Source organism: Momordica charantia, assembly GCF_013281855.1.
Source record: "Momordica charantia cultivar OHB3-1 chromosome 10 unlocalized genomic scaffold, Mcharantia_2.0 BLBB01000010.1, whole genome shotgun sequence".
Classification (NCBI taxonomy): Eukaryota; Viridiplantae; Streptophyta; class Magnoliopsida; order Cucurbitales; family Cucurbitaceae; genus Momordica; species Momordica charantia.
In genome coordinates, this window is record NW_028275158.1 from 20,718,944 (window position 1) to 20,840,839 (window position 121,896).

The 121,896-nt window shown below is 32.9% G+C and overlaps 9 protein-coding genes, 2 long non-coding RNA genes and 3 other non-coding genes across 22 annotated transcripts; 5 read left to right on the forward strand and 9 right to left on the reverse strand.

The window, feature by feature from the left end:
• Positions 1–2,128: 2,128 nt before the first annotated feature.
• LOC111024944 (ethylene-responsive transcription factor 5) lies at positions 2,129–3,338 on the reverse strand. The gene has a single exon (XM_022302768.2). The coding sequence runs from the start codon at positions 3,005–3,007 to the stop codon at positions 2,219–2,221; it is 789 nt and encodes a 262-aa protein (XP_022158460.2). The 5' UTR covers positions 3,008–3,338; the 3' UTR covers positions 2,129–2,218.
• Positions 3,339–21,798: 18,460 nt separating this feature from the next.
• On the forward strand, positions 21,799–23,081 carry LOC111024945 (ethylene-responsive transcription factor 2). Its single transcript, XM_022302769.2, has one exon. The coding sequence runs from the start codon at positions 21,807–21,809 to the stop codon at positions 22,770–22,772; it is 966 nt and encodes a 321-aa protein (XP_022158461.2). The 5' UTR covers positions 21,799–21,806; the 3' UTR covers positions 22,773–23,081.
• A 7,026-nt stretch (positions 23,082–30,107) lies between these two features.
• UCH3 (ubiquitin C-terminal hydrolase 3) lies at positions 30,108–33,600 on the reverse strand. Its single transcript, XM_088116935.1, has 9 exons — positions 33,422–33,600; positions 32,862–32,993; positions 32,699–32,740; positions 32,156–32,261; positions 31,613–31,671; positions 31,328–31,402; positions 30,802–30,850; positions 30,623–30,699; positions 30,108–30,433 (listed from the first exon to the last, which is right to left on the reverse strand). Exons 1-9 carry the CDS (start codon positions 33,494–33,496, stop codon positions 30,338–30,340), a joined length of 711 nt encoding a protein of 236 aa, XP_087973061.1. The 5' UTR covers positions 33,497–33,600; the 3' UTR covers positions 30,108–30,337.
• A 2,162-nt stretch (positions 33,601–35,762) lies between these two features.
• On the reverse strand, positions 35,763–39,956 carry LOC111024959 (ATP-dependent caseinolytic (Clp) protease/crotonase family protein). Its single transcript, XM_022302788.2, has 8 exons — positions 39,638–39,956; positions 38,749–38,918; positions 38,551–38,625; positions 37,783–37,873; positions 37,626–37,677; positions 37,222–37,325; positions 37,069–37,145; positions 35,763–36,130 (listed from the first exon to the last, which is right to left on the reverse strand). Exons 1-8 carry the CDS (start codon positions 39,876–39,878, stop codon positions 35,954–35,956), a joined length of 987 nt encoding a protein of 328 aa, XP_022158480.1. The 5' UTR covers positions 39,879–39,956; the 3' UTR covers positions 35,763–35,953.
• Positions 39,957–41,932: 1,976 nt separating this feature from the next.
• Positions 41,933–45,368, reverse strand: LOC111024941 (ATP-dependent caseinolytic protease/crotonase family protein). Of its 2 annotated transcripts, none has more exons than XM_022302765.2 (6): positions 45,221–45,368; positions 45,010–45,046; positions 44,516–44,796; positions 43,920–43,956; positions 43,535–43,773; positions 41,933–42,728 (listed from the first exon to the last, which is right to left on the reverse strand). In XM_022302765.2, exons 1-6 carry the CDS (start codon positions 45,248–45,250, stop codon positions 42,144–42,146), a joined length of 1,209 nt encoding a protein of 402 aa, XP_022158457.1. In that variant the 5' UTR covers positions 45,251–45,368; the 3' UTR covers positions 41,933–42,143. The 2 variants fall into 2 exon arrangements, with proteins under 2 accessions (XP_022158457.1, XP_022158458.1); XM_022302766.2 differs by having other exon boundaries at positions 41,933–42,725; positions 45,221–45,366.
• Positions 45,369–46,749: 1,381 nt separating this feature from the next.
• On the reverse strand, positions 46,750–53,804 carry LOC111024957 (AUGMIN subunit 2). The gene is made up of 7 exons (XM_022302786.2): positions 53,610–53,804; positions 52,950–53,195; positions 50,174–50,299; positions 49,917–50,021; positions 47,974–48,042; positions 47,428–47,541; positions 46,750–47,247 (listed from the first exon to the last, which is right to left on the reverse strand). Exons 2-7 carry the CDS (start codon positions 53,070–53,072, stop codon positions 46,891–46,893), a joined length of 894 nt encoding a protein of 297 aa, XP_022158478.1. The 5' UTR covers positions 53,073–53,195; positions 53,610–53,804; the 3' UTR covers positions 46,750–46,890.
• Positions 53,805–55,183: 1,379 nt separating this feature from the next.
• Positions 55,184–73,400, reverse strand: LOC111024951 (polycomb group protein VERNALIZATION 2). The gene is made up of 15 exons (XM_022302776.2): positions 73,177–73,400; positions 69,138–69,312; positions 68,808–68,863; positions 67,889–67,953; positions 66,296–66,348; positions 65,596–65,649; positions 65,458–65,517; positions 62,662–62,708; positions 62,451–62,575; positions 58,987–59,257; positions 57,340–57,388; positions 56,329–56,412; positions 56,089–56,168; positions 55,847–55,936; positions 55,184–55,551 (listed from the first exon to the last, which is right to left on the reverse strand). The coding sequence occupies exons 2-15, from the start codon at positions 69,258–69,260 to the stop codon at positions 55,416–55,418; spliced, it is 1,293 nt and encodes a 430-aa protein (XP_022158468.2). The 5' UTR covers positions 69,261–69,312; positions 73,177–73,400; the 3' UTR covers positions 55,184–55,415.
• On the reverse strand, positions 71,891–71,993 carry LOC148208767 (U6 spliceosomal RNA). The gene has a single exon (XR_015788621.1). It is a non-coding gene; the product is annotated as a U6 spliceosomal RNA (small nuclear RNA).
• A 719-nt stretch (positions 73,401–74,119) lies between the features above and the next one.
• On the forward strand, positions 74,120–74,192 carry TRNAE-CUC (transfer RNA glutamic acid (anticodon CUC)). The gene has a single exon. It is a non-coding gene; the product is annotated as a tRNA-Glu (tRNA).
• Positions 74,193–75,514: 1,322 nt separating this feature from the next.
• TRNAE-CUC (transfer RNA glutamic acid (anticodon CUC)) lies at positions 75,515–75,587 on the forward strand. The gene has a single exon. It is a non-coding gene; the product is annotated as a tRNA-Glu (tRNA).
• LOC111024952 (pentatricopeptide repeat-containing protein At4g16835, mitochondrial) lies at positions 75,541–77,382 on the forward strand. Its single transcript, XM_022302777.2, is given in 5 exon segments — positions 75,541–75,771; positions 75,774–75,964; positions 75,966–76,659; positions 76,662–77,074; positions 77,076–77,382. Coding segments are annotated over 5 exon segments (1,608 nt in total). The 5' UTR covers positions 75,541–75,707; the 3' UTR covers positions 77,322–77,382.
• A 3,600-nt stretch (positions 77,383–80,982) lies between these two features.
• LOC111022629 (uncharacterized) lies at positions 80,983–104,283 on the reverse strand. Of its 8 annotated transcripts, none has more exons than XR_015788207.1 (12): positions 104,139–104,283; positions 103,900–104,057; positions 103,510–103,651; positions 103,236–103,399; positions 102,850–102,957; positions 102,643–102,676; positions 100,179–100,242; positions 99,724–99,802; positions 99,453–99,529; positions 99,286–99,366; positions 91,849–91,986; positions 80,983–82,067 (listed from the first exon to the last, which is right to left on the reverse strand). It is a non-coding gene; the product is annotated as an uncharacterized LOC111022629 (long non-coding RNA). The 8 variants fall into 8 exon arrangements; XR_015788203.1 differs by having other exon boundaries at positions 99,707–99,802; XR_015788205.1 differs by having other exon boundaries at positions 99,707–99,802; positions 102,643–102,721.
• Positions 104,284–107,783: 3,500 nt separating this feature from the next.
• On the reverse strand, positions 107,784–112,362 carry LOC111022645 (GTP-binding protein YPTM2). Its single transcript, XM_022299828.2, has 8 exons — positions 112,152–112,362; positions 111,168–111,240; positions 110,328–110,375; positions 110,188–110,235; positions 109,000–109,071; positions 108,734–108,889; positions 108,546–108,649; positions 107,784–108,156 (listed from the first exon to the last, which is right to left on the reverse strand). The coding sequence occupies exons 1-8, from the start codon at positions 112,163–112,165 to the stop codon at positions 108,063–108,065; spliced, it is 609 nt and encodes a 202-aa protein (XP_022155520.1). The 5' UTR covers positions 112,166–112,362; the 3' UTR covers positions 107,784–108,062.
• Positions 112,363–116,136: 3,774 nt separating this feature from the next.
• LOC148208768 (uncharacterized) lies at positions 116,137–119,896 on the forward strand. Its single transcript, XR_015788402.1, has 2 exons — positions 116,137–116,572; positions 119,564–119,896. It is a non-coding gene; the product is annotated as an uncharacterized LOC148208768 (long non-coding RNA).
• Positions 119,897–121,896: the final 2,000 nt, after the last annotated feature.

Sequence of the window (121,896 nt, forward strand, 5' to 3'; positions counted from 1 at the left end):
TTTAATTTATAGTCAAATCATGTTTTTCTCTTTTATTTTGCATAATATTGATGCAATTATGTTAATTAGCTCTATCTATTTATCTTATGATTTTAGCTACGAATTACACTCTATTTCTTTATTATTTTAGGGGCTAAATATATTTAATGGTTTCTATTCTTTGAAGTTTTTATTGATTTGATCCCTAATCTTTTAAAATTTTTAAATCAATTAGGTCGGTGCCCAAGAAAAAAATTACAGTTTAAAGTTAATGTTTCAATAAATTATTGTTTTATTGTATTAATGAAACAAAAAAAGTCTTGGACCAAACTTTTATATCCGCAGTCTTTTCCTCATCTAGTTAATATGAGACTTCGGTTGCATTATCAAAAATCACTATCCTTAATTCAATTAGTCATTCATCCTTCAAACTCTTATCGGTGCTTGACATGGTTAAGTTAGGGGCATGACTTAGATACCACTTGTTGGGAACAACCGATCCCTCCATATTTCTATAATAGTCGATAATTGTCTACTTTTTAAGGACAGCAAAACTTATGTGGTTTTCTACAATAGTATGATATTATCCACTTTGAATATAAGCCCTTTTGATTTCACTCTTTGGTTTCACCCAAAAAGCCTTCTATCAATGGAAGATGTCGTCCCTGACTTATACATCGATGATATTCCCCTTATCTAGTCAATGTGAGACTTTGGTCGTATTCCAAATAATATTTAATATATACATATATAATTTTCATCATATATATGTCAAAAAACTAAATAAAATTAAAGTCCAAAATTAAAATGGGGAAAACTTCTCCATGTAATAGCGACCTTGGAATCCCGTGCTCAATTCTTGATTGACTAATCCAACTAGGATTTTGTAGTCACAAGGAATGATTTTAGGAGTAGGGACAAAGATAGAGAAAATTTCATATTTTCCGTTGACATTACGAAATACTACATATTTCTAATTGTTAAAACTATGTTCGACTTAGCTATATATCTAATAATCAAGACGTTGCATATAAATATATATGGATATAAGGGTCAAACCAAAAGTATTGTAAGAAAAGTTGAAATTGGTCAAAGAAGCACGTGGGGTTATTGAAAAATTCTTCATTTTTCCTAATTTGTGTGTTTGGTCAAATGGATTTGACTTTTGCTTTTGGTTTTGGCCAAAAATTAATAAATTATAGAGAAATCCGATGACATCACACAGCCGCAAGCCTTGTGTTTTGTATCCCATTCCCTTCAAATTCAATTTATAGAAATCATTATTTCTTTTTGCTTTTCAAAATTTTATTTTCCTAATCCAGTTTATAATAATCTTTTTTTTATATATATAAATAATATGTTTTGTGATTTTTGTACATGTAATGATGGAATGTTGTAATCATTATCATTTTCTTATTTTAAAGATAATTGTTATAAGAGTAATGTATTATTTTAATTGGTTAATTATAGACACGTTTCTTTAGATTTAAAAATTTTAATTACCTTCTTATATTTAGTTTATACTCTTAATATATTAATAGAATAATGAGATGCTAATATGAACTTAGTTCAACTATAATTGATATTAATAAATCATGAGTTTGAATTATCCACCCGCTTATTATACTAAAAAATTAATACTCACGTGACATATTTATTAGATTAATTTTAGTTAAATTAATACAATGTTCTATATATATGAAAAGACTAATAAAGAAACCAATAATTATAATTATAATATTTTAAGTGAATCAACCTTCGACAATAACAATCCATTTTAAAATATTGTTATGTCAACTTAAAAATATTGTAAATTTTCGATCACTTTTTTTTTTGTTCAGAATAACATTAAAATGAAATTGACAACATGAACTTAACTTAACAACCAAGATACCTTACTCTTTTTTTTAGAGAAAAGGTTCAATCTCACGTCTTCTTGTTGTACTAAAAATTATTAACATGAAATAAAAATAAGTTAATACAACATACTACAATGAAACATTTTTAAAATTTAAATCCATTTTTACTCTGAATAATGAGTTTTTAGACTGTACACTACTAATTTATATTTAATTAAACCTCTAACTTTTTGCGTCAATGGTTGTAATATTTTGTGCATTTTGTATTGAATTTTTCTTGGAAAAAATCATTAACAAATCAACAAACTCAATTTCTTATTTATTCAGAGGATGAAAAACGGAAAAGGGAAAAGAAAAAATGAAAAGATTTTCCCCCAATATTATACAACCATAAGCTGAGGAAAACCCAACGCCGGATGAGGAGATAACGGCGATAACGGCGGCATATTGAGAGCTCCCTTCGTTTCACCGTCCCAAACCATCGAACAAGATGACGGCGTTAACGGCATATCTCTCAGGTAAGCAACGTCGGCGACGGCGTTGACCTCCGCCGTCCTCTCTTTCTTCACCACCACCGCTTCAACCTCCTCTCGTACTTCCTCTTCCCTCCGCCGCTTCCCGGTGGCGGCGGCAGGTTCCGAGTAAGAGTTCGCGGCCGCCGGTTGATCTGAGTAAGAATTCGCAGCTTCTAGCGGAAAGTTGAGAATCGCTTTGGATCCTCGAAGCTTGAAGGCGGCGCGATCGTACGCTCTCGCAGCCTCGATTGCGGTCTCAAACGTTCCAAGCCAGACTCTCGATCCACGGCGATTCGGATCCCGAATCTCGGCGGCGAACTTTCCCCAAGGCCTCTGCCGAACGCCTCTGTAGTGAACTCTCCTCTCCGCCTCAAGATCCGCAGTCCTCTGCATCACCGCGGCCGGATTCTTCTCCGGCGCGTCGAATTGGATCCACTGCGTCTTGTTCGGGAGCGAAATCTTCAAATTCGCTCGTTTACGATTCGAATTCGATGTCTCCGAAGCGATCTGGTTAACTCCTTTAGGCTCCGATTCAACTTCGAATGATCCATTACTGAAAAGAGAGCTCGATTCCGCCGATTTCGGCGTCGTGAGATCGATCACATTAGGTTTCATCTCAAAACTAAAAAAATCATCTTCCAGCTCATTTGGCATCAAATCAGAGGAGAATTCGAAGATTTCGTTGGAATCGAAGTAGTCGGAGATCGTAAGCGGACAGTTCGCGGTCGAAGAAGCTCCAGAACTCACCGAACAATCCGATGACGATACGCAAAGATTATCAGAAGCCAAATTCCTCGGCAATGGAGAGAGTTCGCCGAGAAGATGAAGCTTGATGTTCTTGAGCGCAGCAGCTTCCTCCAAAATTGACGAAATCCATAGATCCGTAGAAGCGGAAATTGAAAATTTGAAATCGAAATTAAGAAACGATTGAATAACTTTGAAGATTAGGGTTTAGATATTGGATTGAGAGTGGAAGGAGAGAGTGGAAAGGTACTTATACAAGCAGAGGAGCGTCGCGCCTTCGGTGATACGCGACGGAAGCTTCCTCTTTCCTCGGTCGCCTAATCTCGTCCGTTGGATCAAGTCAAGGAGTGATCCGACGGCGTTTCTCCCTTTGCCTAATTCCGAGGGCAAAACGGTCTTTTCTCCTAACAGTAGTTTGTTTCCTTCATCTTTCCATTTCTGGTTCTTTTCTTTAAGAATCTTTCCTTTGATAAAAAAAAAAAAAGAAGAGGAATTATTATTTTGTAAAACTATGTAATACAAATTGGATAAGGTAATGATTAAGGTTTTGTTGTTTGTTTTGTCCCTCTAGTCCATTGTGTGTATTCATTATTTATAATATTATTTCATTATTTCATTCTAAGTCGGGTAAATTATTATTGGTCGAGTTCTAAGTTCATGTTGGGGCTCTTTTTCTTATTTTATTTATTGTTTCATAAACATAGATACTTGATAATTATTCTTATTTATAATTTCTCATTTTTAAAAAAGTATGCAGAATTGTAGATAAATATTTTAAACTTTCAAAATCTTTTTTTCAAAATATAGATAGAAGTATTGTTTATATTTTTATTTTTAGAAAGCATAATAAATATTAAAAAAACAAATACAACACAATAAATTTGAATATTTAATTTTTAAAAAATAAAATTTAAATTGTTACTAAATATGATTTCGTTTGTGCAATAAAAAACAAAACAAAAATAATTACCAAATGTAGTTATGAAAAACAATAAAGGATTTAGTAAATTAAAACAAATATATTTTTAAATTACGTTAATAAAATAAATTTTAATGTCATATCATGAGGGGTTAAATTATGTTAATAAAATATATTTTAAATTATCTTGAATGAAAAAGATAAATAAATACACAAAAAGATTAAATTGAAAATTTTAAAATCATAGGTTACGATAAAATTGAAAAATTGTATAAACATAAGAAACATGATAGAAATACAAATATGGAATTAGAAGATAATCAATATTTGTCTTAAGAATTAAATCAATATTTATTTCTATAAATAATGATAATCTTAAAATTTAGTTGTACTAAATATATTACATCCAAGATGACTAAGGTTGTATGTCACCATTACATTAGTGATGAAATCAAGTATTTAAATATATAAATAGCAAGAAGTTATACGTCTCAATTATAATAAAAAACAATATATTAAGAAAAACATTATTTTAATTTTTGCTCTCCATACCTTACCTATGTCGAAATCTAACAAATTCAACCATGTCAATGTGACGTAGGATGAAATAATGACTATAATATTAAAATATTTCTTTATTATTATTATTATTTTTTTGCTAAATTATTGGTAAAAATGTCTATCGAGTACTTTCAACTTTAATTTATTTTAGTACCTATACTTTTAGCCAACATGTCAAAGGGAACATAACTCAACGATAATTGACATATATCTTAAACTAAGAGATTGTGAGTTTGATATATACTACATCCCTATATGTTCTACTAAAAAAATATTTTTAGCCGGTGTAAATATAACATATCGGTAATTGACATATATTCCTTGTCTCAGGGTCGAAAGTTTGATATTCCATATCTCTAAATTGTTGTACTAAAAACAAAATACATACTTTTAAAAGTTCGTTTTGATCTTGTACTTTTAAAAATGGATCATATTGGTCCATTTATTTTATTTTTTATCTATTTATTTAATTATAATTCAGCACATACTATATTTAATAGATTTATTGAAATGTAGCCATAATGATTTATGTTTGTGTATAAAATTTGTGTGAAAGTCTTTCAAACAAGAATCAAAATGGTAACATTTTTTAAAGTTCAAAGTAAAGGAAACCGAAATGGACGACGTTTTGAGAGTATAGAAACTAAAATAAATAAATAAAAAAAAAAGTGGAGGTAACGGATAAAAATAGTTTTCTCATTTAGTTCTTTTTTAATACCTCACTATATTTTTAATTGAAATATTCAAATTTAAAATTGAGAAAAAGTCTAAAAAACCCAAATGGCTTTTTCAACGAATAATGTGGAAGCAAATTAATAAGGTGAGATCTGAGGTCAAAAGGGGCAATTATTTATCATTTAATTGAAAAGGAAAGAGTACATCACTTGAATTGGTATTTCACTAAAGTAGTTTTGACTTTTAAAACTATTTATTCAATAAATAATCTTTTTTTTTCCTTTAATTATAATTATGGGGAATAATTATTATTTAATATACATCTTTTGATTTGGCAAAATAAAAACGATTTTTTAATTCTCTCTAATACATTGCACTTGTGAGGGCCAACTAAGAGATTAGAAAATGAGAGATTCACATTGGTCAAGAAGATTTTACTTTTGTTTTTAATTATTATAAAGTATGAATTTGTTCATTTATTAATTTGGATTGTTTTCCCATATGGGATTTTTTGGGTTTATTTAAAAAGATTTCAATTTTACAAGTTTTTAACAACTCTAATGATTTTGATTGACCTATTAAAGTCAAAAGAACCAATTTAGATATACCAAATTAATATTATGTTCAAATACGATTTTGTTTGGTTAAATAAAAAAAAAATTTTATGAACAAAATTTTCCTCATAAAGGAAACACCTTTTTTATTTAATGGAGGCCTTAGTACTGCATATCCTATTTGCATTAAAACGATTAAATTTCATTCATCCCATTTCATCTCTTGATTCTAATGATATATATTTTTTTCCAATAAAGAAAATTAAGTAATATAAACAAATGTTGTTTATTATCCTGATGACTTTGAATTCTTTGAGGAGAGAGAAATGATGTAAGTACTGTTTCAATAGTAGACAGTGTCCCACTACTGATTTGTGCGTATTTTTCAAAATATCAGAATGAGACTAGAAAGAATAGCATTTCGATGCTTGCTCAAAGAAAGGCTCAGCCTCATAACGAATATCCCAATCAAATTATAAATGTGAACTATAAAAAAGTTGTCAATTTACACCTTTATTGTTGATTAAGAAAAATTCAACGATAACTAGGTTTAAAATTCATGTCTAGCCTTTTAAATCCTCCTACCCCACATGTTTCTTAAATAATAATATAATAATAAAGCAATTGAAAGAGTAATTACAATAGAATCTAATATTTTTTTATATTCCTTTTTTATCTTCGTCTTATGGTGAGAAATTCTCCATTTTTTTTACACATTTATTAATCTTTTAATGTTTTAAAAGTTTAAAAGTTCAAACCTTTCATATTCTGACTTTTATCCAAAATAAGACAACACGTTAAAAAATGATATAAAAAATGTCATGATGAGATTTTAGTAAGTTGAATGTACATTTCATCGTCGAGTTATTCACGTAGAGTTGGTAACAATTCAACTCGAGAAAATTAATTCAAATTCTCATCTCATGTTCAGATTCCACTTTGCCAATTTATATTTTAAACAAAAAAAATCGACAAAAGTAACAATTAACAGTAGAAGTTTGGTTGAAAAAGGAAACCCAAAGGGACATTGAATTTTCTTCTCCTCTTTTAGGGTTTGACCAAAATTAAACAGTGTTATTGAAGCTTTTGAAAAAGTGAACACACCAATTAATTGCTGCCCCCAACTTGCCTTTCTAATACCCAAAAAAAAAAAACAAAGTGTTAAATTGTTGACATCTTTTATGGATGAGGTGAAATTTAATGCAAACTCAAGAACAAGTCATATCTCTCTGGGAATCTTTTTTTTTTGTGCTATTTTTAGTTCATATTAATTTTCAATGTTACAAAATTAAGGTTAAAATATATATATATATATTACATTTATGTCAACTTGTGGATGTAACCACACCCCACATGTTTAAAATATCTCAAAACATACCATTTTTGTAAACATATAATATTGCTGATATATTTAAAAATCTGATATTATTTGAATTAACTTACTAAATGATTTTGGAGGGTTAAAATTAAAAGCGATTTTTAAAAAATCTGGAGTGTTTGGTAACAAATAAAAATAATTTTTACAATAATCACATTCTAGATCTATAAAGTGATTAATCATTTTATTGTAATTTGATATTTATACTAGATGTAGCGCAACCAGATAAATTTGTGATTAAAAGTACTTTAAAGAAAATGTAACAAAGTATAAAAATATTTTAATTAAAATCCTTTTATAGGACATGTATTAAGAAAAAAAATATTTATTATTATTTTTTGAAGACTTCTTTGATAGGTTACTGGAATTTTAACTGTTTTTTGTTAATCTATCGTAAATTTTAAAAAATTGAAGGAATTTTTGTAGGTGGATAGATTACTTAGCAAGAATGAAGAATCCTTCTTCTTTCTTTTATTCATCACTATATTTAGAAACCTTTTTTCTTTACAAATATAAATTTAAATATATTTGGAACTTTTATTTTTCAAATATAAACCACGTACTAAAATCAAGAATTAGACATTATTTTCTAAGGTTCAAACATCAATATTTTTAGCCAACACAAACATACAGTAGTGGTTAGGGGCGGATCTACGTTGGGTTCAGAGGGTTAAAGATTCCAGATTGAAAAGATAAGAAAGTAATTACAGGAGTTTGTGATAGACATGATCTACCTTCTCATTGTCAATTCGTTTTGAGAGGTAACCACGGATATTAATATGATATTAGAGTCCAAAACGCTCAAACGAGCATCTTTAATATTTTTTTCTATAAATTATTCTACTAATATGTTTTTTCCCTTCCTTTTAAATCAACATTTTCGAGATTCAATTGTTTTTATTTTATATAATTTTTAATTTCAATTTTGCAAGTCGATAATTTAGAGATTAATTGTCGTACTGAGCATATTTACAAAAATGACTATGCTATGAAATCACACTTTTATGAGCTCTAAAAAATACTTAATCGTAAATTAATGTGAAACCCTGAAAAATTTTTTCTAGATTTTAGCAGTTTTGGTATCTCTACTTCTTCTAATAGGTCGTGAGTTTGAATTTTCGTCTCCATACATATTGCATAAACCTTTTCGTTTTAGCAGTGACATAACAAATTAAATTTGATCTTTATTGGATAATCTTTTACGGAAAAAACCAACAAACTTTTTTCATTAAATTATTGACAAATTTTGAAATGTTCTTCCATTGATTCATTCAATAGTTGGAATGAGTTGCCAATCACTGAAACCATAAATACAGGCACACAAACAAAATCTCAAAGAAGAACAAGTTCTATAAGTAACAAAATAAATAATATAATATATACATAATATATTATTTATTTATTTATTTAGGATAAATGGGCTTCTAGAATCTTAGGTTCACTTAACTTGGAAGTTGTCTTCTTTCACTATAATAAATGCATAGCTGTCTTGATTCCTTCCTTCTTCCATTGTTACATTGGTTTTGAAACCATTATGTATAAAGCGGTTTTAATGGACATATTTATATCATTTATAAAATAATATAATAGATCTACTTCTTTTTATTCTTACACCTGATAGATCCGTCTTCTCGAAAATTCATACCTCTCTTATCAATATATGAATAGTTATCTCTCGAGCACATGTTTTGGTTCGATAGTCTCAATATATATATGTTTGTTCACAAAACGCAAAGAGCAATAGACAGAAATTTTTATTTGTACCTCGTGAAAGAAGAGGCCTTATTTATTTTGTGTAATCATCATTCATTTTTATTTAAAAAATAAATGAAAATTATGTCCAAATAAGAAAATATCGGAGTATGTTTCAAAAAAGAAAAGAAAAATGTATGGGTGGGATTAAATATGTGACAAGATTACTTGGTAATATAATAGTGTCGTTTTTTTATCCAATACTGCACGAAAAAACAAGAGATTTTTTTTATCTATCTATTTGTTCCAAATCTTGATGGGTTAATCCAAACCTATTATGCATTTATTTATTATAATATTTGTGTTCATCCATTGGAATAAATTCCTATTTGAATAGTACTTTTTTCAAAAAGATAATACAAATCTCGAGATGCAACCCCAATTATTAGAAAAAAAGAAAAAAAAAAGAAAAAAGAAAAAGAGCCTTTTTATAGACGTCAAAATAGGTGTTATTAAAATAAACCCCATCTTTGTTGATTCATATTTAGCCGTCATCTCTTGATGTAATTATTTAGCATATAAAATATTAACTAATTAGTGTCTCCAAATTCGACTTTCTAAACTCTCTCAAATTCTTAAAAAAGAAAAAAGAAATATTACTCGAGAAGATAAAAATATTTTTGTTTGATTGGAAAACTCCGACAACGTTTTGTTTCCTTTTTTTTATTTCTCATTTCCAATTTTTTGAGAAATATATAAATATTTTGTTAACTGTTTCTGTTTCTTGTTTCTTATTTATTGGATAAAATTTTTAGAAACAAACAAAATCTAACCTTTTTTTTTTTACTTTGTTCTAATTTATAGGTTTTTTCAAAACGTAAACAACAACATTATTTTACCATTAACCTTGACTTATAAAATACAAATATAACATAAATTTTGAATATTTAATTCTACAATTTAACTTTTAACTTTTTTAATTTTACTTTTTAGGGAAGAAAAAACCATAAATGCTCACCAAAAACACATTTCTATTGATTTTTTCAATAGAAAAGAAAACCATTATCTAACACAATTTTATTTTTCTTTATTGAAAAGAAAAAAACATTACTAAACGGGTCATAAACATATTCTTTCTTCGAACCCATGATTCGCATGCATGCATTTGATTGATCATAATTTTCACAGGAGAGAGAAAAACACCAACTTTGAAAGTGAAATTTGTTCATAATCATTTGCAAAATAATAATAATAATAAAATAAAAAATTAAAAGCCGCCTTAGAGAGAGAGATTCATCTCCCCAGGTGAGTTTCAACAAAAGAAAATTAAAAAACAAAAGGAATCATTTTTTTAAAAAAGTAATTAAGGCGGCTTGGATTTAGAATCTCAAGTTCATTAAATTATTTGATTTAATTACATCTTTAATTTAGATTAAATGTCTAATTTATTGAGGCTTTAAACAAATATAAATGGTTTAAGTTAGTGATGTGTGTGTTTTCTTTAATGTTGGATCGGATCGAGGAATTATTTGGAAGCAGCCAAACCATAACCCAACACCTGAACCATATAAAATGGTATAATATATGAAATAATATTATCATATATTATATGATTGCCTTAAACCATATCCTAACTCTTCACTATCAATTTTTTTTACGGTAATCGTATAATATATGATATAATTATCATGGTCCAAATTGCTGACACTATTAGTCAACTTAGTCCAATGTGTGAGAGAGGAAACTAAGAGGAAGAGAGAATTTGGGCCTTCAAATTTTTTTTGAAAGCCCATTTGGGTGTTGGGAAATGTAATGAAAATTTGATTAGATTAATAATTTTTTTTTTTTTTTAAAGATTAGATTAATTATAAGTTGCTACATGATTGAGGGTATTAATATAATTGGTAGTTGGTGCAATTTTTTTTGTTAGGAATCTTAGCCCACTATTGTTCTAGAAGGGTATTGGTTTCTAGAAGCTGATGGTTGTTTTAAGAGTTTTTTTTCTTTTTCTTTTCAGTTTTTAGTTTTTAAAATTTGAAAAATGGTATAGGTTGGTATATGATTTGGATTCGGGCTTCAACGAGCACCTACACATATAAGAGATGTGCAAACTAGTTTGATGCTGATCTCAACACGTTTTATGTCTAAGTTAAGACAAATGGTTGACAAATGGTTTCAATTGAGAATAACAAACAATATAGGATTGTGTACCACGTACATTGCGTCTCCCTGAGATTGGTTCGAATAGACAAACTTGATCGGGTTCAGTTAACTCGATCTGGTTAAGTAGTCTAGTTCGATCAAATGGACCAAGATAGTCAAATCCACGTTGCTTCTTTAGCCTCAATTAATTACCCGTAATGAATTTTTGAATTAAAAAAAATTTTGAAAAATAAGTTTCCTTTTATTTGTAATTCTTGATTTTATGTACTTTTTAATAGCCCCGATCCTCGAATTTGTTATACGTATTTCTCTTCAACCTATGTTAGAATTCATATAAATAAATTAAATTTACCCAACCCATCAGTACGACCTCCTCTATATTTGTTGCCTTGGATGGATGTTGTTGCTCAGAGTAGCAATGATATCTATATTGTTTTCTGTAAGAGACGAGAATGTAGTTTTAGCAGTAATTACTAAAATAATAGCTTCAAATTCATCACCTAATCCAATGATCCTTCGTAGAAATTGGTTCTCCCACAACTTTCAATGAGTTTGTAGTTCATGACTTTCGTCGAATTTCGTGTGAGATAGGTATCTTCAAGCGTCGTCCAAATTGCTCGTGCAGTAGCGGCCATAGCTCCCAACAACCACGAGGAAATTAATTGATCCTGCCACTGAAGTAAAGCATCAGATGAATTGAATCTAGAGTTTCCAGATTAGTAATTCTCATATGTCAATTTGATAGTCTTGATATGGTGCCCTGGATTGACAAAAATGATGTGATACCGTGTTAAATAATGAGAGTAAGAAAAGAATTGAGTTCTCATTAAGGAGGTTTTCCCATTTTCTTGATGCTTGTGAACAAAATAACAGTGAGTTTTATAACATCTCGCTGCAACAGAAATAAGTTACAATAACAAATTCCATATCAAATCTAACTAACTTTACGTATAATCCTAATCGAAAAGCTAAAAAGCTTCAACAAACTAGCTTTACTCTCTCAAATTTGGTGAGAGTTTGGTCAAGAAGAGGAATCATCTCAAACTTCTTTAGAGACAGTTATATTGAAATTGATGTTTTTATTTTCATATTTTAAACTCTGCCTTTATGATGTTTTCATTTCATGAGTTAGTGACTATTATTGCTTTAGATGCATTTTGGAGTTATGTCTAAATTAATTAGTGACCAAAAGTTTAGAATAATTGTGTTTAAATCTTGGCCAGCTAGAGTTTGCTTTTGTAGGGGCCCATTTTGAGTCTTTTGTATGGAAATTTTGGTGATCGAATGAATGTTGCATTTTTGCTTCAAAAGTCTACCACTCAATTTTTTTTTCTTTTTATACAAATTATTGAGTTTTGGATTTACATGCTAAAATCATTATCGAATGATAAATTTTGGCTGATTATTAAGTGTCACGTAATTATTTTAAAATTATATTTAGGACCAACCACAAATTTATATGTGCCATAAATTAATCTTAAAACGATAAATCAAATTATGCCACGTATCTTTTTTATAGCTATCCGATGACATCAGTGAATTGGATCAATCCATGTTGAAATTGGACTCAAATTCATTAAGTCCATGAGAAGAAGACCCATTAAGACTCTATAATGAGGAGGGTCATCGCTCATCAAAGGTATTCATAAGAGGTCGGATTTAGAGCCAAGAGATTTAGAATTTCCTACAAGCATTCAAAAGGAAGAATTAAGTAGACTCAAAAAGTATAAGAAGAATCTGCAAAGACTTTAAGACTCGAAGAATCGAAAACCTAAAAGACTTTAAGAATTGAATCTTCTATTCATCATCAACAAGCCAAAAATTTTTAAGGATCTTAAAGCTGAAAACTTCAAAGAGTCTTCGTCAAGCTACAAGTCGAATAATTTTATCAAGCTACAAGTTGAAGAACTTCGTCAAATTACAAGTTGAAGACTTCATCAAGCTACAAGTCGAACAACTTTGTCAAGCTACAAGCTGAAGACTTATTAAGTTCCAAGCCAAAGACTTCATCAAGCTACAAGCCGAAGATCTCAAAGATCATTCAACAAGCCAGAAGTCGAAGGTACTAATCCTTCTTCTACAAGAACAAGCTCAATAGCCCTCAAATCAAGTTTACACTCGATAGAAAGTATCAACAGATTACATATTAGAGATTGTAACACTTGTACATAAATACAAATACAAAGTTGACTAAATTCGAGTTTGATCAAGCGAATCTTGTCAAGTGGTTCACATCTTGAGCTTAGTGTTTTCTCATACACTTGCATTAGAGTTATTTATCAATTTCAATCAACTTTTGCCAACTTGAGCATAACTCAATAGAGTTAAGATATTTATGTTCAATCAAAAAGTCGATCGTGAGTTCAAGTCACCATCCTGTTGTACTAAAATAGTAATAAATCAATCCAGTTTTACGTTTCTTTTATTTCATTTCGCATAATCGTGTCTCAAACTCACTATTTGGCCAAAAAGACAAAATTAACATCACATCAATGTGTTACCATACATCAACAAAAAAGTATCCAAAGTGTAAAAGAAAAAAAAATGTTAGAGGAAAAGCATCCTATTTTAAGAAGTATATATTGTTTAAACCAAAAAAATCTCATAACCCACATTTAATTATTACATCAATTTGATAGAAGATCTCTAGAGAATCCCACAAATCTAGCATTTGTGTAATTTAAAAACAAAAAGGCTAAAAAAGTCCAAAGCATCTTACAATTGCTAAGTGTGTTTAGATGTGATCTTAACACATGACATCAATTTTATCTCTCTCTCTCTTTTAAACTTGTTTATTGCACTTTTTTATTTAAACAAAATAAATATATCTAAGGACTTCTTTCCAACTTTTACCAATCCCCTAAGTTATAAAGAATAATATACGTTAGAGCTTTCAATTTAGTCGCTTATATATATTTTTTTAAATTATATTTTTATTATTCGTAAAATTTAAAATTAGATTATGGTAAGTTTGCATGACATGATACTTAATGAGTTGGTAAATATTTAGAAGATGAGTGATGCCAAGTAATTAAGAAATAAAATTTATTGGTTCCTCTCAATTTCTAAGAAGTCCTTGAAACTTCAATTTTTTTTTTAATTTTAAATTAAGGGCTCGTTTGGTAACGTTTCGTTTCTTGTTTCTGTTTCTTAATTTTTAACAAAGAAAAATAGAATTATATAGCCCAACGCTCATAAAGTCAAAGATGATCAAATACTATTTATATTTATATATTGTAACAAATTGGAAACGGAAACTAGAAACAAGAAACTTGTTTTGATTGTTTACAAAATTTCTATATAATTTTGAGAATGTTTTAAAAAAAATTGAGAAACAAGAAACATATTTAGTTGCAAAATGTTTAAGTTTCTTAATAAAATTTGGAAACGAGAACGTTACCGAACGACCCTAAATTTCAGATTGTTTAGTTCATTATTTAAATTTCTACCAAGTATATAACATGTAAGTTTTTCACGAGTAAATTTTAATACTCACTAAATGAGAAGGTATGGTTAAAAAAATATTAAAACATAAAGGTAAGAATTAAAACTTTTTAAATACTAATAACTAAATGGAAAAAAAACACATAAATATTCCTTGTATACCATGCACACATTGAAGTCGTCCAAATTATTTTTAAATGAATTAACCCACTTTATTATTTAAATGAAATAAAAATTGACTCCCACTCCCAATAATAATACTCATGACACTCATCATGGAATTTTTTCTTTTTTAATGTGAACCATTTTATTTTTTATTAAAAATGTTAAAATAATATTTTAGTTTATATATTTTTAATTTTTTTTTATTTTAGTCCCTGCCTTTGAAAATTTTGCTCATTTTAGTCCCTATATTTTCATAACATTCATTTTAATTCATATATTTTTAAAAAGTGATCAATTTCATTGTAGTTTGCAAAATTTAAACACGATTTTTATACACAATAAAAGTTCTTTAATATAAAGCCAAGGCTAAATTGCAATATATTAAATGTAGTGTCGTATTAAAATTATATGTAACAAATTAGATGAAATATAAAATGATAGGACCAAAACGATAACTTTTTAAAAGTATAGAGACAGAAATGAACGTTTTGAAAGTATATGAATTAAAAATAGATAAAAATTGAAATTAAAAAAAATACTAATGGAAAAAAAGTCATATAAGGACAAAAATAGTTGCCCTGCTCCATTCTGTTCATTTTTTAATGAGTAGAAAATACAAATTAAAATATAATTATTTACTGGTTTATAACAAAATAACGTCATCTTGAATTCCGTTATGAATAAAATAAAATAAAGAAAACCAAAACGGCCCATTGCCCATCAAATTAAAAAATATATAATAATAATAAGAATAATAACAACAACAATAATAAGGAAGGTCCCTTGCAACCTCCTAATTAAGCAGGTGCAAATATGATATATTTTATTAATTTTAGACGAAAGATATGTTAAAATATTATTATTATTTTTTTTTTTGAATGCTTGGACTGGACTCAAAGATTGCGGTGCGGCGCACGTGCGGGGGGTAGGCGGGCAATATTGAGGTGGGAAAACGGAATTTTCAACGGTCAAATTTCAAGGTCATGGCTGACCGTTCTGGTCTTCGGTCAGCTTCTTGGACTTTTCTTATACCTAATAATTATTATTTTCTTTAATTTCGTTTGGATAGTATTATAGATTTACTCGAGAATTTAATTGGCATTTCCATTCTATAAAAAACTCGCCTAATATAAAAAATATCAATAAAATATTACTAATATACACATAATAATAATATTAATATTTTTTAACTTTCAAAATAAATGTTTATTCATTAATTTAAATATTTGTTGTGAATTTTTATTTTTATAATCTTTTTAGAAATATTTATCAAACATTAACATTTTATCAATATTTCTATTGACATTTTTATAAAATTGTATTGACATTGACACTTAAAATTTCTATGGGAAGATATAAAATTTTGATTCTTAGTATATATTATTTTAAAATTTTGTTTATAGTATTTTTAGAAATTTATTTCTATTGACATTGCATACTCCTCTTTTAAGGTCGGTGAATCTCACTCATTAAATTTAATTTGAAAGATGTTACATATTTTCAATCAAAGTCCCAATTAAATAATATTGTCAAAACAAATTTTGTGACAATATTTAAAAATATCTTCGGTAGGGCAAGTTGATTTTCAATCAAATAATTAAATGAAAGAAAATTAAAATCAATAGTAAAGTTTAAAATAGTCTTTATCCAAAATTTATGGATTAAAATAGAATATATTAAATTTTAAGAATGAAATCTAGAAGTATAGCTCAAGATAATTTGCATATATCTCTAACTAAAAAGTTGTGAATTTCAATAATCTTGAACTTTTACGAAGAGAACATGTTTTAATTAATCTCACGTTACATTTAACATAAATATTAAATTATTTTTTTCTAAACACAACAAATTAAATCTTAACCTTTAAAAAACTAAGCTCTTTTTTTTTCTTCTAGAAAAGCTAACATTATAATACTATAATAATTTCTCTTACGATTGGTTGGTACGTATGATTTTAAAAGTTTGATTAGATTTAGGTTAAATATCTCAACACATCCCTTACACTGTTAAACTTTATTATTCTTTAAAAAAAAAAGAAAAAAAACTTAACCATTATTTACGTGGCAAATTTTATTTGGACGTGACAGAGAAAAGTAACGAGCAGTGTTTTGAGTTAAAAATTCGAAAAAATAGAAAACATGTTGATTTAGTTTTCTAGAGAAAATAAAGAAAATAAACAAATAGGGTTTTTGTAAAAAATAGATACAAACGTAATAACCTATTTATACTAATAAAATATAATTAAAATATTGATCGATAGTATAATCTAAACTATATCTAATTCATATAACATAATCTAATAATATAATATAAAGTTTCTTTCACATATAGTTCATACTAGACATCAACTTTATCCGGTAAGAAAATTGCTAATATACGATACCAATAGAGATATTTTGAGAGATGTAACCCAATCGTAAGAATTCTAAAGATAAATTTAAACCGAGGGTAAATTGTAAGCACTAAAATGCCAATTTTAACCAAAATTACCTATATTAGGATGAAAGAATTTGATAGAAGTAAGTTTAATATTTTCTAACAAAAAGAAAATGATGGGTTATGAAACAAGTTAGAACAGGTGAGAAATTGAATCACACTTTTGTTACCATTATATTGATTTTTGTGAAGGGGGTAAAAAGGGAAATAAAACTTTGTGCATTGAACCTAAAATCCACTCTAGTATAACCAAAAGGACAAGTATAAATTTTGAACCTCCACAATATATGAGAGTTGAAAACAAAAAACCCAAATTAAGTAAGGCTGCAACTGCAAGTTCCACTGTAAAAAAGAATGAAAATGATTGCTAACGACTTTTGAGCGAGTCTGAATTGACGAACACTTATGATCCAACAAAAATTGAGAGAGTCACAAGCGTTAATCTATCTAAATAAATTGTTTTGGGTGTCAACACCAAAACCTCTTGCCACTGCACCAGCACTCGAGGGTCTGCCATTGGACTATGAATTATGTTAGAATCCATATAAATGAATTAAATTGATCCAACGAGCTTAAACTTTTTGGTTGAGTGATGGTTTATTCATTCTTAAGATGGTATTAGAGTGGGAACCCCTGCGTAAATGATTTCCACGTGCTTTGTTAGGTCACTTTTTATAAAATTTATATATTTAGGACTTCTTTATATCCAGCTTTCTTTCCCTGCTTATTTTTAAATAGAAACAGGGGACAAGTGCATTAATTAATAATCATGTTCTAGAAATCATGGACAAATTATTTTATATCAGATCTAGGTTCATGTTTTTTTGTCTTTATAATTAATTTCTATTCTATTTTTCCTTATAAGTTATACGTTTAATATCAAAACCTAAAATTCGTATGACAATTTACGAAAATATATAGATATACTTTTTCAAATTAAAAATTACAACAAAAACCAAACATTTGCATTTTAAAATATTGAAGATTAAATGAAAGGAGAAGGATAATCGAACAAATTTCTATTTTTATTTAGAAGAACAAAAATATTGGCCAAACATCATTGTTGAATTAAAAAAAATAACAATAATGGAGAAGGAAAAGAATAAAGCGTAGGAAGTAACAATAAATTCTTAATATAAGATTTGGGGAATCAAGATCAGGACTTAACACGAAAAAAAAATTCTATTCTATAAATAATTTTAATTATTTGAAAATAAAATTTTAAATATATATATATATGTTATTTATTTATTTATATATATAATAGAAAATGGTGAGAATTATACATATTAGAAATATAAAAAACAGTGTCGGGGTTGGTCGGTTGGGAGAGAATTTATTTCCACTCTAATTTAGAAAAAAATTATGGGGAAAGTTTTTCCTTCAATCTCCACTCTCGTTTTGAAAGGAAAATTTCTAGTCTTATTTTGTGTGGGGTTTTATGAAAACTTGATTAGATTTTTCCCATTTATAGTAGTCCATTACACATCATTTGTTAATGTTGATTTCTATCAAGTATTAGGAACCAACGAGAACTTCACTCGGACAAACTGTGCATGGGCGAGCTGGAGAAGGAAGACCTGCAAAGACAAGAAGAGCACTCCGAAGTTTAAGTTAGTCTGAATTCGAGCTGAGCAGTTCAACTTTAGACAAAATTGCATACCTGACCAAGTAGAATGAGGGTGTGTATTTATAGTGGGTTACTAGATAATTACCTGTTCCAACAGAACTGTTTTCCAAGTCGGTGAACCACTCTCCACTATTGACGAAATTGCATGACGTTAGAGTTCATCCCATACGAGTTCATCCCTACTTACTTTGTTAGTCTAGACCATTGAGCCCGACCCACGTGGCTTTCGGAGCCTCACCTTCTAACATCGTCAAATCATCAAAAGACTCTCCTATATTAATTAAGAACTAGGCTTTCAAGTATTTCCACTCATTTAAATTGGGCTTTAAAGAAGTTTTTACTTTTTAATTTTTACTATTTAGAGTAACAAGGGTAGATTTGGAGGGACAAAAAAATGTGGCAAAAACAATATTAAACTAAAAGAACAGTTTGAAGGATAATTTTGAAAATATGGACAGCACTTGCCCTAGAAGAAGCCATATGAAAATGGGACCATTTTCTTTAATAATAAAATAATATATGATGTGGGCCATATTTTCCACCAAACTTTATTGAAGACTTATCCAAACAAGACAAATGAGTTTTAGAGAAAGGGAGAGGCAAATTGGCAAGTTGTGTTAAATCAATGAATCTGAAATGTCTAGGGCCATTTACGTCTTTTTCGTCAATCTATTTTCCTAAGAAAGGAAAAAAAAAATACACATGATTATCATTTTTCTACTCAATTTTTTTAATTATAGACAAATGATTTCTTCTAGAAATTTTGTTGGGAAAAAATTCATTTTTAGTCCTTTACTAACTCTAACAATTGAATGAGTGTCATGTTAATAGCTATTTCAAGTTTAATTTTAAAAAATTACTTATTCTAGATAGATCTATACAATCCAATTGATAAATATTATTGAGATGAGATTCTGACTGAGTTACATGTCAGCAAGTAATCTAGGTGGATTCTGACGAGCTAATGAACAACTTACAAATAGAACCTTGCATTGATGTGGTGTTCGACAGTACACTTTGAAGCCTAATTAAGTTAGTACTTAGTTTGAGTTTATGTAGAACCAAGTCCAATTACGTACCTTTGAGAATATGGGACGGATTGATCTGGCTTTTAAAAACGTGGCACTGCAATTACGGTACTCATACTTGTCACTTAGCAAATCTTCCGCTTATAGTCAAAAAGTTCTCATACCAGCGAAATTGACACCCACCAAACTGTTAGTGGATTCTTCGCCAGTTCGAATATTTTCCAATTGTCGGAGTCGAGCTGAGCTGCTCTCTACTACTTCAGTACTTCTAGACACGCTGGTCACTTCCTTCTCGTCCCGAATGAGTCCGAGCTGAGGCTTAAACACACATGTCTCGATGGGGTGAGTCACATGTTTACCTTTGGTTTACATGAAAAATTTATTGATCCAGCAAAAATATTAATTAGGTAAAAGATATGCTCAAACTAAGAAAAATGAAATGTCCTCGCTTCATTAGAAATTTGACCCGGACCTTCTTTCCCAGCTTTTTACTTTTCTAAAAAAAATCCCTATGAATTTCATTAATGAATATCTCTCCCGCCCTAACGCACTCTCAGCAGTCTCCGTGACGAAAAAAGCGGCATCGTTGTCTTTGGAAAAGAAAAATCTAACACAACCCGGAAAACTAGTACCCACAAAATATCTTGGTTCAATCACAAGAACAATCTCATTTGTCTTTTCTTCTCTTTTGACAATTGGGTGATCAGTTGAGTTTTTAATTGGGTGGGGTCAAATTTTTTTTTTTTTTTTTTCAAAATGTCATGTTTTCATTTTAATTGTTGAAAGGTTTATGAAACATTAGAAGCAAAATAGTAGCCCATAAACATAATGCAGGTTGATTCCTTTAAGTTCAGTAATTGAGATATTGATTCTTAGTCTCTTAAATTTCAAAATATTTATCTCAATTTACAAACTTAAAAGTAATTATTTTCACTCTAAATTGTTGTTTTGTCACTTAAAATTAACCCTACTAGTCTTAACGAATTTAAAGGAATTTCATTGCATGTCTAATGTCAACGTGTTAACATACATAATAGAAAGTTAAATTACCATTTATTAAATAATTAAGAATAAAATAGTGACAAAATATTAGAGTTCTTTGTAGTACCATAAGTAGGTGAGAGGATTCGAACTTTAAACTTTTAGAAAGATAAGTGTTGGGGGTGAGGTCGAGGTGTGTCAAGTGGTCTCCTCCATGTTGTGTGACCCTCTTGCCACAGGTAAATTATAGTTTGGCTACCAAGTATGCGGGAGTATAGGCAATTCACCTCAACCCCCAATGCAAAAGCATTTGCTCGGTCCTTACTTAAGAATGTTAATACTACCGATAGAGGATCCGATTGATCACTGGTTAGACTCTGCTGATTAACAAATATGAAGCACCAAGTAGCAGGATAACACGCTTCCCAAAACTATTATATAAAAGGTGGAGTTTCATCCTCATCAAAGTACACAATCCATTATGCAACCTAACCAAACTTAGTTCAACACCAATTTAGACTAAGTACTGATTTAAGTTTCGGAGCATCACACGGTACAAGGTTCTATCTTTAAGCTACTAATTCGATCGACTGACCATATATCTACTTCAAATACGAATTTGATGTGTCACCTAGCTCGTTTAACTATTATCTTCATCATTAAGTTATATTTACCCTTCGAAAGTTTCGAAGATTAAAACAGAATTTAAACAAAAACAAAGGTTTCTAAAAAGAGAATAGAAATAGAATATGAAGAGAGTAATTAAATAGTGGAATGAGAGGGCGATGTGAAGGTGCTGGGAAGAAGTGGGAAACAGAAAAGAAGATGACGCACATACGACAAACAACAAATGGCGTGTGAATCACCGGTGACGTCAGCAGTTGTCCTGATCCAAAATCCCCAATTTCCCCCACGTGATTAAATTCCCCCACACAACTTGCACATTTTTTCTGAACTTTCTTAGAACCCCCTTCCCACCACTTTTAAAACCCACATCCATTCATTAAAAATTAATTAATAATAATAATAATTCCAACAAAATTAGATTAAAAAATTAAAAAATTCTCCACATAGTTCAGGTTCATGTATCTGCTTTTCTTATTTATATCCTTCAATTTTTCGTATCCCCAACTCTTCAATTTCATTCAGATTCAGATCTCTCTCTCTAGAACTCAAAATTTGGGGGAAAAAATTATGATGTACGGACAGAGTAATGGCTGCGAATCCGATTTTCTTCTTCTGGATTCGATACGGCGGCATTTATTGGGCGATTCGGAGACTCAGCGGTGTGGGAATTTCGCCGTCGCCGGAACCGCCGCGCCGGTGTTCTGCCGAAGCTCCAGTTTCGGCAGCTTGTACCCTTGTTTGACGGAAAATTGGGGCGATTTGCCCCTAAAGGAGGACGATTCCGAGGACATGGTCATCGCCGGAGTTCTCCGCGACGCAGTCAGAGCCGGTTGGGTTCCGTCGCTCGGCTCTTCCCCGCCGGAGACCTTTAGTTTTGATTTTTTCGACGTCAAGCCGGAGCCGGAGATCCTCCCGCCGGTGAATCTGATGCCGGAAGTGAGGGAGTTTGAGGCGAAGGTGGTGGTGGAGGCGGCGGCGGCGGCGCCGTCGCCGTTGCCGGCGGTGGTTCCGGCGAAGGGGAAGCATTACCGTGGGGTCCGGCAGCGGCCGTGGGGGAAGTTTGCAGCGGAGATTCGAGACCCGGCGAAAAACGGGGCTCGGGTCTGGCTCGGGACGTTCGAGACGGCGGAGGACGCGGCGCTAGCTTATGATCGAGCCGCTTATCGGATGCGCGGCTCCAAAGCTCTCCTCAATTTTCCACTTCGAGTCAATTCTGGCGAACCCGACCCGATTAGAGTGACGTCGAAGCGGTCGTCGCCCCGATCGTCGCCGGAGCCTTCGTCGTCATCCTCGTCGGAGAGTGGGTCCCCCAAGCGGCGGAAGAAGGCGGACGGCACGGCGGTGACGGGAGTTGTAGTGGTGGGGACAAATGAAATGCAAGTGGGAGCTGACGAGGCGCAGTGTACAAGTGGCGGGCAATGATTGGGTGAGCAGTGCTGATAGTGAAAGAAGGGGAAGAAGAGAAGAAGAAGCACTTTGCCACTTGGTGAATTATTGAGGGACTAAAAAAAATCTGTAATTATTTTTTGAAAATCATATTTTAGGGGTAGATTTGGTAGGTTTTATTTTGGAGTTTTCAAAGATATAAAATTTCCCAAAAAAAAAAATTAAGAAAAATAGGTGGGAAAGTAGGATTGGTACATAATGGGTGGTTGGATTTGCTAAAGCAAATTTGTTGATTGTTTAAAAAAATATATATCCCTTTTGAATGGAATTTTTCTATTCTTTTCATCCTCCATTTTTGCTTTAGTTTTACTAATGATTATTATAAAGTAGATAAATATATTTCATAAAATTTAAATGAGGTGCCATCTTAGGAAGCCAATTGGACAAATTGCAAATTTAGATGAATGAATAAGGAGTACAAGTTGAGATTAAAAAAAGGGACAAAATCAAAGGATCTGAATTAGTTGGTTGGTTCAACTACACTTGTCGATCGACAATTGAGTTTGTTGATTGTCGAAATTTGACCTCTCGAAATTACCAAATTTGAATCAATATTTTTGTAATAAAAGGGATTCAACAAACCTACAAAATAAAAAGTTGCACATGGATGTGGTGTTATGTTAGCCAGAATACTCCGATGCTTAAATCGAAATCGAGATTTTATGTGAAGCATAGCAAATAGTAGAGTTCCATAGCGTACCTTTTATGAGGTTTTTACCTTTATCTATAGATGGAGGAAACCTATAGTCGATGGGAAACCTAAAATCAATAGGATATCTTTTCATTTTGCATTTGTTAGATAAAATGAATTCAAAACGGTATTTCAAATTCTGTAGATTTTGTGATCTTCCCTGGCGAGCCTCTACTAAACCCATTGATTTGTGACTAACTGGAGGACTCTTGATCGAGTTACTAGTCAAGCTAATCGAAAGATTGGTTTGCCTCGTGGCCTAGTCAAGGCTGGTTGGCCTAATGGCTCGATTGAGTCGACCAGCCGACCATGGCAGGTCGGCCACAAGGCCTGGCCAAGTTGAGCCGACCAAGCTTGGTCTACTACAAGGCCTAGTCAAGTTGACCAATACTAGTCAACTACAAGGCTTGGTTGAGTCGATCAGCCAATCGACTTTTGTGGGCTTGGTCGAGCCGATCAGTCGATCCATTGGTTAGCCTCTGTCATTTTGGGTCCACTTCTTCAATCTCGACCTTTGAATTCTCGAGTGTCCACTTGACATCTGGACTTAGCTTACCTATGGTGGAGTTCAATTTGGATAAAATTTATTGAGTTGATCTTGTTTCAAATTAAATAACTAGATATATACATATAATTCAAAGTTTAGAGAATTATTTAATATTTTTAAAGTCTAAAGACTACATTGACACTAGGTTGAAAGTATAAGGATTGTAATTTAGCTTTATTATTATTAATTAGTTTTTTTTAAAAGCTCTCTCATTAGCTCTCTTACTTTGAGGTTAAAAAGGTAAACTTGAGACCAATTTTCAATGCTCATTTGACAATAATATTTAGCTGTTGAATTTCTGACTAATAATTCAAGTTGCAATTATCAGAATTTACATTACCTTTTCCTAAGATTTCAACTTTACTCTTATACTTGGTTTTAGTGAGTTGTTTTTTTACTTAAATCTTTTGATTCTAATGAATACATTTTTAAAAAATAAATTAAAAAAATTATCAACTAATAAATCACATAAAAGAAAAGTAAATGTTAAATTTCATTTTAATCCCCAAACTTTCAATCATTTATTTTAAGTGTTTGTGCTTTTAAAAGATATATTTTAGTTTTTGAACTTTTGTTTACTGTATTTTGGTTTCTAAGAGCTGTTGGGTAACATTATCGTTTTTTTTATTGATTTAAGTTTTACTGACTTAAGAATTTGACAACTATTCATATTTCTTATTTTTTGTTCTTTTAGAAATTTCTCAAAATTGTAAAGAAATTTTAGGAGAAAAAATGAGTTTCTTGTTTATGGTTCTCATTCCAAAAAAAAATCAAATTTCCTTCTTTTTTTTTTTCAATAAAAGCAATTAAAAATAAGAAATAGTTACCAAATGCTATTATATTTTCTTGATTAACAGTAGGAAATAAGTTCACCCTAAATTTTTTAAATGTTTATTCTACTCCAACTTTAAGAAAAAAAAAACAATCATTTTCATCCTTAATATTATTTTTATTAAGGGATCAAAACGATTATTTTTTAAAAGATTAAGATTTCAAATAATGAAATTTAAACCAAACATATAATTTCTCCTTAAAACAGTTAAGAAAATCGAATTGTATTTCACATTTTCACTGTTTTTAAATATATGTTTGGTGGTAAATTAAGAATATGAAACACCTAAAAACATAAATTTTTACTTCCATATAAGTCACAAAATCCTAATATTGCTTTCTAAAATAAAATCACCAAACTAATTCACTCAATTAATCTGTTAATCTAAAAAAAGAGTAAATTATATTCCTTTGAAGGGCAAGCAATTTTTCTTTAATAAAAATAGTAATGATTAATTAAAAAGGGAAAAAAAAAAAAGAAATAGAAAGTGTGAAAAGACAATATTGAATCGTGTCAAATAAAAACTCTTAACAAAAACCATTCGTCAGATTCAGTTTTTTTTTTCCGTTGACTTTTGAAACTCTGGCCATTGACTTTTCTACCTTCCAAATTTCATAACAATTTTAATTTTCAATCTCTTCCAAACTATCAAATATTCTGTTCCAATATTTCGTAGTATGAAATATTCCTTTTGACTTTTATTTCTTTATATTCCTTTTTTTTTATCTTTTTTCTTAATACAATAACGTGGGAGATTTGAATTCCAACTCACAATCTTTTAATCAAAATATTTTCATACGTCGGCACAAAAGTGAAATAAAAAAGTTAAATTCATTTCAATAGTTAATATGTTAGATGTTTTACATGAAATTCAAATACATAAAATTTCAATCTAATTATAAGAAAAGGAGATTATGTCTAGTTTTTGTCGATTATTTCACTAAAATAAATTAAGGTTTAACTCCTGTTTAGCTTTTGACTTTGGTTCATTTTTATTAAAGTACTTTCAGAACGTTCATTTTGGTTCTTATATATTGAACTTTTATTCATTTTTGTAATTGTGGTTTCAAAACGTTTGTTTTCGTTTTAGTATTTCTAAAAAATGACCAATTTGGTCTCTATTTAGAAAACTTTAACATAGATTTAATATAAATTTATGACGTATATTTCAAGAAATTTAATGAGTGAAGTGTTATACTAAAATTATAATAAAAATAAATAAGAACAAAATGAAAAGAAATAGATCAAAATGATAAATTTTTAGAAGTCCAAATACCACAATGGAAATTTCAAAAGTATAAGGACTATAATGAACAAAAATTGAAAGTATAAGGACCAAAATTAACGTTTTGAAAGTATAAGAATCAAAATAATATTTACACCCAAAATTAACTAGACTAGAATAAAAAAATATTTTTATTATTTGCATATTACTCAAATAAGATTTAAACTAAATATTTATTATTTTATTTTGCAAGGAAAAAATAAACTAAAACACTAAAAAAAAGGGCATCTTTGACCAGCAGCTCAGGTTCCTACCTATCCAAGTTAGGGAAAGTATTAATTCTTTGCCTTTTTTTTTCCTATAAGCTAATTTATTTTTACATTATATATATAAACTTTATTTTAAAAAAATCACATAAGCTAGATTAAGAACATTGATTTTGTAATCATAAAATTAGAAATGATAGAAGCTAGCCTGGTTTTAAATATGGTCTAAATTAATTTTTATTTAAAAAATACTGTTAAAATCCATATTATTTAAATTAAATGAACACAAATATTTTAGCAAATAACATAATAATAGCATAGTAGGTAAGATAGTTAAAAGTTAATTTGAGATGACTTTTTATGAAAAATATTTTTAAATTATGGAGTTTTTTTTTTTAATTTATTATATGCATTTCTAAAGACAATATACTAATAAAAGTGGTATTACCTTATCATTTAAATTTAGTTACACCAACTTTTGACTTATTATTTTATTTAGAAATTTTTGGCATTAATATATATATAATATGATTTAATATAAGTGACATTAAATATAGAGCTTTCCATATAGTATTATATTAAAAATCTTTCATATAATTGATGTCGTCAATTACTAAACATATGCAAGTATTTTTAAAGTACAATTTAAGTTAAAAGTTTGTACATGTGACTAGTTTTAGTTAGTGGCCTGCATCGAGATAGGTGCTCGGAGAAATTTCTCAATACTACTACATTATCACGGTTAAAGCCAACAATTTTCCAACGATTATAACGAGGAAAAATTTTACATTCTAACTTTTTATATATATATAAAAGGACGATGGATAAATCTGAAAATAAAAACATTAAGACGTGGTTTGAATTTGATAGCAGTTTTATTTTTTATTTTTCATTATTAAAAATTAAGATTATAAAACATTATTTTTCACCAGCGTGGTTCTTTATTTTGTTATCTAATTCCTAAAAAATATTACCAAATTAAAGTTACAATTTGAAAAAATAAAATTAGAAAAATTAATTTTATTATTTTTTTAACCTCTGGCAAAGAATTCCAAGATGATTTTCAATAAAGGTGAAAGGGTATCGAAGAATTTATGAAAAAACAAACAAAACAAATCTCAATTAATATTCATTGTAATCAACAAATATAATATTTTATTATGCTAAAATAAAATAGATATTAATTAATTTATTTATTTATTTTAGTTGAAAAGAGTTATATACTAAAATAGTGGTAGAATTTTAATTTCCTGCTCAATGATGAACAAATAGATATTTTTCTAAGAAAATGTATCTAAAGAAATATCCTTTTCTTTTGAAAAAGAAACATTGGTGAATTTTATCATCCAAATAGTCAATGTCTATAAAGTTTGGTCATCCTAAAAAAAAATAAAAAATAATTATAAAAAACTATAGGTTCATCCTATGTTGAATTGTCGAATTAACCATTTAAAAAGAAAAAGAAAACACCAAGAATGGTCTATTTAGCACGTGAAACTTATTGGTCTAAAACAAATAAAATGAAAATGAAAATTTGTAGCTGTTGTTATTAATTTAATTAGGATTTTAAATTTTTTTATCAATTGATACTTCATCTACGTCGACACGAGAGGTAAATTAACATTTCCATTATATCATAAAAGCATCGACAAGATGTAATAAAATATCAGTAAAATATCACCAATTTATACATAATATTAGTAATAATCATGGTTTTAAATATCCATCGACATATCCATATTTTCATGAGTTCGACATTGATATGAGGAGTAAATCGACATTTTCATCATATTATAAGAAAATCGACAAAATAAACAAATATCAATAAAATGTCACTCATATATACGTAATATTGATATTAATTATTTTTAATTAATTTAGAAATAGGAAAATGTTTATTTGTTAATTTAAATATTTTTTATGATTTTTAAAATTTTTCTAACTTCTACAGAAATATCAATCGACATCGATATTTTATCGATATTTCCATCGATATTTCTATGAAATTGAGACCTCAACATTCCATCGACATCGACATTTAAAACTTAAGTAATAATAATTTCTAACTTGTTTAAAAAATGTGAAATGTCTATGAGTTAACTTAAATATATTTGTTTTAAAATAACAAATACTCAAACTTATTTTTTAAGGCTATTATTATTAGTATTACTATCTAATATAATTTTCCATTTCACGTGAAAGAACAGTTGGGTCCCACGTGCTTTTGAACTTTCAACTTCCACTCAGATACAATACTTAGAAAGATGGGTGACCTAAGTTTATAATTTAATCTAATTTAAATAAAATATATTTTTTCTATATACTTTCATTAAAATTTATAAAAGTTTACACTAACATTTAATCATGTCCAATCATGACATTTACATCATCATCCTATCTATTTTTCTTGGTTCAAACTACTGTGGCCACCTTTACCTAGGCAGTTATCAAATAAAAATAATAGTAATAATTAAAAAAAAAAACGCTCCCGCACTAGATTATGGAAATGAAAAAGATGGATGATTAGGGTAACTCATTTTTAGTTTTCTATTTTTAAAAAGCTAGAAAATTGAAAATACATATCAGAGAGGAAAATTATATCTACTTATAGAGATGATAATGGCGTGGGAGCGAGTGAGAATGCTCTCCTCCATTCTCGGGCTCGTAAAAATTTTTAGTCCCTGTCTCCACCTCATTCTTCGGTTCGAGAGATGTTCTCGAGAAAAATTATCGATTTTATAATTATTTTTAATTATTTTTAGAATTTAAATATAAAAATGTAATAAATATATAATAATTATTTAAAAATAGAATCGGGGATGACCCGGGACATGAAAAGACAAGTTTAAAGAGTTGTAAAGATAAATTTTAGAGAGATAAATAAAAAGATTTTTAAATAAAATAGTAAAAGAAAAATTAAAGACAAAAAAGAGAAATTTTAGAGAAAAATAAAAGTAAAGTTGAGAGGAAAAAATATGTTAAAGAAATAAAAAATTACAGGAAAAAGAAATTTAGAGATAAAAATAAGATTCAAATATAACTTTTAGAGAAAATAAATAAATATAGAGATAAATAGTTATTTAGAAAATAAGATATAATTTTCAGAAGAAAAAATATATTAAAATATGAAAGTTTAGAGAGAAAAAAGTTAGAAAAAATTATAATTTTTTTAGAGAGAAATCAAACTGATCTGTTAGGAAAAAAATAAAAAATAAAAATACAGAGAGTGAGAAATAATAATAAATATTCCAAATATGAAAATTTTAAAGAGAGAAAAATAAATTTGTAGAGAGAAATTTAGAAATAAAAAAATTTTAGAGTGAGAAATAAATATTTTAGAGATAAATATAAGAAAGAAAAAAAAATTGAGTATTAAAATAAAAAATAGATTTTGAAAAACAGAAACCTATTTTTAAAAACTACTTTTTTTTTTCTTTTGAAACTTAACGTAGAATTTTAAAATGATTTTTTAAAAACAAAAAATAGAAAATAGAATGAATTATCAAACCATCCTTATTTTAAACTAAAAATCCAAAACCAAAAACTTAACCAGTATTAGCAACAATATCACCTTTTAGAGTATCTCAATTCTGAGACAACAAATATTAAAAAAAATAAAATAAAAAAAATTCAAGGGAGAAATTGGAGATATTCTGTTCCACCAAAAGAATTATTTAACTTTTGCATACGAATTTACATGATGAACAAGCATTTCTCTACTTATGGATCAAAATATTTTGTTACTCCTAATTTTAGTTAAAAGTTTAAAACTCCATTTTCACCTTACTTTTAGTTTGTTTTCTATTGTCAGTAGCAAAATTTGTAAACCACAAAAGATAGTTTGATGCAAGTCGTAACTCAGGGATACAGATCATATAGATTCACATGATTTTGGGTAACAGAAGCCTAACATACGAGTATACAAGGCAATAACTAGGAGTTGGACATGATCATTGATGTAAGACTAAATCAGCTCGATCCTAGGCGTCCCCCGACTTCTTTGAAATGGCAATGACATTAAAGTTCAGCGACTCGGGATTTTTTGCGATCATTCCCTTTATGACTTGGGCTGCGTCCTGTGATTTCATCAACCGTTCACAAAATGCAGAAAAGAGAAGTGTAATATTCAGATGCATTGATGGAAGAGGTTGAGATTTGAGAAACAAGCAGCAAGATTCAAAAACAGAGTAACTAAAATATCTATGGTTCCACACCATTCTAGTAGCTAAAACTGACTTGGATAATTTTTCAGAGCAATTGTTTACCTTTAATAAATTGCTGGGTGATGTTGCACCATGTGATATCGGTCCCGACTTTCTCCCATCGAGCTCATAAAGTTTCCCTAAATAAGCAACAGTTAAGATATTGCCCAATTCATTATAGACATGACAAGTAAGCACTTTTTTTATTAGAGAGGGAGAGAGAGTCCCTAATAAGTTCTTACCATCTACACACGTGAAGCAGATAAAGTGTGTATCTACATTTTCCGAAGCCTGCGAAGCCAAATATAGACACGGCATGAACAAAGAATAATATAACACTCTTTGAAAACAGAATAGAAGTAGACGAGGACAGAGTTAGAGGAAAGTGGTGAGAAATCGAGGGCAAGGCACACACAGGCATTTATATACAGAGAGAGAGAGAGTATTTGTTCAAGTCAATCAATTTTGTGTTCATCGGGTCTCTAATCTCTAATCATTCAGGTTTTCTAATTTTAATCACTGAAATGCTTATCAGCAAAGGATATCTGTCAAAGCTTTATATTGAAAAACAAACCAAGTACCGAAGATTCACCTACAAGCTGAATGCAAACCTAAAGGAGTTATATCTATAGATCCTTACTTCTTAGTATGCTCAAATAACACACACACACACACACACAAAAAAAAAAAAAAAAAAAAAAAAAAAAAAAAAAAAAAAAAAACTTCATGATCTCCATCGTAATTCAGTTAACTCAAAGAAAGTCTTACTGTCGTATCACCAGCAGTCGCTGCTACCGAGTGTGCAACTTCCATTTCTCTGTCATTCTCAAGAAATGCAGCACGCTACCAAAGTGAACAACATAGGACTATTAGAAGCAAAAGGAAAAGTAGTATTGGTTAAACACCTAGGCGAAGAACGGTAGAAAAATATTATATTTTCTCGCTTATCTTTCTAGTTGTGTTTGTCCTTTGCTCTATAGGGAATTTTTGGTGATGGTGGGGTGGGGAGGGAGGAGGGGAGTGGGGAGGGAAGCATGTGTTTGTAAATAGAACCTGCATTGGATCCATGCTTCTGGTAGACTTGAAGAAGCCATCCAAGAATGATCCCTCGGCTTAAAACAGAAAGACAGCACAAGAGAAAAAATTGTGTCAGAACTGAAAAGATACGATAACAACAGTGAAGTAATCACTGTGGAATCAACAGCACAAGCAAGCTAGAACAGACACTGCTTAAACTTCACCAACATTAGTATAGAATAATGAGTGTGACCAGCCACATAATTGAAGTTGGATACTTAAACCCTGACAAGGTCACCAAATCAGACATCTGAATGAGCATGCTGAATAACTCCTAGTTTCTCTTTCATATTTGATTGGTACTTTGCTCATTTTCAATGATAGATAGCTTTCTTCCTTCCTAAATCATGAATTATCTATTCTATAAATTCATATAAGAGACCAGATACAAGACAAAGGCCTCTGGAGTAGAGCAACCATAACGTTACCTAATCCCATTTGGGTAACTGTGTTAATATTCACTACAATGAAGAGATCTACATCACCACATTAAATTAGCTAGCATCACTCGGTACTTACAAAGCTTGATCTCTGAAGTAATGTTCCCTATGGCATGAAGAAGTCCAATAGTTCCACAGGCATTGCCAACAGTTTGTTTCATAAAGTATACTTGATTGCTATGATCCTATAGTAACAATAGAAAGGAAAGAACCTTATTAAGTAACACTTACAAATATAAAACCTTTAAAATTTATATTTAAAAAAATAATAATAATAAAAGATAACATGCAAACAAACACACCCTCCAACAATGGCATGTGCAAGCTAAAATATACAAGCAGTCAGATTAACATTCTCATTTTATGAATATGAATAACAGAGTAACATTTCTTATTTTCAACCGGCTCTCGGCACTCTTAAAAATATTTTTCACAATATGCAGATGGAAAATGAAAAACAAATTTAGACGGACACAAAACCTTTAAAACGACAAACAAACAACAGGGAACACCCTTATCTATAAGGATTGAGAGAGAAAAGGTAGTCTAAAAGGTTCTGTCTAGTGGTGGAATGAATAATATGAGGACTAAAATACACATGCCGAACTTTTCATTCACTCACCTTCTTTGCATCTTCTTGTTGTTGCAGTCTCTCTTTTTCACTCTGAAAACATTAGAACATTTAACGAATGGAGAAGAAACTATCATCATCTTGATTACAATTACACGCCACTGGAAAATTTCTTTTCTTTTCTTATAAAACTGAGCTCTTTTTGTAAACAAACCTTTTTTGTTATGGGATAAAGAAACAGAACCGCCAGTACAGGCTTTGGAACCATTTCCAAGAGTTCTTCATCCAAGCCATAAACATCATTGCACTCTGCTTGATCTACTGGAAGGCCAAGACCCCAAAGGAACTTTGCAATAACAAAACAGGAGTTCGTAAAACATTCGAGGCAACACAACTCAAAATAAATATTTCAAGAATCTTGAAGATGCCATCATCTTCTAGAACCATGTTGCATAAACATCATAATCCGCTTGAAGCGAACATAAAGCAGCAATTTGCAGTGTTCCATTTCCAGTTCGTAAACAGAAAAGCCAGTAAAAAAAAAAAAAAAAAAAAAAAGAATACGACCAGCAAGTAGAAATGAACAAGCAGACACAAAAACCGGGATAGCCATACATCAAGAAAATGTACATTCACTAAAAGAAACAATACTCCATTTCAAGAAAACCTCATAACCGAGTTAGAGAACCGAACTCCTTCAATTATTACCCTCCGTGTTCTTCCTACTAAGTAGAGGTCGAATCTAGAGACGAAATCAGAACAAAAGAATCATACCTGGTTCATAACATCGGGGTTAGCTTCAAGAGGAAGCCACCTCTTAGCTGAAGGTGTTTCGTCTACAGTAGCCATTGTCTTCTTCTCAGCTTCTGGTACTCACTCTACTACGCTCTTCTTTCAGCAGAAATGGAAGCTCTTCAATGGCGGTTAGGGCTTCAGATCGGGATCGAATTGCTCGCCGACTCCGTCTAAATATATAGGTTTTGGAGTGTCTGTTCTCCGTTAATGGGCCTGAGGACGAGCCCACTAAGAACACAGTGATATTACAGAGATCCCTCCAGGCCCAGGCCCAGCCCCGGTACTGGTAGACTATGAGCCCAGGGGTTTAGATTTTAAGGAATTGTCCGCACATTAAAATGGCTCTTAAACTATAATTACATAAAACAATGGAATGGTATAAATTTACACTTTTGTCATGAAATAACCTCATTTAAGATAAGTACCATCACCTAATTTACTAATGTATTCTTTTTGTATCTCACCTCAATATTAATTAATTTTTAAAATCCAAAATTGGTTAACATTTTAAATCGCTTAAATTTTGCCCAACTAGATTTTCCAAAAGTAAACAATATCAAATTTCCAAAATCCTCCATCATTGAAAAAATTCGAAAACTTCATTCCTCCGACTTTTCTTCTTGTTCTATCGTTCTATTTCCATCTATTCCTCCGTCTTCGGCCGCCGTCTCCGTTCTTCTTCGTCGTTGGAACAATCCGTCTAGCTTCTCCTTTGTCTCTGCCCGCCCGTCCATGGTTTCCATCCGTTTATCCAGATGTTTCTTTTTTGTCGTCGGCCGTCCGTCAATCATTCCAACCCTCTATTTATCTCGGTCATTGTCTAGTCGCCGACCGAAAGGTTTGTAGATTATTTGCTTTGTTTATTAATTATAGAGGGATATAGTCGTATATATTTTATAGTCAGATATATGTTATATCTCCATATAAATGTATGTTATAATGTCTGTAGTTTATATCACCATTGTTAAGTGTCTGTTGCTTAAATTTATAGCCGGATATAGTTTATATTTCCATATAACTGAAAACGTAGTCGGATATAGTTTATATATATATATTTTTATATAAGTGTATGTTATAATGACTATATTATTGAAATTTGGCGAAAATTTGTAATAAAATGAACAAATATTTGTTATAAATTTCATTATTTAGTAGAATATATTAAGGAGTAAATTTGGGGATTATGATAATAATTGAATATTTTGTAATAAATTTCATTCTTTAGTAGAATATATTAAGGAATAAATTGGGCAATTAGGAGAATGATTGATTTAGATCCCACGGTAATTTAATGTTTACAAAATCAAATTTGGAATATTAATCTTTCGCATTTAAATAAAAGACGAATTATAATAAATATAAATGTCATAAATAAGGGCAAATTTGACATTTAAAAAAGTTTTAAATCAAAAAATCTAAGACTGTAAAATTTATAAACATTGGACATTTGTGAAAATAAATTTGCAAAATAGCTTATCCAAGGCATTATCTCAAATCAAAACTTTTCATTGTTTTAACTATTATTAAGTAAAAATCAACTCTTATGTGTGAACCTTTTCATTTTTTTTTCTTTTACTAATAAACAAGTTGATAGTTTATGGGATTAGTCAGTGGGGAAATACTCTTTTATATGAAATTCTAAAATTTTCTATTTCTTAATAAAGCAAGGATTTCATTTTTTTTCTGAGCACCACAAGCGTGGAGATGAGAGATTGGACCTCCAACCTCTAAAAGAATAAGATGCTTTAATTGCTAAACTATGCTCATTTCACAAATGGAAATGGAACTAATTTATTGAGTGAAACATATCTATGAATATCTATGAATATTTACATTAATACTAACTCAAAAATAGTGTAAAACGTATCTTCAATATACTCGTACAATATCATGATCCTTATACTTCTTATAATGAATCAATCCATATATTTTGAGAGAGACAAAATCATATTGTAATTGAGCTATATACATTTTAGTGTGTGTACTCACCCACTTTATTCACAACTCGATATTTTTTCTAGAATCCTAATGTCATACGCTCACCAATATGATATCTATTGACTCATTATCTTGAGGTCAATGGTGCAAGTCGAGGCCCTATGCTTCTTGTCACTCATTATCTTGTGTTTAAGAGTGCAAGTTGAAACCGACGAAACCGAACTGAACCAAAGTTAAAACCATTCCTTTAGAACTCAAATATACTATAGAACAGATCTTGTTCAAGTAAGTTGAGGTTCAACTTGCATTCCTAACCAGCCCACAGTCCACAGAAATGAAATAACAAAGAACAATTCTAAATTTTAAGGACATAGAAGAGCAATGATTGAAAGGCTAACCCATTCAAGACTGTTTATTATAGCATCAGTACTAAATAAAACAAGGTTGAACTGACAGTTTCTGAAGCAACTCTCTCAATTCAGGTTACTTAGTTTAAATGCATATCTTGCATTTATTCTTATATATTAGCAAGTGAAATGAAGATGAGAGGAAACAAACAATTGTGTCATCAATCTATTCTCCTCTATACCTTGGCTTCCGTTTCTCGGCGAATGCTGCCAATCCTTCCAATCGGTCTTTCGTGTCCAAGAGTTGTTTGTAACATTCATCTTCTACTTCCAATGCTGAGTCCACGTCTACCTCAAGCCCCTCGTCGATCGCTTTCTTTGCCATCTTTATTGCTAGTGGACCCTGTTCATATAATATTCAACAGTTACTTGGGTATTAGATTCTAGGCATACACATACAGTCTAACAAAATTTTGGAAAATATATATGCTTGATCTTTGGAGTTATGAAATGATTCATTCAAGTTGGTACAAGAATGGTTACAATAACCAAAATTTGGAGGAAATTAAATTCTTAAAAGGGTTATTTGTGGATGTCGTTTCACATTTTTTATTTTCCATTGTTTCTTTAAATTCTTATAATAACCTAATCTTGCAATCAGCGCCTAAATTCTTAAAAGAACCTGACATTTTGATTTTCCTTGAAGACTGTTAAAACTTATTTAGGTGGTGTCGGGACACCAACATCGATATTAGAAGCCTGGAAATGTGAGGGGAAATCTCAGGCCCGGGAATCAAACAACTGTGTTTCGGGTATGACTATATGAGAATATAATTGCTAAGAATTCTGTATTTGGAATGTAGGAATCAGATTCAGAAGCCTGAAATGTACAATAGGTGTTTAGGTAGTGGGTTTAGGAGTCCTTTTCATAAAATCCCTCTTTTCATTGCTTGGAGAAGATGTGCTATCTCATTGAATATGCCTTCTTTAAGGAATGTAGTACACATGATAAATTCCTAATTTCCAAATACTGCTTTAAACGTAGATTAAAAAAAAGAAATAAATAAAGAATGAAACAAAGTATACTAATTCGAATTTAGAATCTACAAGAAAATTCTCCAAGGTTGAAACTTAAAGGTGCAATAATATGGTTCCCTCCCTCCACAAGATTTGAAACTAAGATACAATTATGGTCTCTCAATGCATCAGATGGTCATCTTAGAATTACTGAATCATAGCAATCAGATCATAGTTTTTATCAAAAGACTAAATTTAGGAAGTAACACACCGTGAAATTGTCAAGATGATTGCCAGGAAGATACGTATAGATGTTCTACTTACCTTCTGATTTATCTCTTGGGCAATTTCAAGTGCCTTTACATAAGCTTCACCAGCAGGGACGCAGTAATTGACAAGACCTAAAGCATGAATTTTTATTTTCTTCTCCTTAATTAAACATAGGAATCGGGCCAAAAAATTTTTTGGTGATCATACCTATAGACATTGCATCTCTGCCGCTGACCTTACGACCAGTGAATATAAGTTCCTTTGCTATTGACTTCCCAATCAGCCTAGGTAGCCTTACAGTCCCACCTGCCCTGCAAAAAACGCGTTTAGAAGGGGTAATCCGTTTGTGCAATACAAGAGAACAATCATGTTAATACTAATGGAAAAGAAGAAAAGGGAAATTTGGCAAATATTCTTGATAAGAGATCTTCAAGCTTCCACCAAGAAAGATTTAAGAATAAACTGAGTAATGGACCTATCAAACTTCAATTTGCATGCAGGCTTCCTTCTACTATTCTCAGTACTAATCAAAATGTAAATACTTGATAGTTTTTCCATCAGATAAATCTCGTGCATTTGTGACCATATATAAAGAAGGATTTACTATGTACCCAGGAATTATAGCTAGTCCGGTTTCTGGCAAACTGAGTTTGGCATCTTCCCCTGGATCATGGTTCAGTTCAAATTATAATAATTAGGTCATCCAACACAGAAAAGTTGTAGTAAAGAAAATAATTAAATTATAAAATAATTGAGTAAATTAATTACCACATATCCGAAGATCACATGCTAGAGCCATTTCAAGTCCACCACCGAATGCTGCTCCTTCAATAACTGAAATAGTAGGTATATGAAGTGCCTGAATAAAACAAATTTAGATTATGTCAGCTGAAAGATTTCAAATGGAACGGCAGAAACAAAAGTGAATACATTTCAAAGAAGGTGAAAGAAAAAACTTGAATATCAAATATATAAAAAATACGATAAATAAAAATAAAAAAGAGTCAACATAATAAGTTAGGATATCGAGTTTATTTGAGATCAAGAAAAAGAAGTATTGCATATTAAATGTATCTGGTTGAAAACTCACTAAGTTAATCAGGTAAAGAAAAATAGTGCATTTAAAAGAAGTGAGCATTTTCTAGACTTCGTCACTCATTTACAGGTAAATAAGGCTCTAAAAGACAAGCATTCCATTCGAAATTATTTTTTTAAAAAAATCGAGTATAGCAGCCTATATTTATATGTGGAATCATTATGAATCAAATCTCAAAGCCACAGAAGAATCAGCATGCCCTAAATGATGAATAAGGTTACAAGCATCAGTCATAGAAGATCAGGATCTTTTTTTTTTTTTTTTTTGATAGGAAACTTAAAGGTATGACATAATAACTCATGATCTAAATATTTATTGTGGCTCATGTGCACCTCAACTGATGCATTATATATTTGAAAAAAGTAAAACATCTTTGTTCAAATATGACATAGAATAAATCATAGAATTTAAAAGCAAGTAGGTAAAATATAACAACCTACCTCTAAAAACGAGAATGCAGACCGCAGTGAGGTGACATAGGATTGAACTTCAGATGTTGTCATTGTCCTGCGCTCCTGCACTTCAACAATGGATTGAGGAGGGAAAAGAAGTTAGAGCCCTACCATACTGTGAGAGCCCAGTTGTTAGAGATTATATCACATTGCTGCAATATAAACCAGCTGGAAAAACGAGAATACCTTCAAATCGGCACCTGCACAAAACACCTTCGGGATGGAGCTGCATATCATCATAACATTGACCGATGGATCACTATCAACAGATTCAAACGCATGACGCAATCCCCTCAGCATATCCTTGCTAATGGCATTTTTTGCCTCGGGTCTGTCTAAATGAATCTCAACAATTCCTGTCATAAAAAAACCCGAGAGTATTTCCATTAACACATAACTCATGCAGCCCAATAACTCTAGAAACATGACAAGAAACGATCAAAGATAGCATTACTGATGAAGAAAAATGCAATAATGAAGATATCAAAAGAAACCCATCGCCATATCAGAAGAGTCTATGGAAATTTATGCCATTGAAGAACAAGCATAAATAATAGATTAAAGGACCAAAATAAAAGCCTAATTGGTTCTGGACTCTTATACGAATTCTCAGAACTTCTGTTCAAAACACATGGTGCTGGTGAAATCGTCGGTCTCAAGCTTTTGAAAGTTTCCCAACGTACTAAAAGATTAAATCCCATTACTCTTCAGACAATCAAATCATCGACGAAGTAGCCATCAAAACAGAAATAACGGATCATTCAGTCCAAAGCAATATCATGCCCTTAAAGTAAGTAACGAGTACACACAGTTGCTCCGCGCGGAGTAGACTCACCTCTTAAACCACATGCAAGGGAACATCACTCAATCACCAAGCCATAAATTAGCATGATCGGGACAGCATTAAAACTTCAGTAATCGAAGTAACTCAAATTTATATAATTGTTCAACGCAGAATAAAAATGCAATACTTATAAATTTCCATAGACTCTTCTGATATGGCGATGGGTTTCTTTTGATATCTTGCCCTTAAAAAAATTGAAGCAGGTTTTCATTTCGTCGGCCCCGGAATTACCAGAATTGGAGTCGGAAAGTCGATGAAGCCGGACTGACTCAGAAGAAAGGGACTCCAAAATGAGAGTTCTGCAATGACTGAACTGCCATGGATGTGAGGGCGATCTGAACCCATCGGAAAAGTTGGATCTTGGCGATGGATGACCGAGATTTTTGGCCGGAATCGGAACGTTCAGAGGAGAATGATGGATTTGAAAGGTGAGATTGGAAAATCTTCTGCTCAGAACTTTGAATGCTCCCATTCGAATTTCGCTGTACAGTTTGGAAGATGGCTTCAAGCGGAGAGAGAAAAGGGAAAAATGGGAGCAAAATGGATTGAATCAAAATATTTTAAATTTTAGATTTAAATACTATTTTACTGTCTTGATCCGCCCAGCTATATTTTAATTCTCTTAAATTTAAAAAAAAAATCGCTTAAATTTTGTATTTTTTAATTTTGTTTTTACAAATTTTTGCATGACAATTAGTAGCTTAAGTTTTTAAAATGGAGCTACAAATTTGTCTCTAAGAATTTTCGTTGATTATAAAATTTGTATTAATATTTTACAAATTATAACTAAATTGGTCACTTACAAAAATTGTCAATCTAAAGCATAACTCAACTGGTGGAGGTATATATTCCGACTAAAAAGTTGTGAGTTCAAATCCCATTCCATATTAATGTATTAAAAAAAAATTAAACATTTTAAAAGTGCCAGTAAAAAAGAAACTGCATAGTTTTTTCATCTAAATGAAGTATTTCTTTCTATAAATAAAAATTTTCATAAAGTGATTTTTAGGAGTTAAATTAGTAGATATATTTTAACTAATAAGCTATATTCATGTTGATTTTTTTCCGAGACTAACCTTTAACAACGGCCTCATATGATATTTTTTAACTAATTTGATCATACAGTAAAATTAATGGTGAAATTTATTATTGTCCTAAGTACTCAAAAGCAAGTGCAAATATACATTTAAAAGTGCATTACATAGATAATTAGTAGTTGTTGATGCAAAATTCTACCAAGCTGTCGAGGTCGGTCACGTGGCAATTGGCCGAGCTGACAAGGTGTGAGCTCATGCAATTTAGGACCTGCAAAAAGAAAGTAAACATTCCGACGCTCAAGTCAGTATAGGCACGAGCTCAAATAGGTCATTATCATAGCAGAATTGTATACCTGAGTAAGAGGAATGAAGATCTTTTTATAGGTGAAGTGAAAGGGCATGTCTGTTATAGCCGTTACGACAAGGCGGATAGATGTTGGGCAATAGGTTGACAATGATTGAGGTCGACTATGGATGAGCTTAGTAATCAACCTTAGATGAGTTTAGTAGCACGACGATAGATGAGCTAAGGTGCTCGGTCATAGATGGGCATAGGAGCTCAACAATAAATGAGCTAAGTAGCTCGACCATATCTCACCATGCGATAGGTCATATTTTTACCTCCAACGATAATTAATATCATTATATTTCTAATGGATTATAGTTACCATCCCACCCTATTTAAGTTATGGAAGGTGGATCATTTGGAAAAAAAAATTGTGACATAAGGTGGATATATAATCTTTTTTTTTTTCCTTCCTGAATCGAAAGGTGGATATATTATCAATTTTATAAGTGAGCATATTTATGTATTTACATTAAAAATATAAGATATTTCCAATTAAATTAACAAAATATATTTTGACCTAAAAAAATCACATTCGTCCGCAACTAATAAACATTGAAGTCTCATTAAAATTTGACAGCATAAAATCGTTAATAAGAACTTATTTAGTAAAGTTTACTTTTCTTGTTTCTTGTTTTTCATTTCTAATTCTTGAAAAACATTAAAATTGAGTAATTATCTTATTTTCAAATTTTCTAGATAAAAAAAAATTCTTATTTCTTATTTCTTATTTTCTTTTCTTCAAAACATAAATAAAATATTATTTTATTATACAAAAAAATAGAAAAAAAAAATGGAAACTCTGCTAGACAAGCCCTAATAAACATCCCAACTGCACATGTCAAACCAATTTGTGGTGAACTTTATTCATTTAAAAATTAGAGGGAGATTGAGGGATGAAGAGACATTTGTTAAAAATTTTGTCTATTTTTCTTCCTCCAATAATTGAAAAGAGAACAAAAATCTACATGTCAAATGCCAAAGGTTAGAACTGAAAAGTTTAAAGAACTTAAAAATAGCATACTGACATGGGGACATGTTATTTTTATTTTTTTATTTTTAGATAATATATGCATATGAGTGTCCGTGCCTCCTAGGTCTTCTTCAGCATGAAACCATCTGCTTTATATGATTACATACATGGAAACTAAGAAATTTCTTCCCAACATTTGCTTCTCTGCTCAAAAATGTTACAGCAAAATATACAGTGGACATAGTAACATTAGGCAGGCTCATTCAGGTATTGAAATTTTGAAAAAAATGAAAGTCCTCCAAGATTACATACCATGATCATATATTGGGGACCTTTCCAATACTATTTTGTAGTATGCATTCCGCATAATCAATAGATATATCATCCCTTGCGAACCCATCGCTCGAGTCGAAGCTGCTTCAATGGCGGTCCGAGATTCGGCTTACTTTTCCGAGGACAACTCCATTTCCCAGTTATTTCTACTATATTAGAATGCTCGACATTGGTTTTGTCTGACAGTGCCGTTCTTCTAAGGCAAGCAAAAGCACTTCCTGTCTCTTTGTTATTGAAGTTTTCTTGCCTTTCCACTGATTTCTTGCAAGTTGCGCCACAAATTTCACGCTTGCTTGCTGTTACCAAGCCATTCTCCCAAACTCTTTTTTCTGTCTTTTCTTTCTTGTGGCTCGAATCAATCCATTTTCTTGATGAGCCATCAAGTTGTGTTTGAACCTCACTTTGAGAATTTTCCAGCATGAGATCAGTTTTATGGACCAAATTTTTACGAGTTGAAAGCTTCGTGTTGGCATTGTTTGAACTTCCATTTATATGCAGTGGCACAGAAGCAGAACCATCTTCTTCAGTGATAAGGCTCGAATTTGGAACTTCTTTGGTTGGGTTGATTCTCTTGGCTCCCAAACTTTTCTCTTTTGGGTCTTGCTCTGAAGTTCTTTCAGAAGACAAATTCTGCTAAGAGGGTCAAAAAAATTTTACTTCCTATGGAAACAACTTGAAGAAAAACACTCACAAAAGGGTCGTTCTAGCACCATACTTGTCACAGTGATTAAATTTTGACCTGGGGATATTAAGCTACAATGAGATGAATTATCAGTTCCATTACCAAGTTACTATATCTGGAACTATGTTTTCTTTTTCTTCTTTCCTTATATTCGTGGTTTTAAGTTCCACCCTACTATTCTAGTGAGAGATTTCAAAGAGTGGACACCAACTCCAAGAGATAACAAGATTTTCATATATTAAGAAGATAAAAAAAATTTCATCTTTTTTTTAAGAAATCCGAGCTTTCATTAAGATGAAAGAATGTACACGAGCATACCAAAAAAACCAGCTCAACGAAAGGAAGTCCAGCCTACAGGCTCGCTCCAATCCAAACACCTAACTAATAATTAAAAAACTTCTTTGTAACCGAGGCCCACAAACAACTATTCAATCTTATAAGCTCCCAGATAACCTCCCAACACCTCTCTAACCCTCTAAAAACTCCCCCACAATGACAAAAAAAACACAATTGTTAAAGAATTTTGCCCTTATCCCAAGAGGGGATGCAACAAAACCCTCTCCACCAAACAGATTTTCATATATTAAGCTTTCCAGGCTGGAATCCAAGATTTTGAGGAATTTTCTGGCAAACTTTCTTAGAGCCCTTAGAGGCCAAATCGAAATATGAAGATCTCTGTTTTCGCTTCTCATTGAGTGCCTATTTGTAGGTATATAATGTCTATATTATCCTATAGAAAAGATGACAAAACTTGTACCTCGCCTAGGGGCTGCTCTTCCTGCCGGTTTCCCCTGGAACTGCCATTGCATTTTAGGAAGAGGTTCAGCTGTACTTCTTCAGCCCCATTTGTTGTTTTTTTAACAATCTCCAAATTCTCTTCTATTTCGTCCCCTAATCCAGTATTATCGCTTCCACAAGATCCAAACTCCTGGCTAGGATTCAATGTAGGTGATTCGTATACGTAACTTGAAAACCAGTTCCCAACATCAGGAGGCTCTGATGAAAAGGAAAACAAAAATCTTCAACTGTCCTTATGTTGAAACACTTCCAGATCTTTTGACTGATTGCCAAAAAAACTAGATAGTAAAGACAGAACATTGATTTTCATTGGAAAAGTGAATTCCAGAGTTAGTGATATAAACCTGACAGAAGCGACTGTGAGCACCAAGAATCTTGATTCTACCATGAGAATACAAAAAGAGAAACTAAGTGTTAGACGTTTAACAATTTTGGGCTTTAATTGCAGCTGCTTGCCTACAATTCGTATAATCCAAAAAATATCAAATTCAGAAAACACCAAGTATTTTGAGCATAATCGTTTTGTTTCTAGTTTCCTAGTTTTAGAACTAAACTGAAACTTGTTTGGTTTTTGGAATTAAACTAAGATTTCAAAAGTATGTTTATGAAGTGAGAGACAAAACATTATAAATAACCTTACTTCTTACAAAAATAAAATAAAACACAAAATCATTATCAAATAAAGTCTCAATTTCTCCATTATTTAATCCTTATCTGTTTCTATAGCCGATTTAGATATTCAAATTTTGGTTAATTAACAATCAATTTCTTCTGTTGAAGTCTCGACATACCTTCTGTTGATAAAATAGTTCAGTATGAAAAGTAACTGAAGTCTAAGCGTTTGATAGAGATCTAGCAACCATTTTCTTTGAACAATAACATATTTTGCATTTAAATTCGAAGGGAGAAAAAATTTTTGAAAGGCAGAGCAGTTCTATACCAAGCCTAAAGGCTGGCTTTCGTGATGATCTTCCAGTGGAGTGCATTTCAAAGGAATCCAAGTTCTGGGAAGCTTCTCATCAGCTTCTTCTTCGTCAATCTTTGTGACATCCCTAAATTCACCAAAATTTTCCTCAATTACTCCATTTTCGTCATCCGCAGTCAGCTCATCTTTCCCGATTTCTCTTTCTTTCGAAATAGAATCTCCAAACATGTCATTCGAATCAAGTTCAGGGGATTCGTATACATAGCTCGAGAACCAATTCCTGATATCTGGTGGCTCTGATGGAATATAACACACGAATAAAATTGGGTGCAACTAACACGAAACACAGAAAAATGCATCCAAAATCCTATTTGGTAGCACAGAGATACAACCGAAAATCAAAGGAAATTGAAGATCGCTATCGTCCCATGCCATAATTCCCTTTTCCCTACATCTTCCCCTCATCCAAACAGATATTAAGTTGGTAAATTAGGAAGAAGCATACGAACCAGAAGATGGCGAATCCAATGACGATGAACGCAGAACCTACGACCATCCAAAAACCAAAAATAAGCACACAAAAAAAGAGTTAGAAATAGAAGATTTGGGGCTTGAATTGCTCTATTGAGTCGAATGAAATAAACCTTCAAAACTTGCATATCAGTATAGCATAAAATGGGAAGCAGTAGCACAGCATATATCTGTTCAAGAACATTATACCTGGGAATCAACGAGGCTCGACTTCTCCATGGCTCCGATTTCTCCAACATTTGATTTCTTGAGAAATCTTCGTCAAATTGTATTGGTTTAATTTTGGAACTTCAATTCTCGCGGGATCAGTTGGCGCCATTTTTCTATCGAGAAATTTTTAAAGGGCGCGTGTTCCTAAGCCGTAAGAAAATAAAATATTTCTTTCTTATTGTTTTTTTCCCTTAGTTTGAACTCAACCACGAGTAGTTGAGATTCGAACCTTCGACTTTTAGGTCAAGAATATACACCCTAATTGAATTATATTCACGTAAACGAGTATTCTTATTTTTAAAATGGTTATTAGTTACAAATGTTTCTAAATATGGTAATTTCTAAATTATTTAATATAAATTTTTTTTCTGTTTTCATTTTCGACTCTTTAGAATTATACGGATTCATTTTAGCTCTTTTTTATAGTAATTTTCTAATTTAATTTAGATTAAAAAACATTTTTTATCCACATACTTTTGTTAAAATAACGACTTTTAGTCTCTATACTTTTAAATTGATAATAATTTTAGTCCATGAACTTTAATATATATTTGTTTAGTTTTAAATTTGTAATGATTTAGTCAAAAAAATTATATATATATAACCCTTTGTAATCTTTATTTTATTTCAAATGTATCCATATAAACACATCTCAATGATTTAGATATTTATACTTTTTATCGAGATTAGCTGAACTCTTCAAAAGGAAAATCAAGTGCAATTTTGTAAAAAGAAAAAAAAAATTGTACGAGTTAAATTTTTTTCTCCATATTCAGAAATAATTTTATTTCAGCTGTTAAATTATAAACCAACCAAACATGTCATTGAATTTTATTTTTAAATCAACTATATATGTCGATATTGGTAAAGAAATAGATATTAAAAAGTCTAGATATTTACAACTTTATGGTAGAAAAGGTAATAATATCACAGAGCAAAATTGAATGTTTTTTTTTTCTTCTTATCAAGTGTTCTTTATTTTATTTAATCGAATGCAAAATTTCTTAGGAATTTGGATTTTATATTATTCTGATTTGTTTGGAAATCAAGAAAAAACAGAAACATATGATATGTTCCTCATAACTTCAAGCAAATTTCTAAGGAAGTAATTTATCAGTAAATTATGAAAATTTACTGAAACATCCAAATCACAAATAATAATAATAATATTATTATTATTATTATTATTAATAATAAGTTAAAGTATGTGAATTATATATGGGAATTAATCGAATTAATTCATTTAAAATAAATAGTCTAATTAAGAACCAACCAATTGATCCTAGAATATTATAGTAAATCCTCGAATCAACTTATGATTCTACTATAGAAGTTTTCGAATTTCACCTTATGAATTTAGGTAAATCTAAAATCTTTAATCATTTTGACTTACTCCCATTTTTATTATAAAGTTTGTTTTATGACTTAATCCATGTGTCAGGGGAAGATTGAAACTAATGAATATTTCAACAAATTTAAACCATAGATTCAAATTATTGTTACAAAAATTTAATAAATCACTCCATTAAACAAACGATGATAAACTGATGATTGTGTACAATATTCATCATGATCAATCTAATTAATATCTTACCTGTACATAAAATGATAAACAGCAAACTCTTCTACATCAGAACACAATATCAATATCAAATGCCACTCTTTTTAACCGAAGGGGGCCACGACAATCTTCGATGGCTCGAGCCATCATCCTGCTCACTGTGTTCATCTTCAGCTTTGTATCGTTGTCCATTTTTTTGACTATGCATGCTTCTGATGGCCAAGTCATCAAAGCTTGATTCGGTTCGCCATGGAGGCGGCGTGATGCAGTCAGAATCGCCTGCCACTCGAAGGGATGGATTGATAGGCGGGGTTGTGGGCAGAGATGAATCGGAATTACCTACTCTGAGATTTTGTAGTGTTGCAAAGGATTCCCTCATAGCACTCATGGCTTCAAAGAATCTTGTGCAAGAAGCTAAAGCTACAGGAATGGGCCTAAGCATTTCCTACATTAGTAAAAAACAGATTAAAGATTAGTTTCAACTTTGGATTAAGTATGGACTGTAATTCATTTAATTGGAAAAGATCCAATTTTTAAAATCTAAATGGGCATTTCATCCTCAGTTAGAACAGCAGAGCTTCATCTACACATGAAATTAGATAGGGCAGAGATGATTAAGGCTTACCCCCCACACTGAAGGTGACTCCTTAAAGTTCTGACTCCATTGGAAATCTGCGACTGAAGCTGTCAAAGCTCCATAATCACTGGCAGCCTTCATCAGTAACTCGGAAAATTGTTTCTGCAAAACATTGCCATCGAGCATCGTTGTTTGTCAATCAGTCATAAGATTAGCTTACTTTCGGCAAAATCTCAATCTTATCAGAAGCAGAAAATAAAACAACGCCATGCAGATTTCAAACTTCCTTTCACTGCCTGATCACACGATCATAAATTCATGATGAAGAGTTTGTCAGTGAAACAGCCAAAACTTTATGGAATGATGAGGTTTCCAGTTTTGGCTGTTTTGGATGATCAATACAATTGTTTTTGGAAAAGTGAACAAAGAGAGAAATATTAGAGTTCATGTTCTTGTTGAATTTCATATGCCATTTTCTCATAATCCGAGTAAAGCAAGTCAAGGGATGTTACCGACATCCAGTCGCCTCAAATACCGGAAAATTTTGTGTCATGGATTTTCAAGGAATGATAAGCATTTCACTGATTGACAAACCTGAAATTCTGCTTCCACTGGAATGCAATCGAGTGAATATGGTTGCTGAAGACGAGCTATAATACGATCCTACAATATTTGGAAATGAGGAAAACGAGATAAAGAAGATATCATGGCACTAAGATTATTTTAACTATCGATATGATATAGGATGCATGGATGCACTCTCAAGGCTAAAGAATCATTGTCAAACACAAGTTGAAACAAACAAGAAACCAAGTCTCCAATTTTTATTAAAAAAACAATAATTTTAGACACCAGGACATGGCCAATCAAAGTCGGGAAATATTTGGTACATGTATGGGCTAAATAGGCTCATTAATATTGAAAGGAAATACTTGAGAAACTTTTACAATAAAAATGTTAAATATTATTTTGGTCCTGAATTTTAACTTTATTTCCATTTTAGTCTCTAAATTTGAGTCTTTTAATTGGTTACCCAATTTTATAAATATCAAAATTAGAATCTATGAGCTACATTTAAAAGAAAAAAAGAAAAAGCAGTGAGATAAGAAGAGACAAGTTACCATGGAATATCAATCAGCACAAATTTTTACGGCTAGAACTTAGAACTTGTCAAGAAAAGCAATCAAAGAACATATCAGATAATATACATACTTTGCAGGGTACATGTTTCCATATCTACAGCTATAATAAAAATTCTTTCAACCATTCTTCCTTATATAAAAATCATTATTTCTCTCAAATTCTCAAGTTGACAACTAACGTCTCTAGGGATGATCTCATTAGGAAGACCAAGATTGTAGAGATTAATTTTAACAGTTAACCAAAGTTACGAAAATATCAAAGCAATTCAAATTTCAACTAATTTCCAATTAATTTCTCTTAGCTCTCTCCATAATTCATTGGAAAATGACGAGTCACTCTAGATCTGCAACCAGTGTAATTAACTTTTATAGCAGGTCCAAGACAAAAATGTATCCATAAAAGGAAAAAATGGTATGCTAGAGAAAATAAAGTAAGGATTTCAGCAGTGGTCATGACGGTCAAATCCTCACCATGCAGGAAAAAAAAATTAAAAAGAATAAGCATAAGCAATTGATAACCTTGTCTTGCGAGGCAAACGAACTTTATACAGATCAGGGGGCACTTGCTTTCACAATTACTAAATACTACTTACATAAGTTTCCACCTAGGCAAAAAGAAGTAATTTTAGATAGAAAGGTTCTCTCAAAGTAGTTCCATGACATTTCCTTGAGTCCTTCAATATAATATTCACCAATGAGGACTGGTAAACTAAAGCAATGTCAACAAGAGCATAGCTTAGCGGGTTACGGCACATGTTTCCAACCATGAAGTTGAGAGTTTGAATCTCCGCCCCACATGTTGTACTAAAAAAAAACTAAAAACTAAAACAGTGCAAATACTAGAAGCAACTAATAAGCATATTGAAAGTCTCTGGGTAATCCTAACACATTTCAAGTCCTAAAAGCACTAATACTTTTAAAGAAACACGGCCTCAATAAAGAATTTGAAAGTGTCAATAAATATATGCTGCAGCAATCCAATACTCATTAAATCAAGGGTAAAAAAGGGCAGAAAGGACGGCAAATACCTCTTTCTGCCAAATTTTTCCAAGAACAAGTTTGTATTATCGGAAAAGAAAGCTTGCAACACATATAAATAAAAAATTTTCAGAAATATGGAACGATCAATTTCGTAATTCACATGTTATGATGGAATGATCAATCAATTCTTATACAGGAGGAAAACCAACTGATGAATTGGATTATAGAAGCAAATTAGCAATCAAGAATTATCATGAAATTAAACAGACCATTTAGTTGAGGTCCTCCCCACCAAAATTTGGAGGTCAGTTATAAGAAAAAGAGATTAAAAAGCACAAGGCATTTAAACATGTTTCAAATCCATGGCAAGATGGCAAAATATACAGGGTTGAGAATCATAGTCCAAGAAAGCACCTTATTCTGGATGACATCTTTCAAAATGGTAGTAATCCTTGATAAAGTCTCGATCTTCTTTTCCATTTCACTCACATGTGTCAAATGGGCTACATTTTTGTCATCCTAAGGACATCATATTTCAATTCATTTAGTACAATAATGAATATAAAATATACAGATTAACAATGAACAAGTATAATTTTATCTTATTTTGATGCTGAAAACTTCATACGCATTAAAAGTTGAAATTGATAGAAACAAAACAGGATACTCACTTTACGGCCTTGGAGTTCCACTTGAAGATCTGCTATTTTCCTTTGAACAGCAGTAAGTTCTCGTAAAACTTTAATTAGATCATCACCCTTTTCACCAGTGGCAGATGATATGTTTTGTAGTTCTTCCTAAAGGAGACAGATTATACCATTTATAACTTCAGGCTATAAAGTTCCAAATTTTAAGTTACTAAGTTGTATTAAGTATACCAGAGAACTCAAATAAACCACTGTAACAAGCGAATTAGCAAAGTTGAAGAAGAAAATTAGCCATGACCAGGCACTTTGAGCTTGAAATAGATTTTATTGGTAAGAATTAACATAGCCCTAAGAATCACTTGTCTAAAGCCAAGAAATGTGTTAAAGATAAAAGGCATACAAAAAGATGGGAGGGAGGATTGGATGACCATTCCTAACAAAGGTGGTTAGTAGATTACGAAGGCATACAAAGAGATGGGAGGGAGGATTGGATGACCGTTCCTGGTTCACTAGATTACAAAGAACTCTCTGCCACCAAAATCAAGTAAACAGAAGAAATTACAAAGCCCTTTGGTAATGGACACCCAAAGATAGCAAAAAATTCACATGATCCCCAAAAGACACCCGTCACTCTTTTCTGTCCCAAAGATTCTCCATATTCCCATCTCTAAATCATTGACAAGATAGTTATGTTAGAGCTGTACCAATTGATTGCAGGTTTTCCCTTAGACCAAGGGCCACAGACGAACTGTAGCAAAAAGTCACCCGCAGAAGGAGGGGCAATCCAAGCAGTATCAAGTGTCCTTCCAAAAGCTGATCTTTTTCCATGGTCAATGCAGAATTTTTTTTTTTTTTGATAAGAAACAATTTCATTGATGGATGAAATTACAAAGAGAAGGGCAAACCCACCAAAAACCAAAGGAGTTACAGAAAATTTCTCCAATTGGATAATAAAGAGCTCAAACTATAAGAGTGAAAATAGTGTGTTGATCTACACCAAGACATAGCATGAAAAGTAATATTATCAAAAAGGGTGATGAAAGGCAGATTTTTGTCTAGGAATAGTCAATGGTTCCTTTCATTCCAAAAAATCCAAAGAAAAGCTCCAATGAAGTGCTTCCACATAATCTTGTACGTCAAAAGGGAGGGCGGTAGACCAGTCAAATGCATGGAGAATCAAATTCCAAAAGTCCATGGCCAGGGAGCATGTGTGAAAAAGGTGGGAGGGCGATTCCCCCTCTTTTTTGCATAGTATACACCAATGTGGTGCGAGAACCATGAAGGGTAATCTTCGTTGTAGCTTATCTGAGGTGTTGATGCCCCTGTGAGCGAGCTCCCATATGAAGAATTTGGTTTTTTTGGGTAGTTTTCCTTCCAAATGGCTTTGGCAAGAGTTGAGTGCAAGAGGGATCTCTTTGGAGCCATGTCAGTGAGAAGAGTCTTGATGGAAAAGGATCCATTCCTGTCTAATGGCCAAACCCATGAGTCATCACCTTCATGGAGAAAGGTGGAATCCAGGTGATGGGATAGAGTTGCCCAATCTGTAATTTCCTCCTCCTTTGAAAAACGTCTGTAGTCTATGTCCCAGAAATTGAGGATGGGGTTCCAAATATCTTTGACAGATGCTGTTTTCTGAAGAGATAGGGAGAAGAGGCGGGGGGAGGTTGAGGCCAATGGGGAATCAAACAGCCAAGGATCATGCCAGAAAGAAGTAGATGCTCCATTTCTCACCTTGGAGGATATTCTGTCAAAAATGAGATGCCTCTGATTGTAGATATTCCTCCAAGGATGGTCAATGCAGAAATGAAACAGGACTTTAAATAAATACTCGTCTTATGGATAAAAGGCCAAGGACAGTGGTTACTCCATCCCACCATTTTCATATCCAACCCGAAGGAGTCTACATGACACTTGCAGACAACAACTGAATGTCTTGAGAAAAGATAGTCAATAAATCTCCATAACCATTTTCCTCGAGAGGGTAGTCCTCTTCACACAAATACTACCAAGGCCTTGGTTTCCAAAATCTTTCGGATAAGAAACTTTAGCCTAATGGTCTAATTGGAACCCCATGCCATCCCCAGATGCCTTCCAGCCTTCCCAAGGAACCTTACTCATGATTTTAGGAAGAATTCTTAAAGGATGTATAGTATATTGGGGATATCTTTAAGCTCGTCCACTGAGGGTGAGTTTTTCCCTCCGAGAGAGATTAGCCCTTTCTATACAGCCAGCATCTTTTACCAAAAACTAGTGGTTTATAAGCCAGGCAAGAATATACAAACAAAATATCTTTTAAATAAATTTCCAAAATTCAGCCCAGGTGTACTCTTGCAATAAACATTCAGTCTCCACCAGTGAAGAGACTGGTAAACATTGACCTCGCTTTGTAAATATAATGAATAAATACGATTTCCCTTTAATAATCATTACTTGATATATTTACCAAGTTCCGGAATTCAAAATTCAAATCCAAGTTATGCCTAATTAGACCTGAGATGTAGACCTAAATCTCCAATTCAACTGGTGGGTTGAGAACTCCAATCGAGAGCTCTACACCATTTCCAAAAACTAATTTGCAACACGCATTTACCTATTAAATTATTTAACGACATCCACAATCAACCATGGGTTTAAAACCTCATGTATCGGAAATTTGCAGCAGAAAGAAACAAAGGGGAGAGGTAATTACAGCTTTAAATTTAAACCGAATTGGATCATGTATACACAGATAAAGAACATAAAAGAGTGATAAATGGAAGATCCATGAAATGTATAAACAGACAGAGATAGAAGGAGTGACCTGGGAAGGGGGAGGAGAGACAGAGAAACCGAGATCAGCAGCAATGGAGAGAGCATCGGACATTCCTCCGATGCGCCTCAGAGGTTTCTTTCCTACCCAAGTAGTATCGCTTCCCATCGACATTCGAACGCCCAGACGTGATCAATCTCCGACGGAGCCAAGGCAGAAAGTAGGTAAGACTGCAGAATCTTTATACCGTACACTCTCTAATTCCCAGAGAAATGAGAATTTTGATTTCCAACCTCTCTGTAAATACGAAAGGTACAACAATTTCTACATAAATGATGCTGTGGCATTGTAATATATGCATGCATATGTGGTTTTCAGGTACTGCAAATGTTGAAGCACTATAAAACACTAAAAGAGAGCCATAACGAATCCATTATCAAGTCCAGTAGAAAATGTGTGCCTAATTTCATCTTTCGATAGCATCAAATCGTATTCAGTCTCAGTTTAAGGCTCAAAGTTCATATGGGTGTTGAGATTTTTAGTCTCGAAGTATAAAATAGTTCTGAATTGCCAATTGAGAATGAGAGAAGTGGAGCAAACAGCAGAAAAGAAACCAAAATTCGTACATAAATCTCTGCTAAACAAAAATGGTCAAGAGTATGAACATGAATTGAGGGTTTTCTACTACGGAGGACAGAAAAAGGAAAATACCTTTTTGGAGTCAAGGGCGAAGCCATTAGTGTCGCCGTCGCGTGGATGCTATTCGTGCAGGGGCGTCGTCGTCGGACTTTCCGCTGATCCTCGCCGTCGGTCGGTCGCCGGCAGTCCAAATCGGGAGGGAGAGCTTGGGGTGCTGACTGCTGGTTTTCACAAACAAAAAGGGCAAAAGAGTAAAAGCAAAGCAAAAAGAAATTCCTATTTCGAGAGAGAAGGAATCGTGAGATGACAAAATTACGAGAGAAAAATTGTTAACAAAAAGTTATTATTATTTTCTTTTTGTTAAATTATTATTATTATAATAACGTCATTTTTTTTAGTACAATATTTCGACTAGAGATTCGAACTCACGATCTTGTGGTTTGAGGTATATGTCAATTACCACTGAGTTATGTTCGCTTTAACATATTTAGATGTGAATATACCACTTAAACATTTTTTTTAATACAATAGGTGGATTCAAACTCACGATTTAACCTTTTTGTTTAACAACCAATTTTTTTAACGCAACAGACATATGTTAATTATGACTGAGATATGTTCGCTTTGCCATATTTATATGTGAATATATCACTCAAAACATTTTTTTTAATACAACAAGGTAGATTCAAACTCACGATTTAACCTTTTTTTTTACAACCAATTTTTTTAACACAACAAATATATGTTAATTATCACTAAGTTATGTTTACTTTGGCGAGTCAGTAGCATTTTAATAATTGTTTTAGTTCAACAACCTGAGTTGAAATTTGAATATCTAATTTTTTTGGTTGATGATATATGCCTTTAACCTTTTTAACATATTTTAGGTTAATGAACTTGTTAAAATTTAAGAAAGTATATTTAAAAAATGGAAATAGTAAATTTCCCATAAAATATATTTTTATTGAGTTCATTTTCTACAACAGTAGTTGTAATTAAAATAAATATAAAAAAATTATAATTAAAATTAAAATAACAAAAAAATCCAAATTCTCTAAAACTAGCATGCGCATCAATATCTACAGCACACACCAAACAGAAAACAATATTTAGCCTTTAAATTAATCTAATGAAATGGCTTTAATATAATTGATTTGTTAGTACCACTTTTATACAATATGTTACCCACTTAATAAGTTCATTGTATCCAAGATTTTTCTCCTTTTTCTTTTTCCTATTAAAAGTATAAATCGAAACCTTAAACTTATAATTAGATTTTGACAACTTTTTTTTTGTGAGTTGAACAATTTAGAGGTTGAAAAATCGAACCATTAATCCTCGAGATGGTATTAAAGTGCCTTATCCACTTAAAGTTGCACTCAAATTAGATAGATTTTGACAATTGACTCAATAATAATAGATATATAATGAAAATTCTTATTTATAAATAATCCACAAAACAATATAGGTAAGTTAAATAAATATAGTTCAAATATTTATTTTAGTTCATGTACGTTCACTTAGGTCATCCCTGCACTTTCAGAATATCTATTTTGATCCATTTACGTTCAAATTTTACTCATTTTAATCACTGTACTTTCAATATGAACTCATGCTAATTTAAAAATAGTTCGATAAATAAGACATTTATTACCATCTCAAAGATGAATTTTTCGATTAGCCACGGTTGCACTCAAAACTCTACTATGGGGTGGATCTTTCTTCGTTCAATATATATATATATAATATTTCTTCATTCAATAGAAGTTAGGAAAGAAAGTAAACTCACATGAATAATGAATGTAAAGGAAATAACTCCAACCTATAAATGATTAGTTAATGAACAATAAGAATACTAGTCGAAGAAACCGCTAATCGTCATCTCTTTCTGCAATTTTTCGTCGCATCCGAACTCTCATCTTTGAACCCTTCAAGAGTTAAATTACAGTTGTTCATGGTAGAAGCATCGAGAAGGCCGTGATTCCAGAGCTTGATCATGAATAACCTCCAACACCTGCCAAAAATTGAACAAAGTGAGATCAACAGGAAGAAAGCCAACACAGAGATGTGCATTCATGTATATTGAGTCCAAGTGATTCAGCACGCAAGAATGTCAAATTTGAAGCCTGACTCGAAATGGAGCCGTTCACCCACTCTTCGAACACAAGAAGAATGGACCAACGAGATTATGTAGAACCCAAATAACTAGAATAATATTGAAATATGTATTCGAGCCTAACAAACATCACAATGCAAACCTACATCAAAACTAGCCACAGAAATATGCCAAATTTTTGTAAGAGAAATACCAAAAGAGAGCCGGAGACAAGACGAGCTCTTGCCCGTGAAGTTTCGAGAATGCTTCACACGCCCAAGGAACATGACCATCAGCCAGCACCCTGGTAAATAGCACAGATAATATACTTACTTTTGTATAGGAATCACGAGACCGCTAGGTAAAGTATTTTAAATGCTGCAACTCAGCTCAGTTCGGTACCATGTCGAACGAGTATTAAACAGTATAGAGAAAATAAGGTAATGAAAAAACAACCTTTGCTTTCTTACAAAGGAGTTCCATAGATGCATAAGCCGCTTTTCATCTTTGGTGACATCCACAAAATCATCAAGCATCTGTAAATTAACACCTCAAGTTGGTATTGTAAGTTTCCACAAAGGCCAAAAAAAAAAAGATTTAATATGATTGTAATCACATCCAGATCAAATATTCCTTACTGCAGATTCCGGGCACAAACAAGTCAAACAATAGTCACTAGTTCAAAGAAATCCATACCCTTCGGTCTTCAAAATCCGCAATGTCATCGTCGACTTCATCCTCACTATCTTTGTCAGATAGTACTTTATCTAGTGCCATAGGCTTCATTATAAAATAAAATTATTAAAAAACAAAATTGAAACAGTGATGAGCAAGAAATAGATTTCATCCAGACACAAGGGACTGACAAATACATGGTAGCATACAGGGAGAAGAATGGGAGCAAAATAGGTGTATGTGTTAGCTAGAAGACTGTAGCTACACTTCAAATTTTCAATTACCAGAACAGAACCTGGAAAGATCATGTAATAAGCCCCAAAATACTTGTCCAACACTATTTAAGAACGAATTAATCCAAGTATTTTTTTTTCTGAATAATAGTGACAGGAATCAGTAATGAAATGTTGATATTATATCTAATATATTAAACATCTTACTGTAAAGGTATCTATAAAATATTAAATTTACCATAACTCATCAATTTAAGCTTTTGAGTTGAGTGGTGATTTAACAAAATACCAGAGCAGAAGGTCCTGTGTTCAGATCCCTCTAATGTCATTTCATCCCTATGTAATATTGATTACCACTTGTTGCGTTTTGTACAAATTTCGAAGCCCACTAGTGAGGGGATGTCGAGATATTTATAAAAAATTAAATTTATTGTAACCTATCAGCTTAGGTTTTTAGGTTGATTGGTGATTTAACACTTACATATATTCTTATATATTCTGACTACTAAATGTAAAAGATCCAAAGCTGGTTCTGAATGGGAATTTTCCTCCTCTTACAAACAAGTTGCTTGGATTATTTCCCTAATTGAGACTTGGTTCAAATTCATTTCTTACGGTTCTCTCTACAAGAACTAAACTGAACCAAATCGAACTGATCATTAATGAAACCCACCCCAGCTCTGGATTCCACCACCCCCCACCCACCCCTTCCAACAGGAAAAAATCATTCTTCATATCGTCTGATGCTACACTAAAAAGTAAATTGACAAAAAAGTAACATGAAAAATAAAGATCATACCTGAACCCTGTGAGAGTGATAAAACTGCCGTTTCTGCAATAGCATGCGGCTGAAAAAACAAAATGAATTGGACGTCCTTATTTAATGGCATACTCAGAATTTATAAACCTATGCACGACTCTAGAATTCAAATAAGAACTTGAAGTTTGGATTTCATTCTCACTGTAAAGCTAGTAAACACGAACATGAACATGATATGGGTATGCCAATATACATGTGTGTAGGTTTATATGTATATACTTGATAAGAAACCGACTTTTCTTTCAGACAAATGAAATAATATACTATGACATATAAAAAAAAAGCTCAACAAAAGGAAGCCAAGCCTACAACAAAAAGGACTCTAATCCACAAGAAGAACATTTAACTGATAATTACAAGACTCCTTTGTAACCGAGTCTAACAAAGAAGTATTAGACCTTATAAACTCCCAAGTAGCCTATCAAGATATCTCCAACCCTAAAAAAAACTCTGTTGTTTCTCTCAATCTATATACCCTACAAAATAGCGCAAAGACATGTCTACCAAAGAATTTTGTTCTTATCTCGAAAAAGGGGATACATCAAAACCTCCTCTACCACACCCTGCAATCTCTACTTCTTGCCCTGGAGACTCCAAAAGGTACCCAAAGCTGCCCTCATAACGACTGAGCAAACTAGCAGTCCAAAAGGTATGCCAATATAACTTAAAACCACTCTATTTTCAGAACAGATAGTTTGCAAAAATACTGCCTCAACCACCCTTTTCCAAGAAAGAATTCATCAATCCGAAAACTCAGTCTATAACATTTAGGACCCGAAGAAGATTTATTGGTAGTCACAATTCAACACACCATATACTAATCTAAACATGGCTAGAAATGAATTCATGATACTGCTAGCCACAAAATGAATGAAAATATCTGCTAAAATATAATTATCTAAACTAAATTAAAATTATAATAATACAACTAAAGTGAAATAGTTAAAGTATTTCTCTTCAGTAATATCAAAGATTTCATATATAAACCCATGCATCATCATTCTTTTTAACAAGAACAAACGTTTCATTGATAAATGAAAAGAAAGATCGCTCAAAAATACAAACTCCGAAAGGAGTGAAAGAAGGCAAACGAACCCTAAGCCCATGCATCATCATTAGAAGTATTTTTCTTCAGTAATATCAAAAAATGTTCACAAGCCCAGCACAAAAATGTTTAAATATGCATAACCCAAAGTGAAGTCACCATGTATGAATTCTTTCGATCGCTAAGTCAAGGCATCTCAATGATGCTCACTTTTTAATTTATTTGCGAATTATTCTCTTGGAATCACTCATTCATCTTGGGATGCTTTTATTATATTTTCTTATATTCTTTTGACTTTTTAATTTTTCGTTTTTGGAGTTTGTATCCTCCAACATTTTTGTCTTTTTCATTCATCAATAAAAATTTTGTCTTGTTAAAAAGAAAGAAAAAAGTAAAAAAGTCACCATGCAACCAGCTACATGGTTAAAGCTCTATTTTAGCGACCCTCCAACTAGTTTTAGTACAGAAGGAACCAGTAAAACAAATAAAAATTTAAACTAAACAGGTTAACAACCCAAGACTACATGAAAATAAAGCTTTGATATCTGAAGAAAAAGCCAGAAAAAGAATGGTGAACATACTTTCTAGGGTCTCGTTCTACCGTCAATTTCCTTGATTTGGCTGGTTGTAAAGGATCACTTCCAGACAGTAATCTGTAACATTCAGGACCCGTAGAAGAATGATTGATAGCCATTGAGACACCCGGAATACTTGAGCTGGATGCAACACGTTCAATGCACTCTATAGAGGTAGGACATTCAGGACCAATATTTTCTCCTTCTTGCTGTGCATTCTGCAAATAAGTCTCAATCGGGAATGAATGGCTGCCCTCTTTTTCACAGGATACCCCATCTAAATACAGACTTAATTTCAGTTGAATTGCCAAGCAAATTTTTTGTGATCATATAGTTCAAATTCCACGAGTGAAAAGTGAAAGAAGAGGTAATCCATATAAAGTAAATAAGATAATGAATAAACTACAACTTGATATGATACAAGTTTTCCAGGTGAGTGATATATACTATCTATCAATGAATTTAAAATATCTCACACAACTAATTCATATGCTTTTGAATTAGGTGTACATTGAAAAGTAAAATCCTCAACCCCCTTTTTGAATTTAAGTTTTAATGTACTTCTATTTGTAGGATAATGTCCTATTTAAAACTGACCTTGGACTTTTAATGTATTCTATAGGTTGTGAACCACGAAAATCTACAGGAAGTGATATAATGGAACATCCTTGGAACCCCTTTGTTAACTAAAAAAATACTAATCAAGGGGAAAACTCGTTAAGAATTTTAGAAACAGGTAAGGAGAAATTAGTCCCGTTGGAGGGGTTGAAAACAAATTTATTGGTGGCATTCAATAAGGAAAGAGGAAATTATTCCCTAGATATTGTACCGGTTGAGGATTTAGCCATAAATGAAGGAATAAAGTCAGTCTCAACTAAGCCATTAAATGAAGAAAGAGAAAGTACTCTTCCAAAAAACGTTTTGGGTCCTTCAGTCGATTATAATGACTATTTACCTCCCTCCTTATCACATGGGGTTATCAACACTTCTAAGATTCCAGCCTCTTCGCCTTCTTCTCCCAAGGTTTCTCGTGGAGAAGAATTTGATTCAGACTATAGTATAAGCAGTCCGGATTCTCCACCGGTTGCAAACTCTTTCGAAATTCCAGATGAAGTCTTATGCGAACAGTCGACGGAGATAGACTTGCAAAAGCTATTTTGTGAGGCACAAGAAGTTGAAGAGCCAGCATCAATCCCTTCATTCTTTAAAGAAGCAGGTATTAATTTGGTCCCTATTACGATTCTCAATGAAGGTGATCACATGGAACATTAGAGGTTTGGGTAAGGACGATAAAAGATTGAAGATTAAGAAGCTCATCCAGAACCTCACTAGCTGTGTCATTGCCCTAAGCGCAAAGATTAGAGGTTGGAAAGGAACTCTCGCTCCTTCGAAGATAAAGCTAAGTCTTGGGATTCTCTTTGTAATAGTGTGCAGTTTTTAGCTTCTTGGTGGTGCACTAGAAATACGAAATTCTTTTGTAATTATAGTCTCTCCATGATTTTACAAGATTGGAGTGCTTTTGTGTGATTTGTTTCCTTTTTTCGTGGAAGGGGCTGCCTTTGCCCCTGTCCGTAGGCTGTTCTCTCCTTTTGTTTGGTTCTTTAGTGAAATGTTTCTTATCCCAAAAAAAAAAAAAAGAAGCTCATCCAGAACCAATGTCCAGATATAGTTTGTCTATAGGAAACAAAGTTGCAGCAATTCGATCCTTCCTTTTTTTATCAAATCTTTGTGGAGTTCTAAAGTCATAGGATGGACGACTGTTGATTCAATTGGAAAATCGGGAGGTATTCTTTTAATGTGGGATGAAGGGCGGATCAGCGTGAAAGAAGTCATCAAAGGAGGGAGTTTGTAAACAAATTGAAAGGAAGATGAGATCTTTTCTTTGGAATAGTGGGTCTTCAGGAGCCTTAAACCATTTGGTGAATTGGAAGCTTACTTCTAAGCTGATGGATGAGGGCGGCTTGGCAGTTGGTGGCCTTTCTAAGAAGAATTCTGCTCTTTTGGCCAAATGGGGTTGGGGTTTGGATGCGAAACAGATGCCCGGTGGCGCAAAGTGATTGTTAGTGTATATGGTGAGTCTGATTTGAGTTGGTCCTCGGGTACTTCAAAGAATGGCTGTCTTAGAAGACCTTGGATCAACATCTCACGACATTGGTCGCAATGGAACCAGTTTTCGGCCTTTAAACTTGGTTCTAGTGTGTGAATTCTGTTTTGGGTTCATAAATGGATTGAAGATCAGCCTCTTAGGGATAAATCCCCAAAGATTTTTAGGCTTCCACTTCTTCCTTCAGGACAGTGGCTGTCTTTTGGGATTCGCAAACCTTGTCTTGGAAAATTCATACGCGAAGATTATTAAAAGATGATGAGATGGAAGAATATATTTCATTATTGTCCTTGCTACATTCTTATTCTCCTAGCGATATACCGGAATAGCGGATAGCAGAAGATGGTCTTTGGACAGCTTGGGGATCTTCACTGTTGAATCAATTTGCAAGCAAATTCAATGTCAAAAGTCTTTTTTAAGGCTATATGGAAATCCAAAAGTCCAATAAAAGTGAGTTTCTTTACATGGATTCTTATTTATGGGAAGGTTAACACAATTGACGTTCTACAGAAGAAGCTCCCAAATATCAGTCTCTTACCATCAGTTTGCAATTTTTGTTTGGCTAATGAAGAAAGCACGGTTCATATTTTCTTCTTTTTTCTTCTTTTGTCCTTACACAAGACAGTGCTGGAATTTTCTGCTAGAAGAATTCATTTTGGCATGGGTTTTGGGCAATGAGATGGCAGATATTTCAAGTCAGCCCCTTATGGGGCCCACTTTGGATCCCAAAGCTTCTTTTCTTTGGCTTAATGGAGTAAAGCCTAAAGGCTTTAGTGTATCAGCTGTGATACAAAAGACATCTGAGGATTTTTTAAGATAAGAGGCAACCTCCTTCACCACGCTTCGATCTTGTTAAATATAAGGCTTCGCAATGGAGTTTTCTATCTCCCATATTTAAACATTATTCTCCTAGTTTGATTTGTACGAATTGGGGTGTTTTTGTCGCACCATACTAAGTTTTTCTTACTTGCGTTGTTCTTGTTCTTGTTTTTCTTGTTTTTTACTTGTATCTTCACTCGAGTTTGTATCTTTAAATATTTTTGTTCCTTTTCATTATCTTAATGAGAAGTTTGTATCTTGTTCCAAAAAAAAAACACGCTTAGTGAAGCTTCTATTTCTCCAGTCAAAAATTTCTAGAAATTAAGCACCACTAACTCGAAAAAGCACAAATTATCAGTCAAATTATAGGAAGAATGTCAGAATGGCACATTTGCATAATCTTAGTTTGCTGTTCTCCACTTCCGTTAGTAAGACATGAGAAACAGAAATTTATCACTCCCTAGTCCTCTATGTTAAATGAAATAACTGAGAGAACTGCAAAAGAAAAAATAAAATACTTATGGCAGGTTAAAGAAAAAGAAATTACCCGCGTTATTCCCAATAGACCCATTGGCACCTTCAGCGGCAGGTCTAGGTGAGTCCATCTCCAAGAATTGCACATAATTCCCATTCTGAATAGAGTTCTTTAACTTGCGCTTTCGTGGCCTTGAACTGGATATTAAATTGTCAAATATTTTGATAGAACAAGACAAAGTGCCAACCAGATAAATCTAAACGAAGAGGTTCAGAAAGCATACCCGAAGAAAAAAGTCTGTATTTGCGGGTCTACTCCATCTGCTACAGCCTGCCAAGAAAAGCATATTAGCAGCCTTCAACAGAGAAGAGGCCTCCTATATACCAGACCAAAATTGTAGAGGTTGGAAAATTTTCTATCCCTCACCCTCCGCAACAGTACAAACACTGGAGCAGAATTCCGTGCAAAGTGATAACATTTTTTTTTGTAACTGGGAGGCGAAGCTTTGCTCCCCTATGTCCAGGGGCACCCGCACCTGCCCCAAGGCCCGAACCCAGGAAGCATCGAGGGTTTTTGGTATTAAGCTCACCAGTAAGTTCGTATTTGAGACCTCCAAGCCAGTATGATCAAGAGACCCCAAACCCTTGCCAATTGGATTGCCCCTTAACACTAATCAACAAACGTTATTAGAAATATGAAGTATCCTTCTGCCCCAAGGGATAGCCCGATTGGTAAGGGTTTGGGGTCCCTTGGTCATACTGGCTTAGAAGTCTCAAGTTTGAATCTTCTAGTGAGTTAAATACCAAAAACCCTTGATGTCTTTCGGGTTCAAGCCTTGAGGCGAGTGTGGGTGCCCCTAAGTATAGGGAAACAAAACTCCGACTCCCAGTTATCAAAAAAAAAAAAGAAAAAAAAAAAGTATCCTTATGAGATAGTACAAATGAAACAAAATCTGTGCAAGTCACAGACTCGATGTACATGTGGGAATTGGCCGAAAAAGGATTTTTCATATATTTATGCTTCCTTCCTACTTTTTTCTCAATCTCACTGTTACTTATTTTTCCGCTCTTTTTCATTCCGTAATTCTTTTGATGCTGAAATGAGTGTAGGCCTGTAAACTGTACCACTACCTACCAAATGTTATCATCAGATAACTACTGAGTCAGATTAGTTTGTTATTCTAATTGGTTAGTTGAGTTGAAGACAATAACTAATAACCGCTCAACTGATCCACTAGCCTCACTGACACTTGATCTATAGAGCTTTTATCAATTCAAGAAGGAATGTTTTCTTCATGCACCTTTCCTCTGGTACCAACTTGTTTGGTATTAACTTGATTGAGTCTTTGAAAACCTTGGTTCTGATAGCAACTTTCCAATGCCAAATTTAAAGGTGAGACATTCCAGCGATAATAAGCTTGTACTTCGTTAGACCATGCCAACCATGTTCGGAACTATGGAATAAGCAGCAATGGAAGACAGAGAACCAATAATCAAGTGGTCATTTATTACTTAGAGTGGCTACTAAGAGCCCATTATTCCAGTTTCTTATTTCTCATTTCTGTTTCTTGTTTTTTGCATCCTATTTTTAAAAAAATAGAAATAGAATTACGTTTGATAATTATTTCTAGTTTCTTATTTTTTTATTATTGAAAAAATAAATAGAAACATGTTTGACAACTATTTCTTATTTCTTATTTCTTGTTCTCAAAATTTTAAATTAAAAAAAGAAAATTAAATTTTTATTTAAATATTCAAAATTTTCTATCTTATATTTATTTTTTATATCTATTATACATTTTATAAGCCAAGAATGATAAAATAATTTTTTATTGCTTTAGAAAAAATAAAAAATGAGAACCAAAAACAAGAAATTTTATTTTTTTGTTTCCAAAATTTTACACAATTTTGAAAATGTTTTTTAAAAATGAGAAACGAGTAACACCAATAGTTACCAAACATTTGCGTTTCTCAAAAACTAGAAACGAGAAATAAGAAATAAGAAACGAGAATGGAACGAGCAGCCAAAAAGAGACTTCATCAAAACACAGGGAAGAGAGTTTTCTTCCTCTTTCCTATTTTTCCTCAGGAAGCACTCACACACTTTCATTTACTAGTGTACAAGGAAAGAAAAGTAAGGAAGATCAATGGATATTCTAGAAAGCCAACCTGAGCATAGCTCAACTGGTAAGGCACCTATCTCCGACTAAGAGATTATGAGTTCGAATCCCCACCCTCACATATTGTATTCAAAATGGATATCACAAAAATTAAAAAAAAAATTATAAATTTCTTAACGGAACTTTAGTAATAACTTATTTAAACTATAAACTATCATTTTAAGCACATAATCGATCATTTAAAGTCAAACATATGGATTAATATGAAAATAGATAATACTGAAGGTTAATAAATTATACCATTACTATAACAAAATTAAAAGACAATAATAAAATAAAACAAACTAATTGAGATAAAGAGGGACAGAGATAGGAAGAAAAATAAGGAGAGAAATTATGGTAAAAAATGTGAAAATAATATAAAAATTAAAAAGAAATTAAAAGAAAAGAAAAAGGTGGGAGAAAGATAAGTGGCATGGTGGGAGAGGAGAGAGGAGAGGAGAGAAGAATTGTCCTGCATCAGAGAAATTTATTGGACATCGATAGAGAGATTGGAGAGGAGTTGTTTGTGTCCCACATCTAAAGTTCTCGTGGTTGAGAACTTGGGCTTGTACTGCCAAAGTAAAAGAAACACTGCAGTTAAAATATTTTAATGGTTTGGGGTTGATAACTCTAATATACCCATGAGATATCAGGGATAGATCAACAAAATTTCGTTGATATTGAATCATAATATCCACAATATGGGGAAAGAATGATTCTTCTCTCTCATATCGTTGTTGATAGGTAAATTTGGGTGATATATCGCGAAATTTGTCGATATTTTCACCCCTTTTGAGTCTAACCAAGCATTAATTCACCAAATGTTCCGTAACTTCCTTTTGTTTGGCATGATAACAATAAGAAAATCAAAATTATGAAGTAGAACCATCCAAAAAAAAAAGAATTTTGAACTCTTACCTCGGATCTAAAGACATCAATTTTCACAGAGACATTCACTGCCTGATATTCTTCAGACACCTACACGTTAAATGTTACTTCACAAACCACAAAATGGCTCGATAAGCAGCAAACATCTAGACATTGGAGATTACCAACCCAGTATTCAAAGTTGAACAAATCGTGGGAAGAGCATAAGTGGTAGCGCAAACCCTAAAAGATAAGCACAAGGGTTCAATCAAGGATACCACCAAAGAAGCAACTAAATCTTCAAATCATATGAATTATCTCAAAGATATGAGCAAGCTAGAATTAATGCTATCTAAAAACACATATTATCAACAAAAACAAGTATAGCAAAAGAAATACTGGAGTAAATTAATAACAATATGATTCAATCAATCGGAACCAACTTGATGAAAATGTCATCATGAGCAGTACAAATGTAGAATATATCTGCACTACACAATTTTTTGTAGCAACAGCTACAGACTTCTGTTAGTTTTCAGGTGGTTATCTCATTCAGTTAGGTCACTTCACACTTATCATAACGACTAAGTTATTGGATAGTTATTTTCCATTCACTCCTTTTGGAGTTTGTTTCCTTGAAGGAAGATCATACAGTCTGAATGCCTATATATCTGTAGATATTAAGTTCTCTTAGCAGCGTGATTGAAAGAGGACATTCATAATAAAATATACGTAGAAGGAAAAAGTTAGATAAAAGGCATATTTGCTATGAAATTGATTTCCTTAGAAACTTGCATATGAATTTCAAACCAAGAACTCAAAACAAGAAAAAGGTCACGATACAAAATTTCAACTCACATTTAAGGAAAATTATAGTCTGAGTGCCTACCTTAAAGCTTGCGCATAGCATCAAACAAAATGGACATGAGAAGTCTTCAGTCACTACATGATTAGAGAATGAAATTGGGATCAAACTATACGTTCACGTGCAAAAAACAAATTGTGTTAAACAGACGTATTAGTAGATATTTAGTGGATTGAGGTCCAAAAATATCACAGACATCTTGCAATGATGATGAAAATATCATAATGGGAAATACATGATATATCAAATCCCAGTGCACCCTCACGCCCCTTGGTGAAGAGGGGTTTTGAAAAATGGGAGTGTGTGATTGGAAAGATGAAAGAATACTTCTTGAAGAAAAGAAAACTACATGTATTTACAGATAAAAAAAGATTACTTCTCATCTAACTCAACCAGAAACAATGGAACTTAACATCTACAGATATCATTAGCTCTAATGATAAGAACTCTTTTAGTTCCAACGGTCCCATCAATGTTGATGAAAGGATCTATTACTGACTACTACTTATTTTTACAGCTCAATTGAAGACATCTAATAAATTAATACTACACGCATAGGCAAAAGGGGGGAAATTGATATAAATATCAATTTTGTAATAAAATCCTTGGTCTTTATAAAACCTTGTTTCTTATCAAAAAAATGTTAGAGAGTAAAAGGCACATGTATCCCTAACTTCAAAGAGTAATAATGAACCTGAATGCGATTTACTCCACTAATGCAGTGTACTTCATACATACATGTGGATAAATTAAGCATCACCTTTAAAATTGGGAAAAAAATGTCCCTGGCTAGCAACTGGGTTTTCTTTGTATACTGCTCTCTCATGACTTGGTCATAAAACAAGGAATAAAGGATATATTTGAAAATCATGTTTCAAAATAGTTTTTTATTTCAAAAATGAAAAACATTTTTTGGATACATAATTGATGGCAGAATAATTTTTAAAAATGGTTTTCAGGTCTTGTCAAAAAAAAAAGGTTTTCAGGAAAGAGAACCAAAAAAACAGTATTTTATTGTCTCAGTGTATTTTTTTCATATTCTGTTAAATTACAATTCATATACAGTTATTAAAATTAAAATTAAAAAAAGAGCATAATCTGCTTTAATGTATTATATTTGTAAATTAGTATGGGGATGAAATAAATAAAGAACAAAAATATCTTCCAAACAAATTTCAAAATTAGAAATAATAGAAAATGGTTTTAAAATATTAAATTTTATGGAATAATTTGAAAAAAAAATTAAAAATACACCCATCGAAAGCACTTTTTTCTTTTTTTTTTTTTTGATAACTGGGAGTCGGAGCTTTGGTCCCCTATACCCAAGGATACCCACACCTGCCCCAACCATCAAAAGCACCATTTATAGCAATTATTGATTATATGCTTGCACGGAACATATGATTAACAGATTTATGGTTAACTTTTCAGCACATAAAGACCATACATAGAATCCATTACCAAAAATGATCAAAATTTTATCGTTCAAAATACATGAATGGCACTATCAAAGACATGTCTGTAGGGTTCATAGCAATTGCAAGAAAATGGCACTATCAAAGGCATTTCAAAGACGAAACCATTCGATGTTTCACACAAAGAATGGCGGGGAGATACCTTCCGTTTTTCGCACAATGTTGTTGTAGTCCCTATAGTTGAAAATTACAACTCCAGTGCTCACCCTGTACATAAGGCCAATATTATCTGTCACGCACCCATGGGATGTCAAGGAAACCAAATTCACTATAGAATACCAGAAAGGATGAGGGCATAAGAGAACAATTTCACTCTCTTTTAACTTAGTTGACAAATAGATCTGCAATTCTCATATGTAAGCTTAGTACGATACATGAGCCAATGGTGTTACCATAAAGACACTTTGATGTCTCCATGAACGAACGTGTTGTTCTTACCATTCTATGAAACATAAGAGACTGTTCAAGTATCGTCTTTAAAAATTATTTTTAAGAAAATATTTTATACGTTAGCTATTTAGAATTATTTTCTATTGTTTTAATTTTAAAAGACCATTCAGAAAGATGTTTCTGTTCTTTTGTTTCCATCTATTTTATCTCTACATGAACAATAAATTTAACAATAACAAAAACGGCAAAACAGCAAAATACTATTTTTATTTGGAAAATTGTTTTAAGAAATTATTCTGCCAAATAAGTGCCACATAACGCCATCAAATATAAATTCTAATAAAGTCCATATTTAATATTTATTTTTGCCTTTTGATAACCGTGAGTGGCTGAGTCAGCTTGCACGCACCCGACTAATCTCACGAGCAAGCACTTGACCCTACAACTTTTGGTCGGCAAAATCCATATCTAATATGCTATACATTAGTAATGTATTAAGTGCATTTGAATTAAAATAAATATCTTGTGATCAAATTCAGATCAGAGATCTCCTCTAACTAATGAATAATAGCTACAAAGTGTCAATTCATGAACTAAGCAACTAAAAAAGTAGCCAATAGCCATCTGCCAGAGGTTATCCCCTTCATTCAATATGAAAATGAACATCTAACCTCTCTTTTCGCCTAGCTTGTAACTTGTAAAGCAAACAACGTCGAAGAAAAGAAGGCTGCAACAGAGGAATTAATTTCATCAGAACACAGTCAACGTTGCTGAGTACATAAATGTTTGTTTTTAAAAGAATGAACTTTCAAGTACATAATGGCAACTAAAGGGCTTCATAATTTAAAGCATGTGAATATTTTACTTCGAAAAGCTTCAATTCAATGCGAATAACTTAATGGAAATTTTGTACACAAAGAAGCATAAGGAAGCTGATCCGCTAGAAATCAATAGAATATAGAGTAAGAAGTAATTTGATCATAGAAGATGCATCATATTACATTGTTAAGGGAACGAAGATGAAGAATGTTGTATAGTTCAACTGGTTTGCAATATATTAGGAGACTATCTTCAGCTGTAGTTGCCACTTCTAAGGAATGAACGTGGAAGTTATCATGGCACATCTTGAACTTTGCAAGTGATTAGTTAAGAATGATGAGAAAAGCTACCAGATCTCTGTTAAAACCACAACAAACGAGTGTTAAAATATCATATCAACTAAAGTTTTATAATAGAATTAAATATCAAATCAAACCATCAATCAAACAAACACTAATCTTCACATTGGCTGTAAGAGTCAAATATTTTTTTCCTTTTATTTCTTTATAAGAAACAAATTTCATTGAAAGAGTGAAATACCCGATGCCTACAAAATAAGAAGAAGAAGAAGAACACAAATCTTCTCCAATTTAGGAAGGTTAGACCAACTAAAAGAAAGAAGCTAATAGAGTCCCAAGTCAAAGAATTCATCATCCTAAACAATTCTACGATATCATTCCAACTAAATGCACTTAAGTTGGCTAGTGTGGTGTTGCACTAAAGGATTTTAGCCTTCCTTTAAGTCAGAAAAAATGGAAGATCACCCACCATAAAAAGGAGATAGGAGAATGAAAAAACAAGTGACTCAACATCTTTATTGGTCATTTTGAAGAAACATGCCAACTATGGGAGATTGCTTTCTTCGAAGTCCTTAGCTTGATTCTGTCTGCAGTATTAACACCACCAAGAAAAAAGTTCATAAAAAACCTTACACTTCTTTCAGATTTCATTCTTCTAAAGCACCTCAACAAGAAGCATAATATGGCTAGAAGAGAACCACCAAGCTTTGCAATGAGAGATTTCGCCAAGGACAGCAGTGTAGACCAAAGGGAAATAATCTTTTATTTCAAACACCTAAAACACTATTTATACTATAGGATGCGTTTAACCAAAACCTAGCAAACTCCTAACAAGCAAGTCACTAGTCCAACGGCTAGTTACTAACGGCCATATTGAGTCATTGACCAATGACCATTAATGATTGACTAATTTACAAGTATAACCCTACATCAGATAGGGTCTAGAATCGCTCCATCGAAATCATAAAATGAATTATAAAATCCCACTTTCCTAAGAGAGTGCATACGCATAATCCACTCCTCAACACCCATCCCAATCGTTGAAAAAGAATTTAGAGTAAGATTCCACCCATTTGATTCATAATTTCACATTGCATTGATGGTAAAACACCTTTGCTACCTGCCAGCCATGTTAAATAAAAAATAAGGAGCTCAATCCACATTGCACCAGAATAGTTTAAGCATTATTTTCCACATAAGGTAGTGAGATGATATCTTGAGCTGATACGCATTCAGGACCAATGAGACAAATAAACAGATTACAAGTTCCTTATAGATTACTTCTCAAATACAATTTCTTAAAGGAATGGCTGCATAATGAAAGCGCAACATGTCCCAAATCTCTCTAGGTCACGACAATTGCCAGTTTAAAATATTCAGCAACCTCCCTAGCCCTTAACAATATTCAGCAACCTCACCCATGAGCCATGATTCTGTGCTAAAAGAGGGACCAAAGGAAGGAAGAGTGATCCACTCATTTCTCATTTCCATTGCACATCAAGCAACAAACTAGGAGCACTGTTTTAAAGAAATCAACCTTGAGCTAGGGATGGAAAAAGTCCCCACATGGTTGGGTCCCATGTAGTCCTACACCAAACAAGGGAAATTGTTTCCTCAATTTTGAGCACCCTTTTTTATCAACAACCAAGTCATATTTGAAACAATTCCCTTGCTCCAAATGTAAATCAAGAATTCAAAAAGGGTAAATAAAATAATAGAGATCTCAAAATCAAAATGCTAATTGCTTTATGTTGCATGAAAGTAAACTTCAAGAAAATAATAAATATATTTCATAATATCTTTTCTTCTTTTAGCCACTTATGCCGAGTAACAAAATGATTGCATTCTAGACCTAGATTGTCAAATTTGTCTCACTGTTAACAAAACGATATATTCAGAAAGATAATATCATAAAACTGTGAGTTCCCATATTTTATTCTCACCCTTCATCTCATTGTAATCTACCCATTTTCTCATTGCGGTCAAGATCATCTACTGGCCTCTCCAGCTCCTCCTTCTTGTGTTTTAACTCTCGAATTTTTCAGACTCACTTCCAAGTTTTCAACTTTAAAATATATTTTGAAACCAAGCCTTCCTAGTTCCTTCTATGCTATATGCTACCGAAAATTTCTCCACAAATTTTTTTAAGCCAGGATGGAAAATTCAAGAGCTTTCCATCCTAAAAGGAAAAAGTTTGCTGAGCTAGAGATCCAATTTCTGAAAGAATTTTTAGAATGGTCAAAGACTATCCTTGCCTTCTTCACCACTCTGACATCCATAGCTGCCCACTTCTAGGTTACTATGTGTCAATAAGTAGTTGTGTCAATTTTCTCTCAAGTTCAATTGCACAAGTATAATTTTCTATGGAAAACTCTAGGTACATTCGTAATCCTGACTTTTAATGAGGCCACATAGTTGCATTTCAATTACCAACTCAACACCACCTCCGATCGACATATTGTAGTATTTGCTTCTCAAAATTCTCCCCAATAGTTAAGATATCATAGATATTTATAATCTATACATCCAACTTATCTCTCAAGTGAAACTTTATTGAGAGAGAGAGAGAGAGAATGTGCTCTTACCTGTAGCACTTTAATCTTCCCTTCATCCCATAAGGTTACTATGTCAAGACTCGCCTTCTGGACCATTTCTCGATTTGCGTGTGTCATCCTTGCGCAGGGACCATGCTAATCTTCTCTATATCGTTCCAATTTTATTGGATGTCCCCAGAGGGACATCAAGGCTCACCTTCTGACCAACTAGAACTTCACATCAATTTAATAATTAATCTACACATCAATTTAATAATTAATCTATCTACCTTCAGTTGCCTATCACAATGCAACATTTGGGCACATATTTTTCGTCATTTCTTTTATACCAACATCTTCCTCATCGTCCATGTCCCTAGCTACCAAACTGAATGTTTTTATAACACAAGAGGATTCATGAATATATACACTAGTTTTCTCATCCTACGTAATATAAACTAGATTCTTCAACTCCCTTACATCAAGAGCAAGACTCTTTCTGCGTAGGTCCTAGTTTTTTTTTTTATACCCATGAGTCTTCGAGCCAGCTTGCACGTGCCTTGATTAATCTCACGGCGCAACCATCTGATCCTACAACATTTGGTACTGGAAAAACACGTAGGAATTAATTCCTAAGGTAGATCCCAGATTTTAACTTTGATCAAGGAGTATAATGTTGATTTTCTTGGCAATCATAAGGAATTTCATCTCCTGAGCTACACAAATAATTAAAAATCCCAAAAAACTGCTTTACTTCAGCGATATTTCACCAATAAGTTATTTCACAAGGCACTAGTTGAATCAGGTCAATCTCTCAACATTTCACATGAATTCAGATCAACACAGTGGGTAGATAAGTACTAACAATAATGACCAATCAGCACTCGGTGGCGAGCTGAAAATAAGGAACAATAATAAGACAACTCTCAGGCAATGAATGATCCACTTACTGAGTCCCACAACAAGGAGGAGGAGGATCTTAAAGATGACTTTGAAGTTCGTAATCCTGATTTTAGTACCGCACATAACATACTAAATAAGTAGTCGTTCAAAACTAGTGACTGCCAAAAAAATTTCAACACTTCTACGAAGATAGAGACTATTCTGCACCCAACTTCAACATGTCCAGTCAAAAGAGTTAACAACAGCTAACATTTACCAAAATTCTCCAGTCCAGAGGGTTTCCCGCCGAGCGGCTAGAACAAAGTCAGACTTCATCATTGGAAGAAAAACAACAATTTGAAAACTTAAGGTGGAAATTCCAGAGCAAAATACAAAAGAGGAACAAAATTCTATCCCGATGAGGTTGGAGGAGGATAAATTACAAACAGCGGCAGAGAATCAAACAACGAATGCAGCCAAAAAATGGGAGTCTCTTTTGACCTTACCGGAAACAATGGAACAGGCAGGCGAAGCCATTGGAAATTCCGGGAAAATGTTTTGATTCCAGAATTGCGGCGTCGTTGAACAGTAGAAGGAGAAAACGGTTGTTGGCTGGAAATCTGAACGGCAGATCGGAAACGGCTCTCCCCTCCAAATTGATGTTCTTCCGGCAGCTGAATTTGCTTGATCGACACCGCGTCGCCAAATACGAATTTTCAAAATGTCTACAGATAAAATAATAATTTGGGGAAAAAAATCAATTTTTACCTAAATAGGAAGGTTTATTAATTTTCAAGTTTAAATCCTATTTTAGGAAATTTTAATTTTCTTTCGTACTTTTAAAAATGGTCCAATTTAATATTTATTTACAAAATTCTCATAAACTTTTTAATATAATTTTATGACTACATCTCAAAAAAAAAAATTAACGAGTCAAGTGTCATACTAAATTATGATTATAAAAAGTGAGATAAAAAAAATGAAGGGACCAAAATATTTAATTTTTAAAACTACAGGGACTAAACTAGACGTTTTGAAATTATCTTAAATAAAATAAACCAAAACTAAAAATACAATAAAAAGAGTACTTAAACCTAATTTTTAAATTAACTTTCAAATTTTTAAATTTCACAATTACACTAATTATAAATAATAATAATAATAATAATAAATAATCGTTTCAAAAGATGAAAAAATTTATCAATTTGTAAAATATAAAAAAAAAACTTTCTATAAATTTGAAGCACATGTCATTTAGTTAGATAAAATATAATCAAAATCTTAAATTATAAAATAAAAAATAAAGTAAAAAAAAACGCACGACGTGCATTACACAAACTAGTCTTTTAAAGTCAAACCTTTTCTTTTCCCTTTAAAAGGTCTTTTGTCGAATTATTTGCAATTGTAATTTACATTTGTATATCGTCATTATCAATCACTTATCAACATTCCGTTGTAGTCTAGTTGGTCAGGATATTCGGCTCTCACCCGAAAGACCCGGGTTCAAATCCCGGCATCGGAATTTTTTTGAAACCTTTATTACTATTATTTTTTCTTTTTAGAAATTTCATTTCCCCATTTTCATTATTTTATTTTTCAAAAAATTCATTTTCCCCGTTTTCGAGGCCACCGTGAAGAACCCATTTTGGTTACCCAAAAAACGTGCTAGGACTTTGTTTGCATTCCCGAACTCAACACAAAATAGTTATTTTTTAAAAGTATATGGACTAGAACGAATATTTTCAAAGTACATGACTAAAATGAACAAAAATTGAAACTATATGAACCAAGATTAATATTTAAAAAATACACAAGACTAACTAGTATCTTAAAAAGTTTATCAGTTTGTAAAATAAAAAATAACTTCATTAACCTTTTTATAAATTTAAGCCCGTGTCATTTAGTTAGATAAAATATAATAATAAATTATAATAATAAAGTAAAAAGAAAAAAACGCAACGTGCACAAACTAGTTTCTTTTTAAATGTTTGTAAAACCGAAAAAAAAAACAAACAAACATACGTGGTAATTTCACTAATAATGTAATTTTAAAAACAAATTATAAAAATATGGTAGGTTAGAAAGTAACTTTTTCAAAATGTAAATAAAATAAATTTAAAAAACAATCGATAAAATACGATAAAGAGAGTCAAAATCAAAATAGCAATCATTAATCGCCATTTAGGGATTGCCAAATTAGAGAAAACGTAGCAGTAGGTGGCGAGTTAGACTGAGGAGTCACGTACAAGACACGCAATTTCATTTATTTTAGAAATTACGTCGATTTACTAAACAAAATTATTTAGGTATTTTTCTTATTTATTGGCCTGTTTTCCATTTTTTTCTTTTTTCCTTTCCCCCACCCTCTATTTCTTCTTATTCCCCTTCATCCCCTTCTTCTCCACCACAAAGTTTGCCGCTACCGACCACCACTATTTGCTACCGTTTTAGATGAGTTGTTTAGTATCTGAAACAAAATGGTCCAGATCTAAAACGGGTGTGCGCTCGACAAATCTGACCAATTTTTTTAAGGAATAAATTTGTCTCTAGAAAGAAAAAAAAAAAAGAAAAAACAGGCAACGGAGGGGATGGAGGTCAAAGACCATGGAAAAATAGAGAAAAAAAAAAATACAACGCGAAAATCGTTTCGGCGTGGCAAACACATGGCTTCAGCGAGCCAGCATCCAACGTATGCGAGTTTGGCCTAACTTGCATCCACTAAATTACGCTATCTTAGTTTTGTATTTTTCATTATTAAAAAAAATCCCAAACCTATTTAATAAAATTAATTTTTTCCGTATTTATTAGGGTATATAATTTTATTATCATCTGCTTTAACAACAGTCCGTTGTAGTCTAGTTGGTCAGGATATTCGGCTCTCACCCGAAAGACCCGGGTTCAAGTCCCGGCAACGGAATTTTTCATTTTTTCCCCATTTGAAATCCGAGTTCAGAGTTCTGCTATTTCAGAATCTGCCATGATCTGCGAAAGAAGCTCGAAGCTCAGCGCTGAAAATGGTATTTTCCACTCATGACAAATGATCATCATCAATCTTAGAATCGCGAGGGCCTACGCCCAAATTTTTCCATCTTTATTCCTCCATTAGTTCCTGTCCAGAACCTCCATTCCAATTCAAATGAAGAATCATCTTCCGGCCACCCATCGCGAAGAACCCATTTGGTTTCCCCCAATAGCGTGACCCCAAAAGTACGTTTTGCCACCGCTTCTGATGTTGTTTCGTTGAATAAAACAATCACCAGTTTAGTAAGAGCTGGGGATTTAGACTCCGCCCACGGGGGTGTTCGACAAAATGCCTGTTAGAACCACGGTTACTTGGAATTCTATATTGTCGGGATACTCGAAGGTGGCTGGGAAAATGAAGGAAGCCCGTGAAGTGTTTGATAAAATTCCTCAACCAGATTCTGTGTATTATAACATTATGCTGGCTTGTTATTTAAGAAATTGTGGTGTTGGGGCTGCTTTGGCTTTCTTTAACAGGATGCCTGTCAAGGATATTGGGTCTTGGAACACGATGATCACGGGATTTGCCCATAATGGGCAAGTGCGGGAGGGGTTTGAATTGTTTTTAGTGATGCCGGAGAAGAACGGCATCTCGTGGAGTGCTATGATTTCTGTGTACGTGGAGCAGGGAGATTTGGATTCCACTGAGGAGTTGTATGAGAAAGCGTTTATAAAGAGTGTGGTTGAGGAGATGCTTACTGGATACGTGAAGTTTGGGAATGTGGACTTAGCTGAAAGGATATTTCATAAGATGGATTTGAGGAATTTGGTCACGTGGAACTCTATAATAACGGGATATGTCGAGAATTGTCGTGCCGAGCATGGTCTAAAGCTCTTCAAGGCAATGATTGAATCTCGGGTGAGGCCAAATGCTTCGAGTTTGAGCAGTGTCCTTCTTGGTTGTAGCAACTTGTCTGCTTTGCCTATGGGTAGGCAAGTGCATCAACTGGTGAGTAAGTCTCCTCTATCCATACTTCATTGATTAGCATGTATTGCAAGTGTGGAGATCTAGATAGCGCCTAGAAGTTGTTTCTCGAGATGCCAAGAAAGGATGCGATTACTTGGAATGCCATGATTTCAGGCTATGCTCAACATGGCACTGGTCGAAATGCGCTTCGTTTGTTTGACGAGATGAGAAATGGTGGAACGAGACCAGATTGGATCACGTTCGTTGCAGTTTTATTAGCCTGTAACCATGCAGGCCTCGTCGATATCGACGTTCAGTATTTCCAGTCTATGAAGGAGTTCAGAATCGAGGCAAAATCATACCACTACACATGTGTGATCGACCTTCTCAGTCGAGTTGGTAGGCTAGACGAATCAGTAAGTGTGATTAACGAGTTGCCATTCAAGCCTCATGTCGCAATCTTTGGAACCCTTCTGGGGGGCCTGTAGAATCCACAAAAACCTTGATCTGGTAGAGTTTGCAGCCAATAACTTGTTAGACCTCGACCCCATGAGCGCCATCGGATACGTTCAGCTTGCGAATATCTACGCAGCAACGAGCAAATGGGACCGAGTGGTACTGAAATACAATGCTCCAGCTCCAATAATTAGTATTGAAATACAAAGTCTTACATTGGTTAGGGAAGAACATGATCCACGTATATGGATAAAGACAATTATCTAGTATGAGACATTTGAGTGAAACAAAAAAATAAAGTCATGAGGGTTATGCCCAAAGTTGGTAATATCGTTGTCCTTGACAATGCTATTAACATATATCTCGAACCAAGAGATCGTGAGTTCGAATCCCCACCCATTTTCAAACAAAAAATATAAAAAGTATACATAAAACTTTTGAGATGCGGTGACAACTAATACATCACGTCTTATGAATTTCAAAATGGTCGTCTCTAGAATTAAAACACTATTCAACGTCCTATTTTTTGAATAAGTTTGCTAAGAAACCTATTTTAAAAACAAATTTAGTAGAAGGCGTTAAAAGAAGAAAAAAGAAAAAAAAAGGTCTTATAGGCAAACAACGGCCAATCTCTGAAAAAACGGCAATTTTTTAAATCTAATATTTTTGAATTAAGAAGCTCCAGTTTTAATTTTTTACTGTTGTTTGAATTATGTAATAAATCAATCTTAGAACCAAATAAAAAATTGTGCTCCACAGATTAGATATATAGTTGGATTAAAATTGTTCTATAGTGGAATGGTCTCATTGGCTTTTTGATTAATCATATAGTTGGCTCGCGTTCTCTTTTATGATCTCCAAAGTTGTCTTTATTAATTAAAACATATCTATTATTGTTTAAGAATACTTACAAATGTCTTTCAATGTTTCATATTCATATTAGAGTATTTGGCCTCTCAATAGAGATCCCAAGCTTCTTATTTATAAATAAAAGCAAGCACAAATTTTGCATCGCCCATAAGTCTATATTCATCCACTCCAATTTCATTAGGATACCCAACTTCATAGAGTTGTAATGTTAACCTTCAAAGGACATGTTTTACTAGTTCATTAATTACCTAAAAATTAGTTCATTAACTACCTAAAAGTGAGTGATTTTAAAGTAGGTCTACCTCCAAATTCGTATGAACATTTCATCCAGCCACTATCTCGATAAGAATTTTTCAACCCTGTTTACCTATGCATAAAAGTCAATTACACCATATTCAAATGAACTTTACCATTTCCACTTCGGTTATTTCCGTGTTCTTGCCGTACCTTATTTTGCTAAGCGATCTTAGTGGTTTATATTGGAAATAAGTATATGTTGAATTTGTATTGGATTAATTTATAAATTAATTTAGTATTGGATTAATATTTCAAAATTAGGCAGGAATCGAGACCAGGTGTAACTTGAGTTTACGTCTTGAGATTTGTGAATGATTTATTTTATAAAATATTTTTACTTATATATTATTAAAGAGTTATAAATAAATTATATATTAGGCATGATTTAACATTTCTACTGAGATTGAAGGTATGGTTTAATTTGAGATTTTAGAAATGTTTGAAGCTTATAGAATGTTATTAAAAAAGATAGATTTCATAAATGGTTTTATAATTTTAGAAATGGTTTGAGAAATATAATTTTTTGAAATATTATTAGCAAGATAGATTTGAGAAAGTATAAGAAAAATTCTTAGAGAGAAGAAAAAGGAGAGTTTTATAGTATTTTTTGAAATTTGTTTTCAAACCAATAGAGGTGATTACTCGCATGCTAAGATTAAAAATAAAATAAAATGACAAAATTTTAAATTTTCGATTTTCAAATTATAAGTATAAATTCACAAAAACAGAAATTTTGAACGACTCAAAGTAAAAAGCTATAGATTGAGAAAAGAGAGGAAAAAAATATATTTTTGAGAAAATTTAGAAAATGGGACAAAATTAGGGAAAATTAAGTTGGAGAAAAATGGTTATAGAGAAATAAAAGTTTTAGAGGGAAAAAAAAGAACTCGACTATGATACAAGAAATGCATAAAAATGTAAGAGAGTGACAATTGGTAACACTAATATCTTCTATATTTGAACGTGTGGGATTTAATCTTGATGCGATCATATATTAATTTTCAGTAAACAAATCGAAAATTTTCATAAACAACAAACAATGAATGAGAAAATAGAGATGTAAATAACTGATTATATAGAAGAGAGAGAGAGAGGAGATATACTAGAAGAGAGGATGGAGAAAAAATATTAAGGTATATATAAACAAACCTCCATAAGTAAGCAGGAAAAGTAATAATCTAAAAATAATAAATAAACAATATGTAAAAGGAAAATAGACGGAGAAAAACAAAAAAAAAAATACAAACCTTGTATATATAAGAAAACTGTAAAGTAAAATCCAACCAAATACAATCAATAACAAATGTTCAATTAAAAGGAAAAAATTAATAAGCTAAAAATAAACAAACATCCATAAGGAATCAGGAAGAATAAGCTAAAAATAATAAATAAAAGGAGAAAAACTAAAAATAAAACCCTTGTATAAATAATAAAACTGTAAATAAATAAAAAACCAAGTACAATGAATAACAAATGTTCAATTAAAAATAACAATTAAACACACAGTACTAGAAGAGAGGATGGGGAAAAAACATTAAGGTACATAAACAAAATCGCTAAGGAAGAAGGAAAATAAGCTAAAAATAATAAATGAACACAATACGTACACAAATGGGGAAAAACTAAAAATACAAACCTTGTAACAAAGTAAATAAAATTTCAATCAATAACAAATGTTCAATAAAAAAGCGAGTATAGTTCTACAATTGGAATGGAAGGAAGGAGGAAGGAGGGAGAAGGAGAGAGTGACGTTCAATTAATACTATAAATAGGATCAATTATGTGCAATTAAAATAACATTGAAACACTTAATACTAAAAGAGATGATGGGGAAAAAATATTAAGATAGCAGGAAAAATAAGCCAAAAATAATAAATAAACGATACGTAAATAAATGGAGAAAAACTAAAAATACAACCCTTTTATAAATAATAAAACTGCAATAAATAAGAAATGTTCAATTAAAATAACAACGAAATACACAGTACTAATAAAATAGAGGATGGGGAAGAAAAATTAAGGTACATAAACAAAAACCCCTCAAGGAAGCCTTGTATAAATAATATATCTTCTAACCAAATACAATCAATAACAAATGTTCAATAAAAATTAACAATGAAACACACAAAACACACAATATTAGAAGAGAGGATGGGGGAAATATCAAGGTACATAAACAAAAATCCCTAAGAAAGCCGAAAAAATAAGCTAAAAAAAATAAATAAACAATACGTAAATAAATGGAGAAAACCTAAAAATACAAACCTTGTATGCTGAAAATAAAATTTTAACCAAATACAATAAATAACAAATGTTCAATTTAAATAACATTGAAGCACAACTCCACTTGAATGTAAGAGACACACACGAAGACTAATGATAAAGATAATGATAGTTTAAAATAATGGATGCACACATTTTTATATAATAACAACATATTTTACCAAACAAAAACACACATTACAGTCGACATAACTAAAGATAAGAAAAAAATGGCATCGTGTCAATCTGGTTATCCTCCCATTATATTTTGAGGTTGACCCATTGCAATTTATAAAGAATAACAAAAATATATAGTCTGCATAAATAAAGCTAGCAACGCAATAACCAAGGCAGAGTCTACATCTACTCTCTCTTAACCCTTTTGTTAACTAATTTCTCACTACAACCTTCCACGTTCAGACTCAGTTATCAAAGGAAAGAACAAATAATATAAAAAACATACAAGTTTTAACACTCTCCACCAATCAACAACCATAAGAAAGCACGGAAAACTGTTAAGGATCCCACATTGATAAAAGAAAGGACTTAACAATGGTTTATAATAGACATGGGCTACTCCTCTCATTACCAATTGGTTTTGAGCTTGTGGGCTCTGATGCCAAGAAAGAATTCAAAATCAAAGTTTTAGCTTGTTGGACAAATCAAATGACAGTGGGCTGATATCTGTACAGGTTGGAAATTTCTTTTGAAACTAGCCTGATAGAGCTTTTGTGAATATATCTGCCACTTGTTTTGTTGAGGGTACGTATTTTGTGACTAAGTGTCCAAGACTCACCTTTTCTCTTACAAAGTGATAATCTATTTCTATATGCTTCGTTCTTGCGTGAAAAACAGGGTTCTTTGCCATATGAATTGCACTCATGTTGTCGCATAGGAGTTAAGGTGGCTTGAGCATTTTGATTCCAATGTCTCTTAAGAGAAACATAATCCAAGTGAGATCTGCTGTAGTGGCTGCCATTGCTCTATATTCAGCTTCTGAGCTAGATCTTGCTACTGTAGTTTGCTTCTTAGAGCTTCATGATATGCAATTTGGTCCTAAGAAGATACATGAGCCTGAGGTACTTCTTCTTGTGTCATGACATCCTGCCCAATCTGCATCTGAAAAACCATAGAGATTTAGAGAACCATTTTTGTGAAAGATCAACCCATACCTGAGATGGTGCCTCTGATATATCTCAGAATTCTCTTGACAGCTTTCAGGTCCTTGTATCTTGGTTCTTGAAGCTTTTGACATACTTTATTTACAGCAAAAGTTATATCAGGTCTAGTTAGTGTTAAATATTGGAGGGAGCCCACGATGCTTCTAAATTCCTTCTGATCAACTAGATTGTTGTCCTCTATAGCTTCTGTGGTTGTTGCTGCAACTGGTGTGCTGAGATGAGATGCTTCTAACATTTTGGACTTTGTAAGAATATCTTCGGCATACTTGGCTTGAGACAGTGTGATTCCTAGGGGTGTGTGAGTCACCCCAATTCCAAGAAAGTAGTGTAAGGTGCCAAGGTCTTTTAACGCACTCATTGCTTAGTTGGCCAATGAGTTTTTCCATGGCGTTTGTGTTTGTTCCTGTCATTATGATATCATCAACATAAATTAACATTAGAATAAGAGTTGAGTTATCTTTAAACACAAATAACGAGGGATCAGAGTATGGGCAAGTGAATCCTATATGTATGAAGGAGAAATTGTGAGAGCCTTTCAAACCATGCTCTCGGAGCTTGCTTAAGACCATATAAGGAACGATTAAGTTTGCAGACAAGGTGGGCCTTGTTAGGATGTTGGAAGCCTGGTGGTTGAGTCATGTATACATATTCCTTAAGGTATCCATGCAAGAATGCATTCTTGACATCAAGTTGTCTTAAAATCCATCCAAAATGGACTACTAAGGCAATGATCAATCGAATTGTTGTTGGCTTGGCGACAGGACTGAATGTCTCGTCATAATCCACTCCTTCAACTTGAGAGTAGCCTTGAGCTACTAATCGGGCCTTGTATCTTTCAACACTTCCATCTTCTTTCAACTTTGTTTTGAAGATCCATTTTGAGCCGACAATGTTGATATTAGGAGGAGGAGTGACAAGTTCCCATGTGTGATTTTCCTTGAGTGCTTTCATTTCTTCTTCCATTGCCATTTTCCAATGGGGAATTTTGAGTGCTGATTTGAAGCTCTTTGGCTCAGCTACCAAGGCTTGGCTGCACGATATTGACTTGGTGCTTTGTAATTCTTGATGTAGTTTAGGATCCAATTGTGGATGTTGTAGAGCTTCCTCCTTGTTATCATAGGATGTGATGCATTCAGAATGGTTGAAGATGGTACTGTATGTTGCTCTTCATTTGATAAGGTTGAGGTTGTCAATTGATCAATTGTGTATGTTGCTCTTCATTTGATAAGTTGAGGTTGTCAATTGATCAATTGTGGATGAGTCTGCAGTAGGAAAACACAAGTCAATGAGATTTTCACTAATGTCTGGCAACTCACTTACTTGTGGGCTTAAATCAACTGCAAGTATGTCTGAGTGATTGACGACATTTTCTCACAGTTGCATCGTGCTGATGAGTATGTTTTGTTTCTGATTTAGTGTGTTGATCTTCCTCAATTGAGCATCCATCGGTCATTTCTTGTTGAGTTTGAGACTCTTCCAAGACTATAGTTTTCTTCCTAGGATTTGACTGGGCTGCACAATCCTTTTGAGCTTCATAGCTAACTTGCTTCTTGTGTGTTGATTCTGCTTTTGTATTTAGCCCTTCTTCATATCCTGTGAATTCAGAAACTAGAAGATTTTGGAAACTACAAGATTTCTTCCAATATTGTTGTCAGTTTTGCTTTCTTCAAAAGGAAACACAATTTCATAAAAAATATGTCTAGAGAGGTATATTCTATTTGTGGTCATGTCTAGACATCTATATCCTTTGTGGATAGGGCTATATCCAATGAACACACAAGGATAGGTTCTTTTGGAGAATTTGTCCTTGTTGTAGTTCCTTAGATATGGAAAACACCTGCACCCAAAGACTCTTAATGAACTATAGTCGGGATCATTTCCAAAAAGCTTTGCAAACGGAGTTTTCATATCAATAACTTTGCTAGGCATTCTATTTATCAAGTAAACAACAGTTAAGAATGCTTCTGCCCAATATTTAGAGGGTACTTTTGATTGGAAAATAAGAGTTAAGCCGATTTCAACAATATGTCTATGTTTTCTCTCCGCTATTCCATTTTGTTGTGGTGTGTGAAGACAAGAAAATAAGTGTAAAATTCCATTTTGTTCAAGGAGATTTTTAAAGGCTACTAAAGATGTGAACTCTCCACCACCATCACTATGAAAAATTTTAATTTTTCTATCAAAGTGATTTTCAACCAGCTTTTGGAACTTAATGAAACATGCTAGAAAATCAGATTTTTTCTTTAGAGGATATAACCAAGAGTATCTAGAAAAGTCATCTACAAAGCTTACATAATACTTAAAACCTTGACAAGAGGATATAGGGGCTGGACCCCATAAGTCACAATGGATCTTTTGTAAAGGAAAATCGAAAGTATTATTGCTATAATTAAAAGGCAATCTACAACTCTTGCCTAATTTGCATGAAACACAAACGAATCATCCTTTTTCCAGCTAGATATATCAAGATACTGATATTTATTTAAGAAGTTCAAGGTAATATCATTTGGATGCCCCATTCTCTGGTGCCAAATGGAGTAAGTAGCCTTATTTGTACTTGTCATAGCTGCAAAAGCCTTGTAAGCCTCTTGATTTTGTTCAATCAGAGCATAAAGCCCTTCTTGTTTAGCTCCCTTGCCTTTGTTCTTAATAACAAAACCATCAGAGTTAAAAAGAGGAGAGCAATCATTTTCCGTAGTTAGTTTGCTGATAGATAGTAGGTTTTTCTTAATTTTTGGAACAACTAATACATTGTTAAGATGCAACTTGTTTTAATTTTTGGAAACAACTAATACATTGTTAAGATGCAACTTGTTTTCTCCAGTATTTAGTGAGCAATTGCCTATATGGGTAATATCTATCCTTTGCCATCTCCTATGTATAATTTTCATTGCCAAAATATGATTTGATATTAGAGAGCTTACCAGTATTGCTAACTACATGGGTCGAGGCTCCAGAGTCTGCAAACATAGTAGGATCTGTGGCTATACTTACATGAATGAGATTGCAGCAAAGGCTTTCGGCATCTCTTCACTTTGATAAGAGTGATCAAATTGTTCCAGCATTGAAGGGCTGTATGATTGTACTTCCCACATATCTGAGATTGCACATTTCCTTCTTTGGCACTTAGATTTGAAGTTTTTGTTGCGTTGATTCCGAAAAATGTCTTTGAGGGGATAGATTTGTTGCTTGTTGAGGAGTAATGTAATTTGGACTTCTGCCTTGAAAACTTCCTCTTCTTTTTGATTATAATTTCGTCCTCTGCCTCTAGACCTCCCCCTTTGAGTGTAGAAAGCTAGATTTTGATCAACATGAGAGGATTTTTCTTCATCTATTTCAGATACCAACTGAAGTTCATGATTTCTCAACGATTGAACAAATTGATTATAGGTAGGATAGGGAGCTCTGGATAACATTGCTACTCTAAAGTCCTTTATTTGTTACCTAAGCCCTTGCCAAGTGAAATATTGTTTGTGTTTCATCTAAGGGCTTCTTCATTGCCGATAATTTGTCAGTGAGGGCCTTGAATTTCTTCAAATATTCTTCAAGGTTGAGATTCCCTTTCTTCAAGTTGAGTAACGCCTCGTTGAGATGAATCTCGTTTTCTTTGGTCATTGTGAGAAGTTGCTCCTCTAATGATCTCCACACTTGATAGGCAGTTTCTGTGTTTTCAATCATGCTCAACACATCTTCATTGATAGTTCCTAAAAGCCACGAAGTCCGGAGACCATCATTGTTTATCCACATGGTATATTGTCTTCCTTGCTGCTTCCAACATGTGCTTCCAACATGTTCTTCTGGTGGCTGATCATCAGTAAGATGTTGCTCCATTCCCATAGTTCTAATGAGGGGCAGGATCTGAGATTTCCATAGAAGATAGTTGTTGGAATTGAGCTTAATAGAAATGAGGCTCGAGCATTGATGAAATAATTGAATAGTAAGACTATTTTCTGTTTTGGCCATTTTGAAATCCAAAGCTAAAGATTGATTAGAACTTTTCTCGTGTAATCGTAGGCTCTGATACCAAGAAAGAATTCAAAATCAAAGTTTTAGCTTGTTGGACAAATCAAATGACAGTGGGCTGATATTTTCCCTTGTGTGTTTTCATCAAGCACCCAAAATGTCAACTAAATACTGATTACACGAGAAAATAAAAAAGGAAAACAACGGCTACTAAGGACACATATAGAAGGAATTGAAAAAAGACAAGAAAGGAAAGAGCATTCATTATAATGAATGCCGAAAAGATATTGTCAGTGTACCAAAAATAGAAGATTGAGAAGGAGAAGCAATCTGCTGCTAGTCTGTCACGAGACTCTGATCTGTACAGGTTGGAAATTTCTTTTCACGTTGAGGCAAGACAAGAATGAGGAAGATTTCATTGGAGAGAGATTCAAGGAAAAGAATCAATTCCAAAGGATCTCAAGCTATGTTGGGGTAGAGTATGGTCAGACATTTGTCTCTTCCTCGACGAGAGTTTTGGTAGGGTCGTTTCTAATTTTACAAAAACCAAACTCTAAATAACTTATTTACCAATTAAAACAACATCTATCCAACTAGATACAATTTTACAGCTAACTACTACTAAATCGACCTCATCAACAAATACAATTAATAACAAACATTTCATTCAAATAACATTCAAACACAATCCTCAACTACTACTAAATCTACCTCATCAAAAAATACAATTAATAAACAAACATTCATTCAAATAACATTCAAACACAATCCTCAAACGATAGGAAGGGATGGAGGGAGAAAATAAAGGAGGAAGAGGAAGGGAAAGAGAAATAGTGGAGGAGAGACGAAATAACGAACGAACGGAAGAAGACATCTATGTCAAGGATCAAATGAAGCAAAAAGTAACACTTTCATATCAATTGAATTGAAACAAATGTTGATATATACATATAACATACAAACCAATGGAGATCGCAATAACATTGAAACATAATACTCTGATAATACTCCAAACAATATGAGCGGAAGGACGGAGAAGGAGAAGAGAGAAACAGAGAGAGGAGGTAGAAAGGAGTTATGGAGGGAGGAAGAGAAATGAGAAAAAACTAAAAATACACCCCTACGCCTTGTATAAGTAAGAAAACTGTAAATAAAATTCTAACCAAATACATCACTAACAAATGTTCAATTAAACCAGCACTAAAATACGATGCTCCAATCCAATAATTGGTGTTGAAATTAAAATGTAGGAGGGGAACTGCAAGGGGAGGAACATATTTGCAACAAAACAAAACAACATTCAAAATACAAACTTATAAAAAAAAAAAAAAACTATCATAATACTACAATGCCCCTTGCATCAATCTTGTTACCTTCACATTATTTCGAAATGGCATTGCAATTTTTGAAGAATAACAAAAACAGTCAATAACAAAGCTAAAAGATCCTAGTTATTGACTATATCAAAGCCACCTCCTCTACTCTATAAATAATAATCGTAGATATGGTCAACATCAACATCAATAGATATATACTAGAACAATAAATGGAGAAAAGTATTTTTGTATTTCTCATCCAAATAAGTAAACTGTGTAAAGACTAAGTGCATGCATAAAAGTTTTGTAGAGGAGGAAGAGAAGTGGAAAGAGAGGGGGAGTGGGAAGGAGAAAAGAGAGAGAGGAGAGGGAGAGGGACAGAGAGGAGGGAGGGAGAAATAGAGAGGGAGATAGAGGAGAGATGAAATGAAGAAGGTAAAGAGAGAAAGTACACGCATAAAAGTTCTGCAACTCCCCATCGCAACTTATGAAAAATAACAAAAATAATCAATTATTAAGAAGAAACAGAAAAACATCAATTATTAAGAAGAAACAGAAACATGAAGCTAGAAGACACCTTGACCAAATAGAGAATAGCTCAGTTGCTATTTTATAAAACAGTAGCCTTTTCTAATGGCTAGTTTTTAGTTGCCGAGACCCTTCTCCTATAAATATAGGTTCGTAATCCCTTTTGATGGTTGTTGAATAATACTATCATGCGCCAGGAGATAGGTATTAAAATAATGGAGGAAAATAATCATATAATCAGCTAAAACTAAAAATAGAAGCAGGGAGACACAATTCTAACGCAAACAAATCCTCCAAACCAAATAACATTGAAACACAATACTCCAATATACCTAGATAATAGGGATGGAAGGAGGGAGACAAGTGATGAAGGGAGGAGTATAGAGAACAATAATTGGAGAAAACTAAAAATACAAACCTCGTATAAAGAAGAAAACAGTAAATAAATTCCTAACCAAATACAATCAATAACAAATGAAAGAGAGATAGAGGAGAGAGGAAATGAAGGAGAGAAGAATGGAAAGGAGGGAGGGAGATAGAGGAGAGAGGAAATGAAGGAGGGGAAATGCAAGGGAGGAAAATATTTGCCAACAAAGAAATAAATAAATAAACATCCAAAAGTCAAGAAGCTAAAGATCAAAAACATTTTTGCCATCATAATACTACATAGTTACCTTCGCATTGTTACGAAATTGACCCTTTCATTTTATGAAAAATAACAGAAATAGTCGGGAACAATGCTAAAAGAGTTGTTGACTTATATAAAGGCCAACTACTCAGTAAATAATAATCGTAGTTATAGTCAACATCAGTGGATATATACTCAAACGATAGGAAGGGATGGAGGGAGAAAAAATGGAAGAGGAAGGGAAAGAGAAAATAGTGGAGGAGAGACGAAATAACGAACAGAAGACATCTATGTCAAGGATCAATGAAGCAAAAAGTAACACTTTCATATCAATTGAATTGAAACAAATGTGATATATACATACAAACAAATGGAGATCGCAATATTCTAATAGAAACAAATCCTCCTAACCAAGAAACATAATACTCCCGATAATACTCCAACAATATGAATGGAAGGATGGAGGAGGAGAGACGGAGAGAGGAGGTAGAAAGGAGTGATGGAGGAGGAAGAGAGAGAACAATAAATGAGAAAAACCAAAAATACACCCCTACGCCTTGTATATAAGTAAGAAAACTGTAAATAAAATTCTAACCAAATACATCACTAACAAATGTTCAATTAAACTAGCATTGAAATACAATGCTCCAGTCCAATAATTGGTGGGAGGAAGGGGAGAGAATAATGGAAATGAGGGAGGGAGGAGATAGAGAAGAGAGGAAAAAATTTAGGAGTGGAACTGCAAGGGGAGGAACATATTTTCAACAAAACAAAATAACATTCAAAAGTCAACAAACTAAAAAAAAAAAAAAAATCTATCATAATACTACAATGCCCCTTGCATCAATCTTGTTACCTTCACATTATTTCAAAATTGACCATTGCAATTTTTGAAGAATAACAAAAACAGTAAGTAACAAAGCTAAAAGATCCTAGTTTTTGACTATATCAAAGCCAACTCTACTCTATAAATAATAATCGTAGATATAGTCAACATCAACATCAATGGATGTATACTAGAACAATAAATGGAGAAAAGTATTCATGTATTTCTTACTGTGTAAAGACTAAGTGCATGCATAAAATTTTTGTAGAGGAGGAAGAGAAGTGTTAAGAGAGGGAGGGGGAGTGGGAAGGAGAAAAGAGAGAGAGGAGAGGGAGAGGGACAGAGAGGAGGGAGGGAGAAATAGAGATGGAGATAGAGGAGAGATGAAATGAAGAGAGGGTAAAGAGAGAAAAGTACACGCATAAAAATTCTGGAACTCCCCATCGCAACTTATGAAAAATAACAAAAACAATCAATTATTAAGAAGAAACAGAAAAACATCAACTATTAAGAAGAAACAGAAACATGAAGCTAGAAGACACCTTGACCAAATAGAGTATCGGTTGCTATTTTATAAAATAGTAGCCTTTTCTGATGGCTAGTTTTTAGTTGCCGAGACCCATCTCCTGTAAATACAGGTTTGTAATCCCTTTTGATGGCTGTTGAATAATACTATCATGCACCAGGAGATAGGTATTAAAATAATAAATGGAGGAAAATAATCATATAATTATCATCTAAAACTAAAAATACAAGCAGGGAGACACAATTCTAACCCAAACAAATCCTCCAAACCAAATAACATTGAAACACAATACTCCAATATACCTAGATAATAGGGATGGAGGGAGGAGGGAGACGAGTGATGAAGGGAGGAATAGAGAGAACAATAATTGGAGAAAACTAAAAATACAAACCTCGTATAAAGAAGAAAACAGTAAATAAATTCCTAACCAAATACAATCAATAACAAATGTTCAATTAAAAAACATTGAAACACAATACTCCACTCCAATAATTGGTATTGGTATTGGAATTGGGAGGGAGGGAGACAGAGGAGAGAAGAAATGATCGATAGAAGAATGGAGAAGAATGGAAAGGAGGGAAGGAGATAGAGGAGAGAGGAAATGAAGGAGGGGAAATGCAAGGGAGGAACATATTTGCCAACAAAAAAATAAAATAAATAAACATCCAAAAGTCAGGAACAAAGCTAAAAGATCCTAGTTGTTGACTATATAAAGGCCAACTACTCAGTAAATAAAAATCGTAGTTATAGTCAACATCAGTGGATATATACTAGAACATTAAATGGAGCAAATATTTGTTTGTTTCTCATTCAAAACTGAAGAAATAGGCCTTATTTTAAGCAAACTATAAATAATAGTCCTAATCAAAGAACCTAACAACTATTAAATCTATCTAATCCAATAAATACAATAGTAATAGGGAGGGAGAGAGGTGGAAAGGGAGAGATGGAGCACGAAGGAGGAGAGAGGAGAGAGGAAGGGAGATGGAAAGAGAGGAAACAGGGGAAGGAGGGAGAAAGGGGGTAGAGGAGAGAGGAAATGGAGGAGAAGAGAGACAACACGATGACTAAGTGCAGGCATAAAAGTTTTGAAACAATAGTCCTAATCAAAGAACCTAACAACTACTAAATCTATCTAATCCAATAAATACAATTAGTAATAGGGAGGGATAGAGCTGGAAAGGAAGAAGAGAGGTGGAAAGAGGGAGATGGAGCTAGAAGGAGGAGAGAGGAAGGGAGATGGAAAGGGAGGAAACAGGGGAAGGAGGGAGAAACGGGGGTAGAGGAGAGAGGAAATGAAGGAGGAGAAGAGAGACAACATGATGACTAAGTGCATGCATAAAAGTTTTGAAACTTTCCCATTGCAACTGATGATGAATAACAAAAACAATCAACTATTAAGAAGAAACAAAGAAAAAGAGGCTTCAAGACACCTTGACCAAAAAGAGAATAGCTTTGCAAGATACCTTTACCACTCATTAACAAGCAATCAACAAACCAACCACGAAAACCAAGAATAGAGAGAGGAGATAGGTATTAGAATTATAAATGGAGAAAATTATTCATATAATTCTCATCTAAAACAGAAAAAATAGAAGCCTTTAACAATAATCACAACCAACTAGAAGATGCAATTCTAACCAAAACAAATCCTTATAACCAAATAACATTGAAACACAATACTCCGATTATACTCGGATCATAGGAATGGAAGGAGAGAGGGAGAGAGTAGGGAGAAAGAGGGATGGAGAAAGGCCGGAAAAGGAGAAGGAAACAAAGATGGGGACAAGAGATAAAGAGAAAGGGAGGCACGAAGATAGAAAGGAGATGGGGAAATGGAAGGAGAGAGAAAGAGAGAGGGAGAGAGTAGGGAGAAAGAGGGATGGAGTAAGGCCGGAGAAGGATAAGGAAACAAAGACGGGGGCAAGAGATAAAGAAAAGAGAAAGGGAGGAACGAAGATAGAAAGGAGATAGGGAAGGTGAAAGAGAGCTACCAGTATTCCATGCACAAACATAATGATTCTAAAACATAGATTATGTAAAATGAACGTGCATGCACAAAAAAATACAAGTTTTAATAATCACACCCAACTAAGACACAATTCTAACTCAAACAAAATCCTTATAACCATCACCATCGAAACACAATACTCTGATTATAGGAATCGAAGGAGAGAGAAGGGAGAGAAGGAGAGAGTAAGGAGAAAGAAGGAGGGAGAGAGGCAGAAAGAGAGGGAGAAGGATAAGGAAAGAAAGACGTGGGCAAGGAGGTAAAGAGAAAGGGAAGGGTGGAAGAGAGCTACTGGTATTCCATGCACAAACATAGTGGTTCTTCTAAAACATAAATTCTGTAAAATTTCCATACATGCAAAATCAATTAGAAGTTTGAGAGCTTACCAAGGTCTGCAAATGAGGATCAAAACTAGGTTTTGGCCACTGAATTGTGAAAAAACCCTTGATCTGGATGATTGAAGGAAATATATCTGTGTGGCAACATAATCTACCACGTTCTATTCGTCCTTAGAAGTTGGATTCCTAGATATTTAATGAAATCATTAACATGTATGCATATTCATTGCTTTAGAAAGGATAACTATTACCTATACTATACCCAAATTGATCCATAGTTGCCTAATTGGCTACTAGATATTAGAAATTTAACAATTTCTCAACAACCCTTGAAGTTTGATGGCGAGAATGTAGAAATGAAATTTTGTGGACATGCAATTTGGCGAGAAAAATAGTATTGAAAGTGGATTTAGATAATTAGTAGAATGACTCTTTTAAGTTTATAAATTCATTTTGTTCTTAAATCGATGTTTTTTTTATAATCATTTTCACTATAAAGCCTTTAGATCTCTGTTGAAATTTTATGGGGGAATTCCTATGTTTGATTTAACTAAGAAACTTTTACGTCCCAATTCTGAGAGAACCTATACTCTTTTTCAATCTTTCGTCCGCCCACTAGGAAAAAAAGAAGAAAAAATCTAAGTACATTCCGAAGGCAGAATACAAGGATTGGTAGGGTTTGAGATGTTTGGAAATATCCTCGAAGATTCCGAGTTCAACCCCTAAATGAAAAACTTAATAATTTGAGACCTTTTCGTCTCCCATAATTGGTCTTGAGTGGGTGGGGTGAGCCATGAGCATAGTGTAAAGATTGGGTATCCGAATACTACTTAGCAAAAACAAAGGAACAAAGAAAGAGAATAAATATTAATAAATGTATTCTTGAACAATAAAAGGGAAATAATATTGCAAGGTACAGGGTTTACAAATAACAATCCATAGAGATCTATCACAGCTATACCCAAACCTTAAGTTTACCATCTACAGTCTTTTGACTTCAAATCCATGTCATGTCACAGTCTTTTGAACTTCAACAGTCACCAAAAGTGGGCAATCTGATTTCAATATTATTCTAGAACTCCTAAAACATGTTAAAATCCATCAACTTATAAAAGTATGCTCTGTTCTCTCTCCTCTCTCTCCTCTTCCTCCATCCGGTCTTGCATTTGGTGAGAGTTTTCTTCTGGATTTTAGGGTGTTCATAGATTTAGTGTATCAGATTTCAGTTTTACTGGAAGATGGAAGTCAGTAATTTCCGTATTGATGGTAATTTCTTATGTATCTGGAGTGAAAATGGTCGTTTCATGGTAATTTCTTATGTATCTAGAGTGAAAATGGTCGTTTCATGCTGGAAGACGTTGGGAGGAATAAGGTGGTACCCCTATTTCCGTCTCAGTTTCTGTGGTTCGAGAAGTTGGTGGTGGTAAACCAATAGCCGACTCATGCTCGTTGTTATCATCAGATTCAGGATGATCTTGGACAATGTAGATTGCTAAAATTCAAATCCAAGCAGTTGTGGTTTTTGGAACTGATGTTTTTGGCCATCTATTGGAGGAAGGAAAAATGTGATAATTCCGACTGGAGATAACCGCGAGGGATGGAATGTCTTCTGGACAATGCTAAAAACCTTCTCGGTATGATCAACAGAGGAGCAGGTTAGGAATTTGGTCGAGAATATTCGGCCAACAGTGGAAGCCAGAGGAAAGACAGGAGCAGATCCTTAAAGATCATGCACCTGTTCTACGAAACACTTTCACTCAAGAAGGAAGATCTTTCGCATATGTGGCTAAAGGTACGAGGAGAAAAACGATTGTTGAATCGATAGGGGAATGTAGGAAGAAAACAGAGTCTCCCTCGAAAAACAGCAGGGTTCTGGGTTATAAATGAATCGGAAGTACTGGATTTATATTGGAATTGTTTAATGGTGGTTTCTAAGGGTTGTGCACATGACAATTGACTCAAGATATTGAAGGCTTTAGAAGACAAATTCTCGTTAGGATGCAGGATAAACCCTTTTTCGGCTGATAAAGGTCTATTGAGATTTGAAGATGATAGAATGTTAAATTCCATTGAGCTTTTTGGTAAGTGGAGAAAGATTGGTGACTATTATCTAAAGTTAGAAAAGTGGAGTCCCCAATTGCACAATAAAAAGGAGTTCATTCAAGGGTACGGTGGTTGGTTAATCTTCAAGGACTTACCTTTGTATTACTGGCCACGTTCAACTTTTGAAGCCATTGGCAGTCATTATGGAGGTCTGGTAGATATTTCCACTAGAACTCTTAACCTGTTGGATGCTTTTGATGTCTACCTTAAAGTTCAAGAAAATGTATGTGGATTTATTCCGGTCTCTGTGGTTATTAAAAGATAAAAAGTATGGGACCTTCACAGTAAGAGTATTCGATCTTCTTCTCCTTCAAGTATTGATCCTGGGTGTGGAAAGATTCCGGAAAATTATGGAAGATGAAAGGGCAGGGTTTATTCCGTCTAATCCTTATAATAATGAAACAGTAGGAGTGTTAAAGGTTGACAACAACTCACTTGGCAATATTCGAAAAGAATCGGTAACGTCTGATTTCAGTAATCAAGCTAAAGATTTGTTTAATGATTCTAACCAACAGCAGAATTCTGAGATGGCTATTTTTTAATTAACAAAAGATGTACCGAAATCCGTGGAGAATCCGGAAGGTCCCAAGTTTGTCATTGGCGAAGGAAGTGAGATGTTTTCTCTTAATGAAGAAAGAAAATATGTAATCGTGGAGAATGCGGAGGGCCCTAAGATTGTCGTTGACGAAGGAAGTGAGAAGATTTCTCTTAATGAAGAAAGAGAATCTAGAAACAAACTTAATTCGGAGGGCAAGCTGGCAAATGTTTCCAGAGAGCGTGGTTTAGGGAAGGAGGTGGTGGATGAAGTAATTAATGATGCCCTAATTTTTGAAATTCCAAAGGCGGTTTCTAAATCTGAATCTTCTCCTAAAATTACTCCTTCCAAAAATCCAATTAGAAAGTTTATTCCTCCGCTACCATCTTTTGTATTCTCGGAAAAAGTTTAAGTCAAAATTAAATGATGAAATAAGAGTGCAGAGATTGGAAATTTCGTTACTCAAGGAAGTCTTTATTGAGGAGGGAGAATATCAGACGATTTTTTGGGGGGAAAGAACGGTCGATTGACCTTCTTCTGACTTTGAACCCAGGTCTTGCATTCTCCACCAAGGAACTCGCTAGCCCAAGAGAGTTTTCCTTTTCTGAAGATGAAGTTGAAGTTGAAGATGAAGAAGATTTTAATGTGAATCTCAGCAGCCCTGATCCTTCACCTGATTGTATAGACACTACCTCCAACATCGCTGATCAATCTAAGTATCCCTTGGAGGAAGATCTTCCTAATCTACTTGACTTGGATAAGAAATTGGTAAGTACTGAAGGGGAGCAGCCAGTACTAACTTTGAACGAAAAGTTTGTAGCTAAGACTGATATTCCCCCTTTCTTTAAGGCAGTGGGAATTTCGGTAGTTCCAATTCTGAATTCTCAATGAAAATAATGTCATGGAATGTTCGTGGTCTGTGTTGCTATAAGAAGAGACTGAAAATCAAGAAACTTATTTCGAAACATTGTCCTGATATAGTACTTCTCCAAGAAACTAAGTTGCAATAAAGTCGTTGTGGAGTTCTCAGGATATTGGCTGGGCGTAGATTCAATCGGATGGAAGATCAGGAGGCCTTATTACACTTTGGGATTTAGTAGAGTTGCTGTTCGGAAAGTCCTTGAAGGAATTTTTTCATTAACCATCTCTTGTTCCTTCCATAATTTGCAAGAGTTATGCATATCTAATATTTATGGCCCTATAAATTATAAGGAACGGAAGAAGCTGTGAACAGAAATCAGCAACTTAGCCGGTTTTTTCCAACAAATTTTGGTGTATGGGAGGTGATTTTAATGTCACAAGATGGCCATCAGATCATTCTTCTTGTGGAAGACAATCGAAGGCTACGAAGATTTTCAATAAAGTCATTGAGGAGCTTGAAATTATGGAAATTCCCTGATCAAATGGGCATTATACATGGTCAAAGATGGGAAACAATAGTACATATTCACTGTTGGACAGATTTTTTTGTTTCTTCAGATTGGGACTCTCTCTTCTATAACTCTCGAGTGTATAGAGGCGAACACACTACCTCATATCATTTTCCCATTTTTCTGGATACAGGTGAGATTTTATGGGGGCCTTGTCCTTTCAGATTTTTTAATTCTTGGTTAAAGGACAAGGATTGTGTTAGTTTAATTGAATCCAAGCTCTCGGAGGATAAATCATATGGTTGGACAGGTTATCTAATCTCTTCTAAGCTTAGAAACTTGAAGATTTCCCTTAAGCAGTGGCATAATCAGAAAGAGCGCAAGGAAAAGGCGGCTGAAGTAAAACTTCTTGAAGAAATTGCGTTGCTGGACGGCAAGGAGGAGGAATCAGGCTTAGATAATGATGAAGTGGTGAAAAGATGTTCCTTAAAACATAATCTACTGGATATTTATATTCGGGAGGAACAAATTCTCCTCCAAAAAAGTAAAATCAGGTGGCTTTTGGAGGGAGATGAGAATAGTAAGTTTTTTTCACATGTTCTTGGCAGCCGAGAGGAGGAAAGCTCTAATATCAGAGTTGCATGATGCTGCAGGAACCCTTGGTAAAATCTGAGGGACATTAAGATGGAAATTTTTCAGTATTTTGAAAATCTTTATTGGAAGGAGGATCAGCAGCGTTTTCTACTAGTGGACCTTACTTGGAGGCCAATTTCTATTCAATACAGGTTTTGGTTAGAAAGACAGTTTTAGGAAGGCGAAATCTCGAGTGCACTAAAAGGTCTTGGCAAGAATAAGGCCCCGGGACCGGACGGTTTTACAGCTGAATTTTTCATCAAATTATGGAAGTATTGGAAGGCCTTTGCAAGATTTTTTTGCTGAATTTTATTGCAATGGTAAGGTGAATTCGTGTATTAAGGAGAATTTCATATGTCTTGTTCCAAAGAAGACCAGAGTGGAGAAAGTAAAAGATTTTCGTCCCATCAGTCTTACTACTATCACATACAAGATTTTATCAGAATTGTTAGTAAAGAAAGACTCAACAAGGTTATCTCATCCACTATTGCTTGTAATCAAAGTGCTTTTATAAGTGGAAGGTAGATTCTTGACCCGGTTCTCATTGCAAATGAAGTTGTGAATGATTATCGATACAGAAAGAAGAAAGGTTGGGTCTTGAAACTTGATATGGAAAAAGCTTTTGGCAAAGTCGATTGGAACTTTCTATTGGAAGTTCTTCAACAAAAAGACTTTGGTAGGAAGTGGATTGAATGGATTAGGGGCAACAATTTCTATTGGAAGTGGTTGTATTAGGGGCAACAATTTCTCGGTTTTTATCAATGGGAAACCGATAGGGAGATTTAAAGCTTCGAGAAGTTTGAGACAAGGAGACCCCTTTCTCCTTTTTTATTCATTTTGATCAGTGATGTGCTTAGTATTCTGTTAGACAGCATATATCTAAAGGGAGTCTTCGAGGGATTTGTAGTGGGAAGGGATTCGATACATGTTTCTCATTTACAGTTTGTTGATGACACACTATTATTTTGTAAAGATGACGATGGGATGCTCAAGATCCTTTTTGATGCTATTAAGGCCTTTGAGTGGTTATCAGGTCTTAAAGTTAATTGGGAGAAATTGTCTTTGTGTGGTATCAATATGGAAGATCAACAGGTAGAGCAAGTTGCAAACTCCTTCTGTAGTTGAACGCTTTCCGATTATATATTTGTGTTTGCCTCTAGGAGGAAATCCTAAACTTGATTCTTTTTGGGCTCCGGTCTAGGAGCTTTAAAAGGTGGTAGATTGACCTTGTGCCAACATGTTCTTGGAAGCATCCCCTTTTATTATCTTTCTATTTTTCAGGTGAGGATCAGTAAACAAATTGAGCAAAAGATATGTTCCTTCTTGTGGGGAGACTCTCGAAAGGCTCCTTGAGACACTTAGTTCGTTGGGACATTGCTTCTCTTCTAAGGGAAGCTAGAGGTTTGGGCATTGGCTGTATTCTTAAGCGAAACAGTGCGCTATTATCTAACTGGGGATGGCGGTTTAGTGTAGAACCAGATGCTTTGTGGCGTAGGGTGGTGGCCAATTTATATGGTTCTGACTATTTTAATTGGAATGCGTTTCCTAAAAATTCATGGATCGGCCCGTAGTCCTTGGAATAAAATCAATGATTAGTGGTGGAGAAATTCTCTCATGTCAAATTAGGAAATGGTCAAAGAACTCTCTTTTGGCATCATCTGTGGATTGGTGATTCTCCTCTCATGGTAAGATTTCCTTCAATTTACAATATCCCATCGTCCCCTTTGCAAGTTTCAGATGCTTGGGATAGAGAGTCCTCTTCTTGGAATATCATTACTAGAAGGGCGTTGAAAGATGAAGAATTTGTAGAATTTTCGGAGTTACTATCTTGTATTTCTCCGATTACTCTTTCTAAGGAAATGGATGCTTGTCGATGGAGTTTGGAAAATTCAGGTCTTTTCTCAGTTTCCTCTCTTTGTAAGCTTGGAAGAGCTGATTTGCGATTGCTAAAGCTCACTTATAGTCACTTATCCTACATGGCAAGGTTAATACAGCTGAGGTTTTACAGAAGAAGTCCCCTAATATGGCTCTACAGCCATCCTTTGTTTTTTATGTGCTGAACGGGGAGAGAACTTGAATCATGTGTTTTTCTTCTGCCCATATGCTTCTCCCTGTTGGTTTTTCTTCTCCCAGATGTTCAATTTGGCTTGGACTTGGACTGTTTGGCTGTTTACATTTTCCAGATTCTTAATGGAGTTAGATTGGTGCCTAAAGCTAATCTGCTTTGGATCAATGGTTTTAAGGCGATTGTTTCAGAGCTATTGTTTGAGAGAAATCAAAGCATATTTAAAGATTCCAGCTGTTCAACAGTTGAATGTTTCAATATTGCTAAATTTAAAGCTTCTCAATGGTGTGCTCTTTCTGATACTTTCTTCCCCTATTCTCCTAATTTGATTTGTATGAATTGGGAGGCCTTTATAACTTCTTTGAAGTTTTTGTTCTATTTTTATGCTTTCACTCCCATTAAGAGTTTGTGTATCCTTGAACAATTTTGTTCCTTTTCATTAATCAATGAAAGGTTCGTATCAACTTATAAGCTATCTCAAGGGATTATGATCCTGCATGCCCATTGACAAGTAAGCCAATAACCAATCACAACCATTTAAAGAACCTAAATTCGGATAGTAATATGTTAATGAATTGAATAACATGAAATCAAAGGCTCAAGTTTCAATAGAATCTGCCTTATTTGGGAAAATAACAAAACAGAAAGTGCTCAATTTATAACCTATGGTGCAATGCCGACAAAGTGAACAGAAAGAATATAGCACACAGAATATAGCAAGGCTTGCCAAATGTTCCTATCCAAAGTTCTTAAAAATCAGGACACTTTCAAAACAATACCTGCCAGAGCCCAGCCAAACTTGAGTTGCTCCACCTCCATCATATCGATAATGTAATTGATAAGTAATCTTCCTCGTTTAGCTGGACAAATAGAGTGAAAAGTAAGAGATGGTAGGAAGAAAATAAATAAAACTAAATCAACAAAGGATGATAGTAGGAAGAAAAACCTCCTTATCAAATTTGACCATAAATATGGCAATTGGGATAAGCCTATCCATCTCAGTAGCAGAGTACCCCTGATTATCTGTGTCAAATATATAGGAATATAAGTTCTTCAACTGTTGTTCCTTCTAACTCAAACAAAGGTACCTCCCTTCCAAAATCAGTCTTGAGAGGCACACAACTTTTATAATTAAATAAAAGTAAAAAAAAAAATGTTCACAAACTGCCCCCAAACATTATGGAAAAGGAAAAAAAATACCAAAGCTTAAGTTCCACCTCTCTTGCAGTTCCGCAGGAATCATGGTCTTCTATCCTTTAGTGCCTTCTCGAGAGCTATCAATTCATCCTGACCTGCCTGTAGTGGTACCAAACATAGCTTCGTTATTAACATAAATCAGGGGGCTTTTATTTAGTCCAATTCTAGAGTTTAATGGTAACTATTAAATTGTAAATGTTTATTTCTTGTTTCAATAACAATAAAATAAAAATAAAAGCGAATTATCAGTCCCATTAGTAAAGTATATCATCATTTTTATAGGTAACTAGCATTGCATTGATAAAAGAAAAACTTACAAAGAGAGATATGAAATCAATGAAATCCAGCTGGCTTAAAACAAATCTATCATGAGAACTTTGCCAAACCTTTGTAAAAGTAAACAACTGCCTGTACTATTTCATTCGTTGATATAAAATCTGCAGCCAGATTGTGATCGTTAATGTTCCTAACTGACCTGATTATAAAGCAAATGCCAACTGCATAGCACCTCTCATGAGCCCAGCCCACCAAATTGTTGCCTGCAGAGATTTACAAATGAGCCGTCCTTCAAATATAGACACAAAAACATAAAAACTCTACATTTAAATTTTACCTCGTTTCAGCAACTTAATGAATTCATACCAACATAAAGGAAGATGAAAACCTCTTAAATGAAAGGTAATGTCGCAAAAGTATGGCTGCAACTATCAATACATTACAAACAATTCAATTGAATAAAAGCTTTGAAATTACATTATAACTTCAACAATGTGGTTTCAAACAATACTATAACAAAGAATTAACATACCAGTTTAACTACAAAATTATCACTCCAATCAAGTGTAGCGAGACATTCCAATATCTCAAAAGTAAGTTCAAATGTTCAAAAGAGTTTAATAAGTGAGAAATTTTTAGATAGAGGATAAAGTTAGAAAGTAGAAAATAAGTAAAAAGTGAGAAATTTTGACCCACAAAACTTTAAAATGATGAAAATTTTAGAGATAAGAAAAAATAAAAAAGAAAAAGAAAAAAATTTAGAAAGAAAAAGGTTAAGGCGGAAAATTTTAGAGGGAAAAGAAACAAAAATTTCAAGAGAAATAGTTAAAAACTATGAAAAGGGGAATTTTAGAGAAAAAGAAAAAAATGAAAGAATTTAGAAAGAAAAAAGAGTTAGATAAAGAGGGGACAAAAATTTAGAATGAACAAAAAAATTAGAAGTAAAGATCATTTAAGGGAGAGAAACTAAGTTTAAAAAGTGAAAGACAGAAAATAAAGTTAAGTGGAAAAATCAAGAAATAGAAAGAGGTGGGAAAATAATAATTTTTTACCCTTGTATTCGACTGAGAGAGTCAATTTAATTTAAACTTAAACCTTTAATTTCATCAAAGAACTTAAAAATTGAAAAAGTAGTGTTTTTTACCTCCGTGATTTTGTTGCTAAGTTATAGTATTTTCAATGTTGGGTTTTGACATTTTTGTAGTTTGATTTTGAGTGTTTTTTTTTTCTGTTTCAAGTTAAATAGTTTTTCAAGTTTAAGTCTTAATTTGATGATAAGTTTAAGTAAAAAATCAATTCACCCATCAAGTGAGAGGTAAGAAAATGATGTCCCCCCCAAAAAAGAAGTTGAAGAGAAAAAAAGGTTTACATACAAAAAGTTAAAAGAAATGAGAGAACATTGTTCTAAATGCAAAGGAAAAAAACTAGACAATAAATAATTAGAAAGTGAGAAAATATTTTAGGTTGAAATAGAAATACTTAAAAAAAAACTTTTTTCTTTCTACCCTTGTACTTGAGTGGGTGACTCAATGAAATTTAAACTTAAACCTTTAATTTCATCAAAGAACTCAATACTTGAAATTTTTTCACCTACTTGATTTTGTTGCTAGGTGTTTTCAATGTTGGGTTTGAACATTTTTGTTGTTTGATTTTGAGTTTTTTTCTTTTTATTCTTCTTCTTTTTTTATTTTTATTTTTTTGTTGATGTTATATAATTTCTCAAGTTTTAGTCTTAATTTGATGAAATGAGTTTAAGGTAAGAAAATTAACTCTCGTGACAAGTACGAGGTAAGAAAATGGCATTTTAAGAGATAAAATTTATATATACAAGAAAGTAAAAAAGGTGAGAAGATTTTTCAAAGAGAGGAAGAATGTTAGAAAAAAAATTTAAGAGAGAAAAAATTCATAAATAGATAGAGGAAAAAAAAACTTAGATTAGAAGGGAAAAAAAAGAGAGAGAGAGAGAGAAAAAGAAATTTGAGATAAAATGTTATAAATAAGATGGTCAAAAACTTTATAGATAAAAGATATTTCAGAGAGAAAAAAGCAGTTAAAAAGGTTTACAGACCAATTTTAGAGAGAAAAGTTAGGTAAGAAATTAAAATATTGCATATAGAAAAAGAGAGAAAAATATAGAGATAGGAAAAAATATGTTAAAAAGTAAGAAAATAGATGGGAGATGGGAAAATTTGAAAAAAGTGAGATAAAGAAAGTTGAAAATTCAAAAAAAATAAATAAATAGGAAAAACCTTAAAATGTGTTAAAATTTTAGAAATAGAAGAAAAATTTTTTTTTGAGAGAGACCATTTTAAAAGTGAAAAATTCTAAATTTAGAAAGTGATTAAAAAAAATTTGGTGTTAAATTAAAGAAAAATATTGGAAATAATATTAAAGTTAGAAAGTATAATAATAATAAAAATAATACTAGAAAACTAGGGGCAGAAATGAACAAATATCTGTATCTATGAATGCAGTCCAAAGAGGTTTGCGTTTCAGCACAGAATCATTTGAAACATCAGGTTCATTCATTCACCGCTGATAGGCACAAGAAAATACAGAACCAGCAAATTATTCCAATCCACGCCAATATGCTGAACTGAGAACATTTATGCTAACATGGCGAAGGAAAAATTTATCAGATAAAGATATGGGCAAAAGCAAACCTGCGGAAAGCATATCAGCCGATATTTCTATTTCCTGAAATAAATTTAGCAATTATTCACTAAATGCGTCCCAACAGTCCTGGTGTTACATGGAAGGCATTTAACTAGTCAATGAAAACTATATAGTCAACTTGAATTCTCTTACCAATATGAATACCAGATAAACAAAATGATCAAGTTCTGTTTTGAGAAAAAGACAGCACTTACATCTCTAAGCATAACACAATCCAAATATTCCTTTGTATGAACATGAAAAGGCCATCTGAGAGGTCAATCACAAGTAACAACATATCTGAATAGTGTAGAGTGTTAGACCTGAAAAGAACAACCTGATCTCAAATACTAGAGCTTTTTTAGAAGAATACAGATTATATACAATATGATGATCTAAGTCAATGGGCATTCAGTTAAAAAATACGAGGTCAAGTGCAAAGGGAGTCGAAAACTTTGATATGTAGTCTAGTCTCAAAGAGGAAATAAATTATACTTATAAATCAAATTCTTTCAAGGATGTGAATTACTCAACAAAATAAAAATGGAACTTACAGAAAATGCATTGGATACAATATGATGCTCCATGTCGTTGAGCTCACCTGTCTCAAGGGAGGATTGCCTGTGAGAAGGAAAGCTGGCTTTCAGCAACTCTGATAGGTTGAAACTAATATGGACGTTTCTGAAGCAGTTAGCTCTTGCTCCAGTTTATCAGGACCTATATACTCACTGCTTGCATTTCTTCAGCCAATGCTTTCAATTGAATCTAGTTTTACAAAATTCAATTAAATTTGATAAAAGAAGCAAACAAATGGACAACTTATCCATAGATTAGATATATTGCTCGAATTCGAAAGTTGCAGCACAGAAACATACCTTACAGGCAGCTGTTAAATGAAGAAGGTATTTGTCAAAATCTAACTTTGCCATATATCTGGAAGGAGTTTTTTGTTTTTGTTCCATGTCTGTCTCGTGTCATTTCTGTTATCCATGCTTCTTAGACGGACAGAATCCAACTCTGCTACATATGCCGTAGAAGACTTTAAAATAAATAATACAACACCCTATTAACATCAAACTGACATCATATAATATGCTTAAAATTCCCAAAAGCGTCTGTATCTCCCACATCTTATGTCCAGAATAGATTGATACGCTCAGTCATAGCCTGCTAGCTCTTCCATGCTTCTTCATAACAAGGTTTTTAATATGCATATTTGATGTGTTTTGCATCATGTGAGATGAAAAAAGTAAAAGAAACTGTACCTGGTTCAACTTTGGGATATTCCCACCCGTTTTGCTCTCTTTCTCAACCGATGTTCGAGCCAGAAAGAGTTGCTCATCAGGACTATTTGTTTGGATATAGTTAATGGGAGACTATCATACACCTTGAGAGGTTTTTACATTTGGCGCAAATCCCAAACCTGAGAAAATCGTTAATAAGTAGGAGGGAAGTTGCCAAACAAAAAGAAACAAGTGACTGTGAACATCGTCCGAATATATACCTTCAGTGAGCCATCAAAGCTTCTGAAGCACGACACGGTGATATCGTCCGAATGATTATTTTCATTTTTCAACGTGTATTTCAGGCCTGCTTCCCCATCCGGGACAGGATTAAGGGACCATATCTGCTAAAAACATACGAAGTAAAAAAGATGTTAATGCAGGATTTCAAAGCGAATTTAAGTTGAAGAAATGAATAGAACTAGACAAAATCCAAGGAAACTATGCGATCGAAACATTTCCGTTTCTACACTTACTTGGAGTAGCTTTATAATCGCCGTCGCCCGAGCAGAAATCAGAAATCGAAGCAATTAGAAAACGGAGAAAGTAATTTTGCGATGATTCCAGCGAAAACATGGATCGGAAGAGATTTACCTTAATCGCCGGCCGTGGTGACTGCACTCTGGTTATCGAAATCTTCGGCCGAGACGCATTCCGTAAAACGCAGACGGCGGAGACCAGACATTATAGCCCTGATGATTGTCCACAGAAAGTTGCAGAATCTCGATAGATTAATCGTTGAGCCACAGCATTACATTACAATAATAGAGCAATAGAATGAATGGAAGTGAAAGCAAACAAGCACGCAACAGAAGAGGGGATATTGTGTATTTTCGCAGTGCATGCGACGTTGAAGAACAGAACAGAAGATGCTGCAATTGCCATTACAAGAAGCTCTACGTACCTGGTGGTGGTGGATCGGAAACTGAAAAAAAAACTCTCCAATTTGAAGCTTTGATCAGAAATGGCTTCGGAAGGAAGTAATTGGAGTGTTGGCCAAGAAGAAGAATAAATAGAAAGAGAGATCACAGTTCACAACGGTACTTTTCAAAATTTTAAAAAAAAAATTACGGAAAATCTCTTCCTCCCGTCCCTCCACGTCCACTCACACGCGCCATTATAAATTCTTCCATTACATTAAATAATTACATTTTTATTTAAAAATCTCCTTATTTATTGTTTGTTCCACTTTCCAGATGTTGTCCCCTATATATCACACACTAATCATTACTGTGTTTAAACCAACGGTACTTTTTTTTCCCTTTTATGTTTCCATGTCAATATTTTTATTTGAATTCTTCCATTATATTACAAACGCCTCCCTCTCCTATTAGAAACATCACACTTGTTGGGGTAGATTTTTACCTATCAATATGGTAAAAAGGTATTTGGATTAAAATCCGTTTAGATTATAACAATTCGTTCAAATCTTTTCGGGTCGAAAATCAAGGCACGAATCAAGTTGCTCATTCTCTACCATTAGCCTGTTAAAATAGTCTGAGTCGATCTGGGAGTGCATTCAAGGGAATGTCTCTAAATCCGACAACACACCATGTTTTACGGACGATCGTAGCCCATATCGGAATTCATGTCGGATAAAAACTAGGGATCACAAATCGAAAATGTCTTCCTCTCGCTCCACGTCTACACACGAGCCCTTATCAATTATTTATTACAATCAATTATTCCATTTTAAATTGTTTTTTTTTATAAATTGTAAAAACCACGTTGAAGCAGGGGTGTCATGGTAATTACACTCTTATAGTTTCAATTATAAAATTTAAATCTTCAATTTTTAACAAATGAAAAAATTATACCCCAAACAAATAAACTTTCAAGCTAAAACATAATACCACTGAAATCTCGATTGCCCTCGTGCCTTCTATGTCATTTCTCCTTTCCGTCCTCGAAGATTTGCACAGTATCCCTCAATTGTGTCTAGGGATGGCAACGGGACGAGGTAGGATCGAGGAGTCATCCCTATTCCCACCTCGTTGGGGAATTTTCTCCCATCTCCACTCCCATTCCCGAAATTTTGGGGGCGGGGACAGGGTTGAGATTCCTAAGGGACGGGTTCCGATAATTTTTTTTCATTTTTTTTATTTTTATGGGTGTTAAAAGTAAAAGAAAAAAAATGGTTAAATGACCCTTGGGTTTGGACTTTAAACAAATTTAAAAATATTAATTAAAATTGATATATATTAATTTAATATATATAAAAATATTAAATGGGGCGAGGTCAAGGATCCCGATTAGGATCCTCGGTTTGGCCCCGTCTTCGGTCAAATCTGGGATTCCCCGACTCGATCGGATAAAATATCTACAGAGATCGAGTCTCGCGGGTTTTTTTGTCATCTCTACTTATTAGATATCTGATTGAATTTTAGACCAAATATTGGAAAATATTTTATTAGGCACAAAATTAAAAAATTTAAAGTTTGGAGTGAATTTTGTAATTTGATATTTTTCTTGGCTGGTGGTTTGTCAGTGGTCAATCGCTTGGATCAATCAAGGGCTCATTTTTTAACTGATTTCAAATTTTTTGTTAAAATATGTATGGATAAATAAATTTAAAAAACTTTTAGAGTATTTTTCATTAATTATTGATTTCCAAAATAAATAACGTCATTCATGAATAATATTTTCAATGTTGCGCATAATACTACTATTTTTATAAGTCGTCCCAACACAATTTTAAAATAAAAAAATAACCGTGTACACTGATCGGTGATCTAATAATAAAAAATGATGGATTCAATCAAACAAAATTGTATTCAGTATTTTTAAATATGTGTTCGGTAATGAATTTTGAAATTGAATCTCAATTAAAAAAATATGTTCAAAGTGCTTGTAGTATATCTGTAAACGAGTACTTACCAACTAAATATTTAGTTAAATCTGAAATAATATTAATTAATTTTTTTAAAAACAAATATTAATATATATAATAAATTTTGGAGAATTATATAATATATTATATTTTACGTATTTTAAATTTTAACAAAAATGAAATGTGTATATGATATGATATTATATTTATCTCTTTTATCGATCTTAATTTCAGAACTTAAAAATAGACAGGAGCCTCCGCCTCTCCAATCCCTATCCAATAGGAGGTAGGCCCAGTCCAACAAATACATTATGCATATGATATTTAATTCCCAAATACTTACTTGATTTTTTTTATTTGAAAAAATAGCAGTTAATTAATTTTAGTTAATAGTGATTATCTCTTACTCGATAATATATCTTAATTAGTTAAAGTTGTGAGTTGTTAAGTCCCTATCATTTGACTCTTGTATTTTGACAAGAAAGACATTTTGACGGTATTTTTTGTATTTAACATATTCTCGTGACTACTTGACTCTTATTTTTAGTTTAAATAAATCAATACATCAAATTAGTATTTTAACAAGAAAGACATTTTGACGGTATTTTTTGTATTTAACATATTCTCGTGACTACTTGACTCTTATTTTTAGTTTAAATAAATCAATACATCAAATTAGTTTCTAAAAGTTAGTTATCTAATTAAATAGTAAAAAAATAATTAACGTAATACTACAAAAGCTAAATATGCCTTCAGAATTTCAAATTCTTATAGGCAATATTGCATTTGTTAGAGCAAAATAAGAGATAATTAAGAAACGTATATTCTCTAACAGCTAAGCAATCATAAAAACGAGATAGAGATGATTTTTTCAGTATTCAAATAGTTTTTTATTGAGACGATATATTTTCATATAAGGTTGTGTATTTACCTGAATAGTCCTAGTTCAAATTAATAATTTCGAATGGGGTACTATTCAGATATGGATGAATTTCATCAAGATTCAAGAGGCATGAAGGAATGTGAGAAGGTTAGAAAAAAAAAAGGGCAAATAATGCTATTATTCACCAATAATATTTTTCTAATTTGTACAGATAATTTTGTTTATGAGAATCAAGTACATTGAAAAGAATGGGAATTTTGTAAACGAAGTGCTGACCAACAAAGTAAAGTAAATGGAGAGAAGAGAAGATGAAGAAAACAAAAGAAAGCTTTAGAACAGAAGCTAATCCAAAGAGTTTTACATGTCAAAGGAGGACCAACCATGGACCACACACAGGTACAGTGTTGCTAATCAAAACACTTTTCCTTTCCTTCACGACGAGCAGCAACCAGACTTTTGGTTCACTGGCTGTCCTCGAATTTTCACGGTTGGCGGCCGCGCATTGTTCATTGGTTGAGTCGCCATCCTGAAAATAATCGTGTTTTACAAATCAGATCATACCAGCTTCGAAAGTGAGGTGTTCATGCCAATTCATACACACGGAAAAGCTTCCTAAACTAGTAGTACAAATGGCTTCAGATAGACTCACAATCACGATATGGATAAGTTTAGGATCGAAAATGTTAAGTTTGTGTACTTTGTGTTTGATTTTGTAGCTTATGATTTGAGAAAGTATGCGAAATCCATACACCTTAGTGTGTGTAATCCATGGATTTAGAAAACTCATGGCTCGGGATGAACAAATCCACATCCTAAACATAGATGCCCTCATAAACCTATCGAACCCAACGCCCGAAGTATTTCTTACTCCTAGATGGTTTAAGCCCTCCCTGATAAGGTCAAAAGTGAACTCACCTATTCTTGATTTCAGCAGCCATGGCCATGAAAGCCTGTTCAACGTTCGTGGCACTTTTAGCACTTGTTTCCATAAAGGGGATTCCAATTTCATCCGCAAATGCCTAAAAAAGAGAACATAAAAGTCTCACTTCTCTAAGCTTTTTCAGGGCCAAAAAGTAAAGAATGAATCTAATGAAATATAATACCTTTGCTGTCTCGTGGGAGACGACTTTGTTTGCTGTCAGGTCGGACTTATTACCCACAAGAAGCTTATTCACGTTTTCACTTGCGTAACGATCAATTTCATTTAACCATTGCTTAACATTATTGAAACTGTCTTGATCTGTAACATCATAAACAACCTGCCAAGAGTTTACAAGATTCAGAGTAACTTACCACGCACGACTAAACCCGATAAACATATATATATAGAGAGTGAGAGAGAGAGTTTTAGGGACTATGTGACTCTTACAATAATGCCATGAGCACCACGGTAGTAGCTGCTGGTTATTGTTCTAAAACGTTCTTGACCAGCAGTATCCCACTGCACATTGTAAGAAAAAGTTTGTTTAACTCCTATTTACAACAATATAATAGCAGTTATGTATAATTTGGAGGGTAAAATGCATTTGAGAGCAAAAAAAAAAAAAAAAAACAAAACAGAAGAGACTTTTCTTATGACCAAAAACAAGTGAAGGTTTGCGGTCGTGTCTCTAATTGTGACAACAATATTTTGTGTGGATTTGATCGTGAGTATCCTGCTTCAGTGTTATGTCTGCTCTCTGCATGTATAGATGGTAAAAAGAGACGTCCTTTTGACATAACATTCTCGGCTGCCTCCGGTCCGGTAGGAAAGAAACCTGTAGCCAGTGACTAGTTCCGTTCTAAAAATAATGGTCTCGACCATACCGTTCAAATTAGTTAACTTAATTTATAAACTGGAACCATGGTATTAAATATCCGTCGATACTTCGACATTCTCATCGACCATTCTCATCGACATGTCCATGTAATGGGTTCAACATCAATATGAAGGGTAAATCGACATTTTCATCAAAGTACAACAAAAATCGACAAAATATGAAAATATCAACAAAATATCACTAATACATACATAATATTAATATTAATCATTTTTAACTTATTTAGAAATAGAAAAATGTTTATTTGTTCAATTAAATATTTTTTACAATTTTTCAGTTTCTCTAACTTTTAAAGAAATATCTATTGACATCGACATTTCCATGAAATTGAGACCTCAACATTTCCATCATTATCAACATTTAAAATCTTGACTGGAACCAACGGTGGTCACATGGGCACTCCAAGTCCGGACCACCGTATCTCAAAGGCAGTTAGTTACTTCCATACAAATTTATAAAATATTTTAAGTGCATTAACGTAATGTCAACTAAAAGCACATTCGAAGCCATGAAAATAAAAGAAAACAACCCACGCGACCTCCAGAATAACTTAGAAAGGAATTTTATTTCGTTAGACGTCAAGTCAACGCTGCACATCAGCCACCTTTATTGGAAGGCATGTGATTAAGACCTCTTATTCTATTCTACACTCAAATGTTTATTTTGTATAGTCAACGCCAGAATTTGGACAAAAATGATATGTACATAAGAAGAAAACTATGAGATATTAAACTTACTATTTGGAGCTTAATAGTCTTCCCATCGAGTTCCACTGTGCGGATTTTCTAAAAGAATGGAAACACAACATATATTAGAACAATTAATTTCTTCAAAGCAATCAATAACAATATCAGAAGAGAATAAAATCAAAACTTACAAAGTCAACCCCAATGGTGCTAATGTAGCTATCCAAATATGAATCGTCCTGGTCAGCAAGAAAATAGAAACAAAAAAATAGTTAAAATTAAACATAAACACTGCAATAACTCCACTCCATTAGTCCAAATACAGCACTTGAGATACAAAAAATATCAGTGCCTAAAGAACAACTACTAAGGGTAACATACAAGTGCCTTTTCGTAACAGAGTCCAAAGAAAAAAGAAACACAATGTATGACTCCAACAATCCAACTGACCAAATTGGTAGAATCAAGACTGCGAACAAAATTGATCCAAAAAAATCCTAAGTTCACTATTAAACAAGTCTGATACCACGACCATCTAAACTAGCCACCACTCCTGAAGTAAAACTGCATACAGAACACTACAACGCACACAAGATGGTTATTCTTAGTCAACTACAAGTCTGCAACAATATATCTCACACCAAAACCACACGACATGTGATAGAAGTTGGAAAACTGAATCAATATGGGGTTATTATGTGAGAGTCAAAATAAAGATAGTATGGGAATAGTATTAATATTGTAGTTAGAGGTAATTAGTTAGGGGTAAGTTTATTATAAATTGAAGTAGTAGGGAGAGAGGGAAGGCATCTTTCGGGAAATAGTTTAGGGCGAAGAACTTAGCATGGTTCTTTGGGAGAGAGATAGCTCTATCGAAAGGCTCTTGATATTGTAACGTCATTTGATATTACAATATAGTTATCTTGTGTATTTAGGATCCTAACATATTAGTTGTGAATTGAAAGCATAACTCAGAACCAAAAAATTTGTGAATTATAAACAAAACAGTAGTAATATCGCTGAGCACTTACTGCAAACCTCAAAAGGAGACATGATTTGCCAACACCAGAATCTCCGATAAGCAAGAGCTTAAACAAATAATCACTGCACAGAAGTAAAATTATTGTTTAGAGATAAATATGAAGTGCAATGATAGATAATTAGGGATAGTTGGATATATCATAAGCGACTATATAGATTGAAAATTTGAAACAAGAAGGACGATAGTAATGCCCATTAGATATTTAAATACACCATTTCTTCATCAAATTGAACATGAAACACTACGTGAACACTGCAAGCAATCATCCTCGATAATCTATTACTGTCTTTTGGAAACTCAGCCAAGCAGATCAATATGTTACAATATCTTCCACGTTCAAATGAATTATGCGCTACTTTCCCATCGTCAAGGACCTAATGATGCCAAAGAGAGTAAACTGCAAGACTTCATTCCGTACCAACTAAATAAAGTGGTCACTAGTTATAGAATGTAAAAGAGATATACAACATAACGAAACGTTGACTTGTATCGTTTTCAGCAAAATCTACAAAACAATACACCTAACCTAACAATTCCAAAATCTATGGAATCTCACTCGAAACTCGAAAGAAGTCTAAGCTTTTTTTTTAATGAAAAATTTTTCAACGATGAGAATTGCTTGAACATAAGGATCGATAACTCGTTGATTATCACCAAACGCTGTTAAACAATAACAGACGCTATCATGCACCCATGACCGAAATTGATCGAATCGCGTGGATCTGATTACAGATCCAAACCGAAAAATCAACCAAGAGCCCCACGGATCATCGATACTCAGGCTTACTGGACTGTGAACAATTAAATTAAGAAGAAGGTGAAATTAAAAAGACAGAAAACTCACAACCTTCTCTACACCACCTACCAGATCTAAGATACTTCCATACAGAAACGCGCAAGTTTCGAAAAACAAAATTGAAATCTAAGAATTCCAAACGAGCAATTTGATCAGAGGAAACGAATTCGAGCTTACTATTCAGGCGTCATGGCTTCGAGCGGTCGAGATCGATGGAATCACGAAGAATTCCACACGGTACTGGAGAGACGTAAAATTTCCCGGCGAGTTTCGATCGGAATGCGAAGAATTTGGCCGGAGAAGAACGGATTTGAATTGAATAGAATTAGAAGGAAAACAAGGCAAAGAATGATTTGTATTCGCGATTCTGAAGAACCTACAAATTTTGCTGAGCAATAAATTTGAAAAATGGAGGTTCCGTAATGACGTAGCACTGCCTTTTGAATGTTGCCACGTGTTGTTTGTTAATTTACGATATTAGACATTTCAAAATATTAATTAACTTATTTTTTAGAGTATTCAAATAAATAAATAGATATCCAACGACCTATAAGAAAAACTATTCATATTTTGACTATACTCAAACTAACAATTAAATTGATGATTTGAAAATAATTTAGTGGATTAGAAGGTTCAATATCGACTCCATGTTAAAGAAAAAAAATTAATGTCTCATTTTTTCCTCTAAATTTTTAAATGTTATATTTCTTTTTCCACTTTCAAATATTGGTTTTTTAGTTCGATTTATAAATTTAATTGTTTCAGTTCGATTATTTATTTATTTTATTTTACGGCTAGTTTTTATGTATTTGTGGTTGTCTATTATTTTATTCTAAAAAAATAAATATATATCTGATCATCATTTTGTATCAAATATTAAATTAAAAACAAAATTTTATATGGAATTTATTGTTTCTTATGTAAAACATTAAAAATCCTTGTATGTTATATTTAAATTTTCGATATATATTATACATTTTATAACTAAAAATGACAGCATAATGTTTTTATTAATATGTTTGAAATTTTGAAAACATTAAATCATAAACAGAAAGAATAAAAAAAAAACAAGCCTTTATTATTTTAAAAAATTGTATGCACATTTATTAAAAATGAAAAATAATAACTATAAACAGCGCCAAATGCTTGTATGTATAGACAAAAATTTGGAAATAAAGATGATGACCCATCCCCTCTTGACTAGTAAATTTTTAATTTAGTTTTTAAATATTTAATTTAATAAGTTTTAAATTTAAACGTTAAAGGTTAAATTTGATATATAGCGAAGACAAAAATTAAATACATGAGAGCGTAAAGGGATAAGATTGAGGCTGACAGAACATGATTTATGTCTGATTCTTATGTCTTTGGAATCTACTTTTTTTTAAAAGTAAAGATAAGATGTGGCCGACAAAATAGGATCTCTTTTCTCTAACGAATCTTATCATAACCAATGCATTCAAAATAAAGGTGGAAAAGTAAATTCTCATAATTACAAACAAATAACTTTACAATAGCAAATAAAGATAGATTTGTATTATCTTCAAACATATTATGTCTTGTCATCGAGAAAACAACTTTATATCGTCACCCAATTTCTTTCAATAATTCGTATGGTTTGCCTTTCAAAATTTTCTAAGAACAAGAAGAAGCTTTTATTATTTTCAAAATTTGTAAAAATGTAGATTAAAAATGAAAAACAATAAATACAAACAACGCAATGTTTGTATTTATAGACAAACATTTGGAGATAAAGGCCACGACCATCCTAGTAAATTTTTAATTTAGTTTTTAATATTTAATTCAATAAATTTTAAATTTAAAAGTTAAAATTAACTTTGAATTTAATATATGGAGAAAAACAATAGGATTAAAAAATATATAGGGGTAAAATAGTCAAATAAATAGAGTTGGCCATGGCCGCCATTCATAGAAGTAGAAGGGTCGTTTCGTAATAATATTGTTGCAGACGCGCTACGGAGTGTTTCCTCGTCACTTCGTTGACACGTCGGCTTAATAATAATTTTACCGGTTAAATTATAAAAAGCACCTTTAAATTTGGCTATTTGTTTAGAAAATATTTCTATTTTTTAAAAGTTTCAATATTATTTGTTTCAAAAATACTTTATGAACAAATATCCACTAATATACTAAACAAAAAATTGATACGCCAGAGTATGAACGATGTGTTAATTAATAAAGATTTATTTGGAACAAATAAACTACAACAAATTAAATTTTAACCTTTAAGGAGGTCAACTATGAATCCATTATTATTTTTAAGCATGAATATTTTTACCGTCATTGAGATCATTTTTTTTTATTTGTAAATTTCAATTAATTGTTCCTGTCTCCTAACTTCTATTAACTATCACGTCGTTTCAAATTCTGCGACGTTAATTGATATATTTTTGAAACATTTTGTGAAGGGGTCAATGATGATATTTAAAATTTTTAGATGCTAGGTGCATTTTTTAAACAACTGGCAGAATTCAATGATATTTTTTTATATAGTTTTAGCCTAACTTATAAAAAGGAGAGTCAAACGGGTATGGAATGCCATGTGCACACTTTACTTGTGTGATGTTCTTTTTTTTTTAGTTCAACCATACATGATTGAAATTTTAGTAAGAGTTATAGTGTCTTAACCTTGAGTTATGTTTAGGTCGTAGGTAAAAATATATCATTGCAAACATCTACCGTTTCTTTTTCTTCCTTTTTTTTAGAGACACAATGAGTTAAAGCTAGCATAAAATGAACCAATTAAATAAGTGAATATGCATCATCTCATAATTGATGATTTAATTTTTCCCCTTTCAACTTTTGAACTCAAAACATGTTATATATGGATAAATGATAATTAACTTATGGGAACAAGTATAACACCTACCTTTTAAGTGCTAAGGCGTGCAATTTCAACTATAAATACAATATTAGTTTAAATTGCATGAATCTTGAATGAACATTGGTATTCGTGCAATTTCAACGAACTTCAATCGAGAGTTTGTTGAAATTAAATGAATCTCGAGAACTAGTAATTTCAGTTGCCAATCTAAACATAACTCAATGGGTCAAGACACATATGTTTGACATGTTATACTAAAAAAACAAGGTATGTTGAAATTGCATGTTATACTAAAAAAAATAAGGTCGATTGAAATTGCACGGATATTACATGAAACTAGCTCGGGATTCATGCATTTTCAGGTGAGATTGCATGAATTTCACTGAGGATTATGTAATTTCAATATTGCATGAATCTTGACCCGATTTTATACCATCTCAGTCAAGATTTGTTAGATTGATTTTTTTTTTTTTAAAGTAAACACGTGAGTGATGTTTATACTCGTGCTATCACTTTGTGAAATAGTGTTCATTTTAGATGTTGAACTTGAATGGAGTATGATTGGAAGTTATTTTCATAACTAAGTTGATTTTCTTTTATAGTTTTGATTCTTATGTTCATGTTTTATTTCATTATTGTCTTTCTTCTTTGCATTCCATAGTCAACTCTGTTTGATCCCTTTGTCCCTTGATTTCAAGTCGTGAAATGCATTGTTTTTTATCATTGCAATATACCTAACACTTGAAGGAAAAAAAATATCCCATTTGAAGACAAAACTTTCTAAAATTCAAATCACATTATCCAAAATTTTTGTTAACACCTTATGTTAATTTTTATATTATTTTAGAAAATTATTATCATTTCTACAATTTAATAAAACATATTTACATAAAAAAAATTATTATGTCGATACATTCAAGTAATTAAATTTGATATTCTTGTTTGCTTGAACTTTAACGAATTTGATCGACATAGCTAATACAACCGCAACATAACTTGTACGAGATTCTACAACTGAAACTAGGATGCTCGTTTTTCCAATTATGAAGTATGACTAGATAATCTCACCAATGTTTACGCTATTCAAGTTGACATTTTCGTTTCCGCTTCGTCCATCACCGTTCACGCGGGTGCTTTCCTGAAATCTGAAAGCATAATACCAGTTGTTTGATGCGAAGCAAATTGGTGGTAGAAGATTCGAACTCACAACTTTTTAATAAAACTATACTAATTACCGATGAGATCAGCTGAGTCCACGTTGGGAAAGCATCAACAAAAATGTTTTGCATGGGAGTTAATTTTGTATTTAATGAACAATGACAAAATTTTAAAATTACAGATAAATAACATAAGCCGAAATTGGAAAAAAATTATTTTGAGGCGTTGGTCAAATTTTCTAAAATCCATCGCTCATCGGTTCGTTGTACGCCACGAGGTTTGAGCCATCCCTCGCGCTTTAATTTCTCCGGCGACCGAAAAACGAAGAAGATGAAGAGAGCGTTGAGCGCTTCCAGAGTCTCCGACAAGATGTTACCAAGTTCGTCATCGTCGTCGTCGTCGCAATCCGCAATCTTCAGATCTTCGAGCGTGAGTTCCGCCTTGGACTCAGAGCTCTACCTGCCGATGAACAATCCGTTCTCTCACGCGGCCAAGAAAGAACGCCGCCGCTTTAAGCTAGCGAAGGCCTACATCCATTTCATCCCCGTCGTCGTCGTCTTCTGCGCTGTCGTTCTGTGGCTCTTCTCCGATCCAGGTACTGAAATAACTCGAGTGAAAGATGCGCATAGATCGACATCAACCATTTGATATCAAAGACGATACATGGTTAAGAAACAGAATATTACAGAGAAGTTATTGCTGTGGTAAATTTTCCTTATGGATAGCAATGGATTACCGATTACGCGAGCCGAGCACGGTGCTTGAAATCAATTGGAATCTGGTCTAATGGACCTTGTCGTCCTCGTATTATATGCGCTTGTTGTTTTGATATTGGAAGTGGTTAGTTGTTGTATTGAAGAAACGAGGATTGATGGGAAGTTTTCATGGTGGCTTATAGATAATCGCTGAAGTAGTAGTGCTGATGGACTTGAAATTAGATAGAGAACGTTGGAATAGGGGTTTACCAGTTATAAATTAAAGATTAGTCACGGTCGTATCATAGTACTTATGAATTTTGGAATTGGGAATTAATTGAATATGTTGTCGCTATGTAGCTATGGTCGAAAGAAATTTTCAGATGACAGTGTATGCGCATCGGATTAGGAAGCTTTATTGTGAATGTGTTGCTCTCCATGTTATTTGACTAAGTACCAGTTTGATATTTTGCTCTCCATATCGTGTAATTTAGGGCTTCAAACTTGATATCTTTTGAACTTAAATTTTCGAACATTAGATGATACAAAAGAAAGATACATACAAGCACCCCTTGGTCTTCGGTTGCCTTATCTTCTGTTGTTCTAGCGGAAATTCATTTTTAATGCTAAATGGTGACGGTAATGTGATTACTGGGACTGTAGACCGTATGATTTCTGCCATCTATATGTGCGAGTTTCTGAGCTTGCTTTGTGCAGTACTGACTCTTTGGTGAACTTACGAATCGGAACCTTCATTATTCGTCCAGGAACTGCAGTACAATAATTAGTAACTTAACATGCTTTAAAGGTCTAAGAGATTAAGTCGCACTACCTTAGACAGGATGACTTTGTTTTAAAATTGTTTTCCTCCCTATCTAGCATGCTAGCAAGTCAAGTCACCCCTTTTATGAGATGTTCTTATGATTTTTTTTTTCTCTTTTTGGATATCCATGAGAATCGAGGCCAGCTCGTGCACCTCGCCTATCTCATCGGACCACAACTTGATTCTATTATATTAGGTTGACAAGGAAACTTACGGAATATACTTAGTAGACGTTTTCAATGAAAGAGTGATTTCTTATAAAAAAAATACTTAGTAGATGTTTTAGTGTTGAAACAAGTCTTATGCTATGTGTTAGTGACGTTATTTGTTTCCCAGAAGGTACTTGAAGAGTGCACTCATTTTATTCTCTATCTTGATTGGTGGTTCTATTATTAATATGGTAAATAGGCAGGCGTGACAGTACAAATTTACATGTGTAGGTTCATAAACAGTTTAGAAACCTTGAATTTGGATATTCAATATGAAGTTTCATATTCATTAACAGAGTTTGTTACTTGCTGGATTGGTTATGGTCTATGAATCTGACTTCTATAAAGGATAACAAATATAGATAAAGTTGTTTCTTCTGAGAAACTTACTTGAATTGTCAGTTACTCAAATTTAAGTATGTGATCTTCATCTTGTTGGATGGTATGCTGAACTAGGGAGCAATAGAATTGACCATCCCATTGTATCAGTTTGTTATCCCCATATGACTTACTCTTAAGCGTTGCAATAAGAATACTATTAGTTATTAGGATGTTAATGATATATTAGTAATCGGGTTAGGAGTTTGGTTATAAATAGAGTGAGGGGAAGAGATGAAGATAGGAAATTAGTGAGTATGATTTAGGCTTGAGTAAAAATACTCGAAGAGGAGGTCCAAGTACTTCGAATTACTTGGCAGTTATTGTAGTTTCTATTTCTCTTATATTTCAAGTTGTTCAGATTCGATCATGTTGTTTACTTGATACTTTTATGGTATGTATGGTTATGTATGTGGCTAGAAAACTGATGTAAGTATATCTCTGATGAGTGAGAGAGAGGACAAAGGACTGTTTGAGAACTTGTATTCTTGACTTCTATTCCTTGATGAAGGAAATTGGTTCTGGTTGCACAGTGGGACGTGGTTCAACAAAAGTTGAATCACTTAAACTCTTATGTCTTCTTCCCTATCCTCGATCTTTCTTTTACTGGACTAGTTCATGTTGTTCTTAAAACTCGACACCTTGCAGCCCCAGGCAAACCTAGGTATTAAATTTGATCTTCTGAAAACTTTTCCAATTTTTTGCTTTGTACCCACTACCCAGTAATTATGATGCTCAGTGAAGTATTGGACTTTTACCTTCTTTTAATAATCAGTCAGAGGTCTTCTATGGTTTTATGATTCACAGACAATGCTGAAGTTATGTTCTCTGATTAGAATTACACAGATTGCCGACCAACTAAATCATATTAAACTAAGGAGGTCTCTGATCTGACTTCCCCAGATCAATAAACAAAACTTTTCGACTTCCTGTTTCTCAATCGAGTTCTTAACAATTTGTATTTTACCATTTGATTCTATAGAAAGTGCCCTTCTCGTTTGGAAGGGCAAAGCCAAAAAGTATCAAACATAAATAAGAAAACAAGGTTTTCAGTTTGTTCATCTTCATTTATTCATTTCATATAATAATTTTTATGTCGACCGTTTATTTGTCCCATCATATGATATGACTTGCGCAGGTTAGCTCCAGAGCCCGTGAACTAGTGGCCTTGGTTATTTTTATGATGGCCCGATGTCACTTCTTTTTGTTGTGCTGTCTGAAATCTGCAATGGTTTAATTTTGTATCTGATGGGTAGGCCATAATACGTTGGGAAGGCCCATCCATCGCATTTGGATCGTTCCATCAATATTGTTGTGGCTTTGAATTTGAAAATGATAGTTTTACTAGAATATTTACGATCTATAGAAGAAAGGAAAAGTTAAATTCCTCCCTTCATTTATCATTATTTCTTTTACCTCAAAGAAATCCAATACTGTTACAATGAAGTAATTATGAATTCTAGTTTTGGTGCTGTTGGCAGGTTCACAGTTCAGCGGAGGATGAAGAACTTTTCTTTGATGGACCTTTCAAGTCTTCGGCATTTGAGTACTGGAAGAATCCAACGAAGACGGCTGGAAAAATTGCCCCCACATAATGGCATTCACAGGAAGGTTGTCGTGCAGCAGTTGTAGATAAGGGATTTCTGTTCTCTTTACTGTTTTTTCCCCATCTTCACTATGACTCAATTAATGATATATAGCTTGCTCTATTGCTAGTTTGACATGGAATTGTCTGACTAGATTTGAAAACAGGTTAGCCATGTGCAATAAGCACTTTCTGAGAGAAAATAAAATAAAATAATAAAATTTGTTAAGTGCTCTTTTTTGTTTTTGAATTATGGAAAAAGCCCTTTTTGACATGTAGCCAAATATCAAAATAAAATTTTAGAAGTGTTTAATAAACACATAAAGATATCAAAAAATTATACCAAACACACTATTATCTTCCAATTTGGTCATGATGTAACATTGCATTGTACCAAGTAAGAAACTTGCTTGTAAAATTTGGAATTTGTAGTTTGAAGCTGATGGTCATTCTTTAGGCTGTTGTGACAGAAAGGTTTCAATGATTGTTTAGTGGTGAAGGGGATGCAAAAGGATTTAACAATTCCATTACAATATGCCATTCTAAAGGTAGGCGGAAGGTGTAGATAAAAGATGAGGTGATATTCTTAATTTGTTAGAGCTCTTTTAAGAATGGAATCCAATGCCTTTTTCCGTCCATCTTTTAAAAATATTAAGTTGGACACTTTGGTCTCTGGTTCTCAGTATCTAATCCTCTTTCATCATGGGCTGGTGCTTTACAGAAAGGTATCATAATGAGTGTTTTATTGCTAATATTCAGAATTATCATTGAATTTTTACCGTGTTTATCAGTAGGCTACCATTAAAAAATTGACAATTAAGAAAGATGAATGTATAAATGACGAGTGATAAAACATAATAAATAATTGTCAATATCTTAATGCTAGTTACTTACCCAACCAAGTTTTATCCACTTTTACCCCTCACTTGCTTATTTCTCCCTTAGAAATATAATAGTATGTGATATTGCATTGACTATTGTCTGGGCTTGTAGAACTTTTTTTCCCAATAAACAATAGATGAGGATAGAGGTTTGAACACATGATTTTTTGATCAGACATACATGCCTTGTCAGTTGAGCTAGGCTCATATTGCCTTGGACGGTAGAACTAAAAAAATGCATCTGGATTTGTATAATAATATTGGTTAACAAATAGATTACTATATTAAATAGGATGGAAATAGAGCAGTAAGAATTTGAATTCGAAGTTTTTTATTCTAATATAACAATAATTCATCATTAGATCTACAAATTTAGGCTAATAGATAAGATAAATTTTGTGTTTTTTAATATTTTGTTAATTATATTGGTAGAATTTTGTGGAGGTGTATTCATCTTATTTGTATGCATTATGTGCAATTTCTGGATTCTACTGCTCATGCTGCAATTTTTCTGCCAGCCTTTTCAGGATAAGAATTCTTGGGATTGTGGAACATTTTTCACTGAATGTTAGGTTTGGTCTCTTTCTTTTTGTAATCACTGATACCAGCGTCATCTAGTTTGCCAATTTAAAAGAAAAATCCTTCAATATTGAATGCTGTTAGAGCCACACACGTATATTATATATATGTTCTTTTTTTTCCGAGTTCATTCTCACACGAGATGAGAATTCGAACCTTCTGTTGGAAGATATATGTCTTAAACCAATTTAATTTTGCTTAGGTTGGCTCAATTTTTAAAATTTATTTGTTAATTATTTTTACTTTTTGTTAGGATTATTTTTTAAAATAAGCTTCTTTACCTACACTTTCTTTGTTTCATATTCAATACCTTAGAGATGTTTTATGAAATCTAGCCAATTTTTAAAAACTAAAAAGAAACTAGTTTCCATTTCTTTTACATTTCTGTTTTTAAATATAGGTTATTTTACCAACAATTTCTTTGTTTTGTATTTTATTTCTCTTTAGAAATAGTTTTAATTTGTAGCTATTTTTTTAAAAAGAAAACCTGTCTGTTAACTTGCAAAAAAGAGAGAAGAAAATATTATTTGTGAAATTTGACTTGTATTGCAAAAGGTCCTCTAGAAAAGGACAAAACGGAATAAAGAAATTATTACTAAACATCTTAATGGAGCTTTAACTACTACCAAATATCATTAGAAAAATCAATAATCTTTCTTGAATTAGGAAAAGATTAACGTTTTTCCTTTTTGATATAGAAAGAGAAAATCACTAAGTAAAAAGTAAAAACTCCCATCTTCCTCTCCTCCCCTTTTACATACACATATAC

Excerpts from the sequence above, each read along its gene's own strand:
- LOC111024957 (XM_022302786.2), bottom strand. The coding sequence starts at position 53,072 with ATGTCGATGGGAAGCGATACTACTTGGGTAGGAAAGAAACCTCTGAGG. Across the intron at positions 50,300-52,949 it reads TCTCTCCTCCCCCTTCCCAG|GAAGAACTACAAAACATATC; the intron begins GTCACTCCTTCT and ends TGTCTCCTTTAG. Across the intron at positions 47,248-47,427 it reads AGTCACCTTCAGTGTGGGGG|GAAATGCTTAGGCCCATTCC; the intron begins GTAAGCCTTAAT and ends TTACTAATGTAG.
- LOC111022645 (XM_022299828.2), bottom strand. Across the intron at positions 109,072-110,187 it reads AGACTATTAAGCTCCAAATA|TGGGATACTGCTGGTCAAGA; the intron begins GTAAGTTTAATA and ends TACAATGTGCAG. Across the intron at positions 108,650-108,733 it reads TCTCCCACGAGACAGCAAAG|GCATTTGCGGATGAAATTGG; the intron begins GTATTATATTTC and ends TCTCTTTTTTAG.
- LOC111024959 (XM_022302788.2), bottom strand. The coding sequence starts at position 39,878 with ATGGGAGCATTCAAAGTTCTGAGCAGAAGATTTTCCAATCTCACCTTT. Across the intron at positions 37,874-38,550 it reads CTGCATTCTCGTTTTTAGAG|GCACTTCATATACCTACTAT; the intron begins GTAGGTTGTTAT and ends TGTTTTATTCAG. Across the intron at positions 36,131-37,068 it reads CCCAAGAGATAAATCAGAAG|GGTCCACTAGCAATAAAGAT; the intron begins GTAAGTAGAACA and ends TTATATGAACAG.
- LOC111024951 (XM_022302776.2), bottom strand. The coding sequence starts at position 69,260 with ATGTGCCATGATAACTTCCACGTTCATTCCTTAGAAGTGGCAACTACA. Across the intron at positions 66,349-67,888 it reads CATTGTGCGAAAAACGGAAG|TGACTGAAGACTTCTCATGT; the intron begins GTATCTCCCCGC and ends CTAATCATGTAG. Across the intron at positions 55,937-56,088 it reads TCCTTTGTAAGAAAGCAAAG|GGTGCTGGCTGATGGTCATG; the intron begins GTTGTTTTTTCA and ends GCTATTTACCAG.
- UCH3 (XM_088116935.1), bottom strand. The coding sequence starts at position 33,496 with ATGGCTACTGTAGACGAAACACCTTCAGCTAAGAGGTGGCTTCCTCTT. Across the intron at positions 30,851-31,327 it reads CGACTGCTGGTGATACGACA|GCTTCGGAAAATGTAGATAC; the intron begins GTAAGACTTTCT and ends TTGGCTTCGCAG. Across the intron at positions 30,434-30,622 it reads CACCCAGCAATTTATTAAAG|GACGCAGCCCAAGTCATAAA; the intron begins GTAAACAATTGC and ends ATGAAATCACAG.
- LOC111024941 (XM_022302765.2), bottom strand. The coding sequence starts at position 45,250 with ATGGAGAAGTCGAGCCTCGTTGATTCCCAG. Across the intron at positions 43,957-44,515 it reads AAAGCCAGCCTTTAGGCTTG|AATCAAGATTCTTGGTGCTC; the intron begins GTATAGAACTGC and ends TTCTCATGGTAG. Across the intron at positions 43,774-43,919 it reads CTCACAGTCGCTTCTGTCAG|AGCCTCCTGATGTTGGGAAC; the intron begins GTTTATATCACT and ends CCTTTTCATCAG.
- LOC111024944 (XM_022302768.2), bottom strand. The coding sequence starts at position 3,007 with ATGCCAAATGAGCTGGAAGATGATTTTTTTAGTTTTGAGATGAAACCT.
- LOC111024945 (XM_022302769.2), top strand. The coding sequence starts at position 21,807 with ATGTATCTGCTTTTCTTATTTATATCCTTCAATTTTTCGTATCCCCAA.